At 37.5% G+C, this 144179-nt stretch overlaps 1 protein-coding gene across 8 annotated transcripts; it reads right to left on the bottom strand.

Moving 5' to 3' along the window:
* Positions 1–35946: 35946 nt before the first annotated feature.
* On the bottom strand, positions 35947–102204 carry NRCAM (neuronal cell adhesion molecule; the record flags this gene model as incomplete). 8 transcript variants are annotated; one of them, XM_084206268.1, is made up of 26 exons in its annotated part: positions 102137–102204; positions 97672–97777; positions 94662–94858; positions 93612–93734; positions 93066–93236; positions 92581–92637; positions 90465–90576; positions 88428–88612; positions 86815–86946; positions 78895–79038; positions 77786–77897; positions 77290–77456; positions 77059–77206; positions 76382–76506; positions 73617–73718; positions 69956–70153; positions 69773–69843; positions 68704–68929; positions 68297–68412; positions 64646–64850; positions 64364–64486; positions 63156–63332; positions 53922–54047; positions 49099–49230; positions 45811–45889; positions 35947–36324 (listed from the first exon to the last, which is right to left on the bottom strand). In XM_084206268.1, the coding sequence occupies exons 3-26, from the start codon at positions 94798–94800 to the stop codon at positions 36087–36089; spliced, it is 3408 nt and encodes a 1135-aa protein (XP_084062394.1). In that variant the 5' UTR covers positions 94801–94858; positions 97672–97777; positions 102137–102204. The 8 variants fall into 8 exon arrangements, with proteins under 8 accessions (XP_084062394.1, XP_084062393.1, XP_084062395.1 ...); XM_084206267.1 differs by lacking the exons at positions 92581–92637; positions 102137–102204 and adding exons at positions 52728–52880; positions 75089–75118 and having other exon boundaries at positions 97672–97716; XM_084206269.1 differs by lacking the exon at positions 53922–54047 and having other exon boundaries at positions 63147–63332.
* Between the last annotated feature and the right edge of the window lie 41975 nt (positions 102205–144179).

Here is a 144179-nt window from a genome sequence, read left to right as displayed (position 1 = left end):
TTACCACATAGACTATTACCACATACCTATTTTTAAAGGATCTACTTGTCCCTTGAGCCCAAGTCTTATGGTATTTTCCACATTATAAGTTGCAAAATCAAAATCAAAATCAAAACTCCCAAAGGGAAAAAAAAAAAAAAGACAAATATGGGGCTTGCTGCATATCTCCTTGTAGAAAGCAAAAAGGTCCAGAAAAGTGGAGAAATGGTCCACTGAAGATTTATGAGCTGCCAAATTTGTGACAACTGCTGCAGGAAGGACTCATGAGGGACGGAACGTGGAACCTAAAAAATTTTGAGACACGAGTTCACCCTGTATATGAAATGCAATTTTTGATGGCAGCAGGGGCTGCAACCATGACACTTTATATTTACAGAGAATGACAGATAAGACACAGTTACTAGCAGGCACAGCAGAAATAACATTTGGCTATGTTGCACCACCTGCATGACAGTAACAACCAGAGAGTGAAAAACTTCCACTAGTCCAAGGCCCTAAGAATCCTTGTTTCTTCATGATCAATCCTTATGGTGGGAGTAACACCAAAGCAACATACGTTTCCCCTTATGAAAAATCAGGTTTCTTTTTTCCCCCGACATTGAAGTAAGGAGGGGAGGACTATTTCACTTACAGCTGTCATCTTGGGTAGTTCTCGCATGTCTGAAAGGATTTGAACTCTAAAAGACAAGATAGCACTGCCTTTGCTTCTTCACTGTTTGCTGATTGCACCAAATACGGTTATGTCAAGTTCAGTGAGCTCATACTCTCACAGCCGTATGGATCAGAAGCTTGTTCAAGAATAAAAAAGATGGTTCATAAAAAACCTCAACCCAATGGATTTTCATTTAGTCATTCCAGAGTTGGAGGTTTAGACTTGGGTCTTTAATTCCTGTGTCTTAATCCAATACTGACCATTGTATGTGTACACAAACATTCAGAAGAGGAGAAGCACTGTCACTGTTGGTGTGCTCTCAAAGCAGCAGGAACAGAGATTACATGCCAGAAAATTGGGAAAAAATTGGATGGTTGCAAAAGAGCAGAAAAAAACGGGAAATAAAGATTGAACAGCATATTAAGGTAAACAGGTTAGATTATGCATATTGGCACAGTATATAGTCATGAAACAGAAGACATTTGAAATATCAGTAAGCTTTGAATCTCTGGCACAGACCTCACATGAACGTCAGTTTTTAGACACCTTAACTGTTTTCTTATGGTGAGGACTATAAAACTGTTTCAGCCCTTGCTAGGATTTAGAGCAGTGTTACAACAGCTCTGAATGACGTTGTTCATTGCCTCAGGCTGCATTTGCTGCTAGAAGCTGTAAAACACAAAGTCAGCTCTAGGATGAGTTGGTGCAGAAGTGCTGTGGCGTGTCTCCTCTGATGTACAGCATGGGCTGCTATATACTCTGCCACTGTGCATTTAACACTTACAGTACTCTCTGAAGGATGTTCCTCCCTAATATTCAGTAATTTCAGTTTATGATTTCATTGCCAGAAGTTAAGATGGCTGTCTCACACATTTTGAAGCAGGGTATTTTTTTACTTAAATATACCAGTGGGTGTCTCTGCACTGCACAAAACGTCTCTGTCTCTCCCTTTGCTTGATTCAAACGTCCTTCACTAGAGTCAGGGAGTCAGTAAAGCACAACAGGAGCAGAAGACATGCTAAAGGCAGAAACAGAGTGCTTTCAGCACCCTGTGCATTTGTGATCATCAGCTGCTCATTATTCCATAGCACTCTCCTTACAATCTATGTATATTTTAGTTCATATGCATACCTATGTCCCTGGGTTCTTGATTCCTGTGAGGGATTTGCTCCCTAGAAACAGTCAAAAGTCATTTGGGATCCAGACATAAGGATGAGAGAGACATAGCTTCAGCCTGCAGCATTTATGGAGGGACAGCGACCACTGACCTCACTTCATATTTTTTTACAATACTCCTAGGATCCACCATGGGGGAAAAGGGGGGAAGGGAATATGAAACAGGGACAACAGCTTTCTGTTATTGTAATAAAATGGAGACAGAGGCCAGCATAAGCTTTATATACCCCTACCCAGTACCAGCAATCTTTTAGAGGATTAATGAGATTAGAAGCCCCTATTCTTTTGCTAATGGCTGTTTATTTGAAAATGGCTTTTCTTGTAAACATACAGAAATGACCATATGTTACTCCATACTCCAGTGCTGCCTTGGGATACTGCTGAAAGCATAGAATTAATATCATGTTCCAACTGCAAATTTTACAAAAAAACAATTAATTTGCCCTTCAACTCTTTGTCTATGGAGTCTTACCTGGTTGAGGGTAATACATTAAGATAGATTAAGACTATAGCTTTGAAGAATTGTGCTGCAGCTTATGCTGCTGAAGGAAGGCTAACAATGCTAACAATCCATTTAAAAATCCATGGTTATTTTGAATTCCACGTGTATATTTGCAGAGATAATTTGAACTCTGGCTATATCCGAGCCTATCATCCATGAAATTGACACATGCAAGTTCCTTTTCATTGCTCCCAAATGTTGCAAAATATTTCCCATGATATTAAATATTTTCAGATGAAAGGAAGTTTTAGAGTCAGACTTAACTGAGCTGAACACTATTCTTGTTGAATTCCAAGCTTTTCACAGTGAATGAAACACATAGGGAAGGTAATTTTAATTATAGAGCTTAAAATAGAACATACGGCAAGACTTAAGGTTGAAATTAGATTCTGTATCATATGAGTTTATTCTCAATAGCTTGGACTTTAATCACTGAGGCTGTTATTTCCTATGCTTGATCTCTTTCATGAATCAAATGTTTCTGGAAAATGATTCAGACATTTTTGAGGATGCTAAAGGATAAAATTAGATACTTGTAGTGAGAAACAACTTTTTCAACCATTCTTGTAATGGGAATAGTGTCCCTATATCCCTCCTCAGAAGGGATTAAGAACTTGACGTCTGGCAAAAAAAAAAAAGTAGCTTAGAGCTCAGACAGGTTTTTTTGTAAAAACAAAAATATTAATATCTGACAAAGAACTGGAGCAGGAGAGAAATTAAGAGGATGACACGATAATATATTTACAATCTGTTGATCACTGTCTGGTACCATATGCTCTGGATACCAGTCCAACTTTGGTCATTAGGTTGCTATAAGTTGCACTGGAGTTTGTTTAGGAAGCATTCACATCGTGTCTTGGGTTGGGTGAATATAAAACTAGGTTTTCCTCTCAGCAAGCAGATCTCAACTTTCCTGTGAATCTACCCACAAATGAATATTTATCTTTTGCTTTAAATTATTTTCTCTATGAGCTATTACTAAGATACCACAGCACAGGCAACTCAAATGCAACTTCAGAGAAGCAGAAATTGCCCAGATTCTCTCCAGAGTCAAAAGTACAATCTCTCACCAGTCCAGTCCATATTCCATGGATGCATATAGCCAGAGGCACAGACACAGGGTTCTCACTGCAAAACAAACGGCGAAACCAATCCAAACAATTTTAGAAAGTAGCTTGTGTGGCCCTGTATCATCCATTTCTCACATGTAATGTTGATTCTGTTGATTACTGTTGATGCCCACAGGTACTCATTTAGCCCAGGTGACAGACCATCATCTCATGAATACAAAATTCTGAAGTTTACTGACAGTTTCATGTATAGGGAAGGTATTTAAGTTTTCTTTAAGTATATATGAAAATCTGCATAAACATTCTGGAAAAAGAATACTAGTACTTACTGCTATTTCAAGTCTTTAAGAGATACTGTGTTACTTTCATTTTCTCACCCTAATATTTTTTCTCACCCTAATCTTATACATTAGAGTTTTACAAGGGCTTAGTGGGTTTTCCTTTAAGAATTCCTGTCTCATTCACTATGAAAAGTGAATATATGTGATACAGTGTCTCTGTAATATTTCTTTATGTCTGAAACAATCAACTGATTCAGACATAATTTACAGATAAACTCCATGGTCATTGTGACCATGAAGGCATTTCCTGATCTTTAAACTCGACCAAGGTTCCCGTCTTCAAAACCTTTCTTCCAAAAAATACAGGTATGACAAAATTTTAGTATCTTCATTTCAGTATAGGCATCTAAGGTACAAAATGACATGTGGAAATTACTAAATAAATTGCAAATATCTCAGCAACTAGATGCCCTTTTTTAAATCAAAAATGCTAAACATTCTCCATATTCTTTATAGGCAAGGTAGAAAGTAGATAAGATTACCTAAAGTCAGGGCTGAAGTAATCTTATCTACCTAAGCTAGGTAGATAAGATTACCTAAAGTCAGGGCTGAGACTGGCACTTCAAGCTGGTTGAATGGAGAATAAAGAGCACACCTACTGTTGTTGAAAATAAAAATGACTGAAGTGGCTTGTGCAGTAACACATACACTGTGAAAGATATGGAGCTTAGTTCTCCTGTCTTGATAAGTTCTTTTAAGCACTTTCTGCATTGAAATCATGCTGCAGTAAGGCTCTCAAAAGCAAATACACCTATTTCAAAGAAAGTCACTTCATTCAAACCTCAGTAACAATGCAAACATAATCTTTACTTTGGACTCTGGATTTTTGTGTTCTTTCAGCATCATTTTGTGTGGGTAATATATAATGCATATTTCTATGTCACTTTTTATTTGCTTTTAAAAATAAAATATTCATCAGCCATACAAAAAGAAAGAATTCATTTACTTCAAAGAGACATTTCTGTGCAGTAGGATTCAGCATATCTGTAGAGGCTACAGCATGCTCTAGTTTTCTGAACAGTATGAAACAATTCTTTGATGATATTTTAAGAAACTCTTCTAGAAGGAGCAGAAGGAGCATTTCTAATGGAAGACTCTCAGTCACAGAAAGTACTTGTGTATTATATATTTACCATTAATACCAGATGCTTTCTCCTAAGGTGTGGCAGATGCCTTGGACCTCTAGCACATTTGTATTTGCACTAGCCTGCTAGTCATTGCTTGTTAGCAATGTGGGATTTCACCTCTTTTTCCTAAATCTTATCTGAAATCTTCCTGACAGGACAAGATGCAGAAGCCGATACAGCCCTGCCTGATTGTGGGTGGAAATGGGAGAAAGATTAGTGCTAAAAATTGTATGTCCACTGTTATCTCTGCTGTTAGTTGCCATCAAGGTTAGTAGTGGGTGGCTTCTTTGTTACTGCCATTGTCTTCAGCTGGGGAATATGGGCATGTCTGTGTCAAGGCTAGGATGCTGCTGTGCTTGCAAAGCTACTCTGCCATTCAAATGTCTGAAACAAAACAACCAAAATATCACCCCAGTGGTAAAGACACAGCCAAGTTTACTGCTTGCTGACGCATTTGCTTGATGATCACTAGTACAGGAGATAAGGTGTATCAAAATGATGTACTGGAACAGCATCAAAATACATCACCAAAGACTACCATCATCTTCACTTAGTTTTAATTCTTATTTATCAGAACAGCCCTGCTTAAATATTACATTTTCTCTGTATCTTTGGTTTCTTGACACCCTGTTTTAGGTAGCCTAATGTCTTCTTCATCAGGTTCAAAAGTTGTACTTCAGCTTTTCTTTCCTTGTGTCCTGATTAAATTCGGCACTGTGTGGATGCCATGGTGAGCTCTTCTATGGCAATGCAGATGCTGAAAAGCATGCTGTAGCCCTACAGCTACAACATGAGAGACATAGAAATCTATCACATACCTGCTAGTAGTGCTACTGCAACCCTGAAACCTCCATTCATATCTGAAATCTGTTTGGTCACCTTGTCTTGACTGCATGTGCATGTAGGCAAACATACAGACACATGAGAGAGATAGAGGGAGATGATATTGAGATAGATACAGCCATGTATGCATGTTCCTGTGCACAAATGGATTTAGAACAATTTTCATCTGGAAGAAAATAATAAAAGGGACTATGTCCTAATTTTCATCCAATAAAAATCTTCTCTTTTTGAGATCCAAAAAAGTCTTTAATCTTTTCAACTAAAAATGACAAAACTTAATGTAAAGAATTCTCATGGGACTCATGCAAATTGGCTGCTCAGTAGTTGAGATTTTCTAATAAAAGGCTAATCTTTAAACTCGACCAGAAACTTCCACTTCAAAAGATTACACTTTTTTCACTCATGTTTTTTCAAGCAAGGTATTTTCTTCTAAAAGGACACAAAAGTAGAGAAATAAAGGAAGGGGTAATAAAACGCTCCAATGAATCCCTTGGTGCTTTGGTGCAATTTGTGCTTAGCAGATACAATACTTCAGGGGACAAAAAACCCCAACAACTACAGCTGACAATTAATGCCTCTCTAGTTCCTAACATTTTTGTGACTAATCACAACAAACTGCATCGTTACACTGCAATGCACACAATTCCTCTGTTCAAAGGGTACTTTAGGAAGAAAAATTTAAATTCAGCCTATTATCCATCTGGTTGGGGTTTTTTTCATCCAGTGACATTCTAATGGAACATGTAGAAACTGTTCTTCTGAACAGCAACTGGAACTTGAACATCTCTATCCTGGATAAATGACATAATTTCTTTTTCTTCATTTCTCTCCTGTTAAATCTTCATTTATTTTCCACAAAGCTTCAGTGGTACACTCTTAATCCTGCTGGGATTTAGGAGCTAAGTGTTACTGGGGTGCAGACTGTATTTGGAAAAATACACACTTCCTACAAGAAAACATAACATCCAGGGAATTTAAGTTATTAGAAGCTATAAGTTTGTATGATACAAGTCTTAGATATCTGAAATGACAGTTAGGTGGCACTTAGATCCTTTTGTTAATCTGCCTGTCTGCTGCTTTGCAGATATGTCCAGACCAAGTTGTAACAGACTGGTCTAACCTCCTCATACAGCAGCCTAACCTCTATTGAGGAAAGATAAAAGGCAGCTGATGTCAAATATTGGGAATTTTTTAAGGTTCCTCATAATAGATACTGAGAAAACTGGGAAGGATGATTTAGATAAAAATGCTGTTGCCTGCCTACAAAAGTAGTTGGAAGAGAATAGTCAGGGTAATTAGCAGTAACTCAGAGTCAGAATGGGAAGGGGTCTGAGAGATGTGTCAAGGGCCTGCCTTGGCATGATGTACTTGCATTGAGATGAGCAATAGAGAATACTACATGGCTTACAGTGGCAGAACAGTGGAGAGAAGGCCCTTGGCCAGACACAAGAAGTAGGACACAGTGATTATATGGATGATTGTGGTTAGATTTATTGCTAATGCAGTATCTAAATATTGCCAGTGCAGCATGTAAATAACAATTCTATCATCTATTACATGTATTGTAGCGCACTTAGCTTGTGGTCCCTCCTGTTGACTGAAGCATTTTAGTGAGACCCACTTGCTTTCTAAACTTCCAGCTGTGGCTCAGTCCACTTATTCTCAGATTTGCTCAACAGTTTATTTCTAAATGGTTATAATATAAACTGGTTCAGCTAGAAACATACAGGTTCAAAGTCTTTGGCCTTTTAGAATTCACAATTAAAATCCATAAAACATCTATGTAGCTGCTTCAGGATTTTATCTCCCTGTTTCACTAGATCTTGGTGCTTTTCATTCGTGCATACAACAGGGAGTGTTTCCTGTCTTTGGGCTGGATACACCCTGCAGGAGTCCCTCCCTACTGGGGTGTGTGTAGAGGTAGCAGTCCACATAGAAGCTGCCTGTAACCTTAGGAGACCAGTTTACCCAAATGGCCCAGTTTCCTGCAGCATTTTATACCTGTATGCAGGCTGTGAGCTCCAAAGTAAATGGCAAACTCTTCATCTCCCCCATCACTGGAGCACATTAATTATGTGAGCACCTAGATGGCTCCTTCTGCAATACCCACCTGGTGTTTGCATCTTTGGACAAACCAAATGGGCCATCAGAGATGGAGAAGGGAGGCAGGGGAACAAGGCATGCAAAGACCCATCACACACATCAAATTCAAAGATGGCAATGAGTTAGCCTGACAGAGGACAGGTTACTTCAAAGTAGAATGGACACGTGGAGAATCTATCTGAGGAAAACCAGTGTGCTGTAGGAGATGATCCGTGGGTTATCTGAGATGATTCCCAAGCACAGGCAAACACTGTCATAGTGCTGCAAGGAAAATCACACATTGTACTGGGACTTAGAAATAGCAACATACACAACTTGTAAGCCAGTCCTTCCACCCACCACAGGTCTGGCAAGGTTTTATACCAGTACCCTTTTATTTTTGGACATGACAACAAATGGATGTGGAGCAGTTGGACAGAGCTGAGACATGCTGAGTCATGTATGAGAAAATCAGACAAAATAGGATTGCTTAGCTTAGAGAATAGGGAAGTAGCTGGTGATATGATAGCAGTCTCTTATGGAAAAGGTGGAAGAGGTTCACCTGTTCTTCAAGCCCGTAGCAGAGAAGACAAGTAGTGGCTATAAACTACAACTAGGAAGCACCAGCTTAAATACTAGAGGTTTGAAGTCTCCAACTTGGCAGCTTAGTAAAGCCAAAAATAATCTCACTAAAGATGACCTTGTCTCAGGAGATTATCTGTAGTAGGTGATGTCTTTAAAGCTCCTTCAGCCTGGTGATTGTCTTATTGACGCCTAAATCTCAACTAGACTGTTTTTGTGTCTCAAGAGCCACAGGCAAAAGCAAAACCAATTCCTGGTATCTTCAGTGCCGGTTTTAGGTTATCCACTCCATAGCAATATTGTGTTCTGAAGCTGTAAAAGTTTATTTTGCCCATGTTCTTTGCATTAACTGAATGATGATGGAAACACCTGCTACTTTCTGTAAGAAGATAGGGCAACACAAACAGTGGCTACTTCATTTACTACCCTGCCTCGAACCCGCTCAGTCGTACCATAACCTGTCAATTTCAAAACAGAGAAATCTGCTGGAAATACCAAGGCAGTGCCTGGATTAATCACATCTACCTTCCTGTGTCTGCTGTATAAATGCCTACAACCACACAACTCATGCTGATCTCCGTTTATGGTGAACAGAGAAACGAGGCAATTTTAGGATGTAATTCATTTAACTTATTGTAGATAAGGGTGAGATGAGCATGCTTATTATTCTCCATGGACTAGAGGGAGACTTGATGTGTAGCTCAGATGGAGAATTCTCCATGGTAAATATCCTCATACTCTAAGAAAAAAACGCATCTGGTGTGTCTCTATTCAGAGTCAAACAGTATTGACCCAGCAGTATTAGATAAACAACTGTGATGACCAGCATCTGTTTGAAAGGGAAGGGAGACCTCACTCCACCTCTTGGTTAACTCCTACAGTCAACTGCAGATAAAACTAGGAGGTAGAAATTGTGAAGCTGAAATGACTGACCTGTAAGAAGGAAGTATCATGTAAAGGATGTTAAAACCAGAGAATTAATATGTAAAATCAGGGCAAATATCTTTCTGCTTAAGAGTCTGTTGATTGAAACTGCTGTGTACTGGTGTTTATTTTGAATTAGAATGACTGTGTAGATTGAAAAGCATAATATTCTTTTCCTTTGGCACTCTGGATGAAGTGTGAAGGTTAGGGTCTTGCTATGTATAGAGTTACATATTCATTATCAGATTATTGTATTTTCAATCATTAAAAAAATAATCTAAAAGAAAGGAGCATGTCACTTCTAGCCTAAGATTTTTTTTTCTTGAAAATGTCTCCCTTTCCTATGTTAGGATTTTTTGTAAAACACTATTTTTAATTGAGAAAAGAACAGAATGCACTCTCTAGCCTCAGTGTTTGAGTATTTAACCCCGCCTTCCTCTACAAAATCAAATTTCTTCCTACAAGATCACATAGTTTTCTTTTGCTCTGCGCGCAACAACTATGTTAAATATAGCATTGAAACCTTACCAGATATACAGGTTTTTACCAGAACTTCCCTTGAAGATCAGGCATCCTGACTGGTTCCATGATTCCTGGCTGTTCCAAGACACCCTTCTTTCTTCTTCTCAACTTCTCCCTCTTCAGCATTTGCCCCCAGTATAATTCTCTCCCTTTATGAAAATGTTGTCTTCTGGGATTGCCTAAGACAGTCAGATCCCATGCTGAGTTGCAGTGTATATACCCACTTAGCAGAAGCTTTTAGTTACCAGGTTCCACTCTGAATGCTACCTTGCACAGTGCTGGAATCATTCTCAGTCAGTCACTTGCAGGAGAAAAATAGAAGAAAACTCTTAGCTATGGAGCTACTAGAGACAATGTTCCCTCAAGTGCGTACATTTTTAATTGATTGTTTTGTTTTTTTTTTGCTTGAGGATCCAGAATACGGAAGCCAATCAAGATGAACAAAGATCACCCTCTAGAAATTTGCCCTGCACACAGACCCCTGAGTATATATACAGCATCAGACTGTACTTCTTTTTGCCATTTTGAAAAACCCCATCAAGCCTGACAGGAAATAAATAGTTTGTATATAACACAGAATAAGTTCAGTTAATGGGATAACTAGGGATCTCTAGAAGATTTCTGAGAGTTCAATGTAAATTACCCAGATGCATTAGAGTCCTGAAATAGCAGGTTGATAAACCTTTCTCTGTACAAGAGGGTGTTATGCAGCAGTCCCTGGAGCTTCATTATAAACATATTTTTAGATAGCTACTTCGAACTCATGTTGAGATGAAAAAAGACTATGTGTAGAAAGAGGTACCAGTTAATTCTGCTTTTGTAACAGCTACAGTCTTTACCATAAAATTTTGACTCCCCATCAAGTTTCCATGAATTTTCCAAGGCAAAACCCCACAATCTTGCTCAAGGGGGAAAAATAAAGATACTATTCCTTGTAAAAAAGTATTAAATGTTTTTTGAAGTGTGGATTATTTGTAAATTGGGTATGCATTTTAAAATTGCTCACCAAATTGCATTTTAACTACTCAGCCAGCACATGCCTGTATTTCCTAAATATCTGTATATTTTTTAAAAGTAATATGCCGAATTTGGCTTTGCTAAAATGTATCACAGATAAAGCTGTTGTGTTCCCCTAAACTGCTAAGCGCTGAAATTCAAACATTAGAGAAATTTATTGACTTTCTTGTCATTGTCTCACTCAAAGATTGAAAAGACCCTTATACACAAAGTCCTCCCATTTCTGATAAGGTTAATGAAACTACCCACATGGTAAAATTTGCTGGATCAAGATCCTAATTTCCAGCTTAGCATTTTGAATACAGTAGGAAAAATGATTCATCAATATATAATGTGCATATTTACTTATTTTCCAGTGACCTCCAGATAGCTGACATGTTCCAGACTGCAGTCACTGAAATTACACTATAAATAAACAATATAGACACAAAAAGCCAAATGTACAGGTGGGTAAATGAGCAGATCCCAGAATGCCACAGGGTTATTGCTCTCTGGAGTTGACACTGAGAACAACAATATATCCCCTTACCGTGATTTAAATAGTCTCCTCAAAAAAAGCAGGTGCTCCAAGCAGGAGATCCAAATAGCTGTGAGATATTTTGTAACACAGTAGGAATACAAAGCAAACAAAATATCAGAGAACAGACTGAGTGCAAATCAGAACAGAGTGAAAAAGTCTCTGTTTATTCCCCCGGTGTTTGGCTTAGGTTGAGGCGAGGTGCAGATTGTTCCTGTATGGGGAAGCAAGGACTGCCTTGGAAGCAGATGCAGATGAACACTTGGGCTGTGGCCAGGCTGCTTCTGATCTGGCCTTAGTCCGCAGTGCCAGTGGTGGAGAGCACTCAGACAGCGTGTAATGGGCCCCAAGCACCCATCCAGATCCAGAGTCATGTGTGGGGGGAGATCATGTGTTATTTTTCCATTCAGTTTCTGTTTTTCAAACAGAATCTGAAAATCGGCTGTGTCCAGTTAAGTTCAGCTGCATTAAGGACATGAGGACACATTTCAGGCATCAGCAGTGACACTGTCATGCTGTTAGGTGATACTTTCCAACAGACCCAGTCATCAAAATGCTGCAGACACATGCCAGAAAGGCTCCTTCTGTTAAAAACCTGACATCAGTAAAGCATAAAAGATGGAATTGCCAATAACAATCCTATAGCAAATAAGAATTTTAAAGCCATGTATATAGAAAGCAAAAAATCAAGACCAGAAAGTCACTGCTAGGTAGCAAAACTAAAAAAAAAATAATAAATTCCAAACACAAAATCCAAACACAAAACAAGCTAGCAGCCTGGCAGCAGTCTCTTTGGAGCTCTGTACTGGTTTTCAGCTCACAGCTGCTGAGCACCAGCTGCGTGCACCTTATGTGGCAGCCCACATGCTATTCCTGCAGCTTTCCAAAGAACCCCCCCTTGGTGAGCTGACCTTTTAGAGAGATTCTGGAGAAGGAATACAGTGTTTTCTGCCTGAAACACTGATGAAGGTAAAATCAAAATGAAGGTAAAATTGTTGGAAATTAAGGCTTTAATGTAGTCCAGATATAAATTACTAGCCAGCAGTGTGTTGGAGAGAACAAAGGGGCTGCTCACACCACACCACAGGTTACCAACACACCTGAAACTGATGAGCTCTCTGCTGCTGTGCTGGTGGAACTAAGAAAAGTAAGTGTCATCTCTACAGCCCTACTGTTCCTCTTGCTAAAGAGCTTCCTACAGGTGTCATTATTGGAGGAACTGTTCTATCAATGTCACCTTATATTTGCATTAGGAATTTTTGTTCAACTTGCCTTTATTATTGCCAGACTAGGATGTTTTTAGACAGCTTGTGATTTTCCATGCCCAAATGCAGTCTTTAACAAATTCCTAAAATGCTGATGTTTCTCTTCAGGAAACCCTAGAACATTGTCCTTTGGAAATGGTCTTGTCATTAGATGGGGATGTAGTTTTTGTGCTGTTACTCCTGTAATTTTGGTCAAACTCAGGGAAATGACTGCCCAAGGGAGTAAAGGCTGCCACTGTTTTACAGGTTAAAGGTGTAATGTGTCAGGGCACAATAAGCATGACTGAGTCAAAATATATTCAGGCAAAAAAATTAAATGTGCCATGTCTAGTACAGAGACCAGCTGGCCTGACATTGCCCATGGCATCATTATAATCTCTCTCTGTACAGCAGGGGGGCCTCCCTGCTGCCTGCTGGGAAAGGTCCCTGGCTGTGCTACTTTCCAAATGGTGCCAGTGAACTGTTTATCAGAGAGCTCATTGGTCCAGATCAAAACTGTCACTGTCACCATCACTTAAGAGTGCAGACAGGTGGGTGTCAGGACCCCAAGACTGTTTAATTTACTAGTACAGCTTTGACTTCAGAGCTCTTATGTGTCATTCTCACATACAAACATGCTTCATACTCCCTGTTCTGCAACAAGCTTGAGTTGCATGAGGAACAGAGAGAGAATTTTTCCCCAGAATTACCGGTAGCAAGCCAAACTTTTCTTGAAACTGCCTTTTTGGCCTAACTTTAGGACAGCCTTTTTCTCACTTTGGGGTCCTGGTATTGTGCTAGAAGCAGCCTGATTCAATACCTGCTAGGTTTGATGTGCTGACCAAGGTGGTACTGGACCAGAGAGCTCAAAGGGGAGTGCTGGAGAGCTGTCAGTTAGAGCTCCTGGAGAGACAAGGAATGCCTGGGCAGGGGAAACAGCATCAGGTGGGCACAACTGGTTGAAGCTCTGTAAGTAACATTTCCTGTTAAATAATGCCAAACCACTTCCATGGTATATCCACAGTGCTGCTTTGCCTACTACTTAGCGTATGCTCACTGAGGCAACAACTTGGTGGAGAAAATAGTCTATGCCTATTTTGTAAAAAATTAGTATAATCCGTGCATTAAAAAGGTAAATTAAGCTTGAGCAGAAAAGTTTCATTTTAGCACTTTGTAACTTTTTAGAGTTTGTCTTTCCCACTTTGATAATGAGATTATAAAACAGCTTTTCTGATTTGACATTTAAGATTAAATGCATGAATATGTATATCCTTTCTCTACAGAGATGCTGTGAACATTCTGGTACTATGGGTAAGTCAAAACACACTAGGAAATGCAATTAGAAATTGAAAAAATATAGGTAACAATATTTTCGTTTAAATAGTTTAAGCATTTTTACTGATTTGCTTCAGACAAAATTGCCACAGGCCATCATTCAGGCTGAACTCAGGAAGGATGGCACATGGACAGTTGAAGTGCTCTGTTTGCCTCTGCAAACATTACCAACTTACAGCTGAGCAATAAGCTGCCGAAGAACATGTTGCTTTAATATTGGAAAAATGAGTTGAGAACAAAGACAGGCTGTAGTTAATTACAAACACACTCAATGCTCACATCTGAGAGCTCTTCTGTAGTAATGAGAGCAAATATTCTATATTTGGTACAAGATATAGGAAAGGAAATTGACAAACGTCTTTCTGATGGTAAAATTAAGAACTCATTGACTCTCTAGAATGCTTAGAGTTGTAAAGAATTTCCTTTAGATAGGTTACTTGAACTCTCGTGTTTTGTACCAGCATCTGTGCAAAATCAAACCTGAGGAATCCTGTGTTGGTTTTGTCCACAAAGACCATCCTCCAGCAGCCTTTCCTGCTTTTCTGGTAGGGAAGCTGTGTCAAGCTATTGCAAAACTTCACCAAGCTTTAGACATGGAAATAAAAGTCATGACCTGAGAAAATACAAATGAGATTTGGATCTCTTTTAGGTATTACATCAGATGGACTATAAACTAACAAATAATCAAACCTTTGCTTTGCAGTAGCAACATAGGATATAATTGAGATAATGGGTCAGAGAAAGAGACTTCAAAGGAGGCAACCTTTTAATGCAGAGCTTACATTAACTTTTATTTATTCATCAGATCCCTTATTGGAATTATGAGATTTGGAGGCACAATATGTACTCATTCTGTCACGATGGCATAAAACATCCTTACTGTTTGGGCTCAGTTGTAAGTGTGTGTATGAAACAAAAAGCTATCGCAAGATTAAAAATGGGGTCAAAACCAGGGTGATTACATTTTTTGTCACATCTGGCATTTGGCGATTATTTCAGCGTCTTACAATGCGAGAGACCAATTCCATAAGAAATGGATTATCCATACACATATCATGAACCAAACCCAGACTCTCTCCTCATATTAAAAAAATGTTCCCTTATCTCCCAAGAGTAGACTGTAGATTCTCCAAGATTCCACATACCTGTTGGTGTATTTTTGTATCAGAGGCAGTGATGAAATTGCAGCACCACTGTGTTTACATCACCAGCAGACATCACCACCCTCTCCTGACCCTTATTTTCCTTGACCCTTTTGGACATGTTGGATCAGTATGTGATTGGAATAGTCAGTGGGTTAATGAGGATTTGGCTGGCACCCAAACAGCCTGTGTTCCTGGGGTTCATGCTGTGCCAGTACAGGGCTTGGGGAAGTACACTGGATTCAAGGCTGGGAAAAAGATGATCACAGTTAAGATCGAAATTCTAATGAATTTTGACCACATGCTCACAAAGGACCAACTAGACAAACTGCATGGTTTTGCAGGACTATATTTGTGAGAAATTCTCCCAATAAATACCAGAGATTAACAACACAACTTATAACCGTTCAAACAATTTTTTTCAAAATGTCTGTCCCACATTAAATCCAGAGATTTCTTTTCTCTCATGTGCTTGCCTTTTTTTTTCCAGGATTCATTTTTTAGCTCCACAAGACCCTTATCCGGGTGCTTTCCACCAGCTTTGTGTCCCAGATTTTGTCATCTTCTATGCAGCCTGAACCCCACACAGCTATTTATGTGCACCACTAAGGATTTCTGTGCCTCTTAAAAAGCCTTTGGGTGACTATTGCTTTTATCAAAATGAATGTGGAAAGCCTCCAGAGGTGCCAGTGGAAGGTCAGAGGGTTGATACACACTGTGTGTTCAGGGTTGGTCGACACGGGGAGAAACTGCATCTTAGATTTCAGGTCGTGTACAACCTGAGTGTGCATGGGAGCACCTTGGAGGCAGTCCAGATTCCAGGTTCTGTCCAGGTTCCAGATAGCTCAGCTAGACATAGAAGGGATGATGGGGTCACAGTGAATTCAAATTTTGTGAGAGGGAGCAGATATTCTCAGCAGCAGACCCTTTTTCTCAACATCTGCACCACTGTACAGTACTGCAATGTCTTAAAACCCAAAAAAGGGAATAATTCTAGACTCTACTTTTTGTTGTTTCTACACAAAGGTACAACAACAAAGCACTCTATGGAAATGCAGTGGTTCTGAATATTCTCCTTGGTTGCTTCTGAGGTTGTTTAGGAAGTTAATAGCTTTCAAGTATTCATGAACAACTCTGCAGGTCAGTAAAGGGAATGCAAAACTGGTCAGAAATGGTCAGAAATGGTGTCTTTACATGGAGCTAAATCCCATGTGATTTGGGAACTGGTGAGTGTTTCTTCCTTTTTAATTATGAGGGAAGCCTTCTGTTAGAATAATATTTTGTCCAGCATTACATATTCCCTTTATCTTGGGAGCTGGCAGGGGGAGAGGACAGAAGCTCTTCAGGCAGTAGAAGTTGAATTTAATGGGATTCACAGAAGAGATTTAAGGAGCTAATCATCCTTATAGCTGCTCAAGTTCCATTTTTATCCCCCAAAGCTACTAATTTTTTAAGCATGTATTTTTGGCAGTGCTTTGCAGCAAATATCTCCCCTTGGGGCACATAGAAATGTGCAGGCTGTATTACATAAATGAGCTTCTTTGCCATCTCAGTAACCCATATATGCCAGTGACACATAAAATGAGGTATTCCCTAATCTCAGCAGGCTGATCTAGTCCAAGCCTTACACTTAGTAAAGTCAGAGGAGGACACAGTGGCAAACAGCTACAATTCTTAGATGCCAGGATCCAGAGTCAGAACTGACAGTGTTGGATGCCCACAAAGTACCATCCAAACATGAGTAAGGCTCTACACCAGGATTTTAAAAAATTGGCACTTCCCCCTCTGTCAGCCAAAGTAAAAGTCATAGATGGATGTATGTTTGATATTTCAAACATATATTGATATACATATGTATTCCATTTAGAGGAAAGAGAGTTAGAAAATGCAAACCAAGCAAATTATTTCTTTGCATACATTTATCTCTCTCTCATTTACCTCTATTGTGAGTTCAGTGTGATTTAAATTAATGGAGCAAGAGGGATATTGTCCACAATTTTGGAAGGAGATATTTCAGAACTATTCAGGTACCCCTTATGCCTCATAGACACCTTGTTCTCATTAACACAATGCTTGTCAAGGAGCTGCAAAGTGTTTTTATCAGCAAACAGGTAGAAAAGTGAAATAACTGCGAGTTTTGGGGTTTTTATCAACTCACTTTAGATGAGAGAGACACACATCCCTGCTTTCCCTGAGTTCCCAAAATCCCTGGCTTCTTTGAACCTATCTTGAACAAATCTACTGTCTCCATAACACATCCTCCTTAAAACACAAGGACATTATTTTAGCATACTAAATGCAAGGACAGCTGAAGAACTCACCTCACAGCAGTTTCCTTCAAAAGGAGTGCGTGTCCTGTGTCTGTATGGCAGAAGAGGGTCATTCATTGGTGTCTGGGCTCACAGCCCTGCACTGGGAGACAGCCAAGATTTGTCTGAAGCTGGCAGCCTTGCTGCCAGGGGAGGCAGGCTGTGGAGAGTTTCTCATCATCTGATAATTACTGCAGCACACTGAAAGAAGAGTAGGGCTGAAATTGGCCAGATCTGCAAGGGCTGAGATGCCACCACTGTTTTCGGCAAATCTTACAAAGCTGAAGGCAACCCATGTGCAGATGTTAGAGTTTTTCCATCAACTCTGTCCCTCCAGGAGTCCCAGGGGCAAAACTAGTCCTGGGCACAGGAGGGAACAATGAGCTCTGAAAACACTCAAGAGGAAAGTAAGCCCCTCTACTGACCTCAAATTCCATTTTAGACAGATACATTAAAAAAAACCCCACAGGTTTGACTCTATCGGTTTTCAGAATTAGCACACAACCTATGCAAAGATCCTCCCAAGAGGTGCCACATTCCTCAAACCCTCCTATGAGTCCTTACAGGCTTTCAGCTACCAAGTGCTTGGCAACACTTCTTCTGTATTGTCACACATTTTCTGTATTTGCTTGGATAGAAGCAGTTTGAATCTTGCAGGTTAAGTACTGGGACGAGGCTGTGAAGGTTAGTAAGGATTGTGAAGACGCAGTGAAAAACACTTGGGATGTTATGCAAATTTTTAGTGATTGTGGAAAAGGCCAATAATAAAAAGACATCTAGAAGAAGAAAAAAGTCAGTGAAATGAGGATCCAGGCCTACCTGGGTCTTCGACCAGATTGGTATTTTTAGTGTAGCAACTCTCAACTGTGGCCATGTTGAGAAAGGCAGAAAGAGCCATAAATCTCCTCAGATGAATAAAGATGGTGAATTTAATGCCAGAGAGAGTACCTGGATCTTTCCAATGTATTTTAAATGTATTTATCATGTAGTCACAACACTGAAAAGTTCAAGACTGTACTTCATTTGTTATATCTTTTCTACCTAGGTAGAGAGGTCCTTAAGAAAGGCAAGTCAGTGTCCGTGTATATTGCTCATGTTACCTGAAAATAAAATATATCCTATTTCAGGAGCATCCCTCTTTTTGAAATCCTTATCCTTACTTGAAGAAAAAGGTATGTAAATTGAGATTGCCAAGATTGTCTGTGGATTTGGATGATAAATTTGTATTTATTCCTGTAGAATTTGGGGAATGGATGTTTCATAGCAATTTTGAATTATATTATTTTAAAGAGTTTCGATTTTTTCTTTTTTTTGTGCTGCCATGTTGATACCCTGAAATATATGCAATATGACATACAATAACAACAGAAGCCATTATTACACAGGTGTCCTACTGAAGGCTTATTTTATCACATTTTTATAACATTAACATGCTCATTAGAATACATGGTCAAGTATATCAGATGAATGCCAAAACCCAGTAAATCCCACAGTCACTAGGAGCTACTCCTGCACTCCCACAAAAGCTGCACTCATTTCAAACTTGTGGCTATGAGCCAGTGTGCATGGGCAGCCTAAACTTATCAAACAAGGAGCTGCTTCTTCAGTTGTGAGAATCTCGCTGGCTGCAGACCTTCGGGAACTTCTGATGCCACTAAATCAAAAGCCTGACACAATTCCTGATTCTCTGTGGGAACTTGCTTAGAATTTTTTCGTTTCTCACTTAACCAGAGCCAGGCTTTCAAACCTGCACAATTTTTGTGATATTTGTAAACTGCTGATAATACAGAACTATACTCATCAAATATTGTTTTGCATACTGGTAAGAAAAATAATTAGAAAAAGCATATTTCTATAATTATAGTAAAAAGCTTTGCTTTTCATGGTGCTAAAACTTATTTTTAATTGGATTTACAAACTGAATTAACTTTATATAATTGCCTAGGAATCTGTAGTTCAGCTGTTAAAAATCATTATCCCAGCTGGCCCCGAGCAGTCTTTCCCCCTGTCTGACCAACCAGTCCTGAATACAGACGCATGTGAAGTGCTGCCTTGTGCTCCAGGGGGTGATGGAAATGCAGGAAGCCATCAATAGCCAGCTCAGGCTAATGAAAGCACATCTCTGCAGGGCCTGATCAAGCTGATGATTGTTTGTTAATTATATGGGGCAAGTTCAATGGCATTTCCCTGCAATAGGTGATGTCTGCTTGACCATGATATCTACTCAGTTTATACACCCATTTAATTACATTGCCTTTTTCATACTGTCAAAATGCAGAAACTCCTATTAAGTGAATAACTCAGAAAGAAATGGGGTTTTGCCAGTCTTATCACATAAACTCACAAAGAATTTTCATTGTGCATGTATGGAACAGAAATACCAAAGTCTACTCACCATTTTGGTATCTGATGTCTCCTTTCCAAAAGAGAGCTCCCAGCCTGCTCCATGTAGCTCCCCTTTTCATCCTTACCTTTGCATTTCTACCAAGTGAGCTGTCTGTGACTGCCTCTAAAAGCCCCTCTGACCACATTTTTCCTTGCTTTGTGAAACTTCTCTGCACAGAGATTTTACAACATTTATGAAAGAGGAAATATTGTGTCTTCCAACTCAATTTCTCTTTGCTTTCAGCATGTCAACCATTATATATTTTCTTGGTATCCTATGTGAGTTTTTATGCCTCTTTCTGTTCAGATTTGGGTCTCATCTTGTCTCACCCTTGTCTGAATCAGAGTAACAGCTCCAGACAGTAGCTGCACTCCTCTGGCTCCTATTTTTTTTCTCTCCAAATGTTAACAGTTCTGTCAAATCTCTGTCCATCCCCTTGTCTCTTGGAAAAGGAAAGTGGTCTTTGTCACAGTAGAAAGGGAGTCTTTTTGAGGTCCATACATTTTCTGCACTTGGTAATGTACAGCTCATGAAATAGGAAAGGGACTGTTTTGGACCAGTAAGAGCATTTAAGGGCTCCTTTGACACTGCATTTGTTTAGTTTCCACAGCAGAGAAAGAGTGCCAGTCATGGAGTAAAGGATGCCTACTCTGATATGTACACTTAAGGTAGAGCCACAGGAAGCATCTTTGCTCCTGAGACATAATCTGAACCCAGGCAGCCCATAATCAATGATAAATGGTTCAGCTGCAGGTCTGCCTTCCCTGAAATCATTTTACATGTAGCTATAAAAACATTCCAGTTAAGCAGTCAGATGTGTTATCATAGCACCAAACTCTGACCCCTGGGGTTACATAGGATCTGCTCAGAACTGGAGTCTCAATGGTTTTTCCTACTCTTTACAGACCTTTATACAGCTTCCAAATCTGAATCACAGTAGCTGTATTCAGTGCCTGAAAAAACAGTTCCTATTCATTATCATCCCTCTATTACTCCTTAGGCTGCCAAATTGCCCTCGGTGCTTTTACTCACAGTTTGTATGTATCTTCCTGTCCCACTGGCTCAGCTTCTTCTTGTGTTCTGTGTTCTTTCAGGAATGATAATTCAAAAAGATACCATGCATTTGTTTGAAATAACACCTTTTCTCAGTGGCTGAGAAAAGGTATTTTCTCCATCTGCAGGCTAGGGTGCTGACTTGCACATCATCTCCTACAGCCATTCACTGCAGTACAAGCCTGTGAAATCCCATCACTGATATCTGTGGACCCACCACAGGAGAGAGGAGTGGGACCTCACCTCTTTGCTCTGTCAATTCAAAACAGAACCGGGCTCCAAGGGCTCCAAACACTCAGGGTTCAGCTTTTCTTTCTGCAGCTGTGTGGGCAAAACTGAAAGCTTCATGAAGCATTATTTTGTCCATTTTTGGATTTTGGATGGTATCTAGACATTCCCAACTGATAACTAAAATGCTGCGTGATGGATTGTTGCCATCAATATAATCTTGAAAATTTTTGTATGATACCCATGTGGGTTTGTAGCCATTTTATCTTCTTGGGAATAATGTCAGACTATTTTTCAGGTACATATCATGATTTATGCCCTTTCTCTGTGAGTGAAACTTATTTCACTGGAGTAATCACAGTTTCCAGTCTACCTTTAATCAATGACATCAACTCATTCACCAGCCTAATGCTGCATTATCCCAGGAAAATCACATTGTTGTGGTATTACCTTTCCCCAGAGGAGGCTGAATTGCTTTTATTACTTCCTGCTTGAACAACTGCTAATCTCATTTCTGGAGTTCTTCCAGCAGGACAACTATACTTCTGACATGATGGATTCAGATCACCCATGCCAGCATTTAGCAGACTGAGATATCCTTCTTCAAGGGCAGAGATTTGATTTCCTAGAGAATCCGTGATTTAAGGACAAGTGGGGTTTTTGCACGGTTCCCCATTTATCCTCCTGTTTTAATGAACTTGCCCATATTTTGAACTTTTCTGATTCCAAATTGATAATTAATTGCACCTACAGCAAGACTCTATAAGGATTTACAACCTGTAAGTTCTATGATTTCTGTCCTATTCAAAATGTAAATTACCTAGAATTTGTTGTTCCTGTTTTCCTGCATTAATTTTCCAGACTGTTCAGGTTTGCTAACCTGAACTGCTAAATCATCTGCTTATGTTTAAGTCTAATATTCAGATTCCCAAACTTTATTAATTGTACAAAGTAAGGTCTAGGGCCAAGAGCTTATGACTAGTCACAGGACAAATCCATATCATACCCAGTCTTCACCAAGGTAATGCCTGCTGTGGCTGTATGCTCAAAGTACACTGAAGGGACACTCCCATTTCTAAACTAACAAATTCCCCTGAGATTAGGCAGTAAATCTGCAGCAATGAACTCCTATTCAAAAAGCTTTCAGCTTTCACCTTGAATAGAATGCCTACAACAGGGCTCCTCTGGGTCTGGGGAAGGAGAAGAGGTCTGAGGATGGTGGCAGAAGGAAACAGGAGCCTTTCCCTTGACCACCAAAAGCTCCCCCCCACCCCCAGCATTCCCTTCTCCACCAGCCCTCACACAGTTCCTGCAGTCACAATTATGTTCTATGTCAGCTTGCTCAGGAATCTCTGAACAGTATTACAGAATAAATTTGTGTACCTTAACTTCTGCTTTCAGCTGGAGGTGAGTATATTTTTATGAGTATCTGTCCCTTAAGCAACACCCTTTCAGTTCTTGGGGAAGAAAAGAGTTAAGCTGGTTCCTTCTGCTATGAGGGACTGATCCAAATTAACACCTTAGAGAAGTAAGTGGATAGTGGCAAGTCCCATTGCTGAGTCTCCATTTCCTCTCCCAGTCCATAATGTGCATTTTTACTCTTAGCAGAAGGATTTAAGACAGGGACCTGAGACTTACAGTTGGCTGCTATTTAAGAGAATTTGCAAAATAGAGAAATATCAGTTTCTTGTGAGAGGATAAAGATGAATTTAAAGTCAAAAGCTAAGTTGTTTTTTTTTAAGCAACTTCAATCGGATACAAAGGGCCAAATCACATTTTTAGTATCACTTAACATATTGGGATCTCTAAAAGCCTCACTGTGCTTTTGTAACATAAATATTAGCAATCATAACAGATTCCTTCTGGTGATGGATCTGATCTCATGGAGGAAAATCACAAGCATAAGAGTAGAAAAAAGAGACATTTAATTGAGATCTCTTTTCCAAATTGACTGAATTCTGACAGTCCTGGGGTTTAATTTTCATGAAGGAAAACCTGTCTGTTTCCAACCTGTTCGGTCCCACTCAGTGGGAGCAGTTTGACGTGGTCTGAGGAGCAACTCTGTTCTCTTTCACTACTAGAAGGGAACATGGTAGTCAGGGAAGCACAACAGCAAGCTGAACCCACTGGAAAAATATATGGTATGAGCAGTGAAAACCTGATCTTATTTCCATTAACTTCACTGCCACATAAATTTCAATTTGCCCTTAAGGCTATACCCACAGGAAGTTACTGATTTTGAAGCTGATAGCATACATGTCTGTAGTCTACCACTTGTGGTATGACTATCCAAAACATAAAGCAGTCTTTTCTCAGCTTGGAGGTTGTACTGCAGTGTGAGGCTGCAAAGGGGCCTGGATTCTGAGAAAAAAAAATGTGCACCCAGATATTAGCTCATTAACAATGAATTGCATTTCTAAATGGAGAGTGTGACTTATTTAATTATCCATTTAGTGAGAACATGGTTGCTAAATACCCTTTAGAATAAAGTATTTAAATCAACTCAATTCTCCATGGATGTCTTATTAACTACTATTTGGTAGAAGAGTGGCTATTACTTTGCTCTAAAATGGTTCTTTTCCCTCAAAAAAAACCATTTTAAGGCATCACACAAATGTACATGCAGCAATGGGCAGGCAGTTTTCTTTTTAGGCTTGGGCAGTCAGCCATTCATCTCTTGCTTTTTGTTTCAAGGTTAATGCTTCCTTCATGTAATAGTGGCAATAAAGTGTTTCTAAGTGGATTTATTCTTGCCTATTCATAGAAAACCAAAGTGAAGATCTTAGAGATTAATTTCTTTCTAAGCTGCAGAAGTAAATAGATCTGTGGCAGAAAAGTCTTGTTTTGGTCATTTACACTGCTTTTATCTCTGCCTTTTTTCTTTGGTCTGTTGCTTACCTATTTCCTCACCGTCCTCACCCCTCTCTTCTTTGGCACTTACCCTGAATTCTGTTGGGATGTTAATGCTTGGGTGAGTGTATAAGTGAAATGTACCTTAAACTGGGTACACCTACATAATATATGCTGGCCACCTATGTATGCCATACGTGCATGTTCTTTGATCTATGCACTTTGTCCTGTTCATTTTTGTTGTTAGTTCATGTCCTTAAAAACTAAAATATTTTTTAAAACAGGCTTTAAATAGACATCTTTAATTGTGGTGATTTCTTGTATCTCAAGCAAACTATGGAATTTAATTAATTTAATTCTATTTCCTTAAGAAATAAACCATGCCATATGAGAGAGAAAAGAAAGCAGCCTTGGAAAATTAACCTGTCGTAAAACTCATCTGTGATCACAGATCAAAAGCTGAGCACTGCAATAAAATACACCAGCCACACAAGATCAATTACTGTCTACTGTCATTAGCTGGAGAGATCTTCAACCTCACAGAAGAGTGGAATATTCTCCCTACTAGCAACTTCGGATTTTATTTCACAGTGCAGTGAGCTCAGTGGGATTTTTCTTTCTGGTAGGGATGGTCACTGCCCTGCTTGCAAAAGTACACATGCAGAGCTGAGTTTTCTAAACCAACAATGTATTGTCTCAGAAAATATGATTGGGTAATTTTAGGGAGTTTTATTTAAAGTTGAAGGATCCCTTCCCTCGCTCACCCTATCTCCCTTTTCAGCATGGCACATTTGTCCCAGGGCCAGAGAAGTGCAGCTCTGTGTATGTTCTCAAATTAAAGAAGGTATAGGATGAGGTGGAAGCCACAAGACCAAGGAGCACAGACTTGGTCTTGACAACCCTGTGTAGACCCCACTTTGCAGGGGGTGAGCTGCCCCCACTGAGGCTCAGCCTGACCCTCCTTCCCCTCCCCAAGCCTAAAGCTGTGGTAGGGGTGTGGGATCACGTTCTTCCTGCAGTATGGCTGTAGCACATCCTGACTGTTTGGCATATGGAACGTGCTGAGACAGCACTGAAGGGAGCCAGAGCTCACACAGTCCTGTCTCCACTGCCAGCTAGGAGCAGGTACCTCTGAGACCCTACAGAGCACCTGCAGAGCCCCTCAAGACAGCCTGGTAATGAGCTGACAGCAGGGCTGTGGGGCTGCTTGGGGCCCCAGGACAGAGCCTGGACTAGGGATGCTTCTAATTAACGGTGGAGACAAATCCATTGAAGCCAGTGCAGAGTCAGCAACACTCCAAATGAGTGTTTTCACCAGGGCTTAACTTCAGTTGTTTGCTTTAATGCAGAATGATGCAAACTAACATGATCCAAAGCTACACTGAACCTAAGGAACAAGGGGAGGCTTCAGCACTGGTTTGAATGTTCTAAGAAATTATGACTGAAAATACCTGGACATGTGTATATTTCAGTAGAAATATGTATATATGCTGAATGTGGTTTGACCATACCTGTTGAAAATGTAGTGGTGCACTTGGTAATTATAATATCACATTACTAACACTTGGCCACGTGCAGGTCAGGTATGTGCAATTTATTTTAATCAGTATATATTTTAATTTTATCACTTCAAGGTGAGGCATGTTTTCAGCTTTTTATTTTGTTAGAAGGTGAAAAAAAAAAAGTAGTGGATAGATTAATGAAGTTGACAACCTTTCTTGCAAGGGTGGTACATGGACCCATGCCAAAACTGAAGCAGGATGCCTGGGGCTATTCAATCTGGCCAGTAACCTTTCAATGAACATATTTATCTAAACCATTTGGAGCGAGCAGCCATGTGGTACTTAGTTGCCAGCTGGTGTTAAACCCAAAGACACTCAGTTTTACAAGAGCTGAACGCATTTTTACTTTGTTACCTGTTGCTGTTAGGAGCAATGAAACCTGGAGAGACTTACAGATCTCCTGAGCAGCACTGTGATTCACAGTCACCAACCTGCAGCATCCCAGGAATATACTCATTTTGCATGACACGAGCTCTCTCTGGATTTACTCTCTGGGTGTTTCATGCAATGAGGACAAATGTTTTTTTGTTTTGTACGGGAAAATGGTGCATGTCTGTGTGTGAGTGTGTACTCATTTCTGAAGGGTTTTTTGGAGGTGATGACATACTGTAAAGTTAATGCACTTAGGAAATCCATGCTGATGTCTAAATTCCTGCTCCTTTCCATGGGTCTCAAGTATCTCTATCAGAACTAAGAAGCCAAAAGTCAACAGAATAGTTCTGAGTGTTCTGTTGACCAGCAGCAAGGTAAGAGCACAACAGTGCAACATGCAGTAAAAAATTGCCTTTTTATCATGAGGCCAGTAAAGAGCACTAATGGGTGGTCTATTCACAGTATATTCAGGGGTTCATTTTCAGTACTTGTCTGTCCTAGCCATATCTACTGCATCAGCACTTATTACACATAACAAAGTGAATTAACAGAAAGCACAGTACCTAACCACTTGATTTTATATAAGTCAAAGCTTATCTTGGGAGTCAACCCTTATGGCAAGACAAAAAGAGAACCTGAGAATGACACAAAAGCATGCCCTTCCTCAGCAACCATGACACCTTGTTTTGGCATTAGCACAGTTCACTTGTGATCAGTAGTTCCAGGCAGAGTAATTCAGGAGGGGTTCAGGCTTGAATCAGTGTATGTGTATACTTGGAGCAATGCAGCTCCAAGCCCTGTCTCCATTTTAGCCCTGCAGCAGGGTTAGTGGATGCTTGCTGTGGAGACAGCTTGACTGACAGCACCAACAGCACATTGGCTCAGAAAGACCTGGACACTGGGTGATACTGGTTTCCCCTTTTTCTCTGACCAGGCAGGCTCTTCCCATGCTGGCAAAGGAAACACATTCACTTATTTTAACATTAACATTATTCTTTGGAAATAAAGCTTTCAGCACACTTTCTTTGAGTGTGCAAAAGTGGCTTGGGTGTGCATGGGGCCATTTCCATGATGAGGAACCTCATGACACTGGTAGGCTGGTCTCTCCTAACCTTGTTAAATGTTCATCTCTGTGCCAGTGCAAGTCTCTGCCCTGTGTAAGGAAAAGGGGGGATCTTCCTGACTCAGGTAGGCATCTTCATATGTCTTTGATCTTCTACTTGATAACACACCGGTCTATTTGTATTTGCTGGCCTGAATTAAAGGTGCACAAAGCCTTGGTTTACTCTATATTCCTTTCCTTTTTTTTGTATAAATAACTCCAGATGTGTCAGTTTTTTATAAAGTTAAATTCAAAATACATAATGAAACATTAGTTAAGACAAACCAAGTGGCCACAGCCACCCTGTTTGCAGGAACTGTTCCCAGTGCGTGCCTGGTTACTGTGCGAGATGTTCATCTAGCACTTTGAAGGAGTGGAAAATCAAATGTGCTTCAAGGATTAGCCTTCCTTAAGTGACCTTTCTCCCCCATAACTATTCCTCTCTGTGCTGGTGGTAGGATTTGGCCCTGGGTGAGAGCACTGCCTCAGAGCAGAGCTGGCTCCTTAGGGCTGTGAGGTGGAGGAATTGCAGCTCTGGATGTGAGAAAAGAACATAAACTAATGGCAAGAGTATAATTTCTGCTGCCTATATGCTTCACTTTATATTATCTCCAATAGAAATCAACCCCCTAAGCACCCCATAATTTACTGTTTTTTTCATTTGTCTTGGACTAGAGAAATCCATGTGTTTCATACATTAGCTTTTATTTTGTCACTTGAAGTAGCCGAACATTTCAAATTCAGTATCTGTGTATTTTTATACCAATTAAAGTCTGACATGGAAAGCTGCTTTGACATTAAAATCTGAGTTGCAGGGAAAGACTTGCTAAATGCAAGACTAGGTTCCACTGATTGTCACATAAGACTTTTGACAGACATTAGGGTACACAATAATCTTTCTCTGAACATCTTACTGAAAACCTCATCAACCTGATGAATAGATCCAAATCACACTTGAAACCTATTCTAATAGACATATTTAAAAAAAAAAAGGCCTGACACACAACAAAAACCAGAACTAAGCCTGAAGAAAAGCTTATGAGTGACAGTGAAATTTATCCTGTTTCTTCTGTTTTTTACACAGAACACCAAATTCCAGCCATTAAAATAGAAACTTCTGTCTAAAAGTAAAAAGGATATTGCAATGATTCTCTCCAAGCTTTTATTTGTAGAATTAAAATTTACACCCTGAGAGCAAGCCTCATAAAAACATGGACTAAGCTTCTGCTATGGGCCTGTTACATTATTTTCATTATTACAAATTGCTAGTGAACAAGCGATGAACAATAATCTCACCAAAATTAGGTGCATAATTAAAGCATTTTGCTTTTTTAGTATTTTTAGTCGAATGTTTTTCAGTTGCAGGCTGAATTTAGAAAATGTGATTTAGAAAAATGTGATTTAGTTCTGATAGATGACTATCTCTGACACATAAAGGGGCTGTGGCTGTGATGTCCCCCCTGGAGGCTGAAGCTGCTGTCATTAGTGGAGAGACCCTGACACTCTATTAGACAGTTACTCACTAAAAAATATTCATTATATTCAAAACTCTGCCTGAAGACTGCCTAAAATGCCACAAGCACTAGTCTCAGCTGGTGTAAATAAAAGCAGCTTCAGTGGCTTTGTCAGGGTGGAGACTGCCTGCTCCATCTAAAACATCTGTCCTGGGTTCCAGTTTTCAGCATCTCTGCTCTCACCACCAGCAAAAAGAAAAAAACTTGCTAATTTTTCTTCATTGTTAATGAAGAAAAAGTTAATTAACCTCTGGCTGCATTCCCATCTCTAAAGCAGCACGCACCTATTTGTTTGGTATGATGCTGATAGGATGATTTTTCAATAGCAGTGTTTTGAAAGCATCTGCTATTTTCTTAACACCTCAGGCTTTCTTATTTTATTCTGCTGCCTCAATCCATGCAACAAGTCTCCAGCTACAAAACCATGCACACCCTGAACACCCTGCAGATGCCTCCCCCTTCCACCCTCACTGCCACCACAGGGATGATGTGATGCCAATCCCAGAGGGCAGAGCTTCTGTCCTCCTCACACGAATGGGCCCTGACGTGCGGAGCTGGTTCCCGCAGGCAGAGTCCCCCTGAAGATGATGCTGTCTGACAACATGAATCAATTCAGCATTTCCTTACCTCATTTCAGAGCAGCAGGACTCCTGGGGCTGCAACACTGAAAATGTGCCGTGTGTTACCCATCCTGATCAAAACACTTAACGCTGGTCACTGTCCTGGACAGGCTCTAACAGGGGGAGCCTAAAGCCTCTCAGAGCCGGGGGCGCCGAGCCCTGCTCCTGCTGGAGAGCAATCTGCTGCCTGACGAGATGCTGCCATCCTCGGGCATCAAGACCTTGAGCTTCTCTTCTTTGACACAGAGATTAAGGGCAATCCTGACAAATTCAAAAACAGATCAAGTATGGTACTTGATACTTGGTATAGTGAGATGAACTGCTGCCCTACAAACTGTCCAGGCTGCACTCCTGGACTTCTCATGGGAGCCTGTCCCTTCCAGCTGCGCAGGTTCAGCAGCCCCAGGCAGCGCCTTTTCCAAACCCACTGTGGCAGTGTAGGCTTCATGTGAATTGCAAAAGCTGAGCTAGTTGGCTACACACCAACCAGGTCAACAGCGTTTTAAGAGTTATTATTATTGTACAGCTTCCAGGCACACATACCTACAGACATATATCTGGGAACAGACAGCCTAACGACATTTGTCTGGTTTCTGGTTCTGCTTTGAAAAAGCCTTTGGGACACGGCTATCTGCCGAATTTCAGACCAAGCATCCCTGTCCCACAGTTCTTGTCAGCTTACTTTTCAAACAGCATTTCTGCCCCAAGTGTCCCTGCAATTTAAAATCATGATAACAAATGGTTGAATTAGAATAAGGTCACTGTTGCATTGACAAACAGAATTCATGTGCCACGCAAAACAAGCAAACTATTATAAGCTTGTGTCTTATTCTTTTTAAGCACTATTTCATAGTGCCTTTATATCTACAGATACACACACACACATTTTAATCCATTAACATGGGATGTGAACTTAAGATGCTTTGGGCTTCTGCTAACCAACAATTGTAACTTCCCTCTAGTGGCCAATTGTTGCTTAAAGGCTAGTGAATGAAGACTCATCTGCCTCTCATTATAAAAAAGAAAAATCAGCTTATTTTAGAAAAATATATATGAGTTTCCCTTTTGATAAAGTTTATGGTCATTATCTAATTGCAGTAGAACAGCACAGGCTGTTTCCTTATTAAAGCAAAACTTTGAAACCAAACATCTGTAGTGAAAAGGACAGGAAGGAAAACCAGTCTTAGCTAAATAGAAGTTCTTGCTGGCTAATTGTTCAAGTGATATAATTATACCAAAGTATTTTGGTTTGTACTGCTAGAAAATAAAAGCTATAGTATTCACTTATAGGCAGAGTTACCAGTTTTCTTGTGCTTTTCATGTGATATTTGTGCCTACAGGCCATCACATAGCCCAGCAAAGGCCATTTTCTCTCTACTTACCGGAAATTCATCTATCCTCTGACCTGTCTGGAAACTGTTGCAGTTAGCTGTATTTTTTTTTCCCCCTCTTCAGTTTTATTCTTGAAGAATCTCTTAAAAACGTTAATTCTGGTATTCCATGTTTGAAGACCTCATTGTGTAGGTTCTTCATCTATCAAACAGGTTGTATGGCTCCCTTGAATCTTCCTTATCTCAACAGCAAGGAGAATGCCCACTTTCCTCATATTACTGGAACACCACTAGTCAAATTCCTAAGAACTGGGAAAAGTATCTCTTCAGATTGTCTTGTCCTATACCTGCAGAAAGTGGGTACTTTCCAGGAGGTAGCTTTAGGTTAATTCAAAAAGTAAGGAAATCAAAGAAATTGCTTTGTGTGTTTGATTGTCTAGCTGGTTAGTACTTCCCCTATGCCAAACCTACAAACTTCCTGGCAAGTCTCAATTGTTTGACAGACATTTTTAAGATTTTCTGAAAGATGTCTTAAGATTGTCTTAAGTCGTTCCAAGTCTCTTGGAAAAATAACTAAATAAATAAAAATTTAAAAAATTTGGAAGGAGAGTGATGTCCTATTGAACTATTTTATGCTGTTTGTCACCAACAGACAGTCTGGTCTGCACCCAGCAGGCTGTGCTGCTCCACACTAGCAAGGGCTCCTGCTGCCTCTGCCATTTGTCTGCTTTTCTCTTTTTGCTGTTAGGCCAGCTATCCTACTGGCTGTTTCTCAACTCTTTCCAAGAAACCTCAGACGTTATTCTTTTGTTCTTCCATTTTCTCTGTCCCAACAGTTTCATTTTCACTACCTCTTCTTGCCACACCAGAAGGCAAACTTTTCATGCCATAACTCTCTTTCACTATAGTACATATATTGCAGAACATCTACTTGAAAAATATCCTGAACACTGCCATTTAGAAAACTTCATATGTTCCCTTAGTCCTGTGAAGTCCTGAAACCCTTTAGATCTTTGCAAACACAGGGAAGAGGAGTGGGCTGCTATCTTCTGTCAGGTAAGATGCTGGGTTTCAAAGCCAAAGCACCCCTCTTCTGAAGTCTTGGGAACATGTGTAATATAGCAGCACCCTCTGGAAGATACATATCAAGTACAGTTTACTGTCAAAGGTAGGTCGTTCCTCAATGTAGCACAAGACTTGGTAATTTTTAAAAAGTTTGGCACCAGAATTGGACTGCCTAAACTTTCCCTAGTTGAAAGCTCAGGTCTGTAACCCATATTTGTACAGCATGGCCCAGGTATGTTTCTTCCTCATCACTTATATCCAAAATGGGACAGAAAGCCAGGCAGAATTAAATCTGAGCAGAGGCTTAGATTTCTGACATGATGCCATGGGGTTTTTTCAGCCGGCATGGAAACCACACTACCTTCTAAACTTCTTTATTTTAGCTGAGCACCTTAGAGCAAGACAAAACAGGTCAAAAGGCTGGCTGGGTCCAGGTGACAGGAGCTGTCTCCTGCCCTGCCTCTCTCCAATTTAAACATGTGCAAAGCTATTACTTGCCAGCTGGCTTCAAATTTATCCTGTGCAGCTTTCCCAGAGGGACAAATCCAGTGCTGCCAGATTCACCATAGCACCAATTTCTCCAACCCCAAATGAAAAATCCGTCCTTCAGGTATCAAACATGATCACAATTTTTTTATCAGCTCATTTACATGTGAGCAGAGTAAGGAACGTCATGTATATTTCTGCTGCCAAAATTCACGAGAACACTGGGATCACCATTTTTCTCCTTGCTTACAGTCACAACAGATCACATCTACTGTCGGTCACAGCCCTGCTGACATGCATTTATCTTGACAGTTTGATCTGAAGTTTCCACTTCTCATGTACAAAGAGCAGCCAGAGATCGCTTCAGAGATTAAAACATGATGGCCAGTTGTATTTACTTTCACTCTAGGGGCATCATTTGGGGGTAGATTCCTACAAGAAGCACATTCAGTTATTTCCATCTTCCCACAAAATCAGTTCCTGCTTCTGCCAAGTTTCTGAAATGTTCCTTCCTAAGGTAGATGAAGGGGGAAAAAAAGAGACAGAGTGGGACAGAAATACAACAAAGGACAATTGCTTTTCAGAAATTATTGGAATCTCATTCTCATTCTCTTTCTGATTTTCTCTCCAGTTCTTTTTTTTCAGAAAAGAAGACAATTCCATATGGTAGGTAATATTTCTTCATATATAATTCCTGGGGTTTCTGTTTTAAAATAGACCAGACATCATGACAAAAGAATTTTGTTCCCAAGTCTTTTGCCACTTTGCCTCTGCTAAGTGGAGCCATGAGGAAATTGTATTTTCCTAGGAACAATGTGAGAATAGATTACAAGAAAAATTACCATTGGGGTATCCTCTTTAATTCCCTCAGGATTTATACAATCATTTCAGTGAGAATAAAATCAAAAGCAAAGGTATATCAGTAAAAGAAAAGTGTAGCAATTATACGTATTAGTACACTTTGGGGAACATGCACAGATAGTGTATGTGTGTCTCCAAAAATTGTTACTGTATGAAATCTTTCTTCCCAACTAAACCTAGGGAACTCAGACCCATCTTTTCAGGAAGTATTCTTTAATTGAAACAGAAACAGCTGTATTTCATATCTCCCAGACAGTTTACATTGCTGCAAAAATCAACAGATACCTGTACAAAAACCAAGGCAGCCGATATCTGAAGATAGTGTGAAGATTTTTGAAGATAGAAGCGCCATAACTGAGTCTGTGCAAGTGACAGGAGCTGAAATATCCAGGAGATTCCAGTTACATATGGGAAGGCTGGCAGAATGGCTTCTGATTCAGTGATAAGATCCCTCTTTCAAGCATCATGCCCACACATCAACTTTTGGATACATCTCCTGAAGCACCTGCATCTCTTGGAATCCATGACACTCCTGCAGTCTTCTATGCAGAACAGCTGCCCTCCCGCCCAGTCTGTTTCCATTCATATAAAGGATAGACAAGATATGAAAAGAGCATTGCAATGGATTTTGTGTGCTGTAAAAGACGATGACTAAAAATTCCTCACTTCATACACTATTCAAAACCAGAAACAGATAACCATAAATTTTTATGTCAGACAATTCCTTTAGCACACAAAATCCTTATTTGGGATCCTATCTGAGGGCTCTTAATTTCAAATCAACATTGTTTCTCTTATTCACTCTTACAGGTATGGAACATGACCGTTTCAGTTCTTTTCTTTGCAGTAATATGACTAAATAAATAATAAAAACATCCATGGAAGTAAAATGCAAATCACAGATTTGAATGGGAAATGGTCAGACAAATTTACCATTTTTTCAAATGGTAGCATGTGAAGGTATGCAACTTTCTGTAAATAATTTGGTGGCAGTAATGGAAGTTCTGTAACTTCATGGGAACAACCTCAGTCAGAGCTCTTTCACGCTGTTTTTCTACTTTGAATTCTTAATTACAGGACTAATCCAATGTGATTTTTACTGCTAGTGTAAACAAAACAAACAGTGAAATTTTAAAACCACATTTATTTTTAATACAAAATCCGTTGCACTATTACAGAAGTGAGCCTGTATGTTTACCCCCACATGCACAGATAATTCAGCATCTACAATTAAATAAGAGCAAAATGATATTTCTTTTTTACCAAAACCATTGGCAAATCCTGTGAAGAAATGTTCTCTTTGTGCTTTGTAATCAGTGTTCATTTAATTCATTTTGTGTTTCAGTTCCCCTTAAAAAAACTGACCAATGGAAAGCTCAAAGGTGCAAAAGAAGCTTATTACAGCTGGGTTACATTTGGGATTATTTCAGTTGTGCTTTACCTACAACATATACATGAAAGCTGCAAGGTGTCCTATGGGCTAATGTAGTGCACTGGCAAAAGCTCTGAATGGTTCAATTGAAATCTGCAGTAAATGAGCAGATAACTATTTTATTTTCACAGAAGTAAAAAACAAAAAAAACCAACAAAAAAAAAATTAAGTAGATGCTTTAAAATACCATGCACACCATTGGCTATAGTACTTCTTACACAGTACAACATAAGCTTTCTTGGTTTATTTGTCTGTAACACCTAGAAGCATATAGCATCTACGCTTTAAGTGTATTTACAAATTCAACAAAATATCTACATATAAAAAGCTTACTTAAAATTAAACTTGATGCAAGTTATGAAAAACCAATTTATTGGCAAATGAAACTGAGCATTCCTTCAACCATAGGTTGTTATAAAAATTTATATTTGGAGGTAAACATTTGATTGATATAGTATGCGAGAAAATAATTTTTTAACCGATAAGGGTAATCCTTTACCAATAAACCCTATTAGCACTTGTCAGATGGAATGCTGTGGTTCCGAGCGGTAACCCCCACACTGCTTCAGGCTGGAGAAAATTACAAAGCTGCCACACTGATCAGGCTGGGACACAGAGAGAAATAGCTCTCACTGATGGAGTCAGCTGCTTTGGGTTTTTAATGATTTATTTTACAAGAGCTTATTCCTTGCTGTGTTAGTAAATAATTTAACTCTGGTTGCGTTCTGGGATTTTTGTTTGTTTGTTTTCATTTTTTTTAAAAGTATTCTAAGGCCATGAAAACATGTTGTGCTGTAACTGTGTAGAAAGCTTTTTTAAAGGGAAAAAAATCATACTCTTCTTTATGTAATTTAAAATAATTTAAAGTTTCCATTGTTAGCACAACAGTTTCATAACACTTCTTTTTCTTCACATTTTTCCTTTATTTGGCAATGACAGTAGTCTGCTAATCACAGTTTACTGCACCCACTGATTTAGTAGTACAGCACATTACGGAATGCATATTGTATAAAGGCACTGAATGTACTTTGCCCTGTGTTTTCTGGAATATTTTCCTTAATTTTTAAAGTTTTTCTTTCAGTGACTACACAAATTCCAAAATGCATTGCAATGCATATCTTTTATGCCCTAAAATCAATTCAATATGTTTTGATGTAAAAATAGAACACTGTACTGCTGTAATACTTGATAGATTAAAAAGGCTATAAAGTAATAGGAGCAATGAGCAGATAATAGGTTCTCATTAAGCATCAGCAAATGCAAGTGTCATACTTAAATCATTTAGCATTTATATACTGTACATACTGTTCCTAACTGTCTTGCAAAAAGACATATGATAGCTAGACATTAAGTCACCAATTTCACAACAATGTCCACAAAGACATTGAAGTTCTATATAATACTACTATAACACTCTGACATTGAGAACGGAATTCATATCCAGGGATTCAGCTGAGGACTGCATAACAAATTGTCAAACCATGTCTTTATAGCGTACATGAGATTATCTGTGAGTTGTGTAGGGGGTTTTTTTCCATGCATTATACTGTATTTTCAACAGGAAACAAAATTACAAGCTGATGTTACTGTTTGTGTCAGTTCCTTTAAAAAAAAAATAAAATATCCAAGTTTTGAACAAAATTTGAATTTTCTATTTTGATTCATAGTAACATACCACTTACTGTGTCATTATGCTGTGTACTGGTGTTAACCTGCATATTCTCATAGCATTAGCATCTGGTGGTGAGGAGCTCCGATACCTGCGTGTTCATAGTATGAGAAGGAGGATGTACAAGTGCTTTAAGCAAACTGGAGATACAAGGGGATCAAGTTCTGTGGTTACACAAATGAATTCATGGCATTTACAGGAGAAGGAGCCTCAGAGCTTTCATTTCCTTCTGCAGGTTCTTTCTCTTTTTTACCACTGTATTGTCCAATAAAGGAGCCATCCTCATTGAACTGACCATTTACACCTTCTCCATAGTCAACTAAACTATCATCACTGTCTTCTTTTTTCACAGTTCTGTCTGAAGGTGTCCGGCTTCCTTTTTTTAGAGGTTTATGGTCCTCTGCATCGCTGGAGACACAAACAAACAAACATGGGATTAATGGATGTACTATTTATTAAGACAAAATCAGTCATGCATGCAGAGTTTATGAAAAGCATGTGTGCAGCCCTATAATCCTTTAGTAAACCCACATCACATTGTAGAGACAAATCAATATGATGCAGTTCACATGGAAATATGGTGTAAGAATGGTTTAAACAGAGAATGTCTTCAGTGGAGGGAGGGGGAGTTGTGGTTTCTTTTTTTTTTTTTTTTCCCCATCGTGCATGACTTTTCAGTGGTAAGACCTGGGCCCTTGGCTTGGAGGCCATGTAGATGCAACTGCAAGCATTAAGAAGTGGGTTGTAAAGCTATAAAAAAATAATTTGTTTGTTCTCCAAAGTAACAAGCTTATGATGTGCCGTGAAGTTAGTCTGTTAAACTTCTTAATTTCTTTGACTCCTTGAAAATGAATGAAGAATGAATTTGGTTAAATGAAATATACTGATTTTCTTTACTAGTATAAAGAAAATAAAAGTGCTGCATTTCAAATAATTTGTTACATAATGCAGGCCAGACTTGCAATTTTCAACCTTACCTTTCAAGAGACCTACATATTCCATTAAAAGGGTGCAGAAGAAACAAATGAAAATAGCCTAAGAAGAAAAGCAAAGTCCATATCCTGATAGTGATCAGTATTGTATCAATAATAAGTTGCTCTTAAAATTTCTACAATATTTACTGTATTACAGGTAAAGCAACAATTTAGTTTACAGTAGCTAGAATCGAGGAGTTGAGAGCATGCTTAGTCTTTTTCATTTCTTATCAGATCCATCTCCCTACCCTACTCCATGGTGGGCAATGTTCTGACAATGATGATGGTGATTTGGAAGACAACAGAAAAAGGAAAGGAAAGGAAAGAAAGGCCAGTAGAGGAGATCTCTGTAGCAAAGTACTGCGGTCTTTCCTTTGTCAGTGGAAAAGCTGCAGCACCATCAACATCCTCAAAAAAATTTGCAGCTGTGGTAGGCTTGTATTTAATTAAATAGATAAAGTTGGGCTCTTGTCAGAATCCTTTACATTGCACTTCAGTGTCAAAATGAGGATTTCAGTAGCAGCTCCAAAGCATTTTGAATTGAAACCCACTATTGCCAGCTGCACTTTTGGGTGCAATTATTTACCTTGTCTTAAACAGAACATGTGACTTGATTTGCATATAGGATACCAAAAAAGGAAGTGGTTTGGAGTTTTTATTCTGATTCACAGCTTATGGAAAATATAAAGAAACATATATAAAATATTAAAGAAACAAAATTGCACTTTACAATTTCTAGAGCACTAGGCATAATATATACTCAGCAAATTATTTTAACCCTCTAATTCCTAAAACCTAGTATCTTATAAAAGAATGCATTTTTTTTTCTAATTAATACCTTTAAACACCGAGAGAAACCATATACATATATATATAAAATATATAAAAAATATTTATATATATATATATATATATATATATATAAAACATAGGATGTACAAGGCCACATCAGATCATATAGTTAGCCAACAAAAGCCCTGTTGAGAAACTGTTGCTAGAAAACCATTACACCTATTATCCATCAAGTCATTTCTCCTCATCACCTTTTTTGTGTTGTTTTGTTCTGGAAAACACTAAGTTATTAAATTCTAAAAGAAGACCACCTCTAATATGCATATACTTACAGAAAAAGCACACCAGAGATTTTATCATTCAGCATATACACCAGAAAAAAAGTGGTAGGAATATCTCTCTTATTTACATGCAAGAAAATCCTCATGCTCAAAGCACACGAAAGTATAAACTCCAAATGTGACTGTATCAGGCTTGATGTTTTACTTATTGTGGTGCACAAGGCACGAGGATGAATGTCATAGATCTGTGCTCACTGGTGCTGCAAACATACAGGCCAACTACATTTAAAAGACTGTACTCCAAAATTTCAAGAATCCAGTAGCAAAGTGAAAAGTTTTGTAACACTGCGAACACAAGCAGAGTACAGAGACATTACTGAAGAGAGCTTATTTTGGAAGGACCCCATATTTAAAAGGTTGAAGATGGAATCAAGTATTTAATACTCATACACAATGTAGTTTCTCCAATCCCCCCATTAGAAGGTATTAACAGTCATTAAAACAGGCTGCACGAGTCAAATGAAGGCCAGGCCCTCCTTCTGAAATTGTAACCAGTCCTTCTCCCAGGGAAGATCTGCTCTCTGGGTTAGACTGTTAAGGAGAGAGCACTGGTATATGGTTTGCTGTTTAATTTCAGGTGAATAACTTCATAATTCTTTGCACCATAATACACAGAAATTAAAATGAATTAAAATTGCAGTTGCATCATATTCCGATTGATCATGAATCTCTGTGCAAATATTCTAAAGTATGACCCTAGCCAGTGCAATTCACTAGGTTGGAATATACATATATAAACAAGATGGTGCTACATATAAATACACCAACATTTTTGTGTTGAATCCAATGAAAAGCTTGATTTGCTATTACAATTTAGAAAAATCTGAGTATGAGAACTTCAGCTTTCTGTTGCTCTTCTGGTTTTCTTATTTATATTTTTGCAAACAAAGTTTATGTATAAGAAAAACAATGAAGAAATACTTACACAGTTGCATTGAGTATAAGATTTGATTTTTCTATATTTTAGTCAGCACGTGAATTCCACAATCTCTATAATTGAAAGCAAACAAAACTGCAGATTTACCCAAGAGTGTATCTACATGGAGGTGGGTGCTGGTATGAGAGCACAGTCACAGAAACTGCAAAAATCAAATCTGAACCTGGGGATTTCTTCACTTGTTGCACTATATAAAGTCTACAGAGAGGTTCTGTCAGGACTCTGGCAGTGGAAAAACAAGTGGGATTATCCAAGATGCTTTACACTCCTGGTTCAGAAAAGAAAGCATATGCCATGGTACCATTTTTTCTGTATCAAACTGGATTATGACTCTTAGATGAACACAGTGTTTTGGGTGGAAGAGAAAGAAATTGAGGAAAACCCCAAACAAATAGGAGAAGGAGAAAAAAGTGAACACATCAATGTTTTGGACAACACTTCTGCCACCCTGGGGATTCAAAACAGAGGAGGGGCTCTGGTGGTCTGGCAAAATGAATGTATTATCTGTTTGCTGCCAAGAAGCAAACTGCAAAAACTGCTGAATTACATTAGGAAGAGCTATAGAACACTTTAGGCTGTAGAATATATAATATTATATTGCCAAAACATGGTAAAGCCATAAATTTTGATACTGTACCCACAAGGTTTGCCAATCTTGCTTACAACTGTTCATAAAACTACTCCAAAATGCGATCAGAATAAATCGTACATTCTTTCTGTTTGTGGTTTTGCTTGCTGACTTCTATTAAATACCTAGTGTAATATTGTGATATTAAAAAATAAAGTGCAAATTGGGTTGACTAAAATTACAGAGGACAATTGAAGAAGCTTTTTAAAGCATCATTTATGCAGTGCATATAAAAATAATACTGGATGGGATCCAAACATGAGGTGAGAATGAGTATGAATGCTTGATTTAGAGCCATGGAAGTTAAGTGCAGCTGTACTTTTACTATTTTTTGCTGTAAAAATAAATTCCATACTAGTATCTTGTTAGGGATGAAAATTCCTCAAAGAAGACTCATATGTATCAACCATTTTGATAAGTTCTTATATGTACCACATACACTTCTTTTCAGTAAGAAAAGTGTTTAATATTAAAGCATACTCTAAAAGCATGATTTAAGTATTAATCATTAATGATTGCTATTATATGAATATGTTTATCTTTCTTTTTAGTTTAATGAAACACATATCAAAGTTGAAATTAATTATTAAGATATATAAGAAGTATGAAGGTAACAATAACATAAGTGCAAAGTACAAATTTATTTGTTTAAAAAAAGTAATTAAATTTTACAAGCTTATCAGTTATTGAAAGAAATATGTACCTTGAAATCTCCTTTCTTCTTTCAACTTTTCAATTTTTCTTCCTTAGATATGGGTACATGCAGCAACCAGTCAGAATGGGGAAGACACTTTTACGATGCCTCTGCAGTCCAGCAGGCAACTAGCTCCCAACTAAACTTTGCCACATTCATAGACATGCAAAAAGACTCAATATATGGTTAGCAATATACTACTTTTCCTCACAGCACAACTGTCAGCTGAAAGGCAACATGAAACAAAGTGGGTAAAACATTCTGGGCTATGAGACACAGAAAGTGAATGCAGGAGATGAAAACTGTTAGCAGTAAACTCCTTTTTCTGTGACCTCAGGTCAATACCCCAGAAATGTTTAAGTAAAAGCAATCAGATAAAGCCACAGAAATACCTTCCTCTATGGCTTCCCTGCATACTCCAGGAGAATCTGTCCCTATACTTAAGAGGTTTCTGCTGACACTCTTGAATTATTAGGATTGTGAGTCCTAATACTATTACAGTCAATCCAGACTTCAAACCATTTTACTATTTCTTATTTAAGCACACCTATATTAGTCTTCTGAGTAGTTTTTCATTGACATCTTTTTAATACTCAATCTTCAATCCTGGTAGACACTGGGAAAACTGGGTGATGAAGCTCTGGCTTTAAAAAGCAATGTGCTGAAAAAGTTGTTAATCACACAAGAATTCAAGAATTAAACCAAGTATTTTTAAAGAAAGTACATGTGTGTAAATTAGAACACAGTAAGACTACTGTCAAATCCAATTGGATTGTTCAGTTCTTCAGGCAGTCCATTAAGATAACCTCTTGTTCTGGAAGGGACCAAGCTTAGAATTACAGTCCTGAGGCACAAAGCATGGCTAGGTCCCTAGGGAAACACATCTAAGCTGCAAGTTAACTAACTACAAGAGAAAAACCCCACAACTGTGGTTACAAACTTTATTTTCATTGTTAATCAGCTCAGAAGAAGGAAGATAATATATTATCTAGCAATCCCAGAACTCTCTGTCACAATGTCTCACAGCATATCCTAGAATTTGTAGGAAAAATACTGTGTCAAAATATTGAAGAAAAGAGGTAAAATAATTTACCAAAATGTGCAAATATCCTCTGTTACCACACTAACAATCCAACCACTGTAGTTGCCTTGTCCTGTTTCATCTTCTTAAGAACATTCTGCAGACCACTGGAGTTTTGTCCTTCCCTTGTAGTTGCTTGCTTCCAGTCTTCCTACCCATGAACTCACGGGTCTGTAGCTGTCATAACTTCTTAATTTTTCTCCATTTATGGACCAGGAAGAAAATTAAGGCTGATTTGTAGACCTACACTGACCTCAACACACACCTGTGGTAGTTATTCTGTTTCTTGGAGGTTCTTGGTGTAGACAATGACTGTCCACAATTTACTGTCTCAGTCTTCTACAGCTCAAAAAACCACTGAGAGTGCAGAGAAGATTGCTACAGAGGCACTGTTTTCCCTTATTATGTAAAAATGAAGGAATCCATCCAGTTAAAGGAATATAGCATCCATAGTCACTCCATAGTTCCTGCATTTCCTAAAGCATTATTTCCTTCACTAGATCAATATGGCACAACTCTCACACAGAAAGTATTCTCTTAGTTGAAGCTGAGGAGTGCAAAACTTCAAACAAATCCAAACCATCCCAAGACCACTAGGAAGCCTAGAAATGGAATACCAAAAAACCCTCCCCTAAAGAGAGGGGATTTGATAGCTATGATTTCTCTAGAGTATCTTGATTAGTCATTAAGATTTAAGTAACTTCATAATTTAAATCTTACTTGGAAACAACTAATTTCCTAAGCACTGGGTTTATTTGTCCAGAAATACTGAAACATTTCCATGTCTTTCACTCTTCTCAGCTCCTGAGAAACTAGGAAGTAAGTCTATGTTTTTAGAAAGTTCCTCTTGATGGTCTGATATCTCTCTGAAAGTGAGATGTCTTGTTGTACTTGGCATGAAATGCCTGTGAGACCTTATACTTTCCCTTCCCTCCTTTGAACTTTGGAGGAGAACGCAAGGAGCTCAGACACTTGTGAGGAGAACAGGAAGAGTTTCCAACAGAGCTCTTTTTTTTCATCTGACGTAAGGAGTGCTTGTGTTCTGAGAAATCCTTCATGAGCTGGACTAAGGATTCACCAAACAGCTTGCCCCCTGTGTATGGTAAGGACAGCAGTTTACATTTCAGATCTAGTGATGAGCTACAAGGACGCAGCCAGAGAGCTCTCCAGGCCACAGTGAGGCATGCCACATTTTTAACAGTGAGTCTGAGAGAATCCTCAGCTGCATCGTGGATAAAATTAGCTGCAATTTTACACAGCCTGCGTTTTCTCTGCATGGCACCAGATGGGACCCATTTCTTTTTGAATCTAGCTCGTTCTTCCTCTAGCCATATTAGCAAAGCTTTAGATGCATAAGTGCAGTAGATAGATACTCCAAGCTGGGCTGCAACTAGCTTGAAAGATCTTTTAATTGCTTCCTCAATCTTTCTGTCAGTAGGATCTTTAGGGAGAGCATCTGAATTATCAGGCACTGACAGTGCAGAATTACCAGTAATCAATGCTCTGTCTACCTCAGGCAAGGTCCCCCACAAAGCAGCTTTATCCACTGGAAAAGGATAGAGCTTACGTAGGACTGCTGGGGCTTCATGCTTGGCTTCAGGATTTCCCCAAATCCTGCAGACAAGATTTTCCACAGCTGAATGGATAGGAAGTGCATTATCTACCTTGCCTTCTTCAGAGGGGATAAGCAGTTCTTCAGAGGCACATTCAGATTTGGAAGATTTTAGCATTAGCACCCGCTTTATGTGTTCAAAAAGGTAATTCTGATTCTCTATGTCAAATTTACGCAGAGGATCTGGTCCTTCTGGATCCTCTGTAGGGGACTCAGATGCCACCTCCCCATCTTCAGGGGCTGATTCAACCTCCAAGGCCTTGTCAGCCTCAGGTTTCTTCTTCCCAGAAGTTGTTTGATCTTTTAAGCTGTCCATATGATCAAACTCAGAAGTCTGGGAACTGCTCCCAGATGCTTCTAAAGGAACCAGTGGAACTTCTGCAATCGGTACCCCGGGATGCTTCACTGAATGGGACCTAGCTTGTGCCACAGATGTTATGCTTTGTCTGGCTGCTGTCAAAGCATCCTTTAACACAGTGGCCAGCTCAGGCAAGATTACAGATTTCATTAGTGAATTCTTTTCAGATTCTGAGAAGTGAGTAGCAGTAGAAGGTCTTACCTTCCTGTGGCAGGAGCTCTGAGTGTCATCTGAATCTGAGCTGCAGTCTGGGGTCTGGCTGCACCAGTGCTGGAGAGAAGAATGCTGCCTTGCCAGTAAGCCACCAATTGAGTTGCAGCTGAGGGGTTGCTGGAAAAGGGATGGCTGTCCTGCCTGAGAATCTGAGCCCTCCTCCGACCCCATTATGTGTTGCTCAGAAGCATGATGTCTAGAGCCATGCCTGTACTTCCATTTGTCTGACCTCCTTTCCTCTCGGCAGAGGGAAGCAGAGACAGAACTAACCCTTGAAAGCTCTGAAGACTGCCTAGCCCTCCTCCTGGTGTAGGAGGTCTCTGATCTGGTGCTGGAGTATTGATCCCCTGACCTTCTGAAGAAGTTGGATCTGTCAGATCTCACAGAGTTTGCTTTGGTAAAAACAGGGTTTGCTTCAGGAGAAATGGCACAGCTACCTTTTGTTTTCTTTTCCTTGTCCAGTTTCTTTCCTGTCCAAGCAGACATGGACCTGAAGTGATGAAAAAAGTTCAAAATACTCGAATTCCTAGATCTTTCAAAAATTACATTTTTTTCCAAGGGAAACCCTATACCCTTTTTCCTCAAAGAAGCACCGCATCATGTGAGGCAGACAAACTGGGAACTGAGTGACTGCAGTGATGCTGGGCTGCAGAGAGGATGACAAGGTATCTTCTGTAATCTGACTGGTTGCTGCTTCTGCCCTGTCTCTAAGGAAAAAAGAGGAAAGCCCAATATAGACTAATTACACAGAAATACATCTTAAAAAGGAGTTTTTGCAGGGTACATAGAATGAACTCTCCCATGTGAATAAGTGTGAAAGCTTGGCATGCATCTGCCCATATTCACTAGACACGAGTGAATGAATGCATTATAAAATAATTTAATAAAGCTCTAGATCATTCTTTAGATTCAAGCCACTTAAATATGGAGAAATAAATTCAAATCTTGCTACAGGTCACACATGAAAGCAGGCTTGAATACTTATTCCAGGCCTGAGGAAACATGCATTGAGGTCATATCATTTGTACAATTCTGTACAAAGGTCACTTTCTGCTGCTGGAAGTTCCAAGTATCAAGAACCAGTGGAGCAGTAAAGGAATATGCAAACTAGGCTTCCCAGAAAAACTTATATAGTATTTTTTAAACTCTACTTCCAAAGATTGCTTCATACTTCCCTTTTTATTAGTTGAGTTTAGGTAATTCATATGCAATTACAGCTGTAATAAAATACTATTTTGAACTCATTAACCTAAGAATGGATTTGGTTTTTTTTTCAATAAACAAAGAATAAACAGAAACTGCTCCTTAGCATTCAGAACTGTACATCTAGTCCTGTAAGATCAAGATGTACCTTTTCCTTCTATGAAGAAGCTATGGCAACAAAGTAGATCCTTCTTGAAAAAAATCTGCCTTTTCTATGCACATTTGTAAATGCCAAATCTTTGCAATAATAAAGAACATCTACGCTGCTTTTTGACACAGGAATGCACTACAAAATCTGCTTCATACCCATGTAAAATATAATCATATTGACCTATTTAGAAAATTGCAACATCATTTTTTGTACTAATCAAAAAAACAAATAAACTGCTTATTTAGTAAGCTATATTCATAGTTGTTGTATGAATAGTCTTGCCAAGACATGCTTTTGGTAATGCCAGATTTGGCTAGTATAAAAGAAGAGGGTCAGGAATAAGAGCTGTGTTGCATGCTTTGAAGCTGCTTGCTATATATCTTGTACTGAAATACATGAAAGGGAGATTTGTAGGACACTCCTTCACCTCTGTTTATAACATCACTTCTTTGTTATTGGATTAGATGTTAGTACTGGCAGCTATTTTAAACACATTTGTTTTCCAGGCAACTTAACACCAGATTGTCTTTGTGAGGCTTCAGTTAGAAATTTATTTTCAGAAACTGTAATGCTCAACATAGTGCCCTAACTGAAAGGACAATGTATCTGGCATTTGAACTCTCTGAAAGATGGCTTTGTAAATAAAGATTCCACATTTTGACTTTCAAACACACATGATTGTGTTTGAATGTAGTTTTCACCTTGCATTAGCAAATGGCTTAGAGTAAGCTTGGATAATTTTTATTTTCTAATGGTGTGGTTGAAATGTTATTTTCAGTTCTAAATAACACTGGATACAAAATCTTTGACATGGAAAAAAAAAGTTAGTCTTAAATTAGTAAGTGTGATACCATATACAGTATATGTGTGATATGAACAGTGAACATGACAAACCACATCAGCTGCTCACCTGTATTCACCAAATGTTCCATCATCTTCCTTCATAGGTTGTATTTCTGGATCAGCATGTGCATCCTCCTTTTCCTTCACTAAAATATTTGAAATAATAGTTTTTATCATGAAACTGCAAGATGAGAAAGTGTAAGACCTTAATTTCTCAAACTGATCACATTTGGCAGGAATGTCTTTTAAATAAAAACTATTTTTAAATGGGGCCTTAAGCTATTACTTTTTTTTTTTTAAAGAAACGAATCTGTTAATAACTAATCTGTTAATTAGTTATAGGATTTTATGTTCATTCAAGTGTGACTGCATGTCATTTTGTATTAGCAGAACTTTTCTTTCTTTTATTTCTATCACTAAAGAGAGAAAATTGTTAAAAGTCCTACTAAAATAACTTATTTATTTAGGTTATTAATAGAGTTATTGCTTAATCAAATTTGAATGTTTTATTTCTACTTAACAACGCTCTCTATTTCTTCTCGATGTTCTTCTCATACTGATTGATAAAACTGAATCAGATCCACTTTTGCTCACTGCCAGTTTGTATATTTTCTGCTTTAATTTCATGTAGTAAGCCTACAGAGAATTTTAGATTTTTTTTGCATTATTAATAATTCTCAAAATACTAGGCATGGTTTGTTTCTTCTTTTCTACAACACGATCAAACCCAATGCCAAGTTACATGCACTGGAACCTAAATTTTACACAATAGAATTTCTTGCCCATAGTGGTTTTAGGTTTAATCCTTGTTCCCCAGTGGGAATAAATCTAGGCATATAACTTGTCCCTATAACATAATAAATGTAGCACATTGACATAGAAACCCACTAGTACCTGAGGAGTACCTGATATATTTACAGATTATATATATTCCTGTAAATTAAGATTGTTGACAGGATAAAAGAATATACTGACTTTAAGAATTCTATTTATGGTTCTTCCCTTTGCCTTTTCATTTCTGTTTTTCTGGCATCTATTCAAATCTTTGCCTTTTCTGGCATCTATTAAAATCTTTCCCTTGTCTAGCAGATACAGTTATATAATCCAATACACAATCTCTTGTCTTTACTCTGGTAATTTCCACACTTTATTTGTGCATCACTGATTTATGTGCCATTATTTAAGAGGATATTAATCATTGCTGACAGTATTTACTAACTCCATAATTGCAATAACACATAACAACACCTTGAGACATATCAGGCTGCTATAATTTCATACTGAAGTAATGGATTACTTCCTACAAATCACAGGCAACCTCAAGATGACACACAAAAATGATCATGAAAAAGAGTTCATAAGTTAAATTTTCACAGATTTCATAACTTAGTGTTTTCCATTTGTTGCTACCTGTGGAACAGTACATTTGCAATGACCCAAGAAATACGAAGTCGCTGCTATAAACACTAGTACATACTGATTCTGGAAATCTTAAAAACAGTCCAGGTCCACCTTTATATATGTGTGCGTATATGCATAGGTATCTGTGCATGAAAAATTGCATACCTTGCAATTAATAATTCTGCAGAAGCAGCAAAAAGGACAGAATATCAAGGATCCACAAAGTAATGACAACCTTAGTGTCCAACTGCCCAACACACTTTTACTCAAAACCTCTGTTTTACCCTCCTCTAGATGGTGGTTCACTCCATGTCCTCCCTACTCTTTTCAGTTTCATCACTTCACTTGTTTCAGTCACCTGAATCACTTTTTCTATATTTTCTGTTATCTCATTTTCTCTTGAAAAAAATCCAAATACTAGGAAAAAACCCCTAAGATGATGTCTTCAGCCTGTCATATAACTGTGTAACACCATGCGTTCCTTAATCATCTGTTTTCTTCATAGGCATAGGCAGCTGGAACTGAAACTTCTCTTACCTAATTTTTGCTGTCACTATAAATCTTTGTTCTCTCTGTAAAACATTCTAACAGATTGGGCAGAATAGGATTCTTGTACCTAATAATGTGATTTTCTCATAAAAATAATCTGCTATTCTATTCCAGCAGATTTCCCTATGAAGAGTTGAAGTTCTTAGTGCTCCCTGACACAAAGTTTTTAGAAGTGCACTGATCAAAATAAGCAGAAGAAAATAAAACAAAGTGTGGATTTTTCTTTTATACTTTTCTAAATGCATCCATATTTTTCATGCCCAAATTTATAGTATGAACTTCAAGAAGTTTGAGTTGACTTTAAATAAGCATTCTAGAGTCTAGATATTCATTCCCAAACCTTAGGAGAAAATATTTTTTTCTTTAAATCAAGGTTTTACATGAAACTTAGCAACTGTACTTTCTATTGCACCTAGAATAGGAGAATGAAAACTCAGATTATCCTTGGATGCTCACTTGAAGTTCATTCATAGTCACTCATACCAAAACAGTTGCTCTGAGATCCTATCCAGCAGTACTGCACAAGGTACAGTGGCTCTCACTATCCTTTTCAAGAGACCTTTGGTCTATGGGGCTACTCCAAAGAAAAAAATATAACACTAGGGAAAGATATACATGATACCTATATGTCCACATACATACATACATACACATACATGCCTTTTGTAAAGTACACCAGGAGGGATGAGTGTTTTGATAGAAGACATACATTGTCTAGTTCCAATTTTTAATGCAAAATTATAAAACATACTTGGCCATTTCTAGACGTACTACAAAAAACCATTTATTTTACACCTCCTCTTAGAAAGAAAAAAATATAGAAAAAAACCCCAGCCTAACTGAAGGATGGTAACTCTAAACTTAGCTGAAAATCTGCAGAGGCTGAAGATGACACAGATTCTGGGAAGGAACTCAAGGTATTGGAAACAATATAACATATGAAGAGATTTGTCCTTTGGCATGCATTCCTCATACTTTAAAGTAACCAGTAGCTATGATTGGACTTTCTGACAAAATAAATTCTAACTCAGCTCGTTAGTGGATTAAGTTCATCTGCATTGGACTTCAGAAAGTGGAATGTGCACTAATGGTGATGTCCTAAACAAAGCTCAAACCTCTCTAGAGAGGTCATGTACTGACAGGACCCTCTGGGAATCAAGAAGTCCTTCTCCTCTGCTGAAATAGATGTAGGTTTCCGACCAATAGGCAGATGGCTCCTGCCAAGCCCACCAAACGATAAGACTTACACATACACATACACATACACATACACATACACATACACATACACATACACATACACATACACATACACATACACAGTGTAAATGTAAACCAGCAGCCTGAGATCTGTCTTAGTGGGTTACCAAGAGATGAATTTTACTATCCTGGTTAAATAGCTTACCTGGATACTTGCCACCCTTATTCCTCCTTATGAAGCAAACAATCAGTAAAATCAAGATCAGAAGAGCAACAGCACACATAAGACCAATGAACCATCCTTGAGTAGCGATGTCTACCTGCCGGCTTGCCATTGCTAGAGATAAAAGAAGAAGAAAAATTATGTTTTGCTGCATTTAAATGCTATTCTAATTCAGATAAATAATAGACAATATAATGTTCATTAAATAATAACATTCACCGTGAAATATAGATAGCATTAAGAAAAACAGTGATTCTGTATTGTGTATTTCCATTATTCAGAATATTTCCAAGTACCTATGCACAGAAGTTAGTTTTCAGTGTATAAAAAGCCTGCTAACATTTAAGTTTAGCAACTACTTTGCAAAATCTACACACATACTTTATTGCTTTCCACAAACAACAAAACTATTCTCAACCATTTTGAATTAATTAAACTCCTGAAAGGATGCTGCCAATTATAGTTCACACAAATATGTCAATTGCATTCTCAAAATGAATAAAAAGCCAATACTGGTTAGCTAATGCATTTCCATCATTCTTAAATGGGAAAATAGATGGATTATTCAAGGGCCCTAATATTAAATTTCAACTAAAAATCAACAATGAAGGATCCTTTAAAACTTTATTAAGCATCAGGTTTTCTTTCTTTCCTCAAACCCATCCTACAATCAATTTATCATGGTTGCCATGATTTAGCATTAGTGAGGTGGGAAGCCTTTCCTTGGCACTATTTCTCTCAAAATGTTGACTCTAGCTGGAAGATAATGTAAATAATAAGCAAACTACAAAGAAAACACTACAGGCACTAATAAGAACAGGAATTAACTATGTGGTGTAGGGTCTGGATCGACTGGTCTCCAACACAGTAGGAGGATTATTGTGGTGAAGCTTATTTTCTGCTCTACTGCTGGAAACACACCACAGGCAACTTGATTTAGGATTTACCTGCTGGGAGAAAGTGGGAAGAGTGAGAGGAGTTAGGGATACATGCTCCAAACAAAAAAAAAATATGAAGTGGAGGAAGATGAAAATCCATCCAAACCTATCTTATTCATTCCTCAGCTTCTTCTCCAGACCCAAAACCCAAGAGTATGAAACTCTGTGAAGAGCTGCTACACTGACAGAATTCAAGCCAATGTCTCAGTCATTTTCTAGTTAAGGAGTGTGAGACAGGTATCTTGGAAAAGCAGCCATCAATGGTCCCACATTCCTGAGGGATTCTATGGAAACACAAAGTTCTTCCTATGTACAGTATCTCCAGTCCATTCCATAGAGAAGACCAGTATGTATTCCACTTTAGAAATACTGTGCTAAAATTACCTTTTTCTTTAAATGCTTATTTCTGGTCTCACTGGGCAAAGCTATGACTTGATTTTCATTTAAATAATTCAGTGAGTTAATGTGCCCAGTTATTGTGGAGATACAATCAGAAGATTTCTCAGTCCTTGTTAATGTTTTCTGATATTTCAGAAAGTGACTCTTATATGCACAAGAATTTAAACTATTTTTGCATCAAAGTATTACATGTCATATATAGTTTATGTACCTAAATATTTCTATTCTTTATGCCACACATAAATATACATAAATACATATATATAAAAATATTTAAAAGTGGCAATTAAAAAAAATAACAAAAGGAATCTTCCTCTGAACTACAAATAAAAATAAAACTTTATTTTCATATTAAGGTTAAAAATGATTTTGAGTTTTGTGCATCTGCATTCATAATAGGACATTAGATGTTGTATAATACATACTGTAACAAAATGCAAAAGCACAATTCACATTCAAATGTAGTCAAAAATAGAATCAAGCCGAAAACTCATGCATAAAAATATGCAAGATAGTTGGGAAGATGAAAACTTACTTATGCACCTTCCTCTATAAACTTACTGCATTTCCAGTAAGAAAAGGTTTCTAGATCTCAGTGCATCTTTAAAAATGGCACATTTCCTGCCTACACTAAGCAAATTATTTGCTTCATGCAGAAAAACCTTGTGTCTTGGTGAACTACTAATGCAGGAGTCAATGCAGAACACTGTACCAGGAATGCTCAAAAGGATAAACCTGCACACTGTGAAGATGCTCTATAGGAATGCTTGTCAAAGAAAAAATGTGGGGAAAGCCTCGTATTTGAAATACCAAAAAGTTTGAAATACCAAAGCTTCATTCCTAATAAGGACATATTCCAATGTTGCCCTCTTTGTCCACTCCATCTTTTTGCAGTGCTTAAAAGCTTTGACCTAGGCTGAAGACAGTGTGACACAAGATTTTTCTGTAAGAAATAGGCTATGTTTATAATTTCATGCTGAACATTGAAACTTTCCATTATGAAAAAGCAGAAAGGAGTATCTAAAGTCCCTTCTTCTTTAACTACACAAGGGCATGAGTTAACATGACTGGGTAAGTACAGGAATCCTTATCTGCTGGCTCAGTACTTTTTATGCAGGAAGATGCTTTTGGGAAGGTTTCCATGCAGCTTGTTTTGAATTTTATTACAGTCTTGATCCTTGTTTACTGCTCCTTTAGGCTTCAGATGTGTATTTGCATAGCATTTCACAGGTAGGCTTTTGTACCACTAGCTGTTCCTGGCTCTGTATTCAGCCTGTACATATTTGCCTGGCACTGTTATTCAGCACTATGTTTTCAAACCTTCCTGCAACATGATAAACTGTGAACAGAAATTGAATAAAACAAAGCAAAAAAAGAGATGATTTTAGAAAGAGCTCACTTTTAAACTAGCATACCCATTATCTATGTTGTTGCCTGATAATTATAACATAATGTTCAAGTGTATTTAAATTACTTTCTTATAACATAACATTCTAGAGTTGGTGGGGCTACTGCTGTATAACTATGCACTGGCTAAAATGCTTGGAATGAGCAGAAGTGGCTGGCAAAGACAAAAATAATAACAGCTGACCACAAACATGAAGATGGCATGGCGTGTGATGGCAACACAATATTCAGCATAACATCAAAGGACCTTCCAACAGAACCTTTTTCCTGAGTGTAATTGGCAGGCATTGCTGATTTGCTTACAAAGAAATAGGACTTCTGTATTAACATAAGAATCTTAAACAGCCTTACTGATTCCAGGGATACATGTGTGACATCAAAATCCAGATAAAACTAGTATATGTCAGGAAAAGAGATATTTACAAGTAGGAATGTTTTAACACTGGTATTAACAGATTACATGGGACATCAAATTGAATCTGCATTTTCTGATTATGCAAATATTTTAGCTCTATAAAAAGCACATTATTTAAATACAGCCTGGTAATTATACTAATTGGAAATATTAGAAATAGGTCATCTTCAGTGCACAGCACGCAGATGGAGTGTGGGCAGGGCATATCTTGCCCCTAGTACAAACATCAGTCAAGTAGAGTGATTTGAAAGGACGTAAACATTCATCATTGAAACACAAATAAACCGGCATTATTTAGGCGTTTATAAAATAATTTTACATTGCTCTATGAAAGGAACATGCAGAGATTCTGGCTGCAACATCTCTTGCTAGAAGCAGTTCAGCATTTCAGCGTTGGTCTAACACGATTCTGGCTCGGATACAGAAATGTACTGCGGTACAGTGTGCCTCACCTGGACCTGTCTCAAACACATCCTCTGAACTCCTAAAACCAGACAGGCCCTCAGCACCAACCCGGACTTTATATGCTGTTCCTGGTGTTAAACCCTTTAAGACAAAGAAGCTTCGAGAACCATTTACAATTTCTTTTTTCCAATCTTCTTTGCCTATAAAAATTTTAGGAAAACAACAAATCGGTATTTTAATTTTATCTGTATTACTGAAAGTTTCTAGACAAAATGCTACTGACAGTTACTTGACTAAACTATGGATCATCTGAGAAAAATAGCTGTTCTCTCAAAAATAATTATATAAAATTATGAGTAATAAATTGCATGCAACATATTGAAGAATTCATTGTACAGTAATTATGAAACTATTTTAAACATTTGTTCCATTGTACTAAAGAAATGTAAATTAAATTTATTTTTAAAATGCTTATTGAACTTGTAATTATGAGTTACATTAAAATAGATTTTATTCCTTTTATTAAATGACACAGTTTCAGTCAATATTTATTTTGGTCAAGAAGTTCTATTTCAAAATCTGAATCTCTCTGGTATCTTTTTTCTAGGACAGTCTCAGCTATTTCTTTGGCCAATACCCAGAAAAATGCATTTCTCTTCCAATTTTCAGATTAGTCACCTTTAGTCATAACTTTAGAAGGATGGGGTGTTTGAAAAGAAGTATTTTGCTTTTATTAGCTAGCTTTGTTCTAATTATTACCAGTATTATCAAAGTTTTAAACCTGGTTTTAGGCAATTAGAGCACACAAATTAATTCATATCCTATTTTAAGGTTTAGTTTAACAAAGGATATCTTATTCAATATTTTTTTTCCTGAATTGGACATAATTTAGGAAAATCCTTGTATCCTATTTTAATGCAAGTAATCATATTTTTACACATGTAATCATTTCATGATAAACAACTTCATGCAAACTACACTTTTAGAAGTTCACGTTCAAAGGAATTCGTAAAATAATACAAAGGAACAAAGGTTCATATTTATCTATTCATCAAAAACCTGCTAAGCATTGATGTTTATTAAAATGAAAATTATTTGATCTTTCTGATCAAATTATAAAATAATTTAAGACATTTAAGAGCTATCATTAACACTGGGTCAATTTAAGACCCCATTTACTATAAAAATCTTCCAAAATACATCTCAAAAGTTTAGCAGAATTTAATGAAATGACTTCTTACTGCCTGCTACACCATATTCAACATAAAAGTTCGCATGATCTGGTCCCTCATACTCCCAACTGATATTGGCATAGGTCTCAGCAGCAGCTGTTGTAACATTTCTGATCCTTGGATAAAGTGGTTGAACTAAATACACAATAGAAAAACAAAGCAGAATATGCAGTTGTGACTTCATACATTTTAAAAAAGTATTAAAAGAAGTTACTAAGTTAATTTAGACCATATAGAGGGAAAGTATAGCACATTTTTCATTGGTTCCATTACTGGAAATTAGTGACTAAAGTACAGTATATTGAAATTTAATCCCAGGTAGTTACTACACTAAGAAATTATTAAGTAAAATCTATGTACTTTACTGAGCATGCTCTGTACCACAAAAACTGCCAAATACTTCAAAACTACCTAACAGCCAAAATTCTGAAAAACATTATTTCTATTCTTCTGGAAGTAAAATGCAGACAGCTGGAAAGAGATGAGAACATTGTCAGGGTAATGGAAAATGGTAGGACAGAAGGGAGGCATGAAGGTGGTAAGCTCCTCCCTTTATGGCATGTGGCAGTGAATGGACTGCAAATGCCCCAAGTGCAAGCCCTTATAGGATTTTGGCTCTATTGCATGGATAGTGATAAAAAAGGAAGACAATACCCTTATAGAATGTTGGACGGACAGTATGCATGACTGGGGAAGTTGCAAAAAGTATTTCTGAATATCCTTCACCATCAGAGATAGTAGGAAAGAAAAAATAAAGAGTAAAAACATTTTGCATCAAAAAGTAGCAATTAACTAATACAGTACAACCTTACCTGTTAAATTAATAACACATGCACATTCTAAGATCATGCAGGTTTCAAATAGTTTTACTTGTCAAAATGTGAAACAGCTAAGTGATACACATGTATTTGAAAACAAACTGAAGTATGTATGTACTGGCAGCTTTGCTTTCACAGGACATTCCTGGAATCAGCTTTTGTTATTATGATGCATTCATAGCTCCTTTAGACACTGGAAAACTAGACATCAGACATGGGAAAGCCAATACGAAAGTACTGTGGAGTGAAGGACACGAAGGGCCGGAATGCAAGGAGCTGCCCCTTGTAAGGCACTGTGTCTCACTGCTGCCATTCCAGTCAAACAGCACTTCTCACAGACAAGCAGAATGCCCACATCTGTGAAAAGAAGAGCTTCTCTCTTCAGCATTCTGAAAGTAGCTACTTCTCTGCTCATACCTTCGTTCTTTGCCACTTCTCTGCTCATACCTTTGTTCTTTGCCACAAGCTAGTAATGCTTGTTACAAATGAACATATAGCTCAGTGTCTCTGCTTGCCTAAGACTAATGAAAAAATAGATTTTAATAGTTCTAATCCTGCAATAGGGCAGATACAAAGAGGATGCTCTTCAGAGGTATGAAATTAGTTTTAATTGGAAATGCTTCACTTTGCCACTGACTTTTCTATTCTGCTAAAAATTACTTTTCTATTAGTAACATTAAAAATGCTTCCCAAAGGACCATGAAACATCAGAGGTAAAAATCTAGTCTCAGTAAAGACAAATGACAGAATTCCAATGGCTTCATCTACACAAGAAAATAAAATGAGCAAAAGCCTGTTATCAAGGCAAAAGGGGCTACAAAGAATTTATCTATCCACTTAAATTACTTTCTTCTTCGAACAGGCTGGCTTTGTCCATATGGCCAGTTGGAAAAAGTTCAAAGTTATATGCACGGAGAAAATGGCTTACTTGGGCCTCTAGAACGTATGAAATAATATGAGTACCATTTCTAGAAAACTATAGCTTCTGAGTATTTTTTAAAATACCTGAATTAGGCAAATCCCATTGCTTCTTCTGATAATATATTCTGATTATTACAATGTTTTACAAAATAAATTTCTTCATCCCCATATTTGCATTAGATATTTCTTCTTAACTCTGTTCCAGTAGTACTCATACAATTCAATTTGTACTGCTCCCCCATATGATGTTTTTATAGCTAAGTTCTTTCACCCACCAAAATAAGGAACATATTATTTAAATAATAAAGAATAGATTAATTTCTTGTTAAAACCACCTGAACAAAATAATTGAGAAGTCACTAGATAATAAAAAAAAAATTTAAAAAAATTAAAAAAAAACCCCAACAACAAAAGAAAAGCCATCTAGGTCTCTAAGTCACAACAACCACCCTAAGAAATACCAAAGCTTGAGCTATCTATGGGAAATCTAGCATGTAACAATATACATTATGGTAATGCAAGGGGATTAGATTCTGTTTCTGTGTGTCACTTGTAGAGGTAGCAAAAGGAACGAAAAGCAGTCTCTAAATTTAGGAGGGTGCAGAGTCTGAGATTGCAGACAGGATGTATAAACTTCCTTCCTGATTTAGACACAGGAACAGGTGTTTATTTCAATAACAATCTCAGCATTTGTGCTGTGCCAAGAAAACAAGAGGCTTGTATTTGAAACATGACTTTGTTTTGTTTCATTAAATTGTCTTTTCTCAAAGCCATATTCTCCTGGATTTTGGTCTTCCATGGAAGATGTCTAATTAGCAGCCCAACAATACAACTGATATTTGTCACAATATTAAAGACAGAAAAAACTGTTAGCAATAATCTGTTGCGTACTCCTGCAAACAGATGCCACAGCATTACCTCTAACTTCTCCCTTCTCATGCCTGAGCACTTGGGGATGAAGGAAACTGTCTCATCTTCTATGAAAGACTCCAGTTGATGAGGAGTTTCTGAATTACTAATCAAATTCAATAATCACTCGATCTTATCTTGCGGGGTATTTTTCCATCTCCAATTTCCAGTTTCTGCTCTCATTAAAGAGTTGGCTGCTAGATTAAAGTATCTGGTAAAAGTCTTTCTGTTCATATGATTGATCATGTGTTCATATGATCAAACAATCAAGTTTGCTCTGAAAGTTACCATAATTTCCTTGCCATCTTACTTCTAAATTCTGTCAAGCGACTAATTTATGCTTACATTTATCAAATGTACTCATATCTGATTCTTACCAATAGCTGTATGGACAGATTTGCCCACGCGTAGTATTTGGTCAGATTTATATTCTGTGGGCTTTAACAACTGAATAAGGTGCACCAGGAAATTTGTACACTTCTTTGCAAAGAAATTAATTTTGCAATTAATTAATTTTGCAATTCTCATCTTTTGCATTATTGCTTGATCTCATTTGCCACCAGGCCTGCCAAGTTTTACTTAAGTCTGTTAAATGTGCCATATTTGCAACCTGACTACACACACAAGAACATAAAAGTAGGCTGATGGATCCTGAGGTGATAAAAGCCTGGAGGTGAATTAGTTATGACATTTAAACCTTGTAGTCAATCCACCCAGACTCTTTGTCTTCTCAATCACCACACCTCTAATTATAATTAACCTCTCAGTTCTTCAATATGTTTCCCAGCACTGTTCACAAATGGCAAATGTGTAATTGTCAGCTGGCAGAAGCTCCCAGCATGTGCAAGCGCCAGTTGGGAAAAAGGGGGGGAGAGGGGCGGGCAGGAAACTTTGTCCTGGAGAGCAGAGCACTGTGCTCTCTCATCTGTACCCATGCTCCACGCTGTGCAGCAGTGCTGGCAAAAGCATCACTCTAAAAATCATGGGAATGGACTGTTAGTTAGCTGCAGCTTTTATACAGACCCACTCTTATTCATCTACCTTAATTAAACTTTTTCATTCCTGCCTCGATACCATGCAGAATTCAGCTGGCATTTCCAAGTATGGTTTCATTCCTGTAGTATCATATAAAAGCATTTGCCAAGTGTTGAGAAAGAGGCCTAGGCACGAACATAAATTTTCTTCTATTTTCAAATTAATGCCAGTGCTTTTTTACTGCAGTCCTTTGGTCGAGTTTTATTTAATTTTTCAGCCTTTCAGGAACACAGTTCCTAAAAAGAATAGTTATAGCCAGGCTGCAGAATCAGTAGAATTTAATAAGACAGGACATGAGATTGGAAGGAATTTTAACAATAAAATAGTACTCTTTCTCAAGATTTAGTCCAGAAGAACAATAAATCAAATAATCCCCAAAGCGACTAAACTTCAAGAATTTTCATGGAATTCACTTGATATTCAGGAAAAAAATGTTGGGTGAGTGCCAAGCACAAATTTGAAGACTAGTGTCAAATGGGAAAAAAAAAAAAACACAAAACAATATATCATAGACAATTAAGTTAAAATGCATATATGAAGAGAAAAGTTAATTTAAAGGAAACAACCCATGGCCACACAAGTAAAAAATGAAGGACAAAGGTAATAGATTCTGCCAGAGCCTGTCAGACACAGAAAAGTGCTTTATTTTCCTTTGCCTTTTTGACATTCGTAGTGTGAAATTCAAACTTTAGTATAACAGTAGGAGAGAATTCCATTTCTGGCAGTGAAAAATGGGCATCAGTCACTTCTGGGATTATTCAGATCAATTGCAAGAGCATTTCTGTAGTGTAAGAAATACAGAACCCAAAGAAGAAATGCAAAAAATTATGTTACTGATGAGCATGTGGCATGACATCTACAAAGCAAAAGGCATTTTCAGGAATTTTTGCACAGTGATAATAATAATTTTCTCTAGTCTAGCATGCAAAGTATCAGCATTGTTCACAGTGAACTTAAAAGAGGACAAAAGAGCGGTTCTGCATAGCAGGCTGTACTGAAAGAATCATAGAAATACATAATGGAGAAGTCCACAGGGGGAGAGTGGCTGAAGGAGCAATACAAAAATACTACACTTAACTTGACTGTAAAAGCAGCTTGAAATTGTTAGCAAAAGACATGGAGACATTATGTGAAATTATTCAAGAGAGAGGGAAAACAGATGGTGGGCAGAGAAAATGATTTAAAGAACTGCATTTTGTACAGAACAAAGAAAACTGAGATGATCTTCTACAAAGAGATCAGAGATACAAACTCAGTTGAGACTGATTTCCAGCCTACAGTGAGGAGTTACATGCTGGTGATTCAGCCAAAACCCCCAAAGAATAGCTTCAAACCCAGAGGACAGACTACTTATTTATCCCCCTTGTAACAAAAGGGAGTGCTATTTGTCACTAGTACTTGAGATATGAAGTTCACATGAAGAAGATGGACCAGATTGAGAACCAGTGACAGGAGGCACTAGCTACAATTAAGGATTACTGTGATCTCACAAACTTATTTTAATTCCATTTTAAGACTACCAGTTACCAGTGTCGGCGTGCATGCAGATTACAAGACCTTGCTTTCAAACGTTGACTAAATCAAAAAGAAATTAAAAAGTGAAATGAGAAGGCTTTTGGAATGAGGCTAATGTGCCATGCCATGACTCCCTATACTTCAGCTTACAAAAAACATGCATCCCTATGACTCTTTACTTTAACCAGCAACTTTCATTTCTACCACTGGTCAAACTAGAATTCTCTTCCTTCTTCTATAGGGCAGTTATTTGAAACTTCTAATGGAAAAGGACAGAAAAGGACTTGACTCCTGTGATCACCTGAGTCACTTTGCAGGTGCTACTATAACTCTTTTATATGTAATTGGGTTATTCCCCCATTTTTCTCACACTTCTCTTACCTCATGCCTGTGGTTAGATGCCAGTATATAAATGGCAATACTAGGGCATGCTTAGTATCTAACATTAGGTGTACTAAATTCTGTTTAGAATATAGGTTGCTAAGAAAAATTCTTTTTTTCTTTGTAGTACCATTAATTTGATCAATTTAAGTAGTTAATAGCGTCACAGTATTAGTGCAAGTGCAAGTCCAATAGGATTATCAACTATAATATAATAGCTTTTTCATTTAGTAAATAACATCTAATGATTTACTCATGTAGGCTTGTGACACTAAAAATATTGAATCTATTAAGATCCTTAGATTTACCACAGCAATGTATCCCTCTGCACATTAATTTATAGTTTTATTGTGAGAAATGAAATATGCCCCAAGTGGTACAGCTCACTAAGGTTTAAATTATTTTAATTCCTCCAGGACCATGTGTCTAATGTATATGACTGGCCGAGCTGCAGGTCTTCACAGGCAGCTATCCAGTAGAAAACACCAAATGCAGAAATTTCACTTCAGCATTTTAGGCCAGCTGAATCTGGGACCTATTGTCTACTTAAATTCCAGGATCAGGGTGCTCAAATCAAAAGAGAAAAGGATAATTACATTTTCCTGGTAAGTTCTGCCCTTCAAAAATAAAAACCTGATGTGTTTTGGTAGAGCACAAAATGGTTATGGTCTAAATTTCTTCTGGCTCTGGGTCCAAATTAATAAGAACTGTATAGATCCTCCTGCACTTAATAGAAAAAGGAAAGTTCACTGCTGGGTACAGATACTTGTTGAGTGGGCTGAGCACTTCTATCTTCCAAATCCACCCACTCATGAGACCAACTAATTTGGTGCTTGATCTTGATAATATGATCCTCCTTTTCCTTACTCATGGTCCCTGATCACTGGCAAAGCAGTTAACATGGTACTGTAGTAACCACTGAGAACATTCATCTCAGACCTGCAGCAACTCAGACGTCCTACCAGATGTCACGGCTTTAGTTCTGTGCTGCTTGCAGGCCCAAAGTCTTCTGTGTAATTGCAAGAGCTATATGCTGCAGGAATATGTGAAAACTTTGAAACCATAAACAACACAGAACCAAACAAAGACATCTGCTTGGTTTTCAGAGAATCTGAGAAGACAGGTCTGAAATGTGAGCTGCTCCAGCTAATCTTACAAATAAGATGCTTTCTGTTAGCCACATACAGCTATAATTAGACCTCAGTTTCACACAGAGAATCCATTTTTCCTTGCATGAGTTTTTAGAGTCAGCTACAAATAATGACAACTTAATCTACATTTCTACTGTGCATGTCCAGGGCTAAAGTCAGGTTGATTGTTCCAATCTGTGCTGACTTCTCAGCTATGACTTGAGCAAAATAGTAAAAAAGACTTGTCATCAAAACAATTCCACAACTTCACACACTTGCCAGAAACACATCTGCTAGGAGAATACACTTGTATCTATACATATAAAAACATATATATATATATATATGCCCAAATGCAGGCATACATATATTTATATACTGTCTGGTTTATATCAGACTGAGTGAATGAATTTCTTTCTTATGGTTATCATTCACAACACCTGATAATCAAATGAAAAGAAACTATATAAAATAATTTATGTCTGTCTCTTCCAATTTTATTAAAAATGTTGGGTAATTCATGTACAGATTTTCACTTGTGATGTTTATGGTCTGAGAATCTGAAGCACAAGTGCTCAATAGTGTTAGTGACACCTGTCATTCAATGACACCTCTGTATAGAGAGACATTCCTGAGTTTGAGCTACCTCAGGACAACCTTTGCTTCTGACAATGAAGGTCTTAAAATTCATTAAAACTGTGTGCAAAACTGCATCATATACAACAAAATATTATCAAAATTAATGAATAAGATTGATACTAGCTTGCACTCACTGAAATATCCTCAAGTACTCACTCACAAGATCTGTGAACCTAAAACAGTGGGAAGACATTTGCCTGTATATTCAATCTGATACTCAAACTGAGAAGCAGACAGAGGGTATTGTCAGTCATCTGTCTCCTATGCACAGTTGGCTTGCAAATAAAGTAAATGTGTTCAAGTGGGTAGCAGTAATCCACAGTGAGAACAAGACTGCAGATAGTTTTTTAAAACAAAAAAAATGCACATGGCACAAGCAGTAAATTCATCTCCTTTGCAGAAGTGCTGTTTTTTCTACTCCAGCTAATCAGTGCTAGTGCACCTGGATCCTGAATATTTATGACAGTGGCATACATCTGTTAAATGTTCAGAAATAATTAGACTTTGCTAAAGCAAAGCTAATGAATTCCCCTGGAACTCTGTGGCAAAATAAACAGATGAAAGGTATTAATAAGCATTCTGGATTCCTTAAAAAACACCCCAACAAACCCAAACAAAAAACCTCCACAACTGTTTTCTTCCAGCCCTGATTATACTTTGTACAAAAATGTGTAGTCCAAGGTTTTCTGTCCTTACCACTGCAATTTCCCCATTTGCAACACTGCAAAATCCACACATTAATAAATCATGCAGTTTCATTTTACCTTTGCCTGCACCTACAGCAGGAGGGAGAATACCAGCTTTAATGGAGGAAAACAAGAATAGGAACACTACATAATTAGATACAACACCAAAGGAAACACACATATATAATTTCACTATAAAAAGCATGCAGACTAGATAAAATGTAATAATACAAATAAATTAGAAACAATCCATTTATGCTGAACCCTGACAGACTACTACAAGACAAAATGATTGTACATGCATTTACAAAATTTTATTGGTCATGCTTGTTAGGGTGCAAGATTTAAAACAAATGCAGTTCATATGCAAACTTAATACCCTGACAGAGAAATTACATTGAATAGCAACTCATCTATGGCAATTCCAATAAATCATCATTTTACTGAGCATGAAAATATGTGAAAACATGGTACCAAAATAGACTTATTAATATTAAGATGATCAAAATGATAAAAAAATTCCAAATTTCCTGCTGGTTTTAAATTATTCTTATTTTATTAAGCATCCATATTTAATTAAAAAACAACTTTAACAAAGCTCTAGAATGGCTACAAATATAGAAACCAATGGTGACAGGATTTATTAATATACTTGGTGGTTTTTTAAGTACTATACAGTTACTTGGGGCCATAGATGAGAAATTTATTTCTACAGTCTTACAGTTTTTTGCCAGTTCTGCGAAAGCAACTTAGATTTCACAGAAGCTGGTACATACTACAAAAAATAAATAACTTCCTCTAATCACAAATCTGCATGATTGCAGTATTTTTCTCTGTGACCCAAGCTGGTCAATGATGCAGAATAGATGAATAGACAATAACCACTAAAAATGTAAAGTTACATGAAACTTGAACCACAGAAAGGCCAATGTCTGTCTTAGAGCTTGTGAGTTGATATTAAAAGAAGAGGCTTTATATCTCTTTGGGAGTTTCCACTACAGCAAAAAGCCTTTACATGTATTTTCTTTAAAAAAATTTAAAATACTTTATTAGTATATGACACAGTTAAGAAAGCTCTAGGAAAAAAAAATCACTCAGCCCTATTTCCTTAGTGGAAGAAAGCAATAATAATATTTAGATACAGATGTTTAATACAATCTGTAGTGGTTTTTAATCTCAAAGGACTTTCCTTATACATACATATCTTACCTTCATCCATAATTGTTACTGCTTCCTCAGTTATCTGACTTCCTGATCCAACTGAAGTTTGTGCGTTAAAGTAAAACTTGTACCGGGTGCTGTAATTTAAATTTTTTAATATCAAGCTGCTCTCGTTGGCAGGAATTCTTATCTCTACCAAGGGACCCAATTCATGTGTGTTGTTGACTGTAGTTACAAAAAAAAAAAGAAAACCAAAAAAATTAGGAAACCTGCATACACTGTCATTGTATTTTAAAAGGTTTCTGGTTTTTATGTATTTTTTTTCTTGTCTCTGCATCTACACTTTCAAAAGAAAGTCACCTCTGTGTAAAGGTGCCAAAATCCAACTGGGAAATAGGAAACACCAGCAAGTTTTTTAAGATCAAGTTTCATTCTCACAAATCTCTGAATCCAAGGCAAATTACTTCAGTACAAATAATCTGAATTTATGCACCATTGAAGCCCTCCCTGACCACTGAAAAATTCTGAAACTCTAACCTCAGTATGCTTAGGAAAAGAAACCACTGAAGCTACTTGTGTCTAATGCCAAAGAACAGTGGGACTCGGTAAGTGGAAGAACATAAATTTCCTTTATCTGTTCCATGCATGTGAAACTCTTTCCTTTCCAGTGTCACTGCTGAGAAATTTCTGGGCTAAGTAAACAGATGGGATCTAAAAGAAGTGATTTAGTAGCTCTCAAATGAGTAAATGGCACATTTATAAATTTTTCTTTTAAGATTATTATACCATGAAAATTGGAAAAGCAGACAAAAATATAATTTGGCATACTTTATTTTATTTCTAATGACATTCTCTCTGCAGTTAGAATATTGAATTTGTAAGTAGGAGTATCTTGCATCTAACTTGGATACCACTTATCTATAGGACCTCACCTCCATTTGTCTATGAATTAGAAGTTTGAAGTAATGAAAGTGATAAAAATATTAACCTTGTACTATAGCAAGAAAAGATTTCCAAGTACAGTCATCTATATTACCAAAATATATTAGTTTTTTTCAAACGTGACATTTACAATGCAATCATATCTTTTGTACATTATCAATCTAACATAATTTTTTCTTCATAAATGGATAATTATTTGGTAGATGCAATTGCCTAAGTTAGAGTTGTATCACAGAATCAAATAATGGTTTGGGTTGGAAAGGACTTCAAAGATCAGAAGTCCAACCCCCAAAATATATTAATATTTAACTTACTTGGCTGAAACTTCAGCGTATATGATGTCAAAACACCATTTGGATGGGTGGGTGAACCCCACTCCAGAGTCAGAGAGTCCAATGTTGGGTTAGTAATCTTCAGAAAGGAAGGTGAACTAGGAACTTTTAAAAAGAACATAGAGTAAATACAAAGTAGATTAACTTAAAACAGGTCATTAATTATTAATTCTTAAGACTATTACTGTACTGAGAGAGATTACTATTTTATGAAGTCCAAGTAAACCCTATTTAAGTTTAATATCTAGGTTTTTCATTTCATACCTCCTTCAGGGGTCTTAAATACTTTGTCTGGGCTTGCTGGTCCTTCTCCTTTACCGTTAACCACTCTAACATTCAGCTTGTAGGAACTATAGGGCTCCAGCCCTGGTAACATTCCAAAAGTCTTGTTTCCCCTGAAAGTCAAGATCTTTTTTTCTACATGTCGTCTACTCCTTCTGGATAGACTCTGCACTTTCCAGTAGTAAACCTAAAGACAAAAAAAAATAATTTACAGTGAGTGCTTAGCTGTTCTGATTTTCTAAACTCTGAGCTCTTCCACGAGCATCCATGAATTATAGGTAGAAACAACTGCAGTTTTAATAAGCTCAGGTTAGACACAGCATAGAGCTTTCCTGCTCCAGAAACAGACCTTGCTCAGAAACAGTCTACACAGCTGGGTGCAGACTATCTGCCAGTTCTGCTCATGCTCCAAAACAGTTTGATACAAGTTCTGGTTGGGAATTACATTGATCTGTGATCATCCTCCTGCTATCCAGTCTATATGAGAGGCAGAAGTTATTCATTCTTTCAGTAAGATGCCTACAGGCCTTCCAAAGTAGATTTGGACTTTGGCTCCTTTTTAGATCACCTCCCTGACCATGCTATTCCTTGTTGCCAAATTACCTATAAATGGGGAAGAAATCAAAAGATTTGACTTGGCTGGAAAAACACAGGAGTTCCGAAATTACTCTAACGTTAAAGTACTGGAATGCTCTCCACTCAGGGATGGGAACACTGTTCCTTCAATTATGTGACATTTTGATCAGATGAGAAAGCTGATTCAGGTGTCTGATTGAGCTGACTGAGTTTCTAAGAAACCACATATGAGCCTCACAGGGGTTTTCCCAGCACTCTCATTACTACACAGTCTCTTCACCATTATAACTTGAAAGATATTAATAGCTGCGCCTCCAAAAGACTTGTGTTACTCCTGAGATTGCCACCTTCAAATAAATAATTGTTTATTTTTCACAGCATCATTTTCATGCAAATATGATCACAAGCTAAAGATCACTAAGAAATCTAAATGAATAAAAAAATCTATTCCTATTCAGGCCAACTGCATAACACCTCTTAAATTTAGGAAGCCAGGATTTCACATAGGAATTCAAAAAAAAGGGCTGTTAAGACTTGCAAAACCCAGCTAGATAGCTATAAAGCAATGTTGCACTTACATCAGCTTTAAACATATAATTTCACTCCAATCACTTTTAAATACCACTCTGTTTTACATGGTTTGAGTCAATGTTTTTCAATATCACCAGCTGTCATCCTATAGCTCTCATCCTATCAGCTAGTGTAGAAAATCATTTACAAGCTAACAAAAATTCAAGTGTTGGTACTATTGGTACTGAAATTCATAAGATATAATAAAATAGAGTGCATCACGTTTTCCATAATTTCTTCCTTAGTTTGAAAAGTTTTATAGCACTGCAGTATATTGAGTAATAGCTAGATTAATACAAGAGCAAAATATGAATTATGTGCTGTAGACCGCTGCTTAGTTACAATCTTCCTGCTTTGTTCAGACATTTGCCTTCAAGACGTGACTCTTCAGACTCTCTTAGTTCTCTCTTTATTAAGAAATCTGTCCCCAATGCAACACTGTATATTGTGTATATGGGCTACTGACAGAAATAATTTTATTAATTAGGAAAGCCTAAGTATGATGCTAGTAGGATTTTGCTTCTGTGTTTACAAAGAGCTCCTCATGTGCTTTGTAAGCTGCATCAATGATGAAGATACTTCATCCATGAAAAGTTTGCAGTTTGTATTAAGAGAAAGCTTTTTAATAATAGCTACCCACCAGGTCTTATGATTTCCCATGCCTTGTCTAGTCTTTAATCTATTTTAGCTTGATTTAGCTGTATTTGCAAAAATTATTTAAGGTATTCTTGCTGCATCTGCAGCTTATTCAAGGATATGTCATTGTCACATCTGTCCTAGCCAGAACAGCAAAACTACTCAGTGGTCTGGTCTGCTGTCAATCCTGTGGTTGTGAACTTGTTTTATTTATTATTATCAAGTAACTTATTTGACCTTCAGTTTTGCTTAGCATTGTGTAATTGTGTGGCTCTCCTCCCCACAGAAAAAAAATATACTGTATATAGAGAAAGCATAACAAATTAAATAGAAGTGGTCCCATTAGTGATTACAGGACAGAAGATAACCCTCAGACACTCAAAGTCAGAGGAAAAAAGAAATGTCCATCTAAACTTTGGATGATGACAAGTCACAGTAACCATGCTGTTAAACTTGAACTGATATATAGGCAGAAGTGTGTCTATGGATTTTGGTTTGGTGTTGTTATAGATCTTTAACAGAAATTTGGTGATTTGGATTAAGAGCTTTAGTGTTGCTGTAACTTGATTAATAACTACCACTAATTTCACTAGATTCCAACTCTTTACTCCTCACATAACAGACATTTTCTTTTGATTGCCCATTTGTGCATGAAATACCAGGTCAATGTAAAGCTGTCATCTAATAAATAAATATTTAAGAGACTAGTAAATCCTGTTTCTCAGCTGAGTGTATTGTGTTAGTGTGGCAAAGCAGCACACAAACTACAAACATTCACACTATATCATATCATACAGAACTAGTGCAAGTCTCTCTGGATGGTGGTGTTTTCTGCCAGGAAAGAGATACCCACATACCAGGAACTCACATTCATGTGGTAACCAGCTATAGAGCACTGAAGCTCAGTTTCAACGTTTTTGACTGCTCCATTTTATAAGTATGGTGTATATTTATTCTCCTCCAAATATTCTTTACTGTTTTAATTTTTCAAATATTTATTTTACCTCCTTTCACTCAAAAAGAAGTAGTTCAAATTAGTCTTAATCTAGTTTGGGCTAAGTAATCTGTTTTGTTAGAACACACTTATGAGAATACTTACAGAGGAGCAAAGAAGCAATTACTTTGACTTTCTTCTATTGTTACATAGGATGTCAATATACCCTCACTGAAGCAACTTTTCCCTATCCTCCAGGGGCACCAGTTTCAAATCCTGAAGTTCTTCTGTCTCCCCTTCTCCATTAAATTGCAGTCTTTTTTCTTCAGCACAGCCTTTTCAGTTATTACCAAAGGCAGCGCCTACCTTACAATAAGCCACTTTCCATTATATGGGCACTCCACATCTTCTGCCCTTTCATATGTCCTTAAGTTGAGCTTTTACACTGAGCTTTTTCCTGGCCTCCAGAAAGACATAAAACCCAGCATATGCTACTAAGTACCCAGTTACTCTGAATTAAAGACTTGATCAATCATATCAAAGCAAAAAATGAGTAACCTTAGCATTAGACCTAGAAGAGACTCCTACCAAAACGAGTTCTTCACATCCTCTAAATTACTTTGGAAAAAGAATCTGTAAAACTGTTACCATTTTTTAGCCTGTTTAACATATGCAAGCTTGATTGCAAACACATGCCATTTTTCTTCAAGGACAATGTCACAGGAAGCTAGTGCTACAAGGCTGGAATATTGCTGAACTCTGTAGGCATTGTATCAAAGCTGTTGCTCTTGTCAGCAGAACTTGGGAGCTCACTGAGTCCTCTTACATGTCAGTTAATTCAATCTGGATACAATCTCATACAGGAAGATTGATCTACTTTAATAAACAAGGAAGAGAATGCTTTTGACCATACTTACTTTGTACCCTTGAAGGTGTCCTCGGACAGTTTTTAGTGGAACTGGGTCCCAATGCACCTTTGCTAATGTGCTGTTAATAACGTGAACCTGCACATTGCCTGGAGCAACCATTGGCACTGTGTGGAAAGGATGCAACAAGCACCTAGTTAGAATTAGAAACCACACAAACACGGTTTTTTAGAATGAGTCTTTGCATTGTACTCATGGAACAGGTTAAAATGTTCCTGTGTTTTCAGGATTGATACTCCAGAGGAGTATGAAGCCTTTACTATCTCCAAATTGCTTCCTTTTAATTAAAAAAATAACTTCTATCCCCCTTATCAAAATTTCAGTATTTTAAACACACAATCAGGTTACACATTTATCTCCTTTTAATTAGGATAATTGAGTCAAACTACAAAACTTACAGTCTTCCCCTGAATGTCCAATCACCTCTGATGGCTCTGGTGCATACCCCAAGTCATTTAAAGCTTGCACTTTTACTTCATAGGGAACAAAAGTTTGTGTACCAGACACAATATATTTAGATACATTTGCAACTATAACAGATGTCCATTCATCATCAACATCTTTCTGGCGCCAGCTGACTTTGTACTGAAGCCCTGGTCCATTAGACTGAAAACCTTTTAAAGGCTGAAATGAAAAGAAATATTCTTAAAAATATTCTGAAGCATCTGAAAAAATCTTAACTTAGAAAGAAATACATTGATTCTTTTATAAAATACCACTGAAAATTTACCTCTGTATTCTGCAACAGAGAAGCACTGCTGAAAGTTATGCAATTGACGATTTTTTTTTTCAGTTTTCACTTTTTGGTGAAAAGCACATTGAGTGATGTTGGTCACTAATTCTTACACAAACAGCACTTGTGATTTCTGTATACATATTTTGTTTTCAAATATTTCTTAAGAAGCGGAAGAGAGAAAACCAGACTTGCACCAACTCCTTGTAAAGAGTGTACCCCAGGCAATATTTCTTGCCTGAGAGTGCAAATTGGTCATACATGGCTCTCCTTGAACTGCTGTCATGATGGTAAGGGCACAATGGAGAAAACTTCAACTGAAGTTTTCTAGTGGGAAAGTGCACAATGATTAGTTTCTCATAAAAGATGACAGTAGAAGTAGCATTCACATTACAATTCACTCTAAAAGTTAGATCTACTTGACATAAATCTCCATTTATATTTTGAAGTTTTCCTAAACTGGCAGCAAAACATCCTGTATTACCTAATTATTGGCTTATCTTGAGAAATCTCACATGGAAATATGCTCCCACCTTTAACTTATTTTCACATTTTTAAAAAAAATAATATTTTTCATGAAAATGAAGATGGGGAATGTATGAATTTAGCTCTTTTTCAAGAATATTTTAAGCAGGCAATTGGGTATTCCCATCATTTGTTGTCAAAAAAAAAAAAGAAAAAGCTACTCACAGTTCTGAAAACAAATAAAACGTTGAAAAAAAGACCCATCTTACCTCCCATGTTATTACCAAATTATCAGGTTCTGAGCCTATCCCCTGTACATTAGCAGGATTTTCATCAGGGCCTAAAAATAAAATATTTACACGTGAACAAGAATGGCTGCTGCGTGATTCCAAGCAAACTCAATGCTATTCATAGCAGGAATCAATCACTGGGAAGTGGGAATAATTATTTACTTGCAGATTTTGTCAGGTACTGCTCAGATGGCTCACTAGGCTGGCTCCTGCCAATCCTATTGACAGCTATCACACGAAAGGAGTAGTTGACATAGGGAGACAACTTGAGCTGCACCGTTGTTTCAGAGCCAGGCACTTCCGTCTGGTAGCGCCACACTCCTGGCTCGTGCAGCGCGTCTTCGTACTCGATCACAAAGCCTGCAAGCAGGAATTGAATCCAACCTCACGTCAAAACTCCAAACAGCTTCCCAGACAAGTATAGGCATTTCTTAATGAGCTAGCCAGAAGGGATTGCTCCAACCACTGCTTTCAAAAATCATGGAACTTGACAGGTAAATATATAAACCGTAACACAAATCTATAATGTGGATATCAGAAGTAGAAATAAAGGTGAACTATAAAAAATAAACTCTTAATTTTATCCTTTGCTACTGTAACTTATGCAGCCATCCCTCAGGTAACACATAATTACAAGAGCTCTCAGTTAGGTACCAGATTTTAATCTAATGGGAGCCCTTGAACTATCACAGCAAGGAAGTAGAATTGCATTGCCAAATACAATTCTATTGCCAAATTGTTCTTAGTTGTATCAAGCAGACAGCCAGCAATACCTGTATACATTTAAAACACCCTAAAATTCCATTTACTCCAATGAAACTGGAAGAAAGAAAATCTATTTAAAGTCAAGAACCTATACTTGAGGAAGGTTTTTGAGAGCACTTTTCATTATCTTCAAATTAAATCAGGGAATATATGTTCAGAAACTAAACTTCTTAAGAGTACTCTGTGTGAACATTATGATGATTACTGTTAAGACCTTACAAAGCATATAACTTCAGGGATAAATAGTTTTGTAGAATTCCAAAAAGAAAATCATATTCATTAGGAAAGACAAAAGGATATTTTTTTACAGATGTGAAATGTCCAGGTCGGCTGTTGTCTGTCTCTGCCCAGACACGCGTGAGATGGGTTTGTTCGAAATCGGGCTCCAAAAGACGAGACTGGACTCTCTGATTTTCGGTCTTCAAGGTTGTTTATTATTTCTTATCTACAAAGTTTTTCTCTCTGCCCAGCCGGGATCTGACCAGCAAGGCAACCAAAGGCACTCTGACCGCCCATGGGGCAGTCGTCTTTTTATAGTAAAAACTACGTAAATCATATTTACCTTTTATCCCCAATACCTTTCACCCTTGTTAGCAAGTGTACCTTCACCGAGAACCTATCCACAAGTGCCTACGTCACAGAGAAAATGGATGACAAGAAGAAGGAAAAAGAACCACGAGATAGGCCCAATTTCCTCCATCTTGTCTCCATAACACCCCTGTACCAAAACCTTAAAACCTGTGTTTCACCTTGTAAATATACTGTTTACACCATTTAAACTCCAGTGATTCTCATATCCTCATACACAGGTGGCCCATCCCTAGAAGGGTCAAAGGCAAGCCACCAAGTGCTTTTGGCAACATTCCAAGACCTCCGAGCCCTCCAAGGGTTCTCTCGGTAGCTCTGGACATCCAGAGCGATGTGCTGAGTTCCCACAGTGAAACAGCCAAAAAACCTTGCTATAAGATATGAGATATGAATTCTGAAAGACCTAGGAGGAATTTTTAGGACACATAAAAAATGGGAGAAGAATGTATAGTCTGAGTACATTCCACAGAACCTGCAGCATCAAATATTTGTGTGTTGTGTAACAAGAATTTTCCTCTGTCTCATGTGTGGGTGGAGACAGAATATGACTCAAGATTGATCCTGTTCGGACTACTAAAAAAATTCGGAGTGGCATCTAGAAATTTCTTTTAGAAGAATACTTACAGCACCACATAGAAAAATGCACAACAATTTGAGGAGCAAGATGTAAAAGAGGCAAGTTATACTAAATCATAGCCTTCTGGCTGGCTGATTTCATTCTGACCTAAGTAGTAAGAGGGAGAATTGACTCCAAATTACTGTCTGACCTACTGTTGCTTTTGTGTGCTCAGTGATACAGGTCTTGGGATGGGATGTCTCCTGGTTAAAGCCTTGCTGAAAAGGTGAGAATATTATATGCCAAAAAGATTTTCAGTACTGCTTTTTGCTTCCCTGGCCACTAGCCTTCTGCCTGCAACTCCAGCAGAATAATTTATGGGCAACTTCAAGGAGAAAAAAAACTATCTGAGCTTTCAGGGAGATACTAGCATGTCAGTCATACTGTGCAAACAGATCACTCCTAATGAAGTGCAATCCTTGAGTCTTCAACTGCACTTTGAAGTGATAGCAGCAGCAAAAGAAATAGGCTTACTTAGAAAGCAAATGCCTTATTTTGCAGCCTCTAAGAAGACCATGCAGCAATATAAAATGTATTATAATTAAACCCAGCATTATTTAGTTAGAAGAGTTCAGTTTTCAATATGAGAGTGCATGCAGTATATCATTCAAGAAAAACCTACAAGAGACAACATTGCCTAATATTAAGTCTTTTGCAACAGTGTGATCTCATTCCTACAGAAAGACAACACTTCTGTCATGGAAAAATGAGAATAATTATGAAAGTATATGTATATGAATAAACCACTATTCAACTGTTTACATTGATCTTCTATATATTATATTTTAAGTTATATTACTAGTTGATATACATTAGAGATGCCTGAGACTGTAAAATTTCAGAAAAATCACTTAATGTTTCATTAAAATGTATTCAAAATCTTTGATGTGTTCAGAAACTTGTGAAACTCTGTCTTTTACAAATTTTCCTTTCCAGATACCGGATCTTTATGGTTTGTTTTCAGTGTTGATACCAACCCAGCATCAAACCCTGGAGAGCGACACCCAATAAGTCAGTCTAACTAATTAGTTCCTAACGTAACATCTACACTGGTCTTAGCAACTTGTAGCAGTTATTATCCAAAAACACACTGCATATATAATGAAATAATTGAATTAAGCTGCTCACAAGGAAATGTAATGCCAAAAAGTCTTTCTGATGCCATGAATTTTTGGAAAACAAACATTAGTATCTTTGTTCCTTGCTCCTAAATTCCCCCTTTATCCCCTCTGCTCAATATAAGCAAGAATTTTCATTATGTTTTAATGGGAAGAATAACAGCATTTAATATCAACTTACTGCCTCAAAATTGCATAGATATTTAATTGTTTAGTTTTATGGATGTGGTTTATTCTTTTAAGTATCTGGACTAGAAAAAAAAACAGAAAAACTATCTACCTTATATTTTCATGAGAAAAGAATAAACTTCTGCCCCAGAAGAGATGGGTAATCACTGACAATGGTGGTACTGATGCTATTTCAAATTCATAGAATTGCAAAAGAGTTAATTCAAGATGTTAGTAGCTCTTTCCTTCAGAAGCATCCAAGCAATGAACAAGACTGCTCTCTATATATTCATAAAACTGGACCTTGTCAGACAGACCTCATATAATTAAATATAACTTCTATATTATCTAGCACAAGTTTTTGAATAAAAAAGCCCAGCTCTTCTGGTCTTCCTGCTTGGCTGTACAGTAGTTGTTAAGGGTGTGTTATATAAATAAATGTCAGCTATAGAGAATTAATTTACCATTTCCCCAAGCTGTACACAACATTTATTCCAGAAATTTTTGAAATTTGAGAACAGTTGGAACAACACCTTCAATGCAGTGTAGTAGATGCAAACAAACATACTTGTAATGGGACTGTTGTTTTCATCCCCTGGTATCCATGTGAGATCAACGCTTCTTTCTAGCTGACCTGTCAATTCCAAGTCAAAGGGTGGATTTGGCCGAGCTGTAAATCAAATGAACACAAAGTAAGTAACCACACCAGAATATGTACTTTAATATTTGAAAAAAAATCCTTACATTCCAATCAAAGAATACCACAGATACAGCAGGGCAGGTCTACTCACTTATGTAAGCATGACTTAAAGACTAATAGCATGCAATTATTACAAAACAGACAAAAATGGAGAACTGATGTAACCTGGAAACTTCTAAACATTAACAAGAACTGGTGTTTATTTTTATTTATGTCTGGGTGCACTGTGATATAAAAATGTGACAAGATGCAAGGAATTATGAAATGGCTCTTTGGTTCATCTTTGAATGATTATGGGTGGTTATCTATTGTAACAGACATACCTCATACAACATGGAAAATAAAGAAACATTCATATCAAAGAAGCTTTTCTAGAACCATTACAAATATTTTTATGTGAATTCAAAACAAGTATACTTCAAACAGAAACTAATTGCAAGTTACTAAATTTTTTTTTTGTTGTTTTTTTAAAAGATTCAGAAATACTATGCAAGCTGTTATTATAAATCCTTATGATGCATACAGATGCAATTGTCTGTTCCAAATTCATGAAAGTAATTTATTATATGACTAAAATGACAAAAATCATGACTAATAAGTAGGTTCATGTAAGTATACATAAGCATTTTCACTGATAGGATTTATATAAAAGTGCTTAAAACCCTTACACTTTAAAGTGTTTTAGCTAATTATATTGCACTTGAGCCCCCAAATTCAGAGAACATACTACTAAATTAAAGGCTGTACACCATCAAATATAAGACTATGTCTGACTAACAGACTTTTTTTTTGAGTTTTAACTTAAATTTTAAAATTTTGGCAATTTCATCAATGATAAGTCAAACTGGTCAATATGATCATATTCCTCTTATGAGTGGAGTAAAATTAAGACAAACTATGAAATAAAATAGAGCAGGACTACAAGGCTGCAAAACCAATGTTAACATACAACACAATTTGGTTGGTGCAAAGTCTTTAACAGAGAATTACCTTTCACCAAAGAGTTGGATTTACCTTTTATTTACATTTTAGATATTTCATTTATTATATAACTAACTTGTATTACAGTATGGTCTATGAGAAAAACATTGCCATATTTTACCCAATCTTAATTAAAAATAATTTATCTCTGAAAACCACTTATTCCCTAAATATAAAGCAACCTGCACTGTAACATGTGCTACAGTAATGGAGTAGTTGGTAAAATGGGATGAAACCACACAGACACAGATAAACACACAGAGGAAAAGGGGAAAAAAAGGGCAAAAAAAAAATTGCAACAGGCAAATGAGCAATATATCTGCCTGATGATGTAGAAAGAGAATTTTGTTTTAGTTTACCGTAAATGATAGCTGGTGTTGGGGGAGCAGCTGAAAAGAACATTAATATAAAGGATTTAATCAGTTAGTAGCCAAAGAAACAGAATACTGTAGGTACTTAAAGACTAAAGTTATTAGAGACAAAGAAAAGTTAACTTATTTAGATTAAATGGTTAATTTTAAAAAAACACATTATAATTTTTCACTGAAGAGCTGAGAAAGTATTCTTGAATAATTTATTCATTTTTAGAATAAGGCTAGATCAAGAAAATAAATAAAGTAAGCAATCTTATAAAAATGCCTAAATAAGAGCTATTTTTTTGTCTTAGATCATTCCTGGATAGGTGTAAGATCACAGCAGAATTTTAAGACACAAACATACTTGCTCTGAGTCTCAGATTGAACTCATGTAAGAATCATTCAGGACATCTACTTAAAACCTTCTTACAAATTGGAGAACGGGCAAAGTAATACATCTGGCAAGAATCTGCAATCATAAAACTTAACAGAGAACTAAACTAAAAATCCATGAGAAGTCATACAGCCAAGCCTGCTCAGTCTTTCTGAAGCATAATTTAGTTGTTGAAGAGATTCCTGAGATAACACTCTCCCAACATAACAGAGACATACTCCTGTTGGAAGGAGTCCAGAGGAGAGCCACCAAGGTGGCAACAGAGATGGAGCACCTCTCCTATGCAGACAAGCTGGGAGTTGGGGTGCTCAGCCCAAAGAAGAGAAGACTCTGGGGACACCTTAGAGCAGCCCCCAGCACCTCCACAGGCTCCAAGAGAGCTGGAGAGGGACTTTTCACAAGGGCATGTAGTGGTAAGACAAGGGGGAATGGCTTCAGCTAAAGCAGAGTGGGTTTATGCTACATATTAGGAAGATATTTTTTACAGTGAGACACAGGAACAGGTTGCCCAGACAGGTTGTGTGGAAGGTGTCCCTGCCCAAGGCAGGAGGGTTAGAACTAGATGACCTTAAAGATACCTTCCAACTCTAGCCATTCTGTGACTCTGCCATGTTTATGTTCAAATACCCTGCAAAATTTCATTTCTTGTAGTAGCTCAGATATGGTCAAAATAAAAAGCTATACAGCACGAATCTGCCCTGTAGCTACTCAGTCATTTTGTAAGCAGCTGATTCAAATGCAAACTGTAAGGTGAGACTACATTTTTTAAAAACTGAAACATATGGACACTTAGGTGGCAATTCTGTTATCCTGTCCTAAAAACCGAAACTATGTTTGTGCTTTTCACTTTAAATCTAATGCTGTTTTCATACTTAACAGTAGAAGTTTGAGAACATTCTTACCAACAACAGTAAGCACAGCACTTGCTGAAACACTGTCCAGAGTAGTATTAACTATGCAAGTGTATGTTCCATCATCTTTATCAGTTACATTCATAATGGTCAAGTTGTCTTTACCAACTAGAAACCTGTAAAAAAAATAAATTCAGCCACTGATTTTTCAATAACTGGCACTGTTATAAGAAACTTGAATAAAATATTATCAAATCCCATATACTTGTACATACCTAAACAGCTATGTTTACCCAAATTAAACTATGGAACAACATGATCTTTTTTTTTTTTCTTCATTGCTCTTGACCATCTTCCCACAGTGTCTTTTGTTCTAATGTGCTTTTCTTTCCAAATATATTCAAACAAATTTTAAATATTTGGGATCCAGGGCAAAAGAGTTTTCTGTTATCTGTTTGGCTTCTTAAGTCAATTATCTTTACCTTACACTTAATCTATAAGGTCAGCGTGCACAGTTTGTATAAATGTTTACATCTTTACATTTTATTTTTAATTTTATCTTGATATTTTCATCACACTAGGTAGGTCCTTTAGTCACAAAATATTGGATAGCCATGATGTTTATCAGTCGTCTTTGGAAAATATGTCAATAGGTCAGTATGTTACTTTCAGAGATCAGAAAAAGCACCTAGAAAATTAAAAATAAAGGAAAACTATGTGGTTCTTACCTTTCATCATCTGGAAGCTCATCATTGTCCTTCAACCATGTAACTGTTGGTAGTAAGGTAGAATCATGTTTTATTATACACTCAAAAGAAACCTGGCCATATCTCTGAATCACTTTGTATTCTGGCTGTTTAATGATCATCGTTGGATCTGAAATTTAAAATTAAAATTAGATATCCAGAAAGTCTGAAATTCTGTACTAATCAGTGATGCAAGATTGACTAATTTCTCACCTTTAATTTCCAACTGCACCTCATTTTGTATCTTTCCTAATTCATTCCTTGCTACACATGTGTATGTACCAGCACTATTCTTCTGAGCCACTGGAATTTCCAAGGTTCCATTATCATGGAAAACGTACTCATTTCCACGCAAGATGCTACCTTTCACTCCCTTAAACCTTTGCATAAGAAGTAATATTATTAGCCAGCATCACTATTAAATTCTGTATGGTTTTATTGTCAATAAAATACAAACTTAGCACTGCCATATTAGATAACAGAGACAGAAGCATTCAAATGAAACTTAAACTTGACTCTGTAGGTGTAACTTTTCTGCTGGTTCATTAAGTACATGCAATATTGTATTAGCAAATTGTAAACAGCATATATTTTTTAAAAAATATTTTTAAATTGTAAATAGATTAAGAAGAATTTTAAAGCTTCAAGTGTTTGTTTCCATAGATATAACTGGCTCATCTTCTGTAACATAAGCACAGGTAGAGCTTACCATTCAATTTCAGGCTTAGGTGACCCAAAATAAGCACAGTCTAGTAATGCGGGGCTATCTGCAATGACTTGATACAGTTTATTGGCAGGAGTTAGAATTCTTGGTGGCTCAGCTGAAAAGACAAAGATATCTGTGTATAGTTACAAATAGCAAATACATAGTAAAAAATATAGTTACAAATACAAAATATAAAGACATCAAGAATGGCCTAAAGAATTACATAAAAACATTTTTCCCTGGGATGATTTTGGGTCTCAGTCTGGGCTCAAATACAATCTACTGGTACTAGCCTGAGGAAAAGTTAATGCAGGGAAATTATCTTATGAAAAACAACTGTTTCTTGCCTATTTACAAGTAATAGCGATGGGCACCAAAGGCAATGATTTCAATTGGAAAATTTAAATCAGTATATACTTCAAGAAGATAATCTCCTGGGTACAGACCGAACTATCTAATTCCAAACAAACCTGCAGGCAGAAAGAAGCTAGGATGCATTTTTGGTGTAACACCTACATTTTCTTTCTTTTAAACAACAGTGTCAATCAACACATCTGCCAGTTCCTGCAAGAGAGTCACTAGAGGCCATTCTGCCTAGGATTTTGCTACTAGCTTTTCTTAATTCAGTGAGAAGAATTAGAGGAGCCACAACATATTGCAATCAGAAACACATGCCAGGGAAGCCTTAGAGACAAATGCATAATCATGTCCCTTTGCAGCAGTAACTTGGAGATCATCTATTCCACTAATCCAAAACACCCAGATTCAATGAAACTGTATTGAAATGTACTAACTTAAGCAATACTAATTCCTTCCTTCTCTGTCAGGCTTCTGTTTGACTGACTTACACAAACAAAAAACCAAAAGAGAGATAAAATTTCTTCCAACTTTTTCCAGCTTTCACATCTATACTTCTCACTTTGGAACAGTGAAAGTGAAATTCAGGAATATCCTAGGAAAAAAAAGCTATGTGTACTCTTGCTCTTTACAGGGGCCAGGAAATAAATCAATTCCCCATGAAGACCTTGAGCAAGGCTTGAGCAGAGAGTCTCTGTGCTAGCAGGAGACAACTGAATACCCAAGAAAACAGAAAAATATAGTCTTTTTCTTACCCAGAACATTCACAAATGCATTTGCTAGCAAGTATCCATACTCATTAGAAGCATTGCACTGATAGACGGCACTTGACCTTTCTTGCACGTGTGAGAAAATAATGGTGTCACCATCCACCTTCCTGCTAGGATCTTCTGGGGCAACTGTTGGTGTAAAGAAAGAGAGTTATTGCTTTTCCTAAACTGCTATTGGATTGCAAGTTTCATACTTCTGAAAAGAAGGAAGAATCTGAAAGGTTGATATACCCTTTAAGTTTTTTTCCCCAGGATGAGTGATCACTAGTTAAAATGTGAATTTTAATACAGTTTAAAAAGTTCTTCTCATTCTACAGGCACTAACTCACGATGGTAGAGTTCCCATTTTTTGAGAGGTTTTTTTGCTTGTTTTCCAAGGAAGTGAGATTGTATTTTACACAGAATACAGAGAAAGAATACCAATATTATGAGATTCAGGCAAATACAGTCAATATCTAGAAAATTATAGAAATATTTCTGAATGTCAAAAGAAAATACTGATCCAATGACATAGTCCTCTGTGACTTTAAAGTTTCAAACTGATTGTTATACCATAAATAATTTTCCAAATAAAAAAATAGCCATACTCAGTTGAAAATTATCTCAGAGTAAAGAATAAGCATTCCTTCTAACCAAGTCAAGAAACAATCTTCTCAAGAACAGAGTTAGTACTTCAGTAGGTGGCACTATTTCCCTTATGTAAGAATTATACAATGCCATTTCCTCAACTGTTCTGGAGTGGCCTGAGTTGTCAAACAGCTTCTCCATCACAAAAGCACCCAAGACATAACTGAAAATAAAATTCTAAGAAAATATTGAAGAAGATCAATAATTGTCAGTTCTGATACAACTGAATGGCATTAAAGAAGTATAATGAAGAAAAAACTTAGCTTGTAACACCGCACTGCATAAAAATGCACAATCTATAGTTGAATATTTTATGAACATACTAAATAAGACCAGATATATAATTATTGTATTAAAAAGCACAAATATTATTAATAATGAACATTAATGGTTAAATTATTGATCTACTAATATGAAAAATAGATGTATTTATACAGAAATAAATGCATTGTAGTCTGGCTGTATCATCAAAATTGACACCTTTACTGAAGCTTGAAAAAGTATATTTGTGGAACACATTCTCATACAAGGAAATTCTTATTTGAATTCATAAAAAAAGATCAATCAAATAAATTAAATCAGTTTTCTGTGACAGGAACCTTTTGATTCAGACAATACCTTAGTTCCCATCTGTAAAGAAAATGGAGATATTTCTCCTGCATTTCTTTAAAGTATATATTACTGAATTCTCTACAAAAGAAACCAGATAAAGAGGACCACAGTTCTGTCCTTCTGCTTAAGGGTATTTCCAGCCTGGATGAAATCTAAGGACATTTTTCATGTAAATACCTCAGTTTCCAAACAGCTGCCTCAAGAACAGATTTCTATTTCCATTTTTTCTCATCTTCCATCAGTCTGAGTTCAAATCAACATCACAAATTCAAAAATTTCGGGAAGGAATAAAAAAGTACTACTGAGATTTTAAATGCTTATTCTCTTGACTTTTGGATTGCTGGCACACATTTTTCTCTCTTTTGCTTTACTTCCTATTGTGTTCCATGTTTCACATTGCCTCCTTTTCTACGTAAATGCCATTTTCATTAAAAGATTCATGGGCTGAAAATAGCTGGAGCAGGTGAGCAGCCCAGCAGGCAGGCCAGTCAGCTGCGGGAAGCAGTCTGTTTCTGCATACAAATCACAGTTAAACAGAAGACAGGCACAACTGCTCTCCCACGAGGAAGGAGATCTGCCCACAGCCACTCCAAGCATGGCTGCTTCCAGCCCTGGGCTCTGGGCTTCCCTTCACTCATGCCCTCTGAATCCTGCAGCACTTTCTGCACCCAGGTGGGTCATTGATGGGTGCACAGACTGTCCCCCTCACACACACTCCAACACATAATCCCTTACAGGATCATGGTAGGCTCCTGAGAGATGGAAGCCATTAATTCAATCTTCTATGGCTGAAGGAACTGCACTGTAAAAGAATGATCTAACCACCATATTACTATAGAAAAAGAGGGGCAGCATCTTCCCACTGCTGTACTGAAGGAAAAAAAAAGGAGATTGCCCTTTTCAGCTGTCTGAAGGAAAGGAGGTGCCTGTTTTCTGAAAAGGGCTTCAAGCTGGGGTCCCAAGAGAAAACAAGGTAGAAGTGTCAGGTTAGCTGGTGCTTTCTGTTAATTGGTCAAGCCAATTGGATGCTGAAGGGCACTGATTCAAAAGCTCCCTCTTAAGACAGACATCTATTTAATTGTCTGTTGAATACAGCTTCTTTTACGGTCTGAAGAACGCACTGCTGCACTCACAGACACAGAAACATTGAGCTTGGAAGGGACTTTTGGAGGTCATCCGATCCAGCCCCCTGCTCAAGCAGGGCCACTTGTATCCAGTTATCCAGAACTGTGTCCAGATGGGGGAAGGATCACTTTCCTCTACCTGCTGGCTACACTTTTGTCTCATGCAGTACAGGATAACGCCAGCCTTTTTGCCAAAAGGGCACATTGCTGGCTCATGGTCAACTTGGCATCCACCAGAATGCTCAAGTCCTGTTCTGCTAAGGCACTATCCATCTGGATGGCCCCCAGCATGTACTGGCACTAAGGCTGCTCCTCCCCAGGTGCGGGACTTTGTTCCACTGATCACCCTCTCTGGGTCTGGCCATTCAGCCATTTTTCTGTCCACCTCTCTGCTGTTTATCCAGCTCCTACATCAACAGCTTGTCCATGAGGATCTAAGGGGAGACAGTGTCGAAGGCCTCACTGCAGTCCAGGCAGACATTATCCACTCCTCTTGCCCTCATCTATCTGGCCAGTCATTTCATCACAGAAACATATGAAGTTGGTCACCCCTTGGTGAAGCCATAAAAACTACTCCTGAAAGTTTTCTTGTCCTTAATGTGCAACCTTGAAATGGTTTGCAGAATTAGCTGCTCCATCACCTTCACAGGGATAAAGGTAACTGTAGCTCCCTGGTTTCTCCCTCTAGCTCGTTGAAGACTGGAGTAGTATTTGCTTTCTCTCCATCTTTAGGCACTTCTCCCAGTTACCATGATCAAGCAAAGACTATTGAGACTGTTCTTGCAATGACATATGCCAGCTCAGTCAGATGCTTGTGGCTGCATCCTATCAGGGGCCACACACTTCGGTATGTTCACTTTGCTTCTGACCTAATCCTTTTCCACCAAGGGTACATCTTATTCTAGTCTTTTCCCTTGTTTTTGGGACCTGGGATTCCTAAAGGTCAGTCTTGCTAGTAAAACCAGAGGAAAAATACCATGGAGTACTTCAGCCCTTTCCATATACCAATCTACCATTAAAAAAAATAAAATTAAATCCTTTCCTGGGTAAAAGGATTGACGGCAGGGCCACTCAAGCACTGCTTGTTTGTTGTTTGTATGTATGAACATTCTGGTCACGTTACACGATAGCGGCATGAGAAAGAGAAAATGTTTTTGACACATTAGACAAATCTGAATTTGACACTGATAGGCAAAATAGCAAAAACCTATGTAATACTTAAAATGAGCTTTTACAAACAGGATAATGAATTACGAGGATTTGCAATTGGAGTCCTGCTGCTGTAACAAGACAGGTGAACATGTGCCATCTAACAGCCAACATTTGCTCCCAATAACATGGAATCTCAGCTTATGAATGTGTTTTGGTCCTTTCTGAACAAAGACCTGGTTTCACTTGATTTTTTCATCACATTGTACAATGATACAGCTTCTTGACTCTAGCCATGTTCAGCATATTCCTAAACAAAGAAGGCCGGGCCTCCATCAGATACTTCTTGTTGTAGTTAAAGATCAGCACTGTGAATAACTTCTGTTCATTTGATTGCATACTTCCATCTGTTTCATAAACTTTTGACAGCTTAAGCAATTACTTTTGCTAGTATGCTCAAATAACCACAATGGCACCATTACTACTTTTTTCCTTGAAAAAAAAGACAGAATGACATGTGCTCTCCAAACAGAAGTAGTTAAAACATACTGTTATGCATAAAACTGGAAGGGAAAAAATCTGGATTAAAAACCCATGGATAACTGAAATGGTAAAGAATGTGATTTTTCTTTTCTTACCAATCTCACTTGCTCCTCAGCATATTATTTTCCTGTGATCACCGAAATCCTTTTCTTCCTGAGTTTCTGATTCTGACAGTTCTGTTGTCTCCAAAGGCACAGCATTACCTGCACTAACTATAATCATCCTTGACTATTTTGTGCAGAATTGAAAAAAACCTGATAATCAAAGGTCTTTCATCTGCTGAAGTTCCTAGGCCAGATGAAAAGTTTCAACACAACAACAGCAGAAGCAGTGGATAAACATCTTCCCATGCAGTCTTCTCACCAAGACTGAAATACTGGGGGCATTAGGGTCAGCAAATTTCTCCCCACCCTCCCATGGCTGCAGTGAACAGCTTGTGGTGTGTACTCTCAGAGAAAAATGATGGATGATGAATGTCTCAGCCAGGGATTATCAAGGCCTTTCATGAAAGAAATCTAAGAGCTAATGTTTCTCCCTTCAATTCAGTGTGAGTACTAATGGAGACTAACTCAAACCTAGAGATTCAATGTGGAATGTAACATAAGAAGAGAAGAATGTGTTAAAAGAAGATAAACAGCACCTTTGCACTACTTTGTATAAATCTAAGTGTCTGTATCTAATATTTTATAGCTCACCATGAACTATAAACCACTGGACCAAAAAACCAGTCTTTTGTATATTATTTGCAATGCCTTTCTGAAGTCCAATTATGAAAGAGTTTCCCCTTCCCAATTAATCTGGGTTGTTACTTTCTTAAAAGTTGAGACACTTTATGCATGGCTTCCCTTTTGTAAAACCAGGCTGACTATCTAAGCAATAAGACACAATGTATTATGCAGTGATATAAATAATGCAGATCTTGAGTGTTAATTGAACCACAAGGCAACACAGAGTCATGGCCTGAACTTTCAATTGCTACTTGCCAAAGTAATTCTAATTGACCTTAGTGGGACTGGGCATGTGAGTTCATCATACTCCTGTGAGTAAACATTAGGAGGTTAGGTTAGGTCCTTATCATTCCAACATGTCTAAAGCAGCCTTTTTTTTTTTTTTTTTTTTCAGAAATGCTGGTGTTTTCAGCATGACTGTTGAAGAAAACTAATTAAAATATTTCAGGAAGACTGAAAATCTGACTTAAAAAATATTTTTTTACTCAGATTATTGGAATATTGAACAAAATTCACACCATTGCAATTTTATTTTATAGTTGCTAACACACACTACATTTTTATCCATTTTTTTTCCTTTTGCCTTTTCCCTACAGATATTTAAACCTCAGCCTTTGACTGAGATACGGACGAATGGTTCTTTCTTCAACATTCCCTCTTCCTTGTCTGACTCTATTATGGAAAAACAAAACCGGAAGAATTAAGTATCTCCCAGTTGTGCTTTCCAACAGAAAATTAAAGTATTGCAAACAGATTACTAGGCCACAAGAGGCACATTGTGGGATATATGATGACAGCAGGGCTTTGAAATTCAAATGTAGCTCTTTTTCTTTGAAATCCTGCCATGGGTGTAGCTCTCTCAGCAATGCCCTGAAGCAGAAACAGCTGCTTTAGTTTCCTTTTACAGTGATTTCCTAATCATTCAGTTGGAAGATGAGGGGCTCAATTCTATAATTTAGTAACAAGTGAACAAAAGGGCACACTGTACTTGGTAATTTCCAGAACAGCTTTTGATAACTCAGAATAATAAAAAATCACAAGAATCTTAAGAACTGCACTTTCTGTGATCATGATGCCTCTCATAGATGCCCTGACAGATGCAGTGTCCTAGAGCATCCAATCAACTTGCACGTAAATATTTAATGTGGATAAGACTTCTGCTTTTCTCAGCAGTCAAAGTGACCTTTAATATAAGGCTGAGCTGCCCACCTACTTATTTCTTGTGTTCTTTTTTCTTTCCCTTACTGAGTTTGAGTGGTTAATTTAATTAAAGTCTTTTCATTTTTACTGAATATCATCAACAAGACTTTGTGTACCAATTCCTCAAGGCCAGTCCAATATATGCTTCCTTGTATTTAGGAAATTTTGTGGCATCCTGCAGCTGCTTCTGGAAACTCTGTTTCTTAATGTTTTACTGTTACCGTGAAAGAAAGCAGAACACATCACTGCTTTTCTGGAAAATGTACTTGTTGGTCACTTGAACAGCTCATCCTACAGCTTTGATAAGGAAGAAGAGCAAGGCAAAGCTGACTTTCATAGCCAGATGAAAAAGATTTTACTAGTCAGGAGGCCTGAAATAATAGTTAAACTACAAGAACTGCAGGATAAAAATCCCCTCCAAACAAATAAACAAAAAGTGAATGGTGAGTAAAGAGAAAACAATAAAGAAAGATGAGACCACCAAAAATCCAGAATGGAAAGAGAGGGACAAATACCAAACTTTGATGATAAAATGCATTATGACATATTTATAAATATAAACTATACAAAATTGCATTGATATTTTCCTGTCTTGCCATTGTTGGATGGCAAGGTGATTAATGTCAGTTTACATAACTTATTTACCAATGGAAATGGTAAATAATTTAAATCTTAATTTAAATCTCAGGCTGTAGATCTCCCCTTACATTTAATTAGGATTCCTGAAACAGATTATTTGCTAAATATTTCTATTTGTTTCAATATATACCCTTATTTTGCATTTTTTCCACCACAAATAAGTTTACTCTCTTTTGTACACCAAATAGTTCAAATCCATCTAATGAGGATTCTTGTTTACTTCTTGCTATTATCTAGATTCTGACCATACACAATCCTTCCCCACGTCCCAAACTGGGTGAATTATACTTTGTCCACAGACTTAAACAACTCCTAAACTTCTGAAAGTGACAGAAGGACACTGTCATACTTTAAACAGACCAGTGTTTCAGAGTACATTATCTCTTATGAGCCAACAAGTGAGACTGCCTGGCTTTTTATTATTGTTTTGAGAAAGGGGAAGGATAAAGGTAGAAGAACCAAGTGTGACTTGACAGTACAGGATATGCTCAGTGCAAACCCAGCTGACAACACACCGCAGTGTCCTCCAGCAGCTTCTTTGCAAGGCAAGTTGTACTATATATAGCAGCTACCTTGTGTCTCTCATACAGCACTGCCAGTCCTAACACTGCAGCAATTAAGTGGCTCAATCACCAGTTCAGGGCTGCTTTTCTTACCCATGCACACAGAAACAACTGTTCCACTGCCTTAGGGGTTCCTTTTCTTTGACAGCGACTTGGCACAAACTGTTTGCAAGGTACCTGCTGACACATTCAGACAGTTTTGCTGCTGCAGCTTCTTAGAGCTGAAGCCTGGAAGGCTCACACACACTAAGCTGCAAATCCTGCAGTGTACTGCAAATCCTACAAGTACTCTGTATATCCACACATGCAAGGACTTCACTTTTTATGTCACATTTAGGATTCCTAGGCAACATTAGAGTTGCAGCGAGGCAGCAAAGGAGAGACCTAGCAGACATGACTGCCACAGAAACACAGGGGTAACAATGGCATTCCAGCAATGGCCCTGTGAGAGGGAACATCCAATATCCACAAAGACACTACCAGCAGAATGCCAGACACAGGAACCAGGAGCATGATTACACACTTTAGCTCTCTCAAAGGCACATTTTGTTGTTCAGCTTTTACGAACCACTGTATTTTATCACGTCTTTTATGATTTAGCATTACCTGTCAGGCAAAAACTACACAAATACAGGCTCTTCACATCTATTTGACAAAAACCACCCTGAGACTCCTCATATTTTCTTACTCATGCTCCTGTAAGGTAATTAAGAATCTTACTTGCTATGGGAACACCATTTGCTAACCAGCTTATACTAGGCTTTGGGTTGCCATTAGCTCTGCAGATTAAAGTTCCATCTTCTCCAGGAGACAAAACCAAGTTTCTGGGTGCTGTTATCCAGTATGGAGCAGCTGGGTTTAAGAAAAGAAAGACAGCAATTATTTTCCAAAATTACAGAAAACCATAAGGCCCAGGCATAGTAATCAGAAGATAAATCAAACAAGCTTTGTGTAGATATAGACTTACAGCTATACTGCTACTGTATATGTACTTAGATATGCATGTGTGTATATATATATATATATATATATATATGTGTGTGTGTGATATATATGTGATATATGTGTGTGTGTTTATGATACTCAATTAAGTGATAGATCATACCTTGGCCAAACTAACCCCCTGGTCACCCACTGCATTAAAATTCTGTGATAAACAAAAAAGGATCTTTATTTAGGGTTGCCTGCTTTAAATCTAATTTGCCTTTCCTAAAGAAAGCAAAATTTATCTGTGTATGGCATTTGCAGACACTACAGTGGTCTTCTGATTAATTTCAGAGATATCCATGCTCTTAGTAGTTAGGCTGCTAGGAATTAATTTAGGTTTGATTACAAAAAAAAGATTTCATATCAAGGCTGAAATTTTAAAATGGCAAAATCCTTGGTCTCAATTCAATGGCAGATTGCAGTGGGGCCAGATGTTTACCTGAGACAGATAAAAACACAGAGATCAAAATGGGTGAAACACTGTCCTTACTAGAAGAAATTCACATGTTTCTCCATCCTTTTCTACAATAAATAACCACAAACAGCATATATTATCACATCTTGCAATTAATTTTCAGATTTTGGATTGATGGACAGATGCAAACAGAAAATTAAACTTCTGTTCTGAGAAAGGAAGTTAAATGAGATCATAAAAAGATGCTGATCTACAACAAAATAAGTGACTATTTAGCATGCAAAGTAAGCAATACAGCTGATTATTTCAATAACTAATTAACTGTCATTACGGGTTTTTGTTTCATGGTATTCACAGCATACTTACAATTCCTATTTAGACAAACATGTTATGTTTTTAGAACTATAAGGCATCATCTTTGCTAAAAACATGAAGAAGACAGGAACAGAAATATCAGTAAAAGAGAAAAAGGAAGAAAACCATAAGAGTGTAAGACAATAATAAAATAGAGGAAAGAAATAATCTGAGCTATATGAATGAAGAAAAGGGGAGAAAATGAGGATGAAATGATGAAGAGAGATAAGGACGAAGATAGAGAAGCAAGAGAAAGAAGCAGTCTAATGACAGATAATCAAAGGATCTAAAATAAATGTAGTACTTGTGCAAACGAAGGCATTATCTTACTACTGATACAGTAAAATCAGTAACAGTTTAGCCTGATGCTTTACAAAGTAACATTAAAAGATGAAAAAGATATTGAAGACAGTAAAGCTCTCCCAGTGTTAGAAGTCAGACAGTTGAATGCTTCCTCAGGGGGATTTTTAACCATTATCATTCATCCTTTTAGCTATACTTCATCCTAGAGAAGCCTGCTTCCATCCTGCATTCCAGACCCTTGACAACATTACATTAAGGATAATTTTAGTATTACCTTTCACAGTTACTGAAATGACATGATGAACTGAACCTAAATAATTTCTTGCTATACATTTGTAGTTCCCAGAATCAGCTTCTGAAACATCTATAATCTTGAGAGTTTTCTTAAAGTTTTCAAAAAATGTTCTGTTGGCTGGCAGTTCCCCACCTTCCTTGATCCAGCGGATTACCGGTGTGGGCCTGGAGAAGTAAAAGCACAGATCCAATTTAAGGACTGAAGAAAAGGAAAGTAAGAGTTCAGCAGATTAATATTTTTAATACATGTTTTATAAATAATTCTTTTAAAAGCCTCTACCCAGATTCTGGGCAACATCCAACAAATATGAAAAATATGCCAGCGTTTGTTTCTAGGAAATGACAAGTCTCACTAACATTGTCAATGGCCATCTGTTCCTAGGATTAATAATTACAGAATACATTTGTCTGCTGATTAACCTAAAAACCTGATGGTTAATAAATTAAGACAGGCTTCTACTATCAAATTGATGCTTATGGTAAAGGTAGCTTCCATAAAATGACAAGTTTATAATTGTCCTTTGTGTGAGCAATACCCCAATGCTTCATGAACATCATGCACTTCACAAAAGAGCTGTAAGTAGACAGAAACATTTCTTGTAAGAAATCAAGAAAGAAATGTCAGTGCTGAGCCAAGTACAGCTACTTGTCACTGCACTGAATCTAAATCTTGGCTATGCCCCATGCTGTCCACAGAAGTTGCAAGTTGTTCAAACACCTGGAGATATACTTTGACAATTACAAGAAATTGCAGTTTGTTGCTTACTGATTACAATGTCCTCTCTCAAACGGTAATGGCTCTAAGCAAATGTTCCCCTAGCAGTCTAATATCACATATTTTATAACACAGACACCTAACAAAGCTGACTTTTAATTATAGTGTCGGTGATTAAGAATAGTTGTTTCAAATAAAATCTGCATCTGGCCCACTGTGGACAAGTATTCCCTCACTGATTATTTGGTTTTTTAATTACATGACAGCTAAAGACACAAAGCCATACTATATATTACAGTCTATTTTTTTCACAGGTTTTATCCAGTCATTTTACTGGAATTTGGATCACCTAATACTTTTATTGCAGGGTTGTCAAAAGGCATATAGCTATATTACAGATGCAGATTACCTGGGCTGCTGCTAATTCCACTCACAGGGGTGGTTTTGCTGGGGCAGGCACCTGAGCAGGCCACAGCTGAGAGAGAAATACTGCACTGATGCTCAGATCAAGCTGTGCCTGAGCACGCCCTGTGGAGCTCACGCAAGTGAACATGTGTGTGGTGCTGTGGTGCATGATTTGCAATTATTGGCATTCCTCAGGGCTACCTGAGAGCACTCTGCCTTTGTGCACTGCAAACATATTTACAGTTCTTGAAATAGGCACTAAAGGTTTTCTCCTATTCTATAACCAATCTATTCTCAGATTTCTTCCTGAGAATGAAACTGATTAAAAGGTCAACGTAACTCATGAAGTTAAATTGCTCTTAGTAATTTTCTTTTTGCACAATAACCAGCAGAAGAAAACTTGCATTGCATTGAAGAAACAAGTACCAATTAAGCTCAATTACAATGAGAAATTAAATGTAAGAACCTGAAGATTTGTTCTAACAATTCCCACAGCAAATTCTTACCTATTTTTGTATAATTTGAGAACCTAATGACTGTAAACTTAGGAAAACAACAGAAGCTTTATTCCTGACTGCAAATCTGTGGATATATGTCTGAGATTAGTCTATAGCATTTCTTGCCTGTGTCCTTTACAAACAATGGCACAACCCATTTCCTGTGCACAGGGTTTGGGGATATGAGAATGCAGAGGCCACACACGTTCATAGCCGGTTTCAAAGTCTGCTGATGACCAAACAAATGGTGAAGTTCCTTAAAAAGGCTCTTTCCATTTTACACTTCTGCTTCTTTGAAACACATAAGCTTATACAGTGGTCACATTTTTAAGCATATCTGAAATTTCCCTCTGTTTCTGTATTTCTATTTAGAAAAAAAAATGTCTCAAAAGTAACTCACAATCCTGCTGCAATGCACTCCAACAAAAGCACATTTCCTCTGAGCTCCACTTTGGTACTTGTGCTACCTGTTGGTGTTAGAAGAACTGGCTGCCTTTCTGTAACTGGCTTTGCTGGAACAAGAAGTAGTAAAACAATTATTTTCTAAATTTTACTCTAATACCAATCAAGTGCATACAACCATTTTCACATTTTGAACAGAGATTTTGCTCCACATTGGTCATTTGATTAAAAGCCATTGTGCAGCACAACTACAAAGCTGAACACATTAGCGCTTTGACAGACGTAACACATCTGTTAAATGCCACAATTCTGAACACATAGAAGAGAAATGTTGTTATTAAAAGACAGGAACAATTGATACAAAGCTTTTACATAGGCAACTGTGCAATCTTAATCCTAAGTAGCTGCTCTTTCATTCAACAGAACTATAATGGGGGGGTATGGCCACTGGTGTGAGGCACAGTGCAAGACTGAGGGTTACTGAAAATTCCTGTGCTTCCATCAAAATAAAAATAAAGCAAAGTTATTTTTAATCAGAAATATAAACCAAGGGAGTGAAAGGTCCAGTCTGTTTTGGAATATGCTTTAATATTTTCTAGACAATGTGAGGCGTTGTTTCAGAAATTAATCCTGGTATTTTCCTCTTACTATATATTTAACTTTAATTTAAGCAGTTCCCCAGTCTTGCAATATAGAACCTTGATCAACCTGTAACCAATAAGCACAGTAAACAGGCAGCTATAAGACTCATTTCTGATATTATACTCTGTTGGCTTTTGAAGAATATGGTGTTTCTCACGCCTTCATGGAATTCAGAATAAGAGTTTTCTGTGATTATAGAGTGTTTTCTGTGAATAGTCTAATGTTCTCTTGTAGCAATATTAACATATATAATTAAATGGCTCTGAAGAGTCATTGGCTGAAAGAGTCCAAATCATTACAGTAAATAATTTTGTTTTTTAAAAATGGTATTAGAAACATAATAAACTCAAAGTTTGTTAGGGCATAGGAATTACTAATACATTAGCATAAATACAACAATTTGTTTTAATCCAGTATGTGCTGTGAATTCCTTAATAACCTGTACACAATCAACTCAAAGTTGTAGGAGAACAGAGAAGTCCAGAGTCAAGAACGCAGCCGACAGTCGCAGCAACAACTCACCTACCCAGTGCTGGCACTGCCAAGGGCTGCAGATTCACTTGGCCAGACTGTGAGCGCTCAGAACAATTACCCATGGTGGTCCTGAGCTGGGAGCCAACCCAACAGTGTTTTTCGCACTGATTGTAGTTAATACATTGTTTTGTGTTCAGGTACTTATTTCTTGTTTGTCCCTCCTGAATAACATGCAATTTTTATGTAGAAAAGTAAAATATTGTGTGCCCATGATTTATTTTAGATTAATGTAAGTTATGGTTTAATATGCACAAAGCCCCATTTTACAAAGAAAAAGACAAAAAATAGAATAAATATCAAGTACTTTCTATGTCACCCAATATCAAGTGGACAGTCTAGAATCAGTGGTGCTCCACAGTCAGCCTTGCTAAACACACATACATCTGTTCAGGAGGATTTAATTCAGAACATACAAAAGACCATTCAACATAGATTAATGGAAAGACCAGCTTAAACACCAAACAAACAAAACTTATCCTACCACTATGAATGTATTGGTACATTCAGTAAGTTATTAAATGTGAAGTGGATCTGTTAGGTGCTTAATTGTTGTTATTTATTATGCAGCACATGACATTGAATAGTCCTAGTGATAATGAACATAATCAAACTACTAGATAAATTGGAGGAAAAATATTAAAAAATCAACCAGTAAAGAAGTAGTTTTGAAACTCTGCACCAGTGTGAAAGTGCTATTTTATTATAAGTGTTTATATTTTCTATGAGTCATATGTTACATGAGTATTGAAAAATTAAATATATTTGAAAGGATCACACTGGGCAGTCCCTTTGCAAAGTATGTATTATCACCAGCACTAATTGACATCTTTATTAGAAACTGAAAAAGGAGCAAAAGATTAAGTAGCCATGGAGGTGAAGTTAGTTAACTAAATGCTACTGTAAAACAAGGAGTATCAGTGGGGACCAGTGTAACTCACCACCATAAATATCAGTGTCACTCAAATTAGCAGCTATAGTGTCATTCAATGAATCCACTGAAATAAACAGAATATCATGAAGGAAGCATAAAAAAGGGATAAATAAAAGTTCTGGGAATCAAAAGGTGATGACATGGCCACGGTGAGTTAATCAAGTGATTGATTAATTTGCTTCAATAGTTACAATAATCATAATAACTTCATATTCTTTCACTGGAAAAACATTTGAAAACTGTTATCTTTTATAGTGTATATATCAAATCTTAAACATTTTTCAAAACACAAAGCCTTATAAAGTGAAAATTATAGCTTTTAAAATCAATTATCTATCAAGAAAACTGGAGATTACTTTTCAAGTTTACACAGTAATGTAATTTCTTATTCAAAATTGAAATTACCACATTCCTTAGCACAACACTACCTAACTTCAGCATGTAGCTCGAGAACTCTGGATAAATACTGTAATTTGGTGATGCAATACCTACTTGAAAAGACTTTTACAGATATGGGTTGTTTCTGCTGTATAGTTTGCGTGTGATTAAATCTTGCATAGCAGATATAGTCCTCCCGGGTGTCTTCTGGTTGTACATTAGAAAAATAAAGATCTCCATTTAGACCTTGGGAAACTCTTTCACTTTGAGGCAGCCTTTGGAAAGCTAAGGGAAAGAAAGAACACATTTATGTCAAATATAATTGACACACTCTATTATTATGATCTGCAGACTCCACATTCATTCAATTACACTTGTTTGTGCCTTGGTACATGTACAGACATTTCTGAGCTTCCTGATGAGATCCCTTGTCTACCCATTCTTCCCCGGTGGGTTAATCTACAACTTACGTTAAGATCTCCAGCTGCTTTTGGCTTCGTGCTTTTGGGCTGTATGTCTGCTTGTTTCCTCTGTTCTACAGAAATGGAAATTCACTGAATTTTAACTTAGAGGGAAACTTCACCATCTGTGGTTTTGGTAAGCAATGATCTACTACGTAGAAAAACTGCAAAAAGTCAACTGCATGAAAAACAAACTCACCATTATCCATCCAAAATATGATAGGTGGTGGCAAGCCAACAGGAGGTCTGCAGTGCAGCACTAGTGAATCACCTTCGCGAACATGATTTGGTTCTAGTTTTTCTTTCGTCCACAAAGGCGATCCTACAGAAAGTGATTTTGACACACACACAAACTTTGGATTGGCAAAACCTCAAAAACTTAAAGGGAAAATGCACAAAGTACTCCAGGGAAATGAAAGAACTACATCCATCAGAATGTTAAGTCCTTTCATGTTTGCTAAAGCTTTTATTTTTGTTCTTTTTTATGTTTTCTTGGAAGAAAAGTACATCAATGATTTATTGAAAGTATGATCAACTGATTCAAATTATTTTGTCTATTCACTGAAGGTTTTATAGCAGTATCTTGCAAATTTTTAACTATACTGAAAAAAAAGGTAATGTGCTAAAATAGAAAAAGGGGTAGACATTCCTGAAGCTGTATTATACACACACTCTTTAATTAAGATGTGAGAACAGCACATATTAAGCTGAGAAGCTTGAAAACCGAACTGAGATAAAACTAAACTCATAAAAAACTGTAGAAAGAATCTACCATTAATCAAAAAATTTTTAGCTTCTTTTTAGTTCAAATCTATTATGTTTTAAAAGTATTACAAAAACTATGGAGTACAGACTTCATAAACAGAATAAAATTTGTGGTCCTCAATTATGCCATCAATGTCAATAAATTAAAGCCTTACAGATGTAAATATTTTATTCTAGCAGTAGTGTCATACATGCAACTCAGTTTTAGATATAATAAGGTTATCCAGATGAAAAAAATTAAATTAAATTTAAAATTAAATTTTAAAAAGTTTAAAAAGAATAAAATTAATTTTAAAGAAACCGTATTCAACAGAAATGGTAATACAGTATTATACCTGAATATTAGAAAATAGCCAATAACTTCTAGCATGATCATTTGGATGACTGAAGTTTTAAGACAGGAAAACAAAAAGGCAAGAAGTTCACAAGCAAATAGGAAAACCAAAGTGTTTCACACTTCATGAACATTAAGAGCTTTACTTACTAGAAGGCCTTATAACGATATTGTTGGAAATGGCTGCTCCTCGTTCATTCCTTGCTGTACACTGGTAAACTCCCTCATATGCTTCTGCTTTCCCACCATTCATAATATTTATGACAAGAGTCCCTGAATTTGGTTTCATTGTTACCTGGGCATCTTTATCTATATCAAAATGAGTTCCATTGCGTGTCCAGGAGAAGCTAAAACAATAAAAACAAAAAGAAAAGTTTATTCTTTGCTGCTTTTTGTAGATTGCATGAAGAAAAAGAAGAAAAAACAATTAACAAAAATACATATTATGTTTCCATTAGCAGATAAGTAAGACTAGTTCCCAAACTCAATTAACTAATAAAGCAATACAGAAATTTTACTATAAAAAACCTGGCAATATTTTAAGATAAAAGATTTGGCTGAACATATTAATAGGAGCTATTTCAAAGTCAATTCTTTTTTAAAAAAATACATTAAGAATTTCTGAGGTTAATCATACATGGAAAAGAACTGATTTTCTTTCTGCTAAAAATGATGCGGGAACATCTGCAAGAACTGATATTGCTAAAGCTGCATTAGCATTTCCATTATAAAACCTATTGTTGAAAGGGTTTATAAACCTGTCTTTAAAAACTTGCTCAGGGCTGAAATGTGTCATCTCAGGCCCCAGCAGGAGACCATTTCTTTTAATTGGTTTGGCGATTTTGAAATTATGCAAGTGAAAGATTGTGGTGAGTTTGAGTCCTTTTCACTATTCTAATGCAAACAGAACCCTCTAATGGAGATTATATAGTCTGAGAGCCTTTATTTGACCTAGCAAATTTATATTGATCCTACTCAGAACAAGAGATTTTTTGAAAAGTAGTCCTTAAAAATGAAGACTGAACTCATAAAAAATTGTAAAGAAGCAGAGATTCACAGTCTACAACTTAGACCATAAACACCACTTTCTTATGCTCTGTTTATGGTCAGAAGTATAGTCACAGAGAGCTTGACCAACACCTATGAAATGCTGAGTACTCACAGCTTCAAACACTGTGAACAGCAGCCTTTGTACTCATTACATTTCAGCTTCAGAATCTTATGCACAAACACTCTTTGTGCTGGTTAGAATGCTTCCTAAAGTATAAATGTAAATGGTACTGGAAAAGCTCAAATTCTAACTGACTCAAATTGTGCACTGACCCTCTGCAGCAGGACTGGACATGATATTTGCACCTTGTGTTGTGGGAGAGAAGAACTGGACCTGCAGCAGAGCTGCACCACAATGCAGTGTTTTTGGGAAGACTACCATGCATAGTGAACTAACAGTGAACCTCTGTCTTACAACTTTGCAGGTGAAGTTTCAGAATGTGGGGTTTCTGTTACCAATATTAAGGATGCAAGAAAGTGTAATGTAGATTCAAATGACAGGTGGAAAAAGTAGCACAAACCCCTGAATTTGAGATGAGTGACAGTCAGAGTCTTTTCTGCTCTAGTTACAGATAGATGCACATCCAGAAACCTTTATGCCTCTCACCCATTAGAAGTTATCACACTGATATCACAGTGTGATAACTGCAATATCAGTGGCTAAGAAAGTCCACCTTTGACTTCAGAGCTCTGGGGCAATTCAAATTCCAATATGCATTTGCAGGTTACCAAGAGTGATGGACCAAACAGGCTAACTATTGATACAAATTAAATAAATTTCATATCTGAAAAAAATAAGCAAGACTATGCACAAGCTTAGAAAACTCATTTGAAATTTCTTTAGTTAAAACCTGTCACTTCCTCTCTGTAGCACAGAAACAAAGCCATGTTTCATGGGGAAGATGAGGATGTGCAGCAGAGAGCCTTGGCAGATGGCTCAGGTATGACAGTCTCACAGGCAGCACTCTTTTCCTCTCAGGTAATTCCAATCAAATGCCTTCAAGAAAAACATCTGCAGAAGCAATACAGCTGTCCCAAAGTGGACAATAATCATCTGATCCTTTACATAAACACCCAGACTCTTAAAAATTACATTGGGCCAGCGAAATTAAAATGCTGGCAAACAAAGCAGCTCTGTGGAACTCCTGTCCTTAATAGAACACTGGAAAGGGTGAGAGCATCCCAGATAATCTCCATCTTCTCCATTCTTCTGCCCAGCGTGATAATGACCGTGATGCCAAGGCAACCAACAGGAGCAATGCAGAAATAAAACTGGTTATTCAGTTTTATTTCTGAATAAGCTCTAACAAGCTTCTAACAAGCTCTGTCTGTGTCTAAATGACACAGACAGACCTTGCTAGTAAGGTGTAGCATAACACTGCTAGAGTAGAGACAAGCACACTTTATGTTCACAGTCTCTGCAATCAGCAGCAGTTACTAACAGTGCCAGAATGTATCATGGCTACTGATGTTTCCAGTGCAGGTACTCAGTAACTTGAAAGGAGTAGCTGTCAAATATTTCAAGATGCTGAAAGATAATCTTAAAATGGACAATGAACAGGAATCTGATCCATTTCTGCCAAAACCAAAACTTAAGGTTATTAAATACACAAGGCTGCTGATCAATAAGACTAATACACACTACTCAAGATCAGCCTCATAAAATGGAATTATTTACAAAACATTACATGTGAATGCATTAGTGTTAGCCTGACTTTGTTCACTGTCCGTTCTTAAAGACTATGCCTGCACCTGGCACATTATCCAGCTCATAGTACAGCATGCCTCTTACTGTGTTCCATGGGCATTTACCTATCTGTAATAATCAAACATTATTTTACTGTTAAGAGTTTTGAGAAAAAAAAATTGCTACAATTGCTTGATGACTCTAAAAACATTTAAATGTCAAGTGTGATAAGAGTCAAAACTGTGCTGCCCTCTGGTAGCTGTGTAATTTACAGAAGTGCAGATGTGTGCATGCTCCTGCATGTGCAAGCACATTCATATATATAATTTTGATCTTGTTAGTTTACAAAAATTACAGTATGTTCTCCTAATTCTTCCATACTCTTAGGCCAATAAAAGGAAAAAAAAATAAAATGCTACTAACCTAGGAGGTGGCTTTCCTTTGGCTTCACACTGTATTACAATATTCTCTCGAGGGTCAACAATGTAATCTTTTGGAGATTGCTGAGTTATCGTAGGAGGTTGTGACACTTCATTATGAAATACAACAAAGAGAGATGATTTCAACAATATTTTCACAGTATCACCAAGACACTTTTATAAGCAGATAAAGAAGAACTGCAGTTAGGAACCAAATCAATGACAGAAGAGTGGGATTAAAGTATCCTTTGTATCAGGAGGCTGAAGCTCTCTACCCTTGTAAATCAGTGTAGCTATACTAACTTCCAACTGAGCTATCCTGATTTACAGCGGATGAAGATCTCATCCAAAATATTTAATGAAAATATCATTTCTATTCCTCAGATTTCAACAGATTTTTACAAAGCCAAAGGACACTCAAATTCTAAGTCCAACAAATCTGAAATCAAGAATTGCAAGACATAAACCTCCACAAAATGGTTTTGTACCACACAGAAGGAAAAAATATACATTGCTTTGTGCTTCTAAACATTTTGTATATTTTCAAATTCTCTGTGGATGAAACCTGTCCACACATTTATTTTGCTTAAGATATTGCATTAATCTATAAAGCATGCTTTTAAGAACTACTTTTCAGGAGTAAAAGTGTGTTATAAGCAAAAGACACTGTTAAAAATGACAAAAATAGTATCTAGGATCCAAATAAAGTAAACATGCAGGAAAAGTAAAGCACCTCTTAAGAAATCCATTAGAAATATATCTCTGGAACTGTCCCAGGAGAAGCAATCATTTAACATTTTTCATTTTTCAATTACTATAAAACAAGTAGCACAGAACAAAATTGATTCACCTGACAAAGCAGCTGGTGTCTACCAATGGTAATTTATTACCTATTACCACTATCTATGCCCATTTTTTACATTAAAAAACCTGTTTGTGATATTAAGATAGTGAGAAATGTATCATCATTAACATTATTCATATGTTTATAGTTTAGTGTCACCTAAATAAACTTCTTTAATAACATGCCCATGAACATCTCTGTCCAAGTGCTGTAAATCACCTGTCCAGAAATACCCTTTGCTTGTGCTTTGAGGTGATTTCTAGCCACTGGAACAAAATATTTCAGTCATTAGATCTAGTTTGGTTCTCATGCCTCACTCTAGACAGTTCAAATTCTACAACTGGGATTTTAATTAAGTCTTCCTTAAGGATACCATTACACATTAAGTACTTCTTTGCCCAGACAGAGGTAGCTGTCTGTAAAACCCTAGCTACAAGAAACAGCGATGAAAAGAAATCAAATCATTGAATCATAACAAAACACAGCAGCTAAGCAGAACAGAACAGACCACAGAAAACTGGGTTCTGCTCCTCACTGCACAGGGGAGAATCCTTGAAAGAGGAAGGCAACATTCTTTCATGATGCCTTTGTGTGTATTTCTTTAGGAGTACTTGAAGGCAGTCCTTTTCCCTCTCAGAGGCATTTCTCAGGGTCAGTATATATCAGATGGCAAATTTACTCTGAAAAAGGATATGACACCGCTGGCCTACAGGATATTCCATCTGATGCACATCAAAGACCTGAAATCTCTACTCCTGTGTTATGGAATGCACTAAAAAATTATTAAATTAACCAAAAAACTAAAGCTAAGTTAGAAACCATAAAATATGTAGTCTACTTAAATAGCTACATCCACTGTGGATATAAAAAAATATGCCCACATCAAATATGTAAAATAGTACAAAAGTACATATATTCCAATAAATTTTTCATCAAATCTATTTACTCCTGAAAGTAGTAATAAAATGTGGCACATGCTGATATTGAGTGAGGATTTTAATGTTCAAATAGCACCATCAAAAATCACACAATTAATTGATTCAGAATATCAGAATGTTGTTTTATGAACGTTAGTATTTTCTGAACACTGCATGCACAAAACATCTAGATACAGCAAACCAAATTATCAGCAAGATGTCAGAATCACACATTTTTGGACTGCAAATTTAATTTGCAGCACAATCTGTATTAATTTTCAGCAGCACGCAGCCTATTTTTAGTGAAGAGTAACTTACATTCTTCTAGAAGTTTTGCTTTTATTCCCACATCAGAATCAGCAGTTGAATGGACAAATGGAGATTAAAGAGAAATATTTGTTAGTGAAGAGAAAATTAGCAATTTTGAGAGGGAAGATAAGTATCTCTGAAAAGTACATTGGTCACCATTAAAAAGAAAACATTTAAAACATTCAGTACTGCAACCCATGCAGCGATACCTGAAATTCCAACCACGTTTCCATTGTGTCAGATATTACTACATTTATCTTAAAGCTCTCAGCATGAGAAACTTCCCTGAAGTGTTGACTTTTTAATGGCAACCATGCCATGTGATTTTGGACTTGCAAGGACATAAAACACAAATACTGAGATGACAGCAGCAAATCAGAATTAATGGAGTGTACTACGCTCATGCTGCCGTCAAAATCAATCCACCCATATGATCACATGGAAGAACAAAGAGAATGCTTCAGGCTAAAATTACTCTTGTAAAGACAAAAGCACCTAATCCTACTCAACAGACTTGCAACCCTTTCTGGTTTGAAAAATAACTAAATAAAAAAAAAAAAAATTCATCTTAGCTAACTGGAATTATTGCTTAATTCCAAAGTTTTGCATAAACACCTCTCTTTATCAATAGGCCAATTGTCCCTGACTCCCCTACATTTTCAGTCATTCCTGGCCTGCTTTGAGGAGACACCGACTAGGAACTAGTGAACTTGCTATGAATAGAAATTTCTAACCTGGATAAAACCTAAATATTCAATGAACCAGGTAGGTTCTCACCACCAGGTCTCTATGGTGGATATTCAGGGAAGACCCACAAAACATCTACACCCTTCCCTTGTAGTGCTCTCCCAAAGACCATTCTCATCATTATTTCTGAAAGTGATACCATCATTCTAGATTTGATTTCTGGCTAAAAAATCAAGTATGTGACTTTATCAGACCTCACAAAGTTATTAAGCATGAAGCAGAAGGGAATTAAATTCTCAGTACAGAATTTAAATTATACATCCAAAAAGGCTATTAATCTTTGTCTATTGATGCATTTCTGGTAAATTTAACCCAAAATCTTACTTTTAAGATAAAAAATTTTAAAGAGGTGCAGAATCTATATTAGTTGCTAAACTACAAGATAGGTTTAAAAGACTATATATAGCCTGCAAAGATGTTTAAGGAGAAAAATTGAGTTTTGAAAGTAACATGTTCGTTTATTCATCAAACTTTCAAAGCCTTCCTTAACCCATGGCTTATTCTTCTAAAAGCATTTACAATACAACAAGTTGAATGTGATTCAGATATATTGATTTTGTTACAGAAATACAGGTCATTGGTTTGATAGGCTTGTAAAATGCATGGGAAAAAAAAAAACCACCAAAGCACTTGCAATGTATGTCAATGATTATTAAAGAAAAACATGCATTTCTGGACAGAGGAAGGTATCAAAACCACAGCAGTAAAGAAAACCATGCAGATTAGAATCACAGGCAAATTTACTGATGCATTAATCCATCAATTAAATACTAGCTCTAATGTTCTCTTCGCTGGAAATTAGTTTAACAAATGAATCGTCACTGAGAGGTGCAACATGGGTCACTGAATTCTGAAAATGTGATCATGTTCATCTTAGAAAGAAAACAGCAACCTAAAATATTTAATTTAATAAAATTAGCTATTGAGAATGTAAAACACAGAAGCTTCCATTGCCTCCTTTTCAGCATGGAGTGCTACCTTCAAGGTTCCCCACTAACAGAGTCTTATATTAGACAAGAACTTCAGATCGTGGGACTTCCCCTCCTCCAGGCGTTTCTTCATGTGTTAATGCTGGAATTCCCTGCCCAGCACATTTCTAACATGTTTTTAAGTAAAAGTTCCTAAGTGCTTTCAGTTACTACTCAAGAAATCCAAGAGCCTTACTTACCCTTTTGCATCAAAAAAATAAGATGCTTCGAGTGTCTGAATTTTAGGTATTTGAATTTTTTACTAGCTCTCATACCACCTCTTGGGAACCTCTTCTCTGAAGGTAAGGGTGACTGTTTACAGCCACTAGGAATTGTCCTGGGATTTTTAGAAAAATATCAATGTGATCTTAATTTCACAAATAATTAGCATTTAGCAGGGCTTTTCTGGCCTTCTTCAGTTTGATCAAACAAAGGCACACTGAAGTGTAAGCAGGATTCTCCAAGAATCCCGTGTTACACCTCCTCAACTGAACAAGGTAACTCATTTTATATACACAGGTTTTGAAAATCTTCAGTGAGTCAGTGTAAATATTCTAATGTCCTGATTGAAGTGACTAAACACACTCTATTTTAGCTCCATGTTGGAGTTATCTTCAGCTCCCTACAGAAAACATTTAATTATTCTTCCATTATTCTGCACTTATTTGTCAGGTTAATACTTACAGTCAAGAGGTACATCCAGTGCAGAAATAATTTGGCACAGAAAGAGGACCAGGGAAGTTTTGCTTGTAGGTATGCTCATCTTCTTCATCATGATTTTAAGCTGTACTGAGTAAATCAGCCTTGAAGAATGAAGTTCAACTTCGTAAGACTAGATAGCTTGCAGTAGTTGTGTAAGAATAGACAAGAAACCTGATAAATAAAAAACAAAAGAATGATATGCAGATATAATGGAGAGTTAAATGATCACATGCGTCTTAATAATATTATGAAATACAAGCAGTCTAAATACTATATCTAAAGATAAGAGTTACAACATGTATTCTACTGAAATCCAAGAAATTCACAAGTTCTTAGATCATCTAGATCATACCACTTTCCTAAAGAAGCTAATGAAGAACTTCTACAACCTTATTGAACAGAAATACAAATGCCTCTCCTAAGAAGGATAAAGCATCAGTCAGTCCATCTAGTTTAAAAAAAAGAGTATATGCTAAAGATAAGAGTCCTCTGAAGTAGGTTTAGAGGATTAAAGCTCTAGCCCACCTAGTCTCTCCTTCAAGCACCCGGCACCATTCTTGGAAAGAGGCATTTTAGGCATCTACTCCAATGAAAACATGTCAAGCCATGAATTTGCTAAGTAAACTGCAGAATCTTTCTGCAGCTTTGAGTTAGGTATCCCAGCTCCCCACTTTGGAACTCTTTCTAATAAGACAGCTGTAGACTGAATGCAACTTCATGAAGGTGCGAAGGGGCTGTCCTGAGTACTGTACCTAGGCTCCTATTTCTGGATATCTGATTCCTCTCAAAATAGGTAACATCAAAATGCTTTGTCATTTCTAGCCTGAAACCAAAATATAATTAACTGTCAGCATATTCTCAAACACTCTTCTCCTCCTTTCATATGTGGCGAACTGTCGGAAATGAAACTTAAGTTCTTTGAAATGTGCTAGATTTCCCCCCTCAGCCAAGCGTGAGAGATCACATTAGCCATGCAGAATGATTCTGGCTCCCTTCTTATTTCCTGCATTCAGGACCAAGCTCTAGCTGAGAAGAATGTTGGAGGAGTGAAAACCAGCTGCCTGCAAGCCCCATCAGCATCACCAGTGACCCACAAAGAGCTGTGCAGCCCTAGAAGTCCAAACAGTGCTTGCACAATGCCTTCTCAGTAAATGAACATCCACTGAGAAAGTACTTCCCAGATGGATCAGAAAGTTCACAGTGAGCAGCATTAATTCACCTGGAAGAGAACACTTGCTCAGCTCTGGCTACAGATATGAAACACAAAGCTATCCAATCCACAAGGAGTTAAAGCTGCAAAGAAGCAGCTGATTTACAAATGTTAAATTAAGAGTTGTTTGTACTTCTTGAAGTTACTTAAGCCAGTCTATGGTAAGAATTTCCCTCAATTTTCACATTACAGAATAAATTATGCTTCTTAATTGCTGCTGTAAATTATCTTTCTCTTTACACAGTCCTCAGAGCGAAACTGGAATTAGAAACTACAACTGAGGTGTGGAGCTATACTTCTCATCCTAACCTAGGAGATCAAACTCTCTGATTCCTACTGTCACTATCTGCAAAACAGAATTTTCTTTCAAAATAAGAATATTGCAGTTGGTTAAAGTTCTAGACATGTACTACTTGGAGTTGTTGGGAACTGCTGACTGGGGCATCATGGGACAGGGCAAGTTGCTTATTGACATTCCAGACTATCTCTAGGACTGCTCACTGTAGTGTAACAACTAATTATTAATCAGGGCATATTAGAAAAATTATAAAACACATGAGAAGAGAGGACACCATAGTTCTGGCCTTTGCATAATTATATGAACTGGAACTGCACAAGCAGTCAAGGTGTCATGCCAATCTAAAAATACTGAGAAAGGGATTCAGACATGAAGCAGAAAAGCATGAAAAATACTCGAACTTTCCTAGAAAAACAAATTGAACTTTGCTACATTTTAAGTAAGTACCCTAAATTGCCGGGGGTTGAGCTGGGAAAGGTGAGAAGGGTCTTCCCCATCCTATTTTGGCACATACAGTTTACTACAGTCCTGCTGCAGTGAGCAAGGGGAAGGAGTAGAGCTTCTGTCAAGAGTGCCTGAGAACACTCCAGCATGTTTCCTGCAATGAAGTGCTCTCCAGAAAAGCTGATTTTATTCTAGCAACCACAGCTGTCTGCTCTTCTCAGTTAAACTAGGTTCTCACCCACTGTTCTCCTGATTAATATGTTGTCTCCTCATCACAATTATCAAGGTGCCCTCTCTGTGCCATGACCTGGGAATTACAGGATACTCTTTGAAGTATTGCACAAGTGAACCTTGACTTCTATTGTTTCTTCTCCATGCAACGTTTCAGTTTGCCTTCCGAAACCCTGAAAACCTGATTATCCACTTTATTGTCTTGTTCTTTCGACATGTAAAATGAGTATTGCAGTGATTTGAGAGTATTGTAAAATCAAATTGCATTTGCTTTGAACAAGTACAAATGAATACACAAGCACTGGTGAATCAGGCAGGGGCAATTAAAATGATTGGGAAAGTAATACTCTTGAGAAATAGTCTCATATTGTCTACCTCTGCTACTGCGAAGTTCCAGCTGGATACCAATTGCATCTACTGCTGGGATGTTTGGATATAATATTGGAATTCAACCTCAGAGAGCCAATGTGCCCAAAAGGCTTGTGACAGAATATTACTGAAAATGATTTTTGGTTTGTCAGCACAACTGGTTGCTCTTGCTGAATATATTCAAGATTAAATCTGGCATAATTTAGTATGAATACAACAGCTGCTATGTAGAACTAAACATTGCTTTGACATAACATTATCTGCTACAAAATAAGGACAGGCCTCTAAGCACAGATCAATGTAAAGGCTTCAATTGCAAAACTTGAAATATTTATACAGCAGATTGCCTTTTCCTCCAGATAATTCATTTACAATCTCTTGTAACTGAGAGATTTTTTCCTACCCTTTTCATAGGGAAACACATATATTGTGACAGTTCAGTCAGGAGTTTGCTTACCAATTTGTACAAAATATGATTTTCTATACCTGCATACCTCCTATGTACCTAACAAAATGTCACTTGTAATGTCTTCTGTGCTTCTCGATGAGATGGTGATTGTGACTAACAACATGGACTAAGGGTTGAAGCTACAGGAGAGCAAACAGGAGACCAGTTAAATAAAAATGCATATGCAAAGTGCAATAGTATTTCATCACAAAGTGTAATTTCAGAAGGCAAGGGTTTTATGTACATATTACAAAAGAACCAGGATCAAGTGAGAAACATTGACCTTCTTTCACTTAGAAAAAAAAAAAAAAAAACAAACAAAGAATTACTTTTTAAAAATGACCCACAAAAAGCCACAATTAGAAGAATGAAGGCACCTGAGGAGACCCTGAGGTAGACTACATGGCAGAAGATCAAGACACAGTTGGTTCCCAATTCACTGAGACTGTTTGGCTATAAACAGCAAAACCAGATACTTCTGACTGAAGTAACTAGGAAAAACAACATGTATATGGAAGGGAAAATTTGGAAGGCAGAATTCAAGATTCCTTTTGTAAATCAAAAGGGATAAGGATCTCCTCAATTTTAACAGTTCAAGAGCAAATGAATCACATAATTGTTAAGATTGGAAAAGACCTTTAAGATCATCAAGCCTAACCATCAGCCCAGCACTGCCAAGTCCAACATTTCACTATGTTTCTAAGTACCACAGCTACATGTGTTTAATTACCTCCAGGGATGAGAGCTCAACCACCTCCCTGAGAAGCCTGTTCCAGGGCTTCATAATTGTTTCAGTAAAGAAATTTTTCCTAATATTTAATCCAAACCTTCTCTGGAGCAATTTGAGACTGTTCCCTCTTGTCCTTTTATCTTGCTAATTGGGAGAAGACACTGGTACATCATGGGTTACATCCTTCTCCTCTACTGAAGGAGTATACATCCTACCTACTCACTCTGACACTCCCTGAATTGTGTCCAGGCACCACAGAATTACAATTGGGTCAGGTCAGTATTTTCCAAAGAGAGTGTTAACAACTGAACAGTATCCATGACTGTAGAGCAAACACCCACACACCCACGCAAGCAAACACAGAGGGTATTTTACTACACTATACCACTACTGAGGGATGCTGATTTCTGATTGGAATATTAATACAGACTACTGAGGGATGCTGATTTCTGATTGGAATATTAATACAGACAGACACACTATCAATTGACACCTCAAAGCTGAGTCAATAGAGGCTCCAAATGACAGAGAGGACACATTTTTCCTCTGGCTTCTTCAACAGAATCATACAACATGTTTAATTTCCTTGTAAGTACTGCTGCAATATTTCTTTTTTTGGATGCAATAGTGTAAGGAAGTGTGTTTACTGAAATTAAACCTAGTCCAAAATTAGACAGCATTTTCTAAATGTAATATTGTTTCACAGAGATTTGATGCATCACTGATTATGCATTTCTACTCAATTACATTATTTTTAAGACAAAAAGGTCTTTAGAAATATGAATGGAAACCAAGGTCAGTTGCAAGAAATGTGAAAGGGTTATTAAATTGCAAGACAGAGAAACAGGAATATTTCATACACATTAGGAAAAAAAGCATTATCTTCTCTATAAACAGGATTGAATTAATGCAGTACAAGTTAGACACTGGAGATTAGAGAAAAATTATTACTTAGCAAAACACTTCCTCTGCTTCATTTGTCTAATGGCTCTTTTTTTTCTCACAGTGAAAGACAGATAAATTAGAATAAAGGAAAAATAAACAGTTTTCAAGAAAGTTTGTTTCATAGCAGTCTAATATCCACAGAAACATGAAAAGCAATTTCAAATAGCAAAAATGTATTTAAGGATTTGTACATTAAAAACAAGTGTTGAAGATCATAATCAAAAAGCACAAAATGCTTGCTTTTGAGGACAACAGCAATACCCTTATCACTTAATGGAAGGTCTTTACAGGACTTACATGGTTTACACAACTATGCTAACTATGCAAGTATTAATAAGAAAATTAAAAATATTTTTGAACTAATGGTTTCAAATTTCACCCTTTTTTTTTAGGTTATCTAGCATTTGCAATAATAGGCCACATAAAAAATGCTAATTAGAAACAACTTTTTAATTAAAATCTTTCAAATAGAAACAGATAACAATGCACTTAGTGTTACCCTATCTAAGTGGCACAGACACAGCACGACTAGAAACAATAATGCAACATAACAAGAATAATTCTAACTGTTTTTATGGAGGTACTATGACATAACAGACTAAACACCTAGCTACATGCTGACAGACCCAAGTAGCATTCAAAATTCTGCACTTGAATAATCTTGTAGTCAATTCAGTCCCCACTGTTTTGCTTTCCCCATCCATCTCTTAACTCTTAGGTTAAGTTATGATGTATTTCTAGATAGCTGGTCTTAATCTACTTACCACAGGACCCATACCTTTAGAGTGTCTGAAGAATAGAGGTGTCAATAAAAAGAAATAATTTTTAAAACTTTTTAAAAGCACACCACATTAGAATTATTTCTCATCATTTAAGACCCTGGAAAACACCATACTGCTTCCCTCCAAGTTTTTAATTTGTCCCAATCTACTGTAAATCTATCCCTTAAAGTCATCAGGAAATACTAAATCATCTTCTGTGATCTCCTGTTTATGAAGGTTAAGCCCATTGCTTAGGATTTGGCTACACTGTAAATGTTCTAGGGACATCCATTTAAAGAGAACTGGATGAAAAATAAACTATGCAGACAGAACTCCTCAATTCAACAAGACTTCTTCAAGACTAATTCAGATGCTTCAGGTACTTATTAGGGTTAGATGTTTATATGCACTTAGCCATTTTCAAGCTATTTTGACAAAGGCAGATGGCCTTGTGCGCCACACTCCAAATGTTCTCAGCAGTTCTATATACAGCAAAAAATCATCAGCCTGGTTACACTCCTGAGCTGCCACTACACCCAGCATTACTGGTTTTTGGCTCTGAGAATGCACTTAAGCATTCGTAGAGGTCTCCTTCCTTTCCACAATCCAGATGCAATTTACAGTCTCTCTACCGTCACTCTCTATTTTCAACTACGGGAAAGCCACTTAGTCCAAGAAACCACTGACAATCCTATATTAAGACCTGCCACCTGGTTTGTTATTCATCAAAGTCTGGTCTGTTTTGTTACATAGTTCAATTCTTGTTTTTATTAATTGGTTTCACATGGCAGTAAGTCAAATGCTTTTCAGTCTTTTACATTGACACCATCATCTTACCAAACTTGTAATTTTACCAGATATTAAAAGATTAAAATCAAGTTCTTGGCAATCATTTGTTTTACAAGCTCTACTTTCCATAAAACTCTGAGCAGAATCAATTTTACTCAAGCCCTTTAATTCCCTATCAGCTGAGTCCCCAATCAGCTCTTTCCATATGTTCACTGTGATTTATATCAGGCTATACTTACCCCGCTCAATCTGCTTGTCTATTCTGAATCTGGGCAGAACACCAGCTATCTTCCAACCTTAAGGAACATTATTAAAAATGAAAACCTGTGAACCAGGTATCTTCCCCACTGGCTCCTCTGGAGCTCACAGGTAGGCCCATGACACCTAGACTTGCTGAGTGACATAAAACTATGTATCTTCAACACATATTATTCAATATCCACTAATGGTTACTATGACTAAAGAGGCTTTCCATCCTAATATGATGCATCACCATTTTTCTTCCAATTAATCGAATTACTTGAAATAATATAACAACATCAGAAAACAATGCTTCTGTTTCTAAGACTTGGTACTATAAAAAAACTCCAAATATTTGCCTGCTTGTCTCCACCTTGGAAATTACCAACACATCTGCCATGAGCCTAAAATTTCATGGCTGCTAACTGGATCTCTTTGGTAGATCACTATGAACACTGGAATGCTAAAAAAGCAGAGCAAAGCTAAAAAGGCAGAGATATGGGTCCTTAAAAATTCCACTCTTATTTCAACTGTCTGCTCAAGAAATACAATCCATGAGCACCAAAACTGCAGGGAAAAAAAAACCCAAACAACAAAGCACAAAGGTCAAATATCTAATTAAGGGCTGCAGGTAAGCCTGTAAATTCAGTCATGTGTCACAGACTTGAATCCTTAAAGCAGCCACTTAAGAGTTGATTTTTAAAACACTAGAGCAAGGCTAATCTGTGCTTTTACAGTTGTCTTACATATTCCCTGAAGGCCTATATTGGATTTGGCCCTTTTGAGGATTTAAACAGAGCAGTACTTACTTTTTAGATCCTGCTCAGCTTAAATTATAAACTGCTTTGGCTGGGGTGACTGTAGACATGGCCAAGCAAAGCTCTGGATAGACCTCAAATAGGTAGGTAAGCCTAGTAAGCCAGGCAAGTTTAGATGTCTCCAGAATCAAATCAGCATCTGAACAGCACTTTTGTATTGCAAATTTAAGCAGATGTCTCAGTCTTGCTTGGGTCCTATCTGGTGTCCTAACTACTTGACTGGATTCAGATTCTTTTACCTTTTTAATCCTCTCACATAAAAATGATGGAATAGAACATAAAACTAATGGTATAGTGACATCTATTTCAGCAGTCCTTTAGAGTCATTACAGCCTGAACAAATACACATCATCTCTTATGCATGTATACATACTTTACTGTCTTTCAAAGACTTGGTTGAGATGTTTGAGTTGAGTATAACTTTGCAAATCTCCAGAAGACCATGAGTTTACAAAGGAGGGAGTGAAAATGTAACTTGCATCAATTTAGAGAGCTTAGTTTGGCTTGAAGCAAAAATCACTAAATAAGGGGATCAAGGAGAGGAAAGAATTCTGCTTGATCATTAAAATTCTCAGTAAGTTAGAAAGAATTCAGAATAAGTGAGAAAAAATAAACTAAGAAAACACATTTTTACAGCTCATGGATGGTAAAAACAGGTACCTAGATGATGGTTTCATTAGGATAGTTCTTCACGCTTTGACACTTTTAGAGCATGCAAATGATCTCGTCGCTCTTTAAGTACAAACAATTCAGCACAAACTTCAACAAGGAAAACATTTTCAAGTAGCCCATCTCTTTCCCTCTGAAAGGTTTTGCAATAGAATAATACAGTGCTTATAAGAAAAAATATCAATGTATCAATGCTTTGACAGCCATATCATAGTGAAGTGGTGAGTGGAGCCATACCCTGAGTGAAGACTTCTGTGTGTTCACAGGATGAGGGAAGAGACAAGAATCTTGACTCCATATTTCAGAAGGCTGAATTATTATTTTATTATATATATTATATTAAAAGAAAATTATATATTAAAACTATACTAAAAGAATAGAAGAAAGGATTTCATCAGAAGGCTTGAATAGAATAGAAAGGAATGGAATGATGATAAAATCTTGTGACTGACCAGAGAGTCCGAGACAGCTGGACTGTGATTGGCCAATAATTAAAAACAACCACATGAGACCAAGCAAAGATCCACCTGTTGCATTCCATGGCAGCAGATAATCATTGTTTACATTTCTTTTCTGAGGCCTCTTGGCTTCTCAAGAGAAAAATCCTAGCAAAAGGATTTTTCATAAAATATATCTATGACAGACCCCCCGTTCAGTTCCTTGTAAATATGCAAAAAGGATGCTCAGCTGAAATACTCCCTGAAATATTAATTTCTTTACCTGGGAGATGTGATGACATGGACTTTTTTTTCTATTTTCCTAATTTTTTTCTATCCATCAGAATTCAGTGCAGGGGCTTCAGAGAGCTGCCTAAGGAGAAGGTAATACACTTTGAATTACACTGGTTAATTATCTTCTTTGCATCCCTACAGCTAACCCCAAAAGCACTGACTGTCCAGAAGTATTCCTGCAATCCTGGAGATACTCTTGAGAAAACCATACTGCACAAAAGAGCAGGATCTGATTCACAGACAGGGCAACTCCTCCCTTGGGGAAATAGAGCAGAAACCACTAATATTAGCATGAAATGATGGAATAGTTATGCTAAAGAGGAGGTCACTCAGAATAGGGACATTGCCAGAAAAGGACGACTAAAGCATTCTGTCAGATATAAAACCCTAACAAGTACATGAACAAAGGAGGGTAAACAGCACAGAGGGAACAAACTGTACCAACTCCAGTTAGCTGCCCTGGGTAGATTTTTTGGTGATGGGCATTGGGAACTAGCCACCTATGTGCAACACCCATTTAACAGGTAAAGTTTAATTTAATTAAACTTTTACCTGTTAAAATTTAATTAAAAGTTTGTCATTTAATTTAAATTATTCTGTTAAAGTAGTTACAATTACACCTGTTACCTGCCCACCATTAAAAACTGAAATGAACAGAGAACTGTGATACAAACACTTCAACACTATAGAAATATTCTCAGCTTTCTCTTTAAAAGTGAGAGTTGATAATCTTTACAATTATTATAGCTGTGCAAATCAAGTCTGTTCCTGCTTTATACAGCACTAATTCATGCTGCCACTGCTCCCAACAGAAATACGTGAGACCTAAGTAAATGAGCCAACTTAAAATTTGTTTGCAGATATCACCAGTGTTGTAGTACACTTCATAACCAGGTTGCTACGCTCAGGAATGCTGCAGGGGTGCAGGGGTGAATTGTGCCCTAACAATGGTTAGAAAGAATTTCAAGATTTTCTGAAAGGGATTTCTGAAGTGATTTTTACCACGTCTTTAAATGAGCGACTCTCATTTCTCCTCACTCTCAAATAATTCATAATAACTCAGAAAGATCTGATTAACATCATCACCATAAGAAAACTTGCCTGCTGCAGCTGACACCTCAATTCTATAGATAAAATAAAGCAGGGAAGATTGGAATTCCAGTTGGTTTTTTTTTCTCCGCTGCCTTTGTTTTTCTTTTTTTTTTCTTGACCCTCCACCCAGCCCTAGTGAGGCCACATCTGGAGTGCTGTGTCCAGTTTGGGGCTCCTCAGGACAAGAAAGACATGGGATCTCCAGAGCAGGTCCCACAGAGGGAGACAAAGATGGTTAAAGGGCTAGAGCATCTCTCTTATGTGTCAAGGCTGAGGGAGCTGGGCCTGTTCAGCCTCGAGAAGGGACAACTGAGAGGGGACTTCATCAATGTCTGGAACTGGAAGTTCAAGGAGCAGATCATCTTGAGTTCCATCATGTGTCACATGCAGGACAACCAGGGGGTCAGGTCAGCCAACAGGGATTTCAGAAAAGCAGGTCCTGCTTGAGCAACCTGAACTCCTTCTATGACAAGGTGACCCACTAAGTGGATGACAGAAAGGCTGTGAATGTTGTCTACTAGACTTCAGTAAAGTCTTTGATACTGATTCCCACAGCATTATCCTGGAGAAACTGGCTTCCCAGGACTTGGATGGGCATACTCTTTGGTTTGTAAAAGCCTGGCTGGATGGCTGGGTTCAGAGAGTGGTGGTGAATGGCAGTGAGCCGACAGGCCATCACCAGCGGTGCTCCCCAGGGCTCAGTACTGGGGCTCATCCTGTTCAGAACCTTCATCAATGATCTGGACAAAGGGATCAAGCGCACCCCCGGTGAGTTTGCAGGCAACACCAGGCTGGGTGGGAGTGTTGATCTGCTGGAAGGAAGGAATGAAGGCTGGCTCTGCAGAGGGATCTGGACAGGCTGGATCCACGGGCCGAGGCCAATCGCTTGAGGTTCAACCAGGCCAAGTGCCAGGTCCTGCACTTGGGTCACAAGAATCCCAGGCAGTGCTACAGGCTGGGGGCAGATGGCTGGAAAGTGGCCCAGTGGAAAAGGATCTGGGAGTTTTGGCCAGCAGCCATTTGAACATGAGCCCATGTGTGCCCAGGTGCCCGAGAAGGCCAATGGCACCCGGCCTGTACCAGCCATGGTGCGGCCAGCAGCACCAGGGCAGCGATTGTCCCCCTGTACTCGGCACTGGTGAAGCTGTACCTTGAATTCCATGTTCAGTTTTGGGCTCCTCACTACAAGCAAGACATTGAGGGGCTGGAGCGTATCCAGAGAAGGGCAGGGAGGCTGGTGAAGGGTCTGGAACACAGATCTGATGAGGAGGAGCTGAGGGAGCTGTTTAACCTGGAGAAAACCGGGCTCAGGTGGGACCTTATGAAAGGAGGTTGTAACAAGGTGAAGGTTGGCCTCCTCGCCCAAGTAACATGACATAGGACAAGAGGAAATTGCCTCAAGTTGTGCCAGGGAAGGTTTAGATTGGCTATTAGAAAAAAATTCTTCACTGCAAGGGCAGCCAAGCACTGGAACAGACTGCCTGGAGAAGTGGTTTAGTCACCATGCCTGCAGGTATTTAGAAGACGTGGCACTTTGGGACATAGTTTAATGGCAGACTTGACAGTGCTGCATTAATGGCTGGATGTGATGATCACAGAGGTCTTTTCCAACCTAATTCATTCTGTGATTCTATTCTGTAAAAATGAACATTGTCAGTTCACAGCAGGGTAAGTATCTTGGATCAAAACTTTGGAAGCACAGATGACATTTTGGATGAACCAGCATTGCACCTGTTATTACTTCCCCCCACAGTCTATTGTTATCCAGAAATCTTTCCATTTATTACTATATTTTTCTTCTTGTTTAGAAGAAACTGTGATTTTAACCAGTTTTACTGACACTGACTATTAAACCACATCTGCTCAAATGGATAGACCCATGTTGTTATGTTATTTTAGTGGAAAGACTTCAAATAAAAAGATAATAGTTTACTAGAATTCATATTTTTAGTATTTATCCTTCCTTTTGCCGGTGTTATTCAATTAAATTTGTGACTGGCTTCATCTGGTGTAATTAAATCTTGGTTTGATTAAGATGTGTTCTATCTTTGCTGCAGCTGATTCTGCTAACTTTCTGTTCTCCAGCCATTTTCTTGTATCTTCATTATCAAAGGCCAAGAAAAGAGAATTTATTCAAAAACATAAATGAATGTCTATTTTTATGCATTCCACTTTTATGTAAATGTGACCAATTTCTCTGCTAATATGATGTTAAAGGATTAGTATGGCTTTTAAATGAATGTATTTTTTAGTTTATTGTATCAAAAATAAAACCCAGCGGCTTAATTCTCACAATAAATCTTACATCTCTAATAGAGTTTTAAAACATCATTAAAAACCTGAAACCTAAGTAGGATGTGCTAACCTACATTTCCATGCTGTTGCTCTTTCATTTGAAATACATTTTATATGTTAAGAATATTTTGAATTTCTCATTTAAAAGAGAATCAGAGAAGGCATTTAACGCCACTGAAATAACGTAATTTCAGGTGCAATTTTAGCAAGCAGAACAGAACAAAGCAAGTAACTAGAGCCTGATCATGCCTTTTTATAAAATCATTAATTTAAACCTTAAGGGTAAAAAAGCTCATTTATTCATTAAGAAGTTAATCCAGTTTGTTCCCTAACCAGGAGCACTTTTTTTCTTTTTTTTTTTTATGTCTATGCTATTCATTAATAAAACAAAAAAAATTTTACCCAGGACTTCAGATCTATTATGTAAGTAAACATTACACTTTGATGTAAAAATTTACATTGTTCACAGGATCATTTGAATTTCACATTCATATTACCACTGAGGAGATGAAGGGAATTTCTTTCATATTTCCGTGTTCACTACTATTTTCTTTGACTTCTTAAAAGTATTTTATCCTTTACATCAAAATCTCAAATCCAAACAGCACACATTGCAAGAATAGTATTTTTTTCTGCGTAAATTAGGCCCATCACAGTTCTGCACAGTCACACCAATGGATACAAAAAGCTTTTTTCCATTAGAAGTATTCTCTCTGATATGAATACTATTCCAAGCATATATTATATCCTCCCACGAAATACTAAATATTGAATTACACAAAGATTCTTCAAGGGGAAGGAAAAAAAAACATTGCAAGAGGAAAACACAACAAAAAAAATCTTGAAATTCTGTCATTAGTACTGCAAAAGCACTCCACAACTTGTAAACCTGGCTGCAAATTGGTACTAGCAGACTGATAAGCATATTATTTTATCCACAATAGAGAATGAGCACATTTAATGATTCAAAAATAAAAAGAGTTTATTTACATATATACATATACAGTATTTGTATTACACAATGAGGCTTCTAAAGTAGTACCTGCTTGTTATGACAGTATGTCTAGGCAGAGAAACGAGGTAGCACTGAAATGAAATGAATTCCTATTTCATGAAAAGGCACTGGTTTATAATTATATGTATATCTTCTTTCCAAAGTACCATTTTTTCCTAGGGAAGGTTATTTGCTCTATTTCTAGACATACACAAAACATTAAAATCTAATTTCTCTCCAATTACCCAGGTACACTGAGAGCAATTTCTCACAGCACAACTATTAAAAATTATTTCATTCAATTTTGCCAGCTCTAATCTTTTATGCAGTTGTAACATCTAATGCACCTTTTTCATGCAAATGCAGTATCGAATATGAACATTTCAGAAAGAAAAGTTCAAGAAACTAGAACAGTGAAGGCATCTTAAAAGTGAAAATAAATCACTCCTCATTAACTTTGATTACTTCAAACACTTTGCTATGCTTTATAGCTTTTATAAATTACCTTACTCTTTGAGGCAATTTTCAGTCAATCCAGTAATAGTTAGAATAACAGTGTATCAAGGCAACTTGTCACTTAGACCCTTCTTCTTCACACATCTTGAAATATTGATCCTTCAAAGAAAATACAAAGGACTGTTCACTCAACTATCAAGCAACACCTGCAGGTAATACAGCCATATTAACATAACACTGTTTTGGATTTCAGCACATAAAGAATGAAAAATTGCTATAAATCAACATTAAAGGTCAAAATTATTTTCTCAGACATGCTAATTTGAATTGAGAGAGAAGCTGTTGTCCCGGGATTTTTAATTTTACATTAAATTGCCTTACTGCTTATACACCAGAGAAACTGTAATATAACTAAAACCAGAAAGTACTCTTTAATCTTTAATATATAATTAAATTTTGGTGGTTTTTCAATTTATCCAGAGATATAGTACCTCTAAAAACTGCTTTGTTGTATTCATTTTAATCAAATGTTATTTTAATTGGGTCTGTAAGGACATGTAGAAACTACTGCACCACAGGGAAGAAGGTAATTTTTGATCTTCTATCCTTATATCTCCGAAACCAGCCTGGTTTGCAGTCTCACCTTTAACTTCCCTTTAGGCATTATCCCCTAGGGTTCCACAGCTTCAATTCCCAATTCAGATTTGCTCAAAAGAATAATGTGTCTCAGAGCAGTACTTCTGGAAATCAAAACATATGGAAATGGGGATGTCTTACCAAATTTTCCATATGATCTATGGGAAGAAGTTGAAACCTAAGGTAGGGCTCCTGGGAAATGCTTCACAGACCACGTGGACATAGCACAAACAAAAAGGCAGTTCCACCCACCAGGTAGGTTCCTGATGTTTGTGAAGGTGCCACCATATGAGCAGCACACTACAGAACTGGAGGCCCTCCTTCCAAAAAGGAGCAAGAAACCAAGACAAGACCTTCCTTAGACAAGCAGCTGTGAATGGACTGCATCCCTCCTGCATCCCATCCTCCTAACCCTGATTTCTGCTAAGCACCATTCCTTCCAGAGAACAGAAAGGGGCTGCCTTTCCTTCCTTCTCAAAACCTGTAAGCTAGGCAGCACCACCAGACTGATAGAAAAGCTGTTCTCCACACTGCTGAGTGCAGCCATCTGTGACAAGAAAGCGTGATGGGAAATAAAGCCCAACATGGCAAAAAACCTTAATCAGACCTTGAATAAGAACAGTCTACCTCATACTGAAGAAGAGGGTTTGAAACATGGCTTTTCGTACAGTCAGAATAATAAAATAATAAATCAATGATGCACTCACAAAGAAATTAGTTACAATAGCTAAGACTGGCTGGCAAATCCAGGCTGCAAAATTAGGGCAGCCCCTCTCCTAGTCCTCCATCTTTCCTTACAGGAACTTGACTCAAGCTGTTTCACTGCAATCATTTGATAAGTAGTTCACCAGTTTCTAGCCTGAACAACAAGTTAAATTCATAACTATATTCTACAATTCAGTTAGGTTCAAATTTTCCAGGCAACATTTAACTTGAAATTAAACGCTTTCCTTCCTGTCAGAGTCAAATTTAAGGCAACAACTCAACTTTCATCTCTAAATGCATGAAAACAATGTTTCTCATTCAAGGCATATAAAAAAGTTCTAAGGATGGTGTTGTGGGAAACGTGTTGAAGTTTTCTACATTTGTGGGTTTAGCTGGGGTTTTCTTTGTTTTGTTGGGGTTCTGCACTGATTTTTATACAGCACTGGATGAAATTTATGAATGAGGTTATATCACATTGGCTGCCTGTGCATAACAAAGCCAAATTTTGTTTATGCTTGGCTCTTTTTGGTTTTCTTACATATGAAATGAGAGTGGAACACAAAGGCAACCAGGCTTTTTGTACCCCATATCATTGTTTTAAAAATGTGTACAAGTTTTCACAGTGCATCACAGGGATCTCTGCACTCATACTCATGTTGCATTTTTAACTTCACAACTCATTCTGTAACAGGAGCTGGTTTCTTTAAAAAGGAGTCACCTGGAAGCATTGTTCACGAAATCATGGGGAAGGTGAAGATGAAATAAGATCTTTTCTCACTCTTCTTTAATCTTGATAGTGAGTTCCCAGCATAAGGCTGGGTCCAACAGATTAAATGCATTTTCACATATAATGCTTGCTTATGGCTTGTTGCCAGGTAAGATAATAAATTTCTGCTTAATTAAACCACATTCCTTTTTTTTCCACAGCAGCTGATAATCTTGGCTATTTTCAATGCTGCAAGACGTATTCACATCAGTATATGCTGGGAAAAATATGATACACCTTTTGTTTAATGTCAAAAACCAGTATTTCCAGATATAAAATCAAGATTGGCATGACCAAGACTCTCTGAACTTCACACATAAGCTTTCTCACATATTTAATCAGAGAAAGTTTACCCTAAGTCATTACGGGTGGTTTGGCAGAGATATTGAATGTCATGGGGAAAACAGAAAGAGGAAGGAAAGACTCAAATATTTAAAATGGACAGAAGTGTAGTTAAACTATTATTTCAACAGAAGGAACTACTTCAGTGTATTTGATTCAAGACACCTGCACCAAAAAAATCCCCCAGTTCAAAAATCTGACTTCAGAAAACAAATAAAATTAAACCTGAACGAACTTGACTGCTGGGCCTATAAATGAACTCATCTATACAACTGGTTTTGCTACTATAAAAGCATTAAGGGCCAGGTTAGAAAAGTAGTTTCCCCTTTATTTGCCAACAATCACTGTAATCTCTTGATCATCGAAGTACTTTATCAGAAGGTACTTTTTAGTACCTATATCTTTCACATACCCTAAACAACTCCTGGTATGAAAAAAAGGAAGGTTCACAGACTTGAACAATGACTTTTCTTCTTTGGGTGGCTGGGTGGAGTCACAGAATTATGTAGGGAAGCTATTTCCACAAATTAAAATAAAACCTTTGTGTGTGTGTGAAGGGGTGGAATTAGGGCCACCCATTCACTGGCCATACTCCCTTCTTTTTGCAAGAACAGAACTTAGTGCTCTCTCCAGCATCTCCTTTTACTAAAATAAAAAAGTTGATACTGTTTTTAAGGGTGGATTTTCCCACTAGACTTGCTCTGATCTAAAGAGAAGTAGCTGTCAAGAAGATATTAAGAGGTCCTGCGCTCTTCTGCTCCTCACTGCAAGCTCCTGGCCTCTCCCTTCTCATTTAAGGATCGTAGCATCCCGAGAGAACTACATTAGTTCATTGATCCAAGAGACAACAAACCTCTGCAAGAAAAGATTAGGCTTTGACATGACAGGGGTTTCCTCAAAGGAACTACCTCTTTGGGATAACAGCCTGAAATTAATCAAGGTAAAGCAACATTATACTGTTATATACAGTATATATACAACTGTATCCCCAGTCCAAGTCCTCATGGATGTGAGGTGAATGTAATACTGATGTATTCCCGTCGCTCTACGCTGACTCTGTTCCTTCCTAGTTAAGCATTGGCAAGGAATACTCTGCAAAGTCAAGGACAATTCCTTCTGAAGTAGAGTCAAACATCTGAAAACAGATATGTAATATTAATAAAAAAAAATCAAATGAAGTCCTAGTATCAAATAAAGTCCTAGTATCTCTGACTTAAGCCCTTTGACTCAATGAACTCAATCAGTACCATCTACTGATTTTTCAAATCACTACCAAGTACATAAAAGTTAAAATATGTTCCTCAAAGACAGCCTCTCAAATAGGCTCTCCTTTCACCTACTTTGCTATGGCAAGAACTTCACAGAATTGCAGACTTTCTGCTTTTCCCAAGGAATTCTGTCACAGTCTTCAAATTTTGTTTATGCTTGGCTTTTTCATTCAGACTAATCAGCCATCCAGTATTTTGAACAGCTGATTATTCTGAATGACTTTCATTCAGACATTCTTTTCCATGACCTTCAGCAAGGACACAGTTTCTCCATGTGTCTGGGATTCACAGCCGTACTTTCTTTTCAAACTGCTTTTCACTATAGCATCCCATTTCCTTCCAGATTGTAAAACTTTCAGGTTTAAATACATTCAACTGGTGGATGTCACAAACAATCCTACGGTACTCCTAACATGAAAAATCCTGCACTAAAATTGCTACCTCATAAAAAACGGACTGCAGTTGTAACAATTTGGCTAAAAAGAGCACTAACTTGGACTGAGTTCTACCCTATTTATATTGCTTCACATGCCATGCACAGAATTGTACTATTCTCAGCAGAATTTCTTCTGAAGCACACCGGGAAGAAGAGAACAGAATTGGATCTCCTGCCTTCACATACTTCCTGTGACACATCTGTACCACAAGAGCAGAGTGGCCAATAAAGTCCATAATGATTTTTCTCTCACCATGTCTCAGACACTTTTCATAAGATGACAGATGCATTCATAAAGTTCACAGTACATTTTTATTAAAAAACACTGACATTTTACTTTCCCCATCTTCATGATTCAAAGCATGTCTTTGTATTTCTTTCTAATGAGTTGCAGCATTGCTCCTAGTGTAGGCTGTTAAGATATGTGAATTTTTAATTCTGAAGTGAAGCAATAGATTCTGCAGACTCTGTAAGTCATGTAAAAAGGAATGTCAAGCCTTTATTGGATTTCCCTGACTGAGTTATATCCACCAACCTTTTAGATTGTACTTGAATAAATTAGTGTATTTGGTTTATGGGGAATAAAATAATTTAAGAAAGTGTAGGCAACTACCATACATCAATGTATGCAGTTTCCTGCAAAATACTTCCAACATAGTATCATCCTTCACATATATTTAACAGAATGTATTTTATAAATACCATACATTTTGTATCTGAAGGCTTTTATTTCTAAAGATAGGAAAATTATGACTAAGACGCTCTATCATATCTGAGAACCTGTGGCAGCCTAGTTAAGTTCTCACTGACTGGAAAGAAGGAGATATAACCCTCACTTTTACAAAAGGAAACAAAGGAAAACCCAGAGAACCACAGGCCAGTCAGTCTCACCTCAGTGCCTGGCAAGATCATGAAGAGCAGAATCTCCAGGAAAGAATACTAAGACAGATGGATGGTAAGGAAGTGATTGGTGACAGTCAACATGGTTTCACTAAGAGAAAACTGTGCCTGACAAACAATAGGACGACAGCATCAATGGATAAGGGAAGAGCAACCGGCATCATCTCCCTGGATTTGTGTGAATCATTTGACACTGTCCTGCAGGACATCCTTGTCCCTAAACTGGAGATAAACGGACTTGATGGATGGACCACTCAGTGGGTAAGGAACTGGCTGGATGGCCACATTCAGAGTTGTGGTCAATGACTTGATATCCAAGTGGAGACCAGTGACAAGTGGTGTACCTCAGGGGTCAGTGCTGGGACCAGGACTGCGTCACATCTTTGTCAGTGACATGGACAGTGGCATCCAGTGCACCTCAGCAGGTTTCCTGGTGACACCAAGCTCTGTGGTGTGGTCAACACGCTGGAGGGAAGGGCTGACACCCAGAGGGACCTTCACAGGATTGAGGGCTGGGTCCGTGCAAACCTCCTGAAGTTCCACAAGGCCAAGTGCAAGGTCCTGGTCAGGGCAAGCCCCAGGACAAGCAAAGGCTGGGCAGAGAACAGACTGAGCAGGCCTGAAGAGAAGGTCTTGGGTGTGTTGAGAAGCTGGCAGTGACCTTGCAATGGACACTAGCAGCCCAGAAAGCCAAACGTGTCCTGGGCTACATGAAAGCAGCGTGGGCAGCAGGGTAAGGGAAGTGATTCCCCCCTACTGCTCTGACCTCATGAGACCCCACCTGGAGTGCTACATCCAGGTCTGGTGTCCCCAGCACAAGAAAGATGTGTCTCTGTTGGAACAAGTCCAGAGGATGGTAACTAAGATGATCAGAGGGCTAAAGCACCTCTCCTATGAAGAGAGGCTGAGAGAATTGGGATTGTTCAACCTGAAGAAGAAAAAGCTCCAGGGAGACTTAAAAGTTCCCCTAAAGCGGCCTAAAAGAAAGTTGGAGAGGGACTCTATAAGGGCAAGTATTGACAGGACAAGAGGGAGTGACTTTAACCTGGAAGAAGGTAGGTTTATATTGGATATTAGGAAGTTATTCTTTACTGGGAAGAAGGTGAAGCACTGAACAGGTTGCCCAGAGAAAAAATGGATGTTCTATCCTTAAGTGTTCAGGGAAAGGCTGGATGGGGCTTTGAGCAACCTGGTCTAGCGTAAAGTGTCCCTGTACATGGACCTTTCCAACCCAAACCATTCTATTCTTCTATAAAAATTATGTTATAATTGATAAAGTTACTAGCATTATATACTTATAAAATTAATAAGATATGTGTGTGTGTGTGTATACACATATGTGCACATACAAAAATAATATTTAGTCTGTCCTGTCACAAATTAGAGCTATATTTCTCAACATAATGAGAATTTGTTGCTCTGATGAGTACACTTCTTTAAAACACCACCCTCACTGCAATTTCTGTGCTCACTGAATCTTAAATACTTCTGGCACAACACAGCTTTTCCATTTGCACACTAGTTTGCAAATTATATCATTGTTACCCAAAAGTCAAATCAGCTATTGAAAGGAATATGAAAAAATATATTTAAGGTATTTATGAAAAAGGGGTGCAAAGAAAGACAGATCATTGACAGAAAATTTGTTAGGTTAATATAATATTCTGGAATATGACAAAGAGGGAGAAGTAACCCAACATTCTCCATCAGAACTTATTGAGCTAATATCAGAATTTAAAATCTATTTTTGTCAAATAACTAAACTGTGTGCCATGTTAAAGAAAAGCTCATAGGAGAATAAAGATTTGCAGAAGGTTCTGGCTACTAATTTCAACTGTTGGTATCCTTTTAAGAAGGAAAAAAAAGAAAAAAAGGAACTTCCAAAACACTGTCAATACAGTAAAAGAAGACAAATACTGCTTTTTACATGAATGCTGGCCAAGAGGCATCCCACTGTGCAGGTTATTCCAAAAAGGAGATTTTAAAAACACATTTAATTCATCTATGGGAGTCCAATGTGACATTCTTTCAAGAATTAATCCAGTGCTACTTTTGTGCTCAAAGCCTCATGGTGTTTTCAGGCAGCACCCTGGTGGAGCAGCTCACTGCCTCCACTTTGCCCAGGCCACTGACACTTTTCAGGTCCTGTTTAAGCTTCTCCTTCTCTTTCAGCATTGTCAGTGAGAACACATATGCCAGCTGTCATCTTTTCAAATCTGTAGGAATCCTTTATTTGTTTGGAGGTTTCTCTATAGAGAAATGGACGAACGTTTCTGAGTGGAAAAGCATTTAGCTCAGTTTAGCTCTGTCAAGACAAACGGCAGTAGCTAACTCAGGAAGCTCTATTTCATAACAATAAATAACCATTTATATTGTTCTCTGAAGGTAGACAGGTACTTCAGACAAGAAAGAAGTACTGCATGCATTACTAACAATAATAGAAGGATGTCAATGGGCAAGAACTTCGTAGGAAGTTTTCTACTTAAGCTAGTTGTAGATTTAAAGGTGCTGTACTCAGAAATACAAAATTAATTTACACATGATCTTACTGACTACAGAATGCAATGAAAAGCACATTAACCCTTCTTGATGAAAGAAAGTGCATTTCTTGTACAGAGGTACTGGCAGAGACAGTAGGTAGAGCCTTTCCTTTTGCCACTTGACAGAATGCACTGCAGTAGGTAGACACAAGAGACTTTCTACTGTTTCCAGAGAGTCTGCCCATCCTTCTTCCTACACTATCATGATTTGCTCTAAAGGAATTACAAAACAAATGAATTTAATTATTTAATGAATAATTATTGGATTCATTTTTTTTTTTTATTTTGCCAGGCAGAATATTCAATTCCTTCCGTTATCTTGCCATTAGATTAGGTCAGTAATTTCCTTACAAAACTCGAGTATAAATTTGAACGTGAGAAGGATATATCATCTTTCAAAACAATTTTTTTCCTTTTTAAATCCTGTCTGCTTTGGTGGCCTTTCAAAAACTAATGAATTTACAGACAGATGACTAGATGACAGATTTCAAGGAACTGGTTTTGCTTTCTGTGGCTAAACATTTGACAGTTTTCTTGCAGAAATGTGTTTCCTGAATAACACTTCATAGAAATTCAACAAAAACAAAAATAATTTATACTCAAAAGCTGTAAAAGCCAAACCCACATGAACTGCAATTATTTTAGAATCTAAGTGGCCATCAACTTTTGTATATCCCAGTCTTTATTGTTTTGTTCTAGAACTGTACACTGTCATTATCTACTCTTTCAGCAGTATTAAAAGGCTTTACAAACTGCTGATACTCAGTCATTTACTCTCTGGTGAAGCCAGAGAGCTTTAAAACATTATCGGACCACATCACACGTCAAAAGACACTTAGCTTCTGCAAAAGAGGGTTCCTGATGCCAGACAGATTACATTATTGAGCTGTTACAGTACTCAGATCTGCTAATTTTTTAAAGGCCCACGAGAGTTCATGAATCCCAAAACAAAACCAAAAGCCTCAGTGGGATACATGAGATTATGTTTTCCTCAGCATGCATTATTTAACAATGTTTCTGCTTTGGATTCCACAAATCCCATATAGATTAACCATTTAATAAAAGCCTGAAAATGTAGATGCTCCACAGATGCTTTTGCAATGTAATAGTCTTTCTATTTCACAAAAGACATACAAGGGTTGCAGAAAAAGGCATCATTCTCTCATATCACAAATATGAGACTTCACCTTTTGCAATAGAGGGAATGCAATCCCTGGTGTTTAATTAGAAGTCTGAAATCACCTACTACTTTGTACTATTCTAATACTGATCCCAAGTGAATGCCAAGTGATGCTGTAAGCACTTTCCCCTCTGATGATAGTGCCCACACAGCTACATTAGAGGGTCAGTGAGATTTTACCTCAGTTCTGTTGAAAGCTGAGGTCCTTCTTCCTGCCTCTGCCTAACAAGTTTAGGTTCAGAGCTTTCAGTTTTCTATGCCCACATGTACACATGATAAGAGAGTTTAATAGGAAAAGCAAAACCCATGCAAAGCACAAAAAGGAATTCACTGCTCTGCAATGTTCAGCCATCCCCAGGAAGGCAGGGCCCCATCACTGTAATGGTTACTGAGGAAAACAAACACCATCATTCCAAATATTCCCCCCCTTCCTCCTCCTTCCCCCCTCTGCATATACTGAGCATGATGTCACATGAAATCTCCCTTTGGTCAGCTGGTGTCACCTGTCCTGGCTGCGTCTCCTCCCAACCTCCCACGCAGTTCCAATTTCCTGGCAGAACAAGAAGCAGAAAAGGCCTTGGGTCCGTGTAAGCCCTGCTCATCAGTAACAAAAACATCTCTATGTTACCATCACTGCATTCAGCACAAATCCTAAAGACAGCCCCATACCATCTCTGAAAAAAATGAACTTTCTCCAAGCCAAATCAGAACACAAAGTGTCACAGAAAGCTTTCCATATCCCATCATGGCCACTCTCAAATTATGCTGAAAAAAGCACAGTCATCTTTTTATGGATCTACCTGCTTGTGTAGACTAGTATAGATGAAGAGAGCTTCAAGAAATCAACTAGAGAAGTAAATTAAATATTCTGAACCTAATTCTATCAGTTTTCATATATCACCAGGAATGACACCTCACCACAGACACCCAACAGTAATGAATTATATCCTAATTTAGTAATGTCAACAGGAATTCTGCTGCTAAGTTCAATTAGACATGAATGCATCCATAACAAATAAGGTTATCACCTGGATAAGTACAAGTAACAAAGGAGCTACATAACCTGGTACAAAATGGGTTCCTCCTGGAGACAAAATGGAAGGTGTGCTGAATCAATGTGATTTAAAATTAGGAGTGGACTACAGGTCAAGTAATCAGCTTTCCTGAGGCCTGTGAGAAGAAAGCAGGGTGCAACAGAGTGCCTGAGATCAAAGGTGCTGTGCCAACCATATCTCACAGGCTTCACAGAGAAGCCACTGTCAGACACAACATGTCACAGTCAGTCATTGTACCAGGGGACAACTGCACACATAACATAACTGCTGGCACCTGTCAAGGTACAGTGCACACACACCATATTGCCCTACAGCCTGTTTGGGTCCTAAGCCTGTGCTCTTTGTAACCTTTCTCTCACAGGCTCACTTCTTGTACAATACCTCTTCTTGAAGCTCTCCTAAAGGCAAGACCTTCAGCAGAGCCCTCCACTGAGCAACAGGTGTAGGAGAAGAGCTGAACCTTTTCAAGAGAAGATGTGCTACTGCAGCTGCAAGAACAACCACAGGTGCAGGAACATTTGCTGCTACAATCTGCAACTCAGTGTTTGTATATTTGTTTATTTGTACTTTTCCAGGAACGAAAACCTTGTTCTTGACTGGTTAGGTCAGTCAATGCTGGACCCTATGGAACTCAGGGATCTGTAATGGCTTGACAATGAACAAGCTGAGAAGATGAAATACTGTATACATGAGACACAAGATCCTACTTGAACACCTTGGACCAAACCCAGAAACAACAGACACAGGTCTTCAAGCACTGAACACCATAAGAAGAGTAATTCACATTGCTGGTTTGGGCATCTATGTCCCCTATTATACTGAACACAAAAGACACATTTTTGCATAGTATTCAAACAGCTAGTTATCTCAGTGAGAAAATACCTACCTAGACAACAGAAACTAATGGAAGTTTTTTAATTCTTTCTCCTGAGTTTAAAATACTATTACATCAGCATAGAACCAGAAAAGAGAACTGCAAACCTTTTGTGCAGTGATGAGAACATATAATGACTTTGAATATGGAAAAAGTATGCAGCAACATTTTGCACATTAGTTTGGTAGAATCACACCAATAATCATAGAACATGCTGAGTTGGAAGGCACCCATTAGGATCATTAAGTCCAACTCTTGGCCTTGTACAGGACAGTCCCAAGAATCCCACAATGTGCCTGGAAGTGCTTCTTGAACTCTGACAAGCTGGTGCTGTGATCACCTCCACAGGGAGCCTGTATCAGTGCTCATATAGCTACAGAGTAGGAGGAAACCTGTAGAGTAGGCCTTTAGCATTTCATTTTTAAGCTAGCAGAAGGCCCTAATCATGAGACTCTCAGGAGTTTCTATAACTCCATAAGCTGGGACTCTGCACTCAAGAAAAACCTAACTGCTTTTATGAAGTACAGCAAAGAAGTATTAGTAATAAGGAGTACACTGTGTGTCAAACTCCAGGTATCACCTTGTGTAGGGCTGCCCTCCAACAGGAACCTCTGATACATCAGTTTCTGTTTTGTGGAAGCTGTTTCTGGTCCTTATGAGTGCTCTGTCCCACTTGCTAAAGAGCAGACTCTGTTACAAGGGGCTTGTGAGGAGAATAAAACTAAGAATTCTTCTTGTACCTTTAAGCGAAACAGTTACATCAATGAAAATTACCTTGCATCAATGACAAATCCTCCTGCAACTTCATACAGGTTATCTGTACAATTTTTGGAATAGCAGCATGAAGAACCAACTATCAAAATCCTCTTCGTAAGTTACTTTGATACACCAGCAAATAAGCATCAAACACCTTGGAAGAGCTACTTTGGCTTTAAAAAGAACAGGCGTGGATCCAGTTTCCTTATAGTTTAGGCATAAGCTATTCATCACTTTCCTGCATCGATTCCAAAAAGAAGTCAAAAAATGCTCCATCAGCTTTTCTTGACTTGTGTTAATTTTCAACTGCTTGAACAAAGTTTACTTCCGTAGTGAGCAAATTGGTTTTACAAAAACTTCATATTAAAAGCTTACTTATAAACTAAGTTAAAAGCTGACAGCAGCATTCATGTGAAAATGTTGAGAATCCAAATTGTATTTTACACCATGTAGTGTTTTGTGGGAACTGTGTAAGGAAAGAAACAAGATTCAAATGTTAATGCAGAGAAATAACTCTTTTATAGTTCCCATTAAATCCTGCAACCACTTTAATATCTGCAGGCTGCATGAATATTTTGTGTCTTTCCAGCTTTTTATATCAACTAATATAATTCATGAATATATCACTTTTCCACATTCCTGAACCACCTCATTGTTCTGGAAAGGATCCCAGAGGCCCAAAACCTACAAACCACTGTCTACTCTTTCAACAGCCAACACTCTACTACCTGAATCAATGAGACATAGAGAAGTATCGTGAAAAAAAATGTTAAAATAAATGGTAGGAAACTTAATCCATTTAATTTGCATGAACTGAAGCTGTCAGATTCTTCAGGGCTCTGCAAACAGTCCAAGGCAACTAATACTGTTTGGATGAATGGTTGCTTTATGCTACTCCACACCATCATTCAATACATGGTTCTACTTCATAACTTTTACAACTACTTGAACGACATTAATGGGTGGAAGCAGATCATCCTTCTGCAGTCTGCTGTTCCAGATGTGAAAGGTTCAATGCCTTCCAAACCTGTGTGCCCTGAGAGCTGCTGGAGAAATCTGTCAGAACACACCTGAGCTAGTGGAAAGACCTGACAGTTAGTGGGAGGTTATTTAATATATACCTACAGGGTTTAAATCTTCTTGCAACATTTTTCTCTTTTTTTTTGGCTGGAAAACATCCACTCCTGCCAGCCAAAGATCCATTTTCCTTTGAAGTACTTCCTGGGAATTTAATTGCCCAGTAAATTGCCAACAAAACTTCCAAGGCGTAGATCAGCCCTGAGAGACTCCCAAGGAAACAGCCTGAAATTCATCTTTCCACAGTCAGCAGGGAGGGCAGAGTTGCCATTCAGTCAAAAAAATCAATATTTGAATGGATGAAATTTACTGAGCTAAATACAGCCACATACAGGAAGTAGAAGCTCTCACCGTTCTCAGTGGAATCTGACATTTCACTGGAACAATATTTTTGAGAACTGGGATATTCAGAAAATTAGTGTCTAACTACATTGGCAATACAACTAAAATGTTTCCTGTTTGAATATGTGTCTTCTTAGACATTTAAACTTCCGCAGTTATTCAGCCCCCTTATACAGTTCTTCCATTCTTGGCAGGTCCTCCAAGTTGACTATGTACCACACATTGCAGGTCAGCAAGGTTCAAATGATGACACAACATAACAAATACAGTGAAGAGGAACATGAAGTTAGCAAATTTTTATATTTTTTTTAGTAACTGAAACAATTGTAGAGTCTCACATTAAATCCTTCTCAAAATAAATAATTATCAATAGTGAAACAAAAAGACTCTCTCACAAGACAGAAAATATGAAGGTTAAAGCAGAATCACTTATTTTAAAAGAAATTGCCAAATAACTTCAGCAAAAATCCTAAAAGCGCTGACTTAATTTCACAATACTGTAAATTAAATAACTCATGCAGTTCTGGAAACTATGTTATAAAAAATGTAAATGTAAACTGAGGTACCACTGAGATGCAATAATGCCTAGCATAGAATGAATTATCCATTTAGGGTTTGTTGTTTGGAAACAAGTTCTCTACAAAAAACAGGTCTATGCTAGACTACAGGCTGGTTAATCACTCATGACACATTCTATTATTAATATTTTAGTGAATATTCTTTAAATTTTCAATTCAGAAAAATCAAGACTTTTACACATAAGATACTCAGGCCTGCTAATGGTGCTGGAATACATCATCATGAAGGGTTAACTCTAATGGCATTATTTCAGTTTTAATTAAAAATAAGCCTTAAGAATCGTAGTGAAGCAAAATTGTCATTATAAGCTGGGTCTGACCTGCTGCAGAAGTGCATGTGATGCATATTTGGAGTGCACCAACAGTGCTTCCTCTGTTCACATAAACAAGCCAGAGATACTAGAGGTGCTTCTCCTCTGTCCCTGCTGAGCTTCTGAATTGCAAACAGGCCAAATTCCTCCACTGAAGAAGCAAAGAGCCTCATGGAAAACTGTCCTGAGGTCAAGCCCCAGCCTCATCCTCCTCTGAAGACAATAGGGGTCACTGAGGATTAATTCTGGGTGACGTACACACAGTGTCCTGCTGCGAGCAGTGAGGGCCATAAAGAATAAACACAGCTTCTACCTGGCTACTCTGAACAATTCTGCAAGTTTCAGAAGGTTGTTTCAGTTTACTCAGAAACTGAGGCTCTGAAATCATAAGCAATTCTGATCCCAGTGAAGGGCTGGTATTTTTTCCTAGAGATTGATCAACAAAATAGAGTTCAGAATTTGAAGACTGCAGCAAAATCATGATTAAAGCCCATTCAGTAGAGCAATTACTAGTATTTTCAGCAGTAAATTACTTTCTATCAATTCTGTGCCTTTCCCTGGTCTTACTATATGGTTCTGATACAAGAGAACTAACTGACATAGAAATTTATTGAGAAATTAAGAGAGGGGAGAAATTAGTTGCAACACACTACTTGCCTTATTCATTCTACCTAAAGCACAGATCTAGATTTGCTAACATATTACATGTTTAGAAATAAATCCACACGTTCCAGATACCTGTCTGTGTACTACAAATCTGTGACACTGATAACATGAACATTTTGTTGCATTGATGAACATGTAGCTAAATCAATAACACACAAGTGACTTTGCTGTCTTAACGCTTTTAGACTATTAATTCCTTGATAGAAATAGTACAAAATTAAAATGAAGATCTACATTGTATCAGTCACTTAAATATTCACATACCTTTAGACATAATACAGTCCTGCTGCAAAACACTAGAAGAATATTCAGATAATTAAAGGGTCATTTAGACTCTGCAAAACAGCATCAGCCTTCAGCAAAGGCTGAAGCATCCAGATATTAAAATGAACAACATTTTCCACCTTCATTCCATCCATTACATTTTTCTGGTGCATAAATCTATCCAGATTATCCCATAATATTATGTATGCTGATTATATTTTTTCACTCTTCTATAAATTTACAATAAAAACAAGAAACTGTTATCTTTTTCCTTAATTATACACAGCAATAAAAAATAGTGATTTAAAACCCAACAGTGATTTAAAAAACAATTTTTCCCTCTCTATAGCAAACTGTTACCCTTTGTCCTTTATGTTTTGCTGCAATCCCTTCCAGTGGTCTTTTCCTAAATGATTTTCTAAGCTCATCTTTTGTGTCATACAGTATCTGTGTCTAAATTGCGTCAGAATTATAAACTTTACTGTTTCAATACCTCTCCTCTATTTTCCCACCGTTCTTCTTTATAAAACAAAGATACACCCAAGCTATTGAAGTATTAACTAAGCAAGAACTAGATGTAATCTAGGAGCTGTCTTGTAATTAAAGCAGAATCAGCTACAGAGAGTACGCTCAACTTCAGAAACCTGCCTTTGGTTCTCTTTCTAACTAGTGACACACTCAGAAAATGTTTGATTGTATATTTAGAAGCAGGTAACAGACTTCATAACATTTAAATGCTTTTAATTGTTGCTCTTAGTGATACAGAAAGTTTCAAATGAATAAAACTTGCTTTAACGTTTCTTTTATTTTCTTTACCATCTCTCCCCTATTAACATTATCTTAAAAAAAAAAAAAGTTATAAAGTGTTTCTTTATCACATCTTTATTGCATGCACAGCTCCCCACAGGAACAAACTCAAATTTGCAGTGATGTAGGAGTACCACAGAAGTCATCACCCAAAGTTCTTGCAAAACGAGCATGCATCAGTAGCTGAGAAACTCAGGAAACTCACAACTTACACACTGTCCTTTTTTAATATACTGAAAAAACACATAGCAAGAAATCTAAAAAAGGAACAAGTCATTAAAGAGGTTCACTTAATTTATTCTATATATGAGGAAATCAGAGATTATGAAGTGAGAAAAAAAGCTGGGCAAAACCTAATGTTTTACATGAACACCAAAATGATCCTAGACACCATACACATACTGCATTTGGGCAGGCTTCAGTAGAACTAGAGTGGCTGTGATCCCTGCATGAGTTACAGCTACTTCTGTTAAAACTGCTTTTAGCTGTAAACACATTTATGAAACATATAAGTTTATAAACAATAAATGAAAGCCTTGTCAGGTATTTTTAACATATATAAATTCCACAAATTAAAATAGAAGAGTTCTCTTTCTAGAACCCTTCCATTTTCCAACCTGTTAAAAATGTCTCTGATATCTAGAGTTAACTTCTGTAATGTAAAATGCTTACATTTTGATTCTTGAGTACGAAGCTCTCTTCATCCTTTCTTTGCTGATGTTAGGAAACTAGATTACTGAAATATGCTTCTCTTTTCCAAACAATTTCTCCTATCAAGTTTCTTAAATTTAACTAGATAATATGCCAGCCTTGTTAGAATGAGGGTATTTTTCACAGTAAAATTTTATGAGGAATAACGTAAACTTGAAAAATTGTACTTCTGTTATTATAAACAATTTCTCTTAATTCCAATTAATTAACAATTCCAATTAAAAGCACTCTTTCTTCAGTCTGTTTATCTTAAACAGTTGTGAGATGCCGTGTTAAGCCTTTCCTTCTCTTTATTTTCCACTTCTGTCAGCAGGTATTTTTACTAGTAAGGACAGTGAGGAACATCAACAGTTGCTGTACAGTGTTGACAGTAGCCACCTAGCTGACTTCACACCACTTAGAATATTTTCAAACTTGACTCTGTTTAAATAGCTCTCTTCACACTTTTAAATATACACCAATGAAAAAGCATTATTTTAGAAATGCACATTCAAGTCAGCCAAAGCAAAAGTGAGACTATTGTTTTAAACAAACCTTGAACTGGGGAGACACCGATTTCCTGGAGCCTCCCTGCCAGCAGCACCTGCTGGGACTGAGACACTCTGGGCAGAACAAACCAGCTAATGGCAGGCTCTGAGTGACAGGAGAGCAGCAGATGTTGTTTATATTGACTTTTGCAAGGCTTTTGACGTGGTCTCCCATAAATTCCCCCTAGACAAACTGATAAAGTACAGGCTGCAGAAATGGACAGTGAGATAGACTGAAATCTGGCTGAACTGCTGGGCTCAAAGGGTTGTGATCAGCATGAAGTCTAGCTAGAGAAAAGTCTGCTGGTGTACTCCAGGGATCAGTACCAGGCCCAGTTCCATTTAACTAGCTCATTAATGACCTGGATGATAGGATACAGTGTGCTCTCAGCAAGTTTCCTGATGACACCAACTGGGAAGAGCAGCTCACAGACCAGCTGGTTGCTCTCAGAGGGACCTTGAAAAGCTCAGCCATAAACCAACAGGAATTTTATGAAGTCCAACAAAGGGAAATACAAAGTCCTACACCTAGGGAGAAATAACTCCAAGCACCAGAACAGGATGAGGGATGATCAGCTGGAAAGAGGCCTTGCAGAAAAACATCTGGGGGTCCTCATGGGCTCCAAGCAAGACCATAAGCCAGCAGGGTACCCTTGCAGCAGGGAAGGCCAAAAGCATCTTGTGCTGCATTAGGAAAATATGTTGTCAGCAGGTCAGGATCAAGATCATCCTGCTCCACTCAGCACTGTTGAGACATGCCTGAAGGGTTGTGTCCACTCATGGGCTGCCCAGTACAAGCAAACATAAACATAAATCCCAGAATGCAGTTCAGTGTAGGACTGCCAAGATGATTTAGGGATTGGAGCATCTGACATGGTGAGCCTGAAAGCACTGAAATTCCAGCCTGGAGAAGGCTGCAAGGGATCTTATCAACGTGTATAAATACCTCAGGGGGACACGGGCAAACAACACTTCTCAGTGGTGCCCAGCAACAGGGTAAAAGGCAATAGGCACAAACAAAACAGATGAAATTCCACCTAAACAAAAGAAAGCCCTTTTCTACTCTATGGTGGTTCAACAGCTGCCCAAGCAGCAAGCTGCTCTACTTGATCAGGGTAGGTGCTGGACAAGACAACTCCAGACACCCTTTCTAACCAGGTATCCTATGGTTCTTTGTGGAAGAGACAAAAGGAAGGCAAACACATCTAAGTAATATAGACTATGGGCTTAATGTCAATTGTTCTCGATGCACAGAACAAGCCTTCAACAAGAAAAAACAGTTGCCTGTGTCTGACTTCGTTATATGAAGGCAAGTTGTTTATTTGACTAAGGAAAAGTCTCATTGTGCAAATAAAATAAGTTCTTTTTCCTTCCCATACTTTTTCTGATGCTCAAGCCTGTAGGTCTAAACAGTATGAGAACCATCTAACATAGAGATTAAGGCAATGTATTTGTCATTACCAGTCAAATTATTCATCTTATTGTCTACTGAAATGTCTATTTGTATCAGCGAACTTCTATCACTGTAATGAATTTCTGTGTGTCTCCTCCAGCCAGTACTCAAGCAGTAAAGCTAGTTTAAACAAAGCAGGGCAATGGGAAATCATCCTTCTCCTTTGATAAAGCCTTTTCTCTCACATCAAAGTATTGACACTTTTGTTTCACAACTGTAGCAAAAATGAGAGGAACCAAGAGAACGTCACAGAGGAAAGCTAGAACATCTCATTCATGAAGAGCAGGCACCTGTGCACTGACCCAATTAGGCATTCAAACACTTGTCACTTTGGAGCTGGCTGGTTGTCACTCATCCAATTAGCCCCAGGAGATGTATTGTGTGGTGGCATTCCCTGACAGGAGAAGTGGAGCAATGGAGGCGATGAAGGCGCAGTGATAGGGTGCCAGGATCCTGGTGAGCGAGAGCAGCCAGTAGCACAGCCAAAGAACTTCAGAGCTTCCTTAACGTGTTTACCATCCAAAAAGCCTTTCAGAGTCTTCAATGGTCTTTTTTTTTTTTTTTCAGAGCAGTCTAGTTTAAAAACCTTACAGTAACAGTTCTCTTTATCCAATAATGTATTTAACTCCTGAGTGACTAACACAAGAACCATTTCAGAAGAGGTAAAAAACAAACAAGCAAACTATCTTCATTGCTGGGAGAGATGCTTTAAATGTTACTTTTAGTAACATTGCCAGACAGTAATTCAAAAGTCAAAATGCTTCAGTGACCATCCCCTCCCTTCTCTGTTTTAAATATATTACTGATGCTTTCAGGTGCTCTGTCTGCTTGACCGCATAAATGAGTGATAAAATGCTTTACAACCATCCTGAACTACATACTGTAAGAGATATAAAAGTTCTGTTCTACTGAGCTACATACTGTACCACATTCAAGATCCCCAAATCAGATTTTTAGTTTAAAGATACTAAAACACAGATAACTATTCAGCAGCTACTACTCACTTCAAGCAAAGCCATCTCTCCTCTTACGCTGAGAGAGTTACGCAATGAAAACACAAGAGCAAGGAGGAGTTCATGGGGGATTGGGAAAAAGGTGTTAGGACAAACTACTTGAGCAAAGATTTCAGAATGTTCCCATCACTGAATCTGTGGTCTATGCCAGAAGAAAAAACTTTTGATTTTTTGGTACAATATTTCCTGTTCATTCTAAGTCCATTTTTCCTGACTCACTGTTTCACTAGTTGACTTTCCCTGACACCTGTTCTCTCCAGTAAGGAACATCAGAGATGACTGAGGCTACCTGCAATTATATGAAACTATGAATCTGAGCTGAAATTAAAAAAAAACAAACAAGTAACATAAACCAAAGACTGTTAACTCAAACAAACATGAAAATGCAGGTAAATGCATAACATGTTTTATGACTATCCTAGAACCCTAAGACATAGAAAATCAATGCCAATAGTTTAGGGTTTTTTCTCCATTTAGCATAGGGAAAAAATTCAGAGGGAAAAATTATCTTACCTTTGTACAAATAAACTTCTGAGAAAGTTGGTCTCTCACTTTACTTTTCCTCCTTATCTCCTGTATGACAGGTCTTTATGTTACTGCCTTGCCTGAAAAAATAACATACAACCTGAAATATTTATAGAGGCAAATAATTACATTCACTCTTAAATTACAACAAATACTTCATATATGTCTTGATAAAGCTGCAATACTAAATTCAGTTAAGTCACATGAAATGGTATTTTAATAGTAACTAATTAATATATGTTGGGCCAAAGAAAAAACAAGAAGCATTAGAAAGAAAAGCAGCTCCCTAGGTTCCAAAGTTGTGTTTTGCATCTAGCTCTCCAAAACAGCCACTTAGATCAAACTAAAGCAACCATGGTTTATCCAGGTTCACTGCACCATTAGTGACAACGAGTCAGTGCTTCACAAAGCTTGAGCAAGACAATCAGGAAGCTTAACCACTTCTTTCCAGTGTCCAATAACTCAGCTTAAGGCACACTGGGTACCTCAGAACTAAACACTTCAGTGCTTTTGGTGCTATGGATGCCCAGAATTCTAAGGACATCCACTGGAAGAGGTGGATGCAAAATGGAAATGTTTGGTCACAAACAGCACTTGCCCACAAAGAGAGGGCTGTGACTTAAGGGAAATTTGTAATTTGTCTTAACTCCTACTTTCTAGGAGAACATCCTATATTCCCGTGGATGGATGGCACTTGCACCCCCTGTTCCCCTCTTCCCCAATTTAAAAGCACGAAACAAAGAAGAGGAAGACAGCAGGAGAGGTTTGTTTTGAATTCAGCTGTTACCTTCTTCATTTATTGACAGGAATTTTGCAGTCAGTTCCTGTCATCTCTTACTTTGTTACTTTAACCTATTTTAAACACATTTAATGTTTTGTTGAGAACAAGTTGCCTATCTTTCCATGCTAGTGCACATGAGGAGTCGAACTTTCAAGTCAGCAAGGTGAAAGAAAGACCAGGAATTTTGAAAGTGAGTTTCAAAAACTTTCTGAGGCTGCCCCTTATACTCTTTTAGTGTTACACGTTGCTAATCTGCAAACTCAGATATGCTTGCCACAATATGCTGTCCTTATTTCAGTGAACTGGTGATGAACTGCAGCAAACAGCAACAAATTAGCATCACTGCAGCACCCGCTGTTTTGTGTCCTGTATATAAAAGCCCATACATTTTATTTTTTGGAAATTAAAGTTCCTTTTTTAGTCTTAATTTGGTGCTGTTTTGTAAAGTAAACCAGGAGACACTGCAACATCTCAGCTTACAACGGTGATACAGGAAGATCAGTTTAATTTCTCATCAAATTGCTAATTCTGTCATACAATTTCTTTCCATATACTCTTAAAAGCTTTTTTATTGTTAGATTAGCCTTCCAGTTGGTCAAACCTTAACTGTTGACTTGAACCCTCTTGTAGCTATTTCTTTCAGTAACAAGAAACATTTCTCATGAATTGCTTTTTATCAGGCTCTTCCAAAACAACTTGTTGCTCTTACATAATAAAACATTGGAAACAATATATTATCTTTGTAACATCAGGAGTTTTGGCATACATACATAATTTATTTCACAGGGGTGAAATTCTCTTAGAAAATTCACTTCATTGCCTTAATCTTTATTCAGGCACTCAAACCACTTCCAACCCCCTGCCTCTATACTCAGCTGGAAAAGCTGCCTGCAAACCAGCAGGACCTGGATGAGCCAAAGCAAACAGAGCTCCCAGCTGACCACAGCACAGCCTGACAGCGATCACACATCCCATTACACCAAGGTACCAGCTGCATCTACCCTGCCATTCATGCTGCTTCCTGCCTGGTTCCATCCCCCAACAAACTGTCTCCAAGACAAAAACTGAGCATGCTTTAGGGAACGTTCCAATCTGGAGAATCCTTCCAAACAACAGCATGGGTAAGACTGCCTTAAGTTTTGATTCTCCACTCTTGACAGCCCTGCAATTCTCGCCTGCCAGGCACTGCAACCTCATTTGCAGCCTCTGCCTGCCTCCATGGGACCCACTGGAGCAGATCCCAGCATTTACAGTGTTAGCCTGTACCATCACCACGTTGGTGGGCTGCAACACAGCTCCCACCATCCCAGGTACTCTGAACTAAAAGACACCAGATACTTATCAGGGCTGCAGGAACAGCACAGCACCCAGACCACATTCAGATTATGGCCAGCCTTCTTTTCTAAGAGACTCATTTTTCAAAGCATTAAAATGCAGATGTAGCCCAGCCCTTGCCAACCAGCCTACCTTGATGACAGGTATTTGTCTCTCTCTTCTTGGTTTTGCTATTTAAGAACATCTATAGCCTCAATGGCATTGTTTAAAAGTCAGGCATGTTCTGAAACCCAGGGATGACTTGTATAAGACCTCATATACAGCAGAAAACCACAGCTCTGTTGACATCATGGGTAATCTTTTCAAGACTTCTAAGATTCACTAAAAGAAGGGGGAAAATGAGTAGGAAATAAAAATCAAGGAGGAGGGTTCTAAAAAAGATGGTTCCAAAGTAAGTCCATAGATTAGATTAAATATGTTTTTAATTTATGAGATATATTTGGGGTCTTATTATTTGCTTGGTCACTAGCATATTGTGGAAATGTAAAGCACACTTTCAAATTTTCTGCACCTGACATTATGCTTACTGCACACTTATTTGTTAAGACACTCATGAAATAACGAAAACTTACATAGTATTGTTGCTTTTCTTGTAAAAGTGTTGATAGACTTGAGGGAAGCTAAATTTAGAAAAAGAAATAATACACAGTTACCAATAGGTAACTATGTAAAAAGTTCAAATGTGAAAAATCCAAAATAAAAAAAAAATCCACATTTTATTTCATAATCTGATTGGCTAAATGGTTTTACATAAAATGTACTCAAAAATATTCTTTAAAATGTCAAGACACTTTAATATTTTTAATGCAACCTTAAAAAGCAATAGTGAGACAATATGCAGCTTTCTCATAAAAAGTATAATGTATCTATATACACATATATTTAATTCAATTTCTGTTTACTTTACAATACTGTGCAAAGTTCTCTAATATAAAATATTTGCTTTGTGATATTTAATGTATTTAAGCACAGCTTTATGCAATCCAGTACTGCAGAGCTCCATTGTTCAGTCTTGTATAATTTCTTCTTTCAGAGCTAAGGATTAATGAGGGGCTCTCAGAAAAGGAGAAACCACCCTGGCTGGTTGATGAGGGCAGTGATCCATCTTGCTGTCATATCTATCTTATTTCTGGGTGTGCTTAACCCCAGATGATTCTGCCAAAGTAACAATGGAAAAAAAAATACACTGGAAATACAACAAAAGTATCTTTTAGGTTTGTTTTCCATTTCTGATACACACACCCTCATGAAGACACTTCCTAGAGTGGGTAGTCCAGCCTAGATTATATTAGCATCCCTAAGGACAATGCCCAAATTTTATGCATATTACACTAATCAAAACAGAACACAGATTTCATCTGATTTTTAATATGTTGCAAAGCCAACCCTTCCTTCATGGATACAAATGATAACCTCATTCTGTCAATTCCTAGACTATTAATCAAAGTTGAATGTTTCAGTAAGTTACAAAGCATGAGTTTGTTCTCCTGTTCAAAGTTATAACCTTTTTATGTTACTTCATTCCAATAAATCAAAGTAACTAATGCTAAGGTACATAAATCTCAACTATTTGAGTGAGTGGGCAGTGCCAGGGTAGAGAAGGGAACTCGGCCATTACCTTCTGCATGTAGCTACACAGCTGTCATGGTCCTCTTCCTTTTTTGGTGGGTTACTTGTTTCTTTTCTTCCTTTTAGTAAGTGGCAAGAATTGGTACCGTGCTCCCCTCCATGTTGCAAGCTTGACAAAACTCTGGTGCTAAGCCCTGCTGCTGCTGCCTGTGTGCAGGGGCAGCACAAGAGGGGCCCTTTCCAGCCACCCGTGGCTTTGTCCTCAGCCCTCCCCAGCTTCTGTGTGATCAGCACAGCCTTTGTGGCCATACAATAGGGGTTAAACATTTCCCTGTATTTACAGAAAAGCAGAGCTAAATCTGCTTAGCTGCGTGAACCTTTTAATAAAATTACACTCACACTATTAGGGCGTTTTTCCATTCCGTTTGGTTTTTTAAGAGAAATTAAATACTTTTTTAAACCAAAAAAACCCATATATAGAGAGAGAGTTTTTTATGTTTTGTTTATATGGTGCATAGAAAATGCAATCAACATTAAGATTTGTCCCCAGATCTTACATCCACAATTTCCTTCCAAGCAGCTACCTGTGACTTGCCTATTTACTCAGAGATATAGTTTCATTTCTCCCTTACATTTATTTTACTTGACGACTTGCCAGTGGGACACTCCCCCATCTCTGACAGGGTCTCTAAGAGACAGATCACTGCAAAAACTACAATCTGCACTCAGTGGTGAAGTTCCAGTGTAAGAATGTAAAAATGTGCTGAGAAATTAAGAAAGATATTTTAAAGAGTCAAATGCGCTTGCCTACAGTCCTACAGATATTGATCTCATACACCACATGAGCCTCTGGACCACCCTTCCTTTCCAAAGAACTACCTTGAAGTAACACTGGCACAGAAAACTAACATTGTTTTGACTCCTAAAGAAAGAAACCCTGTTTAAAAACTTTCTGGTTTGTTCTGTTACAAATCCAGGTTTTTCCCTTTGTGGGTTTTTTTTTTTTTTTTTTTTTTGATTGGTTGGTTGGTTTGGTTTGGGGGTTTTTTGCTTGTTTGATTGATTTTTTTGGTTTGGTTTGGTTTTGTCTTTTTTCTTTTTTGTTTGTTTGGGTTTTAAGTCCAATTAAAACATTTGAAACTTTAAGGGTTTTGCACCCTTTTATAGCTAGCAGGATGAATTCTGTCAGTCTCTATTAGCACCAAAACCAGTTCAGAAAAATAAGTTCATCTGGTCCTTTTGAAACCTATTCCATTTTTAAGGCTTCTTAGAACAATGTTTTCCTCACAAAAGCATGAGCTGCACTTAAGAATCTACTTCAAAGCAGATTGCCAGTGAGGTTCAGTAATGACTGCCTCCACCTGAACTCTTAAACTTGACAAAACAGAACCAGAGTATCCTAATCTGAGCTCTCACTTCACATTTGTGTCTTGATTCTAGAGCTGCAAACACTTAGCTGAGAGGGATAAAAAAATCAGAGGTGAATTACCATTATAGGTCATTAATTTTTTTATGTGGAAATTTCTCATCAAATAATACAGTGTTGATTAGGCAAAGCCTCTGCCATTCAGTTGCTAATCTTTAACTGCACATCTACAGATGTACATTCGAACAACAACAGCAGACATGAAGCTGTAAATAAGAAGCAACTTACCATGCCACAAGCGTGGCACAGTATTTATCTGTTATTTTTGCTTAGTAACATTTAATCCTTGGAAAAGCTCAAGTCTCAAAATAGTTATTTTCATGGTTTCAATCATCCTTCCAAAATGAAGTCCCAGAAGAAAACAATTTGGGTAAGGCAGTAGCATTAACTATTTGCTCCCCTCTGCCTTTGACAGCATATTATATCAAGAAATCAGCTCATACATTATGTGTTGACCAGAGTATTTGTGTTTAACTGGGTTTAAGCAGAAATTGTCCTCTGAATTTTAGTGCTGAATGATGGAGGGGCAAGGCTCATTTTGTCATCTGATTGACCAAGCCTAATCAGAATTATTTCTGCACACTGCTTCACTACAGCTGTAGATCCATTAAACACTAAATGCTCCAGAGGCCCAGTGCCCTTCAGCTTCCCACTGCGACTCCCACTTTTCAGACAGTAGCTACTCTGTGGGTTACTCAAAACATTCAAAAAATGGAGGTGCTATATTTAATGGACAGCTCAAAACCCATAGCAAAATCTGTCACTTGAATGCTAGGACAGCAGCTATCATAATAAAACAGGCTCCTTGTGGTAGAGACTTCAAAAGAAGCCTTTGATATGGTTCCCTTACTTTCCAATACATTTCTATTAGGAGAAGGTTTTCAGTCACAGTCACAATAGCTTTTTTTCTTCAACAGAAATAATCATGTCTGCCTCTGGAAATGTTCACTGAGATAGGCACTTTTTTTTTTTTTGTAATCATAATATTACCTTTTTAAATCTTAGTACCATTTTAGCTTCAGGAAGCTTTAAACTAATATAACCACTAAGAATGACATAGTGCACAATTTACTTATTAACAAAACTGATTTTTGGCCTCTTGAACTGTTTAAGCAGAAAAAAAAAAACCTGTGATGTGCACATACAGCCCACAATTCCTTACTTTGAGATATGCTTGTTAGAAAATATTTTAAAAAATTATGAGAAATATCTAGGAACTGTCAATACATCTAGGAAATGTCGAACACATTTTTGGCTTTCCTTTCCAAATGTCCTCAACTCTTTCCAGACATATGATAATACTCAGGAAAAGAAACAAATCATTTATGCTGAGGTCAAAGTCATACTTCCAGCAAAATTCAGTTAGAGCAATACTCATCTGAGACCCTCAAGACCTTCAAGCAGCTGAAGAGCTCACCTCATGGTGCAGCTTAACCCCAGAGACAGGCTTTGGACTCTGGGAGGTTGGACTGGGCAAACACATATGGGACCTGGAACTCTCAAATGCAGCGTGGGTCACAATTACCCAGGAATGGGGCAAAGGAAGACCAAAACAAAAGCTGCTCGTGCAGTTGGGTTCGGGAAATGGAGAAGAACAAAGGCTCACAGTCATAGTACGATAATAAAATGGGCTGCTTCTTTTACCTGCTACTTTGCACACTGAATGTTTTTAAAGCTTCTGTATGCCTATCAATTACAACTGAAGTCATGTCAACAGTGGAATTTTTAGAGTACAGACTTCAGTATTGAAATGTGCACCATTAATGTCCACACGACTAAGATGGTATTTCAATTTGATGATTACACCAGGACTCAGATTAGGCATGCTGGATCATACTACTACTACTACTATTACTACTACTACTGTTGTTGGTTTGAAAATCAAGAGGCAAAATGTTTCCATTTCCTACATAAGAATTAAAGAAATGCATAGTTTTGCTTTAGCTTTGTTCCTTGTACATGTTTTGATAGTTTCATCTTCTCTTTGCCATGTTTTTGCATATATAAACTTGATTTTTATTTTTCATTTTCCAGCTTCAATCTCCTTTACTTTACCAGCAAAGTTTTCAGCAATCATAATTTTATGTGCAAAAATTTTGAGTTTCTTTGTGAAAGATACCTTTATGATTGTGCAGTCTGAAAATACTTTAAAATGGAGATAGCATTCAAAAAGACAGTTTCACAGGGATAACAAGATATGCAAGGTGATTATTCATTGTCAGCTGTGTATCCTTATCCCAAAAAATCAACCCAAGTACTTGGGTTGGGAGGTGAATTTTAAGGAGTATCTAAAAAGTCTGGGATATTACAAAGCAAAAATTGTGAAGAGCAGGATCCTCTAAGGATTATAGAATTTATTTATTTATTTTGAAAATTCATCATAACCACTTCTACTAGTTTTAAGCTGTTACCACTGAAATTTCACTGACATACTTTAATTAAACACATTGGTGTTACTCTGTCAGCAATCATTTATTCCTTTTGCTTTTTTTCCTACAAATAAAAGGATGCTCTATACAACAACATAGCCAGTTATTTCTTACCAGTCACCAACACATTATGGTATGGAAATCAGGTTAAGTCATTTTTAATTAGACCTTAATAACTATTCTTTGTTCCAAAATAATTGTAGCCTGTATGTCCTGATCACAATTCTTAGACTTTTGTCTCCTTTCTACATTTTCCTGAAGTTCATTGTACCAGCCAAAGCAGACTATCTGCCAGCTTCAGAAAATCCCTTCTCACATGCTCTGGGGATGCAGACTCAGGCAGGTCCCATTTCTCTTAATCCTTTACAGGGAGAGCCTTTGTTCACATACGTAAGCCACATAAGCTGTTTATCACACGGAGAAGTTGCCAAGGAGTGTGAGATTTCCCCAAAGTGATTCCAGCACAGCTGACTGAGAAGAGCCCTCTTCAAATAACTCTAGGTTCATTCACTTTATTATTTTACCAGCACATCCAGTTAAGTATTGTACATGGGCTTTCTTTATACTTTCACGTTACTTTTTAATGAGGAAGCGCCATAATAAGATTCAAAGCATTAACTTCAATTATACTAAGATTTTCTCTAGTACTCTTCTCCATCCCTTTTCAGAGTGGAACAAATGCTTTGCCCTTCCTCTTTGGCACAATAAGTGCCCTTGACTACTGGATGCCTAAAGCCATTTAAATATAAAGAAGCACAGTGTAAGTGTAGACAAATGTGTACTTCCCAACCTCAGGATAAGAAGATTTATCAGCAGCCAGAAAAGCAATTGCAGCTTCAGGAACAAAACAGATCTGTTGGTGCTGCAGTGCCTGTAGCTAACTAGAAGTTACTGAAACTAAAGATATCAAGTGCATAGCCAAAACGAATTTGCATCAACTACACATTAAAAAAAAAAAAAAATTAAACAGAATCAAGCCCATGAAAGAAAGTGAAGAGGATAAAAGGAAGATGACAGCTATGAAGTGAGGTTACACTTGATTCTGTAAAAAAAAAACCCAAACCAACCAAACAGGAACAAAAAACAAAAAGCACCATTCAAATAGCACCATTCAAGCAGGCAAACAAAAAATCCCAACAAGACAGAATCAAGATTCTGTCTGTTCTCAAGGGAAGGAAAAAAAATTAATTACATCAAGTCTTCTTTGTATGTAGAAATCTTTTTGGGATACTG

Source organism: Fringilla coelebs (assembly GCF_963513975.1).
Source record: "Fringilla coelebs genome assembly, chromosome: 5".
In the NCBI taxonomy this organism is placed as follows: domain Eukaryota; kingdom Metazoa; phylum Chordata; class Aves; order Passeriformes; family Fringillidae; genus Fringilla; species Fringilla coelebs.
This window is presented reverse-complemented; position numbering and strand designations above follow the sequence as displayed.